Source organism: Rhinatrema bivittatum, chromosome 15 (genome assembly GCF_901001135.1).
Source record: "Rhinatrema bivittatum chromosome 15, aRhiBiv1.1, whole genome shotgun sequence".
NCBI lineage: Eukaryota > Metazoa > Chordata > Amphibia > Gymnophiona > Rhinatrematidae > Rhinatrema > Rhinatrema bivittatum.
Genome location: NC_042629.1, coordinates 5,330,393 through 5,474,571, shown reverse-complemented (window position 1 = coordinate 5,474,571; position 144,179 = coordinate 5,330,393). Strand labels below are relative to the sequence as shown.

The following is a 144,179-nucleotide window of genomic DNA, read 5'->3' as shown; positions in this document are numbered from 1 at the left end:
ATCTCTTGTATTCCATGCAAAGTTTTACTTTGTAAAAGTTGAAAATTGGAAAATAAAAAATGAAAAAAAAAACAAAAAACACAAGAACATACTGTTTCAAGATGGCGGCGTGAGAGGCTGCTTGGGCTGCCGCTCTTCTGGAGAAAAATTTAATTTCCCCTAAAATATGCCTGCTAAACGAAAAGGTAAAGTTTGGGTATATCCCCTGAGCCCGTCTTACCTAGCGGCAAAAAACGATCTCTGCCTATGCAGCCCCGATGTAGGAGTGGAAGGGAGACGAAAACTCCACTGTAGTGTGCGGAGAGGGAGTTCTGCCCCCCCCCCCCGATTGCCGACCGCCACTGGTTCCAGTGACTTTGGAGGAATCCCTCGAAGCGGCGCAGGAAGATGAGGTCATCTACCCGACAGGAGGGGGACGCTGAGAGAGTGAGACCGTGCCTCCTGGCCCTGCCCCCTAGGCGCGCGCGCAGGGGCTCTGGATTTAAAGGGGCCAGTGCGGGAAGATAGGGAACAGCCCACAGATGACGTCAGACGCTGCAAGGGTATTTAAACCCTGCAGCTAGGCCTGTGCCTTGCCTTGCAATGAGATTCACTCATCCTGAGTTGCTAGTTGCAGATTCTGACTTCGGCTTGTTCCTGGCTTCAGCTTTCGTCCACTGGCTTCTGACTCCGGCTTTCGTCCACTGGTTCCTGATTCCGGCTTTCATCCAGAGGGTCTCTCCTACGTCCAAGCGGCTCTGGTCCTCATGAGCTCCTCTTGGGGGGACCGCGGGCTTCCAGTGAAGTTCCAGTTGGCCTCCTGGCTTCAGCCCTACTCTTCTCGATCCTCTGGAACTCTTCTTCAGACACTGGCCCACAGGAGACCGCACGTAAGTCCAAGCGGCTCGGGTCCTCATGGGCTCCTCCTGGGGGGACCTCGGGCTTCCAATGGTGAAGATCCCTCCGGTCTCCTGCCCAGTGCCTCCTCCCGGCTTTGCCATCCACTGTGGGTCTTCCCACGGTGAGTCTTCATCTATCCCAGCTGGCTCAAGGGTCCAGGAATCCAACAGTTTGCAAGGCCATGAACCCGGAATTGCCCAACGTTTGCAGCAACAGCAAGTCTGCCTTGATGCTCTGATGGTGACGGTAAACAGACTGGCCAATCGTATTGATGAAACACCTGCACTTGTACCTCCAGCACCAGTTGCCGCAGCCGATACTGGACCAGCAACGCCCACACAGCTGCCGGCACCCTCACGGTATTCGAGGGAAGCGAAGTACTGCCGCGGATTCCTCAATCAGTGCTTCATCCAATTCAATCTGCTGCCTTCCCAGTTTTCTACGGATCAGATCAAGACCAGTTATATTATTTCTTTGTTGGACGGGAAGCCCCTGGCCTGGGCCTCTCCGCTATGGGAGCATAAAGATTCCCTTCTGGGAAATCTGGAACAGTTTGTCTCGGCCTTTCGAAATATCTTTGACGAGCCTTCTCACAGACCCACTGCCGCCTCTGAGCTACTCCAGCTATGCCAAGGCAATCGGTCCCTTGCCGAGTATGCGGTGGAATTCCGTACCCTGGCAGCCTAGCTAGACTGGAGAAAGAAACAGCACGGACTAGAGAGCTGGAGGGGCTGGATACAACATTGTCTCCGGTTGATCCTGAGGAAGAAGAACGCAGGATATGGGAAGCCCAAGCACTGGAACTGGCTGGAATATCTACTGCCCAGGCAGGGGGTGAGTTATTTCAACTACCTCCAAACCAGCAGTTGTCACACTGGATACTTTATGGGACAATGGTTGCTAATTTGGTTAAAATAGCTAACGTCTGTGAAAGAAAATATTCTAAGGTGGAATTGGAAGTACAAACACTGAATCAAAACCTGGGAGGACCCACAAAGCACGAAGGAAGGCGATCTATAATAGCCGTCAGGATGAAAGAAAAGAAATAGATGCCTGTAGTCTTAAAACAATCCTTTATTGCAGTGGAGACACAAGGGTAGCCCGACTCTGGCCGAGTTTCGCCATTTCAAAACGGCTGCCTCAGGGGCTAAAAACATAAATAAAAGCTTTGAGAATAAGAATAAAATAATATAAATGACATCATCAATAATTGTATAGTTATTTGAATCAATCAATCACATTTTAGTGAATCAGTCATTTAAAAGTTAGATAAAAAAGCCAAGGTGACATATAGAGGATGAATACACTAAAAAGATGGATTTGTAACAAACCAAGTGAATTTGTATATAGCCTCACGGTAGAATAAATTGCATAAAAACAAAATCCAGAATACTGATAAAAACATCAACATTACCTTACAATAATCTTCTTGAATTCATTAGTTATATATCGACTATGAATATAGTGTGATCATATAAAGAGCTGTATGATCTCTTATGTTGCGTCTGTAATGGTGCAGAAAAAAGATGACAATATCACATGATGTATTATACATTAAAGTTGAACATTAATCAAGATATTGTGAACATTAACTGTACATATCAATGTATCTTTGTTAATATAAATAAATATATCACTTAATGTTGTGTGTGGTTAAACTGTACTCTAATAAAATTATTGTTATAATATGTCTTACTGATGTATTTATATAAAATATTGAGCTTAAAAACTATAAAGGTGAAACAAATTAAGAAACTGTGGGAATAAAAATAATTGTTTAGAATCTCTGTGCTATGTGAAGATCTGTGATGTATGTGTATGTGGACATTATAAAATAGTGTATGATAAAAATATTAATTAAGACGAATATGGATGAAAAAAAGCAATACAAACTGGGGAGAACAACTCCTCATACATGTGTGGATACAACAAATGCACATCCCTATAATATAAAAACTTTTAAGACATGAGTGCTTTGCTGATGGAGTCTGATCATAAAAAAACATATGAAATGAATAATGAAATAAAACCATTACATTCCTTTTTTATAGACCCATAAAGAAAATTGTGATCTTAGTAAACAATGTTTAAACATGCTAAATATAAGGGCTTAAAAATTCAGAAAAGTGAATGCATAAATAATGATGAGCGTGTCGATTTAAATTACTGACCAATGTGCATGAAAGGGGGTTGATGCATAAAGGTGTTAAGATTGCAGTCAGTGTTGACTATAATAATTTAGTATGCATCTCAAAATGAATATCCGTGAATTAATCCTTGCTCTAATATGTGTACCAAATATTCCTTAAACTATTTTAGAAAGTGGCAAAGAACTACTAAGGGCTCATGTAAGTGAATATACGTCGTGAATATTTCATTGTGTAGCCTTCCAAACGCTACAGTACCCAAAAAAATTTTTTTTAAAAGACCACACATATGCTAACATATATAGTTCATTAAATGTAGTGAAAGATACATTGTAAAACCTTTTAAAAAAACACGGTGCTGTAAGTGTATTAGAAGCCATATAAAAGCACGGGGCTCTGGATTTAAAGGGGCCAGCGCAGGAAGATAGGGAAAAGCCCACAGATGATGTCAGATGCTGCAAGGGTATTTAAACCCTGCAGCTAGGCCAATGCCTTGCATTGCAACGAGGTTCACTCATCCTGAGTTGCTAGTTGCGGATTCTGACTTCGGCTTGTTCCTGGCTTCTGACTTCAGCTTGTTCCTGGCTTCGGCTTTCATCCACTGGCTTCTGACTCTGGCTTTCATCCAGGGGGTCTCGCCTACGTCCAAGCGGCTCTGGTCCTCATGAGCTCCTCTTGGGGGGACCGCGGGCTTCCAGTGGTGAAGTTCCAGTTGGCCTCCTGGCTTCAGCCTTACTCTTCTCGATCCTCTGGAACTCTTCTTCAGACACTGGACCACAGGAGACCACACGTAAGTCCAAGCGGCTCGGGTCCTCCTGGGAGGACCTCGGGATTCCAGTGGTGAAGATCCCTCCGGTCTCCTGCCCAGTGCCTCCTCCCGGCTTTGCCATTCACTGTGGGTCTTCCCACGGTGAGTCTTCATCTATCCCAGCTGGCTCAAGGGTCCAGGAATCCAACAGTTTGCAAGGCCATGGACCCGGAATTGCCCAATGTTTGCAGCAACAGCAAGTCTGCCTTGATGCTCTGATGGTGACGGTAGACAGACTGGCCAATCGTATTGATGGAACACCTGCACTTGTACCTCCAGCACCAGTTGCCGCAGCCGATACTGGACCGGCAACGCCCACACAGCTGCCGGCACCCTCACGGTATTCGAGGGAAGCGAAGTACTGCCGCGGATTCCTCAATCAGTGCTTCATCTGATTCAATCTGCTGCCTTCCCAGTTTTCTTCGGATCAGATCAAGACCAGTTATATTATTTCTTTGTTGGACGGGAAGCCAGTGGCCTGGGCCTCTCCGCTATGTGAGCATAAAGATCCCCTTCTGGGTAATCTGGAACAGTTTGTCTCGGCCTTTCGAAATATCTTCGGCGAGCCTTCTCGCAGACCCACTGCTTCCTCTGAGCTACTCCAGCTACACCAAGGCAATCGGTCCCTTGCCGAGTATGTGGTGGAATTCTGTACACTGGCAGCCGAGCTAGACTGGAGGGATGACAGCCTCCATGGCATATTCCTGGAAGGGATCTCTTCAAGACTCCAAGACGAACTAGCAGCAAGGGACCTCCCCGATGACCTGGATAGCCTGATTGATCTGGCTGGACGGGTGGACCGCCAAATCCAATGCTGTTTTCAGGAAGGGAGATCCGGTCGTAAACCCAGTAACTCTGGGCCTACATTTCCCTGACCGTACCTTCCTCTGCTTCTCCCGGAGACCAAGGCGTAGAGCCTATGCAGTTGGGTCAAGGTCCAATCTCGCAGGAAGAGAGAAGACGGCGCCACACTCAAGGTCTGTGCCTATATTGCGGCGGCAAGGGGCACTTCCTAGCCCAATGTGGTGAGCGCCCGGGAAACGCCAGACCCTAGGGATCATTGAGGAGCTGACCCTAGGTAATACAAGTTCCACCTCCTCATGCACTGTACCTGTTACCCTCATCTACCCTGGGGGTACCTTTGATTCGCTGGCTTTGATCGACTCTGGAGCAGGAGGGAATTTCATCCTCGCAGACCTCGTCCAACTGTTGCAGATTGGGGTCCAACCCCGAATTCCTCCGATCCAGGTATTTTCGATTCACGGTACTCTCCTCCCGGGGAGTATTTCTACCTGTACCAAGCCCTTGATTTTTCGCACTGGTCTCCTACATGTGGAAGAAATCTCATTTCTTATACTGGAGAGGTCCATTCACCCTATCATCTTGGGCTTGCCCTGGCTGCAGAAACATTCCCCAGTTATACACTGGGATACTCTGCAGATTGCATCCTGGGGTCCGCCTTGTTTTGATTCCTGCCTGACAGGTATCCCTCGTCCCAGTGTGCTTCTCCTGACCACGCCCATGGCACTCCCGCCACAGTACCAAGATTACGAAGACGTCTTCTCTAAGGAGAAAGCTGAACTCCTTCCGGAACACTGGCCCTTTGACTGTCCCATAAACCTAATCCCGGGCACTACGCCTCCTAGGGGATGGGTCTACCCCTTGTCTCTCCCGGAAACTCAGGTATGTCGGCATACATTCAGGAGAATTTGGACAGAGGTTTCATTCGGCCCTCTAATTCCCTCGCTGGGGCCAGGTTCTTCTTTGTGGTCAAGAAGGATGGGTCACTCCGACCCTGCATTGACTACATTGGCCTCAACGCCATCACATGACGGGACAGGTACCGTTTGCCTCTGATTCCTGAATTACTAGACCGGCTTCAAGGGGCTAAGGTCTTTACCAAGCTGGACCTCCGGGGCACATATAATTTGGTACGCATACGACCCAGCGATGAATGGAAGACCGCATTCAATACTAGAGACGGGCACTACGAATATTTGGTCATGCCCTTCGGCTTATGCAATGCCCCTGCGGTCTTTCAGAACTTCATGAATGAGGTCTTGAGGGACATGTTGCACACCTCTGTCATAGTATACCTCGACGATGTATTGGTGTATTTGAAAGACTTGTCTACGCACCATGTACAAATGCAGCAAGTGCTGCAGAAACTCCGGGACAATCGTCTCTTTGCCAAGTTAGAGAAGTGCCAGTTCGAGCAGGAATCCTTGCCGTTCCTCAGATATATAATCTCATCCACGGGCTTCCACATGGACCCTGATAAGGTGGCGGCCATTCAGGATTGGCCACAGCTGGTAGGGGTCAAGGCCCTACAACGCTTCCTAGGCTTCGCTAATTTCTACCGCCAGTTCATACCCCATTAGTCCTGGATGGTGGCACCGCTTACGGCTCTTACCAGGAAGGGTGCCAATGCGAAGAATTGGTCCCTACGATAATAAATGCTTTCCAGAGGCTGAAGGAAGCCTTCCTCCTTGATGTCTGTCTCCACCATCCAAATCCGCAGCGTCAGTTCATTGTGGAGGTAGACACATCCGATCTTGCGGTAGGGGCTGTTCTGAGCCAGTTATCTACTAAAGGCAAACCCCTACCATGTTCATATTCTCGAAAATTCTCTCCGGCGGAGAGAAATTACAGTATTGGCGAAAAGGAGCTCTTGGCCATCAAGCTCGTGTTGGAGGAGTGGAGGCAGTGACTGGAGGGGGCCCAATACCCCGTGATCATCTATACGGACCACAGGAACCTGGAATCCTAGTGCTGGGCCCAACGCCTGAATTCTCGACAAGCCCGATGGTTGCTCTTCTGTAGCCGGTTCAATTTCCTCCTCCGGTACAGGCCAGCCTCCAAGAACATTAGAGCTGACACCTTCTCATGCACGGCTGAAACAGAGGATAACCCGGATCCGTCCTGTTATATCCTCGATCCAGCCAAAGTCGTCCTTGCAGCTTCTGAGGTGGTTCCTATGGGTAAGATGGTTGTACCGGTTCACCTGCGCAAGAAGGTGTTGTCATGGGCTCAAGACTTGTTGACCGCAGGGCATTCGGGGGTCGCTCGGACCTTGGATCTGCTGACTGAGGGACTGCAGGTGGCACTCTCGGTTATGTAACAGTGCCCCAAATTTGTGTTCTCTGACTCCATCTGCTGGTCTGGACTGATCTGTGGTATTACAGGAACAAAAATTAGCAGGTAAGAACCAATTTTCCTCTACTGCCCCAGATGGAACAATCACATGGGCCCTACAAGGTCTCACTACCCTAGCAGAAGAACTAGCAGAAAACTCTGGGATAGACATGTCGCTTACAGGGTGGCTGGAGCCCTGGTTTGGGAAAAGGAAAAATCTAGCTGTATCTATTTTTACTTCATTAATAGCAGTAGCAGGGGTATTAGAGGCATTAGGATGCTGTATTATCCCATGTGTGCGAGGACTGGTACAAAGACTAACTGAGACGGCAATAGCTAAGAGAATGCCGTTAGGCCCTCCTCCATCCTCAGTTAACATGATGTTGCTAGATGAGGCAAAAGAGATGGAAGAACAAAAGGCGCATGAAATGTTGGAAACCTTAGAGGCAACATGCAGAGATCGGTAATGAAAAAGCAAAAATTTGATAAAAAGGAAAAGCAGGGACTTTGTGAGTGATATGGAATGTTTTGCTTTTTCAGTACCAAGCTTGCAGAGAGAAAAAAGCAAGGATGGCCCTCTCATACCAGCTTCAGCAAAGCTTTGTATAAACACAAGAAGGAGTCAAAGAGATAAAGTCCGACACAGGTCTCCTCCTCCTTGCAACTCGTACCAGATTCAGCAAGGGTTTTGTATAAACAAAAGGAGTCAGAGAGCTATGGTTTGGCAGGAGCTGAACAGCACCTGGGAAAAGGAATTTATAAAAACACACAGAGGGAGTTATTGGGGAGGGAAAGGGGGGTAGGCCAGGGAGGAGGCTTGCATAGGCTAAAATATATATAAATAACCATGTACACATTTCCAGGCTGTGCCTACTTTGTGAGACACCCATACATGCAAGTTCGTGAATAAAACTTACACTGTTTCACTAAACTTGTGTTCACTCTCCTTCCTTCCAAGAAAGATTTGTTTACTTGTTTCTATCATCTGCAAGCAGCAGCAGCAGCATTAGTAATGAAAGTCAGTGTGAGGCCTGTGGGCTAGTGCAAGCTCATGGGCCTTGCAGCAGCCCTGATCCCTCCTTGTGCAGGGTTTCCTGTTACCTCAGAAACTCATGCAAGGGCAGTGCTGCTACAGAACCTGTGAGTGTGGTGCTGACTTCCACTGCTAATGCTGCTGCTCTGGAAGACTGCTGCCATTTGAGGCACTTGTGACCCAGCTGAAGGTTTTATGACCCCATTTGTGATCTTGACCAATAGTTTGGGAAGCCCTGACCTATTGGCAGGAAGTGTAGATTTATCAGTGACTGTATCTGCGATTTTTTTCTAGAACTCTCTTTTTTTGTATTGACATACACTTTTCAACAGTTTTTCAGTTCTCACCACACTGCAACCTGTGTGTCCAGCACATGGTGACAACAAAGGCAGCTGCCCTCTTTTAGCAGAGAAGAGTCTCCTGGGCCAATTGCACCACCACTGCAGCACGCTGCAGCTCCAATGGAGCTCTGAAGTGGTGGAGGAGAGAACTGGACCTGGGAGCCTACAAGTGAAAACATAAGATTTGTCATACTGGGTCAGACCACAGGTCCATCAAGTCAAGTATCCTGTTTCCAACTGGCCAACAAGGTCAAGTACCTGGCAGGATCCTAAAAGGTTGATAGATTCTATGCTACTTATTCCAAGGATAAGCAATGGATTTCCCCAAGTCCAACTTAATAATGGTTTATGGACTTTTCTTCCAGGAACTTGTCTAAACCTTTTTTAAACCCAGCTACACTAACAGCTTTCACCACATGTTCCAACAGGAAATCCCAGAGTTTAACTATGCACTAAGTGAAAAAAATACTTTCTTAGATTTGTTTTAAAAGTGGTACCTACTACTTTCAGAGATTGTCCCCTGGTTCTAGTACTAATGGAAAGAGTAACTAACCATTTCACTTCACATAAGCTTTTATAGACCTTTATCATACCTCCTCCCAGTTGTCTCTTCTCCAGGCTGAAGAGCCCTAATCCGTTTAGCCTTTCCTCATGGGGGATCAGTTCTTTCCCATTTTCATTTTGGTTGGCCTTTTATGTACCTTTTCAAGTTCCGCAGTGACAGGTGAATGCATAAGACTGAATTTCTAAGAGAGCGTTATGGGCTGTAATTAAATGCTTAACACCAGCAGCTAAGAAAGAAATGAGATATCTCAAGAGAGTGCCATTACCAGCAAAGGCAATTCAGGAATAGTCTCATAGAACGTTAGTAATTTACACACCATTGAGGTAATTTGTTTGCGCAACATTTTCCCAATTGGTTGTCATTATAACTTTATCTCATATATGTTAATAAAATTGAATTCTTGTAAACAGAGCCCAGAAGGCAGAAACAAAACTTAGTGCTGACTCTCTGACTCTTAACATACTTTTTGACCTTTAGGATACATTTTAGCATTTCAGCAGCCTTGGACAATTTTGCAAGTCTGAACAGTGCAATTTCATTGCAATAACAATCTTTATTTTTCCCGTTGATAAGCAGGCTGAATTAACCATGCTGTCTGGGATGTCCTCCAGGTGGCCCTTGGTGGAGCTTCTCTCAAAGATCACAGAGCGTTGTCTCTGTAGACCTGCATGGCTCATCCCGCGCGATACCGACTCTCCTCAGTCTTTTTTCTTCTGAGCTGCTAGCCTCACATGAAGTCATTTCTCTCTCTCATTCTCCTTAGTACTCTACTCAGGAAAATCCCCCAAAACAGCACTTTTAAGTGCTACCATGGCGCCAAAACCTCCGGGTATTGCCAATGTGGGAAGGTGGACATAACTACTGCTACCTCTGCCTAGGCCTGGAATATGACTAGTCAACCTGCAGGGATTGTAGGAGGATATCGCCTAGGGCCCAGAGGCAACGGGCTCTGAAGATAGCCAAGTTAAGGGAGGAAGGGGATGATTTGTATGCCCCAGTGTTGGAACGCTTGTCATCGCACTCATCTCTGGGGCCGAAAACTCACCGAGCCGAGCATGCCAGGAGCGCCTCCTCCCTGGGCCCATGTGGGGGTAAAAAGAAACAGGGCCAAGAGGTGCATGTTGCCACAGTGCTTGAGCTCCTCCACTCTATGAAAAAGCCCTAGGCTTTGGGGGATGTGCCGCTAAAACCTAGGCTGAGGATGGCATCGCCAGCGGCCACCAGCATTGAATCTCATGGGCCAACGCACGCGTTGAAGCAAGGCAAGCATGACGCAAGGATGAGTCGATGCATGCATCGAGGAAGACCTCGCATGATGCAGGGATGTGTCACAGAGCGAAGCACATGACGCATCGAAGCGTGGCTCGCAAGCACTGCTCACAGTGATGCAGGTGCTTCCTAAAAAGAAAACGACACAAATCCCACTGCGAAGTGTCTATCTACTGCGCACACGACGCATAACAGCAGGGCATTGAGCCCTCAACAGGAGAAGACGGTGCATAAGCACAAGCCTCCCCAGGAGCAAGCTTCCCACAAGACAGGGACTGATTCTCAGGTTGTGTTCTCACCAGAGAAGCTCTAGGAGCTGGGGTTTTCTGATGCTGAACCACTGTCAGATGACCATCGCTCACTGAATTCTTCAGGATCATCCCAAAAGGTTTATTCGGACATGTCTTCGGTCTCAAAGAGAAAGATGCATTCACCTCAGTTACAAGAGCCCCTAACAAAGAGACACAGCTATTGCACAGGGACCACACTCCGACAGAGCGTGATAGGGGGCCTGATTCCTCTATCCTCTTAGCCGCAGTGCCTCCACCATCCAGGTTGGCCAAGCCCAAAGAGGGCAATAGGCATGAGGGAGTCACACCCACTGTCCAAGGGAATAGAAGACGGGTCCCTATGGAAGGAGAACTAGCTTCACAAGCGATTTCGCAGATCTACACAATTCTAAGCAACTTCTTCACGTCCCTGGAGAGAGACGAGCACCAACACTGGCCACTTGCCCCCCCCCCCCCCCCCCGTCTGAAGATTCTTCTCAGGAGAGGGGCTCCCTGTCCCCCGCACAAGATGATCACAGCCCGCAAGACGAAGCGGGGAACCCCAACCGCAATTCTCCCCTCAGTTAACTTCTGAGCTTGGGGACTCCCCGCCAACTTCACCAGATTCCTCTATGGGAATTTCTTCAGACCTACCGGAGGAACCACCCAAGCCGTCTTCACCCCTGGGAGACCCGTCCTACTCCAAATTTATTGAAAAAGTGGGCTCGGTTTTGAAAATTGAAACTAAGAAGGTACCAGATCCCAGATCTTGGGGATCTTGAAGATCTTTGAAGTCTCAGCTGAGTACATGGCCTTACCCTCCCACGCAGTACTTAATGCGGTAATGGACAAGGCATGGGAATCTCCCTTCTCGTGACCAGCAACGTCCAGTAAACTGATTTGAAGTTCAGGATGAGGAAATCCCCATACTACGGAACAGTTCAACTACCTCAGCCATGAAAAAGTCTAAGAAGTTGCGGCTACACTCAAATACCCCGACGGTTAAGGACAACCGATTCCTAGATGACTTTGGAAAGAGAACTTTCCAAGCAGCAATGTTGAGTGCTAAACTCCAGCAGCACAATTGTATATTACTCAATATCTATATGAATGTTTACAAATCCTAAAGCCACACGTTACGCTGGGACTGTCGGACAGCGCATTGCCTCAATCCTTCACGGATCTGGAAGAGGGCTTGCACCACCTCCTTCGAACAGTGTGAGGCATTCGAGACATCAGTCCATACAACGGCTGGGTCCATAGTGGGCCAGAGAATAGCCTGGCTACATGCCAGTGACATACGTGGGAATGTATATGATAAATTGGTGAATCTGCTCTGTTAAAGAGACAACCTGTTTGGGGAGAAGCTGCGGGAAACCGTATCCCAGCTTAATGAACAGATTGTGGTGGTCCCCAGCAGAACAACAGTCTTCAGCCAGGAAGTAATACCCGTCCTTCAAGAAGTCCTAATATAAAATGCACCCCTTCTGACTCTAAGCACCCTACCGTCCAGCAGTGTACCAGCAGCCCAGGCAGCAGCCACAACAGGCGCAACCCAAAAACAGGGCAAGAGGCCAATGCCAACATCTCCAAATCTGCAAAAAATTTAGGTATAACCATTAATTCAGATCTTTCATTAAAACAACACATATCCATAATTACCAGAAATTCATTTTATAAGCTTCAACTCTTGAAACGGCTTCAACCTCTACTTTTCTTTCACGATTTTCGGACTATAAGAACATAAGAAAATGCCATACTGGGTCAAACCAAGGGTCCATCAAGCCCAGCATCCTGTTTCCAACAGTGGCCAATCCAGGCCATAAGAACCTGGCAAGTACCCAAAAACTAAGTCTATTCCATGTAACCATTGCTAATGGCAGTGGCTATTCTCTAAGTGAACTTAATAGCAGGTAATGGACTTCTCCTCCAAGAACTTATCCAATCCTTTTTTAAACACAGCTATACTAACTGCACGAACCACATCCTCTGGCAACAAATTCCAGAGTTTAATTGTGCGTTGAGTAAAAAAGAACTTTCTCCAATTAGTTTTAAATGTGCCCCATGCTAACTTCATGGAGTGCCCCCTAGTCTTTCTACTATCCGAAAGAGTAAATAACCGATTCACATCTACCCGTTCTAGACCTCTCATGATTTTAAACACCTCTATCATATCCCCCCTCAGTCGTCTCTTCTCCAAGCTGAAAAGTCCTAACCTCTTTAGTCTTTCCTCATAGGGGAGTTGTTCCATTCCCCTTATCATTTTGATAGCCCTTCTCTGTACCTTCTCCATTGCAATTATATCTTTTTTGAGATGCGGCAACCAGAATTGTACACAGTATTCAAGGTGCGGTCTCACCATGGAGCGATATAGAGGCATTATGACATTTTCCGTTTTATTCATCATTCCTTTTCTAATAATTCCCAACATTCTGTTTGCTTTTTTGACTGCCGCAGCACACTGCACCGACGATTTCAATGTGTTATCCACTATGACACCTAGATCTCTTTCTTGGGTTGTAGCACCTAATATGGAACCCAACATTGTGTAATTATAGCATGGGTTATTTTTCCCTATATGCATCACCTTGCACTTATCCACATTAAATTTCATCTGCAATATACTTCAATCACTCATCTTTTCGGGGCTTGACTACTGTAATTCTCTTTATATAGGTCTCCCAGATAACACACTTCACTCACTTCAACTGATCCAAAACGCAGCAGCACGTATCTTAACAAACTCTTCCATAAAAAATCACATCACTCCGATACTTCAATCATTACATTGGTTACCAATTAAATACAGAATACAATTCAAGATCCTGTCCATTATACACTCTCTCATCTACACTCTTAATTCAATTACCTTATGTTCCATTGTCCGGATTTACAAACCCACCAGACATCTAAGATCACTGGACAAAAACCTCTTAGACATCCCATCACCACAACAGGCCCGTCTTGACATCACCAGAAAAAGATCATTCTCTGTCATTGGACCAATCTTATGGAACGCATTACCAGACTCTTTAAGATCCATATCCAACTCCAAACACTTCAAAAAATCCCTAAAAACACATTTATTTCAATCTGCTTTCCATATATCACACACTAAATAACATAACTACTTCTCCATCACACAGGGCACAACATTATTATATATTGATTTATTTTTTATGTAAACTATTCATTGTTTTAGATTTTTATTTTTATTGTATATTTTTGTAATTTTGAGCTTTTATAATTTGATAATCTTTATGTTCTTTTAAATTTAAATCTTTATTTACATTTGTTTTTTTATTTAGTTATGTAAACCGTTTTGATTAAACACTGTAAAGACGGTATACAAACACTTTTAAATAAATAAATAAATAAACAGAGACAGCAACAGGGCAACAACCCAAAACCACAACAGGGTTTTTGAAGTGGATGCGGCTGCACCTACTGATTCCTGTGGGGGGCAGACTATCTAAATTCTACAGTTCTTGGGAGGCAATCACATATAGAAACATAGAAATGACGGCAGAAAAAGACCAATCAGCCCATCCAGTCTGCCCAGCAAGCTCCCACACTTATTTTCCCATACTTATCTGTTTCACCAACCACCAATTTCAGGGCCCTTGTTGGTAACTGTTTGATTCAAGTTTCCTGCCATCCCCTGCTTTTGATGCAGATAGTAATGTTGGAGTTTCATCAAAGGTGAGCATAAGGCTTAATGGTTAAGGGTAGTAACCGCCGCATCAAGCAAGATACCCCGATGCTTGTTTACCCAGACTGCACAGATCATTGCCTTGTTGGATGTTGTCTGAATGTAAATCCTGTTTTCCACATTTCCCCCTTTCCCCCCTGCCACTGAAGCAGAGAGCAATGCTATATATGCATTCAAAGTCATGTATCAGGCTTAATTTCAGATACTTGAAAGGTTTTAATGATCCAAAGACAACCACAAACCTTTTCCATTGGAAAATAATCAACAGAACCAGAGGTCACGATTTGAAGCACCAGGGAGGAAGACTCAGAACCAATGTCAGGAAGTATTTCTTCACGGAGAGGGTGGTGGATGCCTGGAATGCCCTGCCGGAGGAAGTGGTGAAGACCAGAACTGTGAAGGACTTCAAAGGGGCGTGCGATAAACACTGTGGATCCATAAAGTCTAGAGGATGTGAATGAAGAGTGGGTGGCTCACGGGTATGACGGCTACTAACTGGAGATAATAACCTTATTCAATAAACATACACTCGGTTAATGTGACTCCAACATAGCTCTAAGCTTCAACAGCAAGAGGAAATGTGGAAAAAAGGATTTGCATTCACAAAAAAGCGGGGAGTAGCTTGCTTGTTATGGCGGTTACTACCCAAACCAAATAAGTCTGATACTATATCCAGCATAGCTCTCTGCTTCAAAGGCAGGGGAGAAAGACTGATATTTCACTTTCAATGCATATCCAGCATAGCTCTCTGCTTCAACGGCAGGGGAGGAAGACCGATACTTCACTTTCAATGCATATCCAGCATAGCTCTCTGCTTCAACGGCAGGGGAGGAAGACCGATACTTCACGCATATCCAGCATAGCTCTCTGATTCAACGGCAGGGGGAATGAAGAAAAGTGGATCTATATACATAGAACAACCAACAAGGACTGAATTACATAGTCTGGGTAAACAAATAAGCATGGGTGTAGCTTGCTTATTGTGGCGGTTACTACCCCTAACTAATTAAGCTAGATATTTCACTTAGATGCAGTTCCAATACTGCTCTCTACATTAATGGTGTGGGTGGAAGGGAAATAGAACCAAAAGGTTACTAAAAGCCAAGAGAAACAGATAAGTATGAGAAGAAAAAAAAGTGTGAAGCTTGCTGGGCAGACTGGATGGGCCGTTTGGTCGTCTTCTGCCGTCATTTCTATGTTTCTATGTTTCTATAATTGGTTTAGGATAGTAACCACCATATTAAGCAAGCTACCCCCACGCTTATTTGTTTACCCCGATTGTGAAGTTCAGTCCTTGTTTGTTGTTGTCTGAATGCAAATCACATCAGACCATTGGGTATTAAACAACATTCGTGAGGGATATCGGCTAAACTTCAAAACAAATCCCACTCTTCCGCACCTGGTGCCCTCAGCACGAGACCACATGCAGACACAGTTATTACAAAAGGAAGTGGACTCACTACTTCAACAACAGGCAATATAGGCAGTGCCTCCAAACCAGCGCAACAAGGGATTCTACTCCCAATACTTCCTTATTCCCAAGAAACAGGAGGCCTTCGCCCAATTTTAAATTTGAGGGCCCTCAACAAGTTTATTCAGAGGGAAAGGTTCAAGATGACATCTCTCAAGTCAATTCTGCCTTTCCTGCAACCCAACAATTGGATGTGCTTGCTGGATTCTAAGGATGCTTACTCCCACATACCTATGCACCAGTCTTCATGGCGCTACCTGTGCTTCCAAGTGAATATGCGGCATTACCATTACAAAGTTCTTCTCTTTGGACTTTCTTCCACCCCGAGAACCTTCACAAAATATTTAGCAGTAGCAGTGGCCCACCTGAGAAGGAAGGGAATTCAATTATTTCCCTCCCTGGACAATTGGCTCCTGGTGTCATCAAAAGCAACCACACACCAAATACACTTGCTGGACACGATAAATTGTTTGGAAGGTCTAGGATTCATAATAAACTATGAAAGATCCAGCCTTCATCCGAGACAAACTTTTCAGTTCATAGGGGCCACCATAAACACCATTGTGGGAAGGTCTACCTCCTAAAAGAAAGAGCTCAAACCTTTCACACTATTGCAACACAGCTAAAGAACTGCACACGTCCCTTAGCCCATCAAATCTTAACCCTTCTGGGCCACATTGTGGCAGCTATATACATGGTACTGCACACTCATCTGCATATGTGCCACCTACAGTGGGGTCTCAAATCTCAATGGACCCAGTACATCCAGCCATTATCCAGAAAGGTGACACCCAAGCAGTGAAGTGGGACATTACATGGTGGTTGTCCCCACCAACCCTTTCTATAGGAGCCCTGTTCCGCAGCCTGGGACACCAACTAGTCCTGACCACAAATAAGAACATAAGAACATAAGAAAATGCCATACTGGGTCAGACCAAGGGTCCATCAAGCCCAGCATCCTGTTTCCAACAGTGGCCAATCCAGGCCATAAGAACCTGGCAAGTACCCAAAAACTAAGTCTATTCCATGTAACCATTGCTAATGGCAGTGGCTATTCTCTAAGTGAACCTAATAGCAGGTAATGGACTTCTCCTCCAAGAACTTATCCAATCCTTTTTTAAACACAGCTATACTACCTGCACGAACCACATTCTCTGGCAACAAATTCCAGAGTTTAATTGTGCGTTGAGTAAAAAAGAACTTTCTCCGATTAGTTTTAAATGTGCCCCATGCTAACTTCATGGAGTGTCCCCTAGTCCTTCTACTATCTGAAAGAGTAAATAACCGATTCACATCTACCCGTTCTAGACCTCTCATGATTTTAAACACCTCTATCATATCCCCCCTCAGTCGTCTCTTCTCCAAGCTGAAAAGTCCTAATCTCTTTAGTCTTTCCTCATAGGGGAGTTGTTCCATTCCCCTTATCATTTTGGTAGCCCTTCTCTGTACCTTCTCCATCGCAATTATATCTTTTTTGAGATGCGGCGACCAGAATTGTACACAGTATTCAAGGTGCGGTCTCACCATGGAGCGATACAGAGGCATTATGACATTTTCCGTTTTATTCATCATTCCTTTTCTAATAATTCCCAACATTCTGTTTGCTTTTTTGACTGCCGCAGCACACTGAACCGACGATTTCAATGTGTTATCCACTATGACACCTAGATCTCTTTCTTGGGTTGTAGCACCTAATATGGAACCCAACATCGTGTAATTATAGCATGGGTTATTTTTCCCTATATGCATCACCTTGCACTTTTCCACATTAAATTTCATCTGCCATTTGGATGCCCAATTTTCCAGTCTCACAAGGTCTTCCTGCAATTTATCACAATCTGCTTGTGATTTAACTACTCTGCACAATTTTGTGTCATCTGCAAATTTGATTATCTCACTCGTCGTATTTCTTTCCAGATCATTTATAAATATATTGAACAGTAAGGGTCCCAATACAGATCCCTGAGGCACTCCACTGTCCACTCCCTTCCACTGAGAAAATTGCCCATTTAATCCTACTCTCTGTTTCCTGTCTTTTAGCCAGTTTGCAATCCACGAAAGGACATCGCCACCTATCCCATGACTTTTTACTTTTCCTAGAAGCCTCTCATGAGGAACTTTGTCAAACGCCTTCTGAAAAGGGTTGGGGGAGCTCTTTTAGGGCAGGTAAAGACTCAAGATCTATGGAATCTGTCAGAGAGATCCCAACAAATAAATCTCCTAGAGTTATGAGCAATTAAAAAACGCCCTCCAGACATTCCGGGATGTAATGATCCACACAGACAACCAGGTGGCCATGTTTTACATGAGTGAATACAACAAAAGTGCAGAATAAATTTTCTGGTCCAATAATTTTTCATTCCAATTTTAATATTCTAAAATACGGCAACTCCATTGTGTTATAGTAATAATTCAAAGGATTTTACATGAACAAGGAAGGAGGGTCAGGTTCCTGAATACTCTGCAGGGAAGTGATCCAAATCCTGAAATGGGTGGAGGAACATTCCATCTCGTTGGAAGTGACCTATCTCCCAGGGATTGTGAACACCAAGACAACAGGATATTTCATCTCAACGTATGGGCTCTCAACCAAGAGGTAGCGGACGACCTCTTCGTAACAATACAAAACAGGAAAGTTCGAGCTTTTTGCTCAGTATATTGTTATGCCCAGGAGGGTCGTGAACTCTTGGACCAGTGGGAGGTTGGTATGACCTTTAGGACGTGGCTCCTGAGGTTCCCCCGTCGGGTGGCGAGGTGGAAGAGAAGTTGGGGCTGGCTGGGTCTTCGCAGGTGGAGACTCAGATGGACCCCTGAGAGGGCGAAGAGGCGTGGAGGCGGAGCAAGGACCAACTGGATCTTCGCCACTGGAAGTCTGCGGCCCCTCCCGGGAGGAGCCCGTAGGAACCTGGACCGCTGGAACTTAGGTGGACCTTTGAGAGGTCGAAGAGGCGTGAGGTCGGTGCAAGGGCCAACTGGATCTTCGCCACTGGAAGCCCGCGGCCCCCCCAGGAGGAGCCCATAGGGACCCGGGTCGCTGGGACTTAGGTGGGCCCTTGAAGATGGATGGTCTGGAAGGAGTCCGAGATAGATTACCGGGGAATCACCGCTCCCCAGTCCGAAGTCACCCGAGGAATCACTGCTTGCCAGTCCGGTCACACACCGAAGATACATCTGAGGAGAAGCAGGAACCAGGAGCCCAAGGCACAAGAAGACTCACCGGAGTGAGCAGACTCGTTGCCAAGTCAAGGAGTGAGCGGAGGAAGTCTCCTTTTATACTTCCCCTGTGCCTAGCCCATCAGGAGCAGGTGCAGACAATTTGGAGTGCAAGGCCCCTTTAAATCTACAGAGGAGGCGCGGCCTCGCACCTAAAGGCAGGGTGGCCATCTTGGACCCGGGAGCGGTGCAGAATGGCCCGACGCCGCGAGGAAATGTCTGGGGCGCCTCCCCCGCCGGCAACCACCGCGGGGACCTGCGCCGAGGTGCGAGGGTGAATGGGCGGGTTCCCCGACACTGTCGCGGTGTACCCGACACCGCGGATCAGGAAGGGGGTCACGGTTGTGGGTGACCGCGGCCGCGAGGCACGACAGTACCCCCCCCCCCCTTTAGGGCACCTCCCAAGAGGCCGGGGTTTGAACGGATGGTCCAGATGGAACTGAGTAAGAAGGTCCCGATCTAGGATGTTGGCTAGCGGTTCCCACATATTTTCTTCGGGACCGAACCCCTCCCAGGCTAGTAGATACTCCCATCTCTTCCTATGCTTTCGAATGTCCAGCACCTCTCGGACCTGGTAGGTGATGTCGTCTTCAGAGGCGATGGGTTGGGGTGCTGGAGGTGTGCTGGAAGGCCAGGACAACACCAGGGGCTTCAAAAGAGAGGCATGGAAGGTGTTATGGATCTTAAGTGACAGTGCTGGTTGAAGCTGATAGGACTCCACACCAATCCGACGGAGGATGGGAAATGGTCTGATGAACTGAGGGGCCAGTCGCGCGGAAGGTAATTTCAGCCGGAAAGATTGTGTACTCAGCCATACCTTCTGACCGGGTCTCAGAGGCGAACACGGTCTCCGTCGGTGGTCCACATACTTTTTCGCCATCTGACTGGCCTTGAGCAGGGCGTGCCGTGTGGAGGTCCAGAGATGATGTAGTTCGTCCGCAGAGAGGTGGGCCACTGGAGATGTGACAGTAATGGGAACAGGCAGCGGCGGACAGGGTTGCTTCCCATAAACCAACTGGAAGGGAGAAGATCCGGTAGCAGTGGAAGGATGCGAATTGAAGGCGAACTCGGCCCATGGGAGCAGACTTGCCCAGTCATCTTGTTTATCATTCACATAGATGTGAAGGAACCGTTTGAGGGTTTGATTCGTCCTCTCCGCTAGATCATTGGTTTGTGGGTGGTATGCAGAGGTATAATCCAAGGTGACGTCAAATTTCTGGCAGAGGGCCCTCCAGAATCTTGCGGTAAATTGGGGTCCTCGGTCTGAGAGGATACTTTTGGGTAATCCATACAGCTTGAAAATGTGCTGGACAAACAGCTGGGCCAACTGTGGTGCGGAAGGCAACCCTGGGAGTGGTATGAAGTGTGCCATTTTGCTGAATCGGTCGATTACTACCCAGATGACGGTGTTGCCGCCGGACGAGGGTAGATCGATCATGAAGTCCGTCGAAATATGGGTCCAGGGTTCGGAAGGCACTGGCAGGGGCTAGAGTAAGCCTGGAGAGGAACTTGGAATTCTCTTATGATGGGCACACAGATGGCAAGATTCCACATAAGATTGCATGTCTCTGTTGACCTTGGGCCACCAATAGTAGCGGCGAAGGGCCTGCAGGGTCCGATGTTGTCCTGGATGATCTGAGCAGCGGGAGTCATGGGCCCATGCCAGAACTTGTTTCTAGGGATGTGAATCGTTTATCTGACGATTGAAAATATCGTCCAATATTTTCAATATCGTCAGATATCGGGGGGGGTCCCCGATAGCGATAGGAAACCCCACGATTAATTTAGTGGGTTTTCTTATCGTTATTTGGGGGTGGCGGGCGGGAAGAAAGGACACAACTTAAAAACACAACCTGACCCTTTAAAATGAGTTTGTTAGTATCCCCCCACCCTCCGGACCCCCCCCAAAAAATGTTTAAATACCTGGTGGTCCAGCGGGGGTCCCGGAAGCATTCTCCCACGCTTGGGCTGTCGGCTGCCACTAATCAAAATGGCGCTGATGGCCCTTTGCTCTTACCATGTGACAGGGGCTATCGGTGCCATTAGTTGGCCCCTGTCACATGGTAGGTGCACTAGATGGCCTGCGCCATTTTTAAAGATGGCGCCGGCCGTCCATTGCTCCTACCATGTGACAGAGACCGGCCAATGGCATGGATACCCTGTCACATGCTAAGGGCAAAGGGCCATCGGCACCATTTTGTTTACTGGCAGCCGTTGGCCTGGGTGTGGGAGAATGCTCCCGGGACCCCCGCTGGACCACCAGGTATTTAAACATTTTTTGGGGGGGGTCCTGAGGGTGGGGGGATACTAACAAACTCATTTTAAAGAGTCGACTGTATTTTTTGGTTATCGGCTCAGGCGCAGCCGATAAAAAAAACCTCATCGGACTGCAAGATAAAAATTTCACGATGTGAATCGGAACCGGAATCCGAACCGATACTGGTTCCAATTCACATCTCTACTTCTTTCCGCAGGTGTGGTGGTACAAAAGTCTTCCCGGGAGGAATAGTCATGGTGGCGGATAGCAGGACTCGTGACGGCTCAATGATGAATTGAGGGGAGTCTGGAGTATCTGTAGTCTCGAAGACTTGGGACAAGGCGTCGGCCTTAAGATTCTTGACGGCCGGCCTATAATGCAGGACGAAATTGAATCTGGTGAAGAATAATGCCCATCGTGCCTGTCGGGGGTTGAGGCGCTGTGCCAGATGCAGATACTCAAGATTTTTGTGGTCCATGTAGACCGTGAACGGATGTTGAGCTCCCTCCAACCAAGGGCACCATTCCTCCAAGGCCATTTTGATGGCCAAAAGCTCTTTATTGCCAATAGCGTAGTTTCGCTCTGTGGGAGAGAATTGGCGAGATAGGAAGACGCATGGGTGCGGCTTGTGCTGGGCCGAGTTCTGACTCAGAACGGCTCCTACGCCTTCAGAGGATGCATCCACCTCAATAATAAATGGACGTTGAGAGTCGGGATGGTGAAGGCAGGGCTGGCGAAGGAACGCCTCCTTAAGACGGAGGAAGGCAGCTACAGCTTCGGGAGGCCAGTTCTTGGGGTCAGCGCCTTTCCGGGTTAAGGCCGTCAAGGGTGCAATGATGGAAGCGTAATGGGAGATAAATGAACGGTAGTAATTGGCGAACCCCAGAAACCGTTGAAGCTGATTCAGCCCATATGGTTGGGGCCATTCTCGAATGGCCTTTAGTTTCTGGGGGTCCATACAGAATCCTTCGCTGGAGACAATGTAACCCAAGAATGGAAGAGCCTCCTGCTTGAAGAGACATATCTCGAGCTTGGCGTAGAGTTGGTTTTCTCTCAGTCGTTGTAGTACCTGGGTGACATGCTGGCGGTGAGCGGCGAGGGAATTGGAGAATATTAAGATGTCATTGAGGTATACGACCACACAACAGTATAGCAGGTCTCGGAAGATCTCATTCATGGTGTTTTGAAACACCGCTGGGGCGTTGCAGAGCCCGAATGGCATTACTAGGTACTCATAATGGCCGTCTCTGGTGTTGAAAGCCGTTTTCCATTCGTCTCCCTCCTTGATACGGATCAGATCATACGCTCCCCGGAGGTCCAATTTGGTAAAGATTTTAGTGCCTTGAAGACGATCAAAAAGCTTGGAGATTAAGGGCAATGGATACCGGTCCTTGATCGTTATGGCGTTCAGGCCCTGGTAGTCGATGCAAGGACAAAGGGTTCCATCTTTCTTCCCTGCAAAGAAGAAGCCAGCCCCCGCCAGGGATGTCGATTTGCAGATGAATCCCCTATCCAGATTTTCCTTGATGTAATGGGACATGGCTTGAGTGTCCAAGGGTGAGAGGGCATAGGTGCATCCCCGAGGAGGTTCTGTGCTAGGAAGAAGGTTAATGGCATAGTTGAATGGTCGATGAGGCAGGAGCGTCTCGGCCTTCCACTTGGAAAAGACATCAGAGTAAGTTCCATAGGAGGCCGGCAGGCCTTGGAGCCTGGCAAGGGCGGTTGAGCATTGCACTGGAACTACCGGTTGGAGGCAAGTGTCGTGACAAGTCGGCCCTCATTGGGTTAACTGTAAGGTTTTCCAGTCAAATTGGGGACAATGTTTTTGGAGCCAGGGGAGACCCAGGACGACGGGGTGTATGGAGTGTTCCAGGATGTGGAAGGAAATCCGCTCGAGGTGAAGAAGCCCAGCACGCAGTTGGACGGGTTCCGTGAAGTGTGTCACTCGCCCGGGGAGGGGCTTGCCTAGGCTAGAGGACCAATGGGGCCTGGGCGCGAAAATGTGGAAATTTTAAGTGCTCCACTAGATTCCTCATAATAAAAGTTGCCCCTGGCTCCTGAATCTGCCAGGGCTAAAGTATGGAATTCGTTGTCCCCAGATGTCAGTGCGACTGGTAGGGTTAGTGGAGGTGCAGGTGATGTTAGGCCCAGGAGTTTCCCGGCCGCACCGGGCATGTGGCTAATTGGTGACCCACTGCACCGCAGTAGAGGCAGAGTCCGTCTCTTATTCGCCTTCAACACTCCTGCGTGGAGAGCCTCACTCGGCCCAATTGCATGGGTTCGTCGATCGGTGTTCATGAGCCTCCTGATTCACCTTTGGGGGAAGGTGAGTGTCGACGGCGTCTAGAAGGTGTCTAGGTTTTTGTGGCCATCTGGGTCTCTTGACGGCGTTCTTGATGGCGCCTATCAATACACCCCGCCAGGTCGATGAGGGCGTTCAAGGACCTAGGTAGCTCCCGACCCGAGCTCGTCCTTGATTCTGGGACTGAGTCCCTGTAGGAAGATGGTTCGTAAGCAGTCCGGGCCCCAACCGAGCTCTGAAGAGAGGGTCCGGAACTTGATGGCAAACTCAGCAAGTGTTCTGGAACCCTGGCACAGTTGGAGAAGTTTGGGCCCGGAGGAAACCTCCTGAGTGGGGTCACCGAAACTCACTCGAAAAAGCTCCCAGAACTCTCTCAAATTACCCAGTACGGGATCATCCCGTTCCCACAGTGGGGATGCCCATTCTAGGGCCTTCCCTTCGACGAGAGAGAGAATGAAGGTGGTTTTTGTGGCATCGTCGGGAAAGAGGGTCGGCTGCAGGCGGAAGTGCATATTGCACTGGTTAATGAAACTCCTACAGGCCCGGGGTTCCCCAGAAAAGCGTGGTGGTGTAGGCAGTCGAATCACTGAGTGGGCCCCGGGAGCCATAGTGGGGTTCATGGGCCCTAGTGCCTCGAAGCGTTGGTTCAGGCTCTCCACTGAGGAGACAAGGGCATCCAGGGTTTTTTGCTGGTCCATCATACGTTGGGCCATTCCGGGGATGGCCTGGCGGCCAGACGCCTCTGTTGGGTTCATGACTTGGCAATCTGTTATGCCCAGGAGGGTCGTGAACCCTTGGACCGACGGGAGATTGGTATGACCTTTAGGAGGTGGCTCCTGAGGTTCCCCCGTCGGGTGGCGAGGCGAAAGAGAAGTTGGGGCTGGCTGGGTCTTCGCTGATGGAGACTCAGATGGCCCCCAAGAGGGCGAAGAGGCGTGGAGGCGGAGCAAGGACCAACTGGATCTTCACCACTGGAAGTCCGCGGCCCCCCTGGGAGGAGCCCATAGGGACCCAGACCACTGGGACTTAGGTGGACCTTTGAGAGGTCGAAGAGGCATGAGGTTGAGCAAGGGCCAACTGGATCTTCGCCACTGGAAGCCCGTGGCCCCCCTGGGAGGAGCCCATACGGACCCGGGCTGCTGGGATTTAGGTGGGCCCTTGAAGATGGATGGTCTGGAAGGAGTCCGAGATCAAGTACCGGGGAATCACCGCTTGCCAGTCCGAAGTCACCCACCGAGGAATCACCGCTTGCCAGTCCGAAATCATACACCGAGGAATCACCGCTTGCCAGTCCAAAGTCACACACCAAGGAATCACCGCTTGCCAGTCCGTAATCATACACCGAGAAATTACTGCTTGCCAGTCCAAAGTAACACACCGAGGAATCACCGTTTGCCAGTCCGAAGTCACACCCCGAAGATACTTCCGAGGAGAAGCAGGAACCTGGAACCCGAGGCACCAGAAGACTCACCGGAGCAAGCAGACTCGTTGCCAAGTCAAGGAGTGAACGGAGGAAGTCTCCTTTTATACTTCCCCTGTGCCTAGCCCATCAGGAGCAGGTGCAGGCAATTTGGAGTGCAAGGCCCCTTTAAATCTACAGAGGAGGCATGGCCTCGCGCCTAAGGGCAGGGCAGCCATCTTGGACCTCGGAGCGGTGCGGAACGGCCCGACGCCATGAGGGAAGGTCTGGGGCACCTCCCCCGCCGGCAACCACCGCGGGGACCTGCGCCGAGGTGCGAGGGAGAATGGACCGGGTTCCCCGATGCTGCCGCAGCGGACCCAACACCGTGGGTCAGGTAGGGGGTTGTGGTCGTGGGCGGCCGCGAGGCACGACATATATTCGAGTCAGGAGCAATGCGCCCAGGTCGAGTTCATCATTCCGTGGATGGAGGGACTCTACTACGCTTATCCCCCAATACCGCTCATATCTCGGAAGATCCAAAAATGCATCATGATGTAGCAGACCTGATACTCATCACTCCAGCATGGCCAAGACAACCTTGGTATACCTAACTAGTTTGACTACCGTCAATCCTCCTATCTAGTTAGGAAACAGTGTGCATCTGTACCCCATCACTCCTCTCACAGCTTGGCGATTGAAAGGAGAGTATTAGACTACCTCCAGTTATTGACAGGTATCCAAGGCATCTTGCTGTCGGCTAGAATCTACGGTATGAAAACTATCAAGGCAAATGGCAGCATTATACAACCTGGTGTGGTGGTGGTGGTGGGGGTGGGGGGGGGTTGACCTATTCTCCTGCTCACCGGAAATTCTGCTGGAGTATTTGTATACACTATACCAGGCAGGGCAGGCTTCAGCATCCGTCAGGGTCCATCTGAGCGCTATAGCGGGATAGTCTCAACGTTTCATTTGAACCAAACCATTACATTACCAACCTTTTTCCCAAAGCTACATGCTAATGACAGGGAAAGACTTCTTCATACCGTAGATTGTAAAAGGGCTTTGACCTACTACAAGCGAAGAACGCATGCAGAGAACAAGACCTCTCAACTGTTTGTATCCTTCAACCCAGTTGTGCCAGGTCTACCGGTAGCAAAGAGGACTTTGTCAAACTGGATATCCCAATGTATTCACTTTTGTTACTCAAAGTGCTTGGCAGAGTTTTCCAACACAGTAAAAGCACATCGTCAGAGCATTAGTGGCTTCAATTGTGCATCTCCACATGGTACCATTGCTGGACATTTGTAAAGCAGCCACGTGGTCATCTCTGTATACCTTCACATCTCACTACTGTCTTGACCAGCAGGCATCTTCGGACACAGCACTGGGTGCAGCAGTATTAAACCACTCAAGAAGGAAATGAGGCTGTCCACAACGAAGCGGGTTGAACACACCAGATCAGTCATGCCTGCAGGGGGTAACTACCCCTGACTTCAAAATATATCAGTGTGCGGGACCTCCAGACAGCATGGCTATTTCATCCTGCTTATCACGGGAAAAAAGCAAGTTTGCTTACCGTAAATGCTGTTTTCTGTAGAAAGGGTGAATTAGCCATGCTAACCTGCCCACCTCCCTGGACAGCTGTTCCATGATTACGGTAGTGGATAAGCTATGTTACAGACTGAGGAGAGTTGGTATCAGACGGGAAGAGCCATGCAGGTGCACAGAGACAAAGCTCTGTGATCTTTGAGAGGAGGTCCCAGACAGAATGGCTAATTCACCCTCCTATCTACAGAAAACACCATTTACGGTAAGCAAACTTGCTTTTCTTTTCTGTCACAAAACTAGTCTCACATTTATTTTATTTTATTTATTTATATTCTGCTTCATAGGAAAACACTTCAAAGTGGATGTTTAAATACTGGGATAAGATTTATAAAAATCACAACAAACACTTTTTCAATAAAACAGAACCTGAATTTGAACATTTAGGCTTATGGCTTATAATGAGTTCATGATAATCCCAGAGACACCAGTAGCTCCTTTAAGGTAGTTGTTCTGATGATGATGATGATCTGTTTTGCTGCAGGGTGCAAAACCCAGAAAAGAGGAAATATAAGTTCCACAGAGACATTGATGTGAAAACTGCTGGCCCAAGGGTTGGGAGTTGTGTTGGTAACACTGAGGCTGTGGATTCAAGCCCCCACCAAGTCAGTAATGACCTGGATTCCATCCTTGCTGCCTGTAGACCAGGTCAGTGCAAGGGTATTAGGTGCCCTAGGCAAACCTTCTAGGACAAGCAGGATGGTAGTCCTCATTCATGGGTGACATCATCAGATGGAGCCTGGCCCGGGAAAACTTTTGTCAGTTTCTAGAACTTTGACAAACCCACTGAGCATGCCTGTCACGTGGGGTCCCTCTTTTTCCACGATGCTGAAGCCTTGCAACCGCGGAGCTTGCACTCTTTCTTTGTGTGGAAAACTTTTCCTTTCCCGAGTCCCGTTGGGTCCCTCTGTGTTTCGGGGTTAGTTATCGGGCACTGCGGTAAGTCATTCATTATTCACGATCCATTACTGACAGTGCTACTTCCCGGGAGCTGCAGGACATCGAACACGCACCACATTCTTTTTTTCAATGGCATCATCTGACTTCCCCGCGTGCTCCAGGACTATGTCCATCACAGACCCCTAAAGAGGTCTGCGTTTTGTGCCTGGGGGCATCACATGATGTCTGGGGCTGCGAATTTTGTGCCCAGATGACTCCTAAGGGCCATCGTGCACGGCTCAATAAAATGAAAAAGTTGTCTAGCGCCAAAAAGTCGGAACTCTCGACTTCGGCATCTGGGGCATCAACTCCAAAGGGTTGGGAGATCTTAGCGACCCCAACCCCTTTGGTATCTCCTCTGCTACCAGATACCCAGCTGGAACTGGGTGCTGGGGACCATCCTGTTGCGCATCCCGGCCGCATGGGTGCCGTGACCGGGCCTGCTCACCTCGCGCTGCCAGCGGTCTTGCCGCTGCTGCCAGCTCCTGCCGTCCCCGTTGCTCACCACGGCCCTCTCCGGCTTCCTCCATGTCGCAGACCTCACAGTGGAGCTCCCGTCAGGGCTCCGCGTCTTTGGCCGCCTCAGCCCCGCCCCTAGGCGTGCGTGCGGCTGATGTCCTCAGATTTAAAGGGCCAAGCGAGGAAAAATCGATGTGGGCGCAGATTGATGGCATCACAAGAAAGCCCTATATATAGCGAGGCCCTGTCCCCAGGACCTCGCCTTGGCAATCGGGTCGACACCGTGGTGTAGTAGTTTGCCTATTCCTGTGTTCCAGTGTCTTCTTGTTCCAGCGTTTCCTTGTTCCTGTCTTGTTCCAGTATCCTTACTCAGGTAGTACCTTCTCGGACTGATCTCTGGTACTGACCTCGGCCTGCCTGACTACTCTCTTTGTTTGCTGCCTGGAACTTACCACTGCCTGCTTGACCATTCTCTTCATCCGCTGCCTGGAACTGACCACTGCCTGCCTGACCATTCTCTTTGTCTGCTGCCTGGAACTGACCACTGCCTGCTTGACCTCTCTCTTTGTCTGCTGCCTGGAACTGACCCTCACTTGCCTTGACTTTGCTCAGACTGACCTTGGTATTGACCCCTGCTTTGGCTGACCACTTCTGGACTGATACTCTGGCTCTGACCCTTGCTATTCACTCGGACACTCTTCTGGCCTACTGTGACTACCAGACCAACCTGCTTGGAATCTACCCGCGGCCTTCACCTGACTAGACCCGCAGGCGCTGCCTGCCTCGCCCGGAGAACCTTCCTGAATTGTTACCTCCCTGAGGTCTCCGGAGCTTCCAGTTTGGGTCTGGTTCATCCTCTCTGCATCAGCCATGCACCCTTGCTCGTGGTGGGCACACCCCTCCGCTACCTCTCTGGGAGACCATCTGAGGCCCACCTAAGTCCAGGCGGTCCGGGTACCCAAGGGCTCAACCTGCGGAAACCCCGGACTGTTATTGGCGAAGCTCCAGCTAGCCTCTGTCTCCTCGTGTGCTCTGCCTCCTGGTGGCAGTTGCTCTCTGGGTCCGACCAGAGGCCCGTATCAATCCTGCACCAGGCCAAGGGTCCACCTCCAGCGCAACAGGTTGCCAAGGCCATGCACTCGGCGGAGTCTCCTGCCTTTCAGGCCAACCCTGTTCTGGTCACTCATGTCCAAGAGCAACAACGGATCATGGAAGCGTTGGCTTCCTCCGTGGAAAAGATGCATTCTCAATTAGAGGAATCTGCCATGTCCAACCCAGGGGCTCTTGCCCATACCTTGCCCTCACGGGCACCGCTGGCCCTCCCAGCTCCACCACGTTTCAATGGGGATCCTCGTCTCTGTCGAGGCTTCATAAATCAATGTTATATGCAGTTCTCACTGCAACCCTTGCTTTTTCCTGATGAGGCAACAAAAATCACATTCATCCTCTCGTGTCTTGTGGGGAAGGCCCTGGCATGAGCTTCCCCACTCTGGGAGCATTCTGACACAATCGCCAGCTCCCTCAGTTTATCTCTGTCTTCCGATGCACCTTTGAGGACCCAGGCCAACAGGCGGTCACTGGCCACCACCTACTCCACCTCCGTCAAGGCTCGCACTTGCTCGCTGAATATACAGTGGAGTTTAGGACTCTAGCAACTGAGTTGGGTTGGCAAGAAGACTGCCTGCGGGCACTCTACCTTGAGGGACTGTCTCCTGCCCTTAAGGATGATCTAGCCGCCCACGAGATTCCCGCATCTCTGAAGACCTGATCTCCCTGGTCAGTAGAATCGACTACCGCCTTCGACAATGGTATCAGGAGGTAAGGGTTCTTCGACCTCCTGCCCTACGATCACCCCATTCGGCGAGTCCTCGGTTGAAGGCCTTACCAGTGGCCCCTCAACCTCCCGAGGAGCCTATGCAGATAAACCGCAGCCGCCTGACTCCAGAGGAACATCTCCGACGCAGAAAATCTGGTCTCTGCTTTTATTGCGGAGGTTCCGGACACCTTCTCCAGACTTGCCCTGTGCATCCAGGAAACTCCAAAGCCTGAGCCCGGCGGGGGTCCCGAGCTTGGGCACTAGTTTCTGGCCCTCAACAGTTGCTGCCTATCTCCCTCCTTAGGGAGTCATGTTCATTCGCCACCACCGCCCTCGTGGACACTGGGGCGAGTGGAAATTTCATTATAGAAGAGATCGTCAAGCTCCTTCAGATATTAGTCCAACCACTGGAGGTACCACTACGTATCACTTCAATTCAAGGAGAACCTCTCCCTGATTGTATCACTCACTGTACCATGGCCATTCGCCTCACTGTTGGGACCGTCCATGATGAGGATATCTCTCTCCTGATCTTAAAACGATCAACACACCACTTTAGTCCTTGGACTTCCTTGGCTCCAGTTACATGCACCCCACTTCAACTGGCAATTCCTGCAACTCACCCAGTGGGGCCCTCAATGTCAAACCCACTGTTTGCATCTGTCTTGCTCAAGGTCTATAATGGTCCCTTGCGGTCTGGAAGGCTGAGGGTATATTCACTTGTTCCTGCAGATAACTTTGCTAACAGGACTTTGGGTTTGCCTCAATAGACCCCTCTCTTGTTGGATTCTGGTTAACCTCTCAGAGCTATCAGTAACAGCAGCTATTCTACCACACTCAGGCCAGTTTGCAATCCCAAAAAGTCCCCAGTGGCAAAGATATTTCATACAATAGCTTTTATTTTCAAAGTTGCAGGTGTACAATTTTTCATTCATCAAGATAACAGATGAGTTATTCACTCAGAAAAATCTTCTTTCACAAGTTAATCCTAATTAATTCTCAAAGAAAACAATTACCCTTTTCCCCACTCTGGGCTATAAGATTTGGGTTAGTAAGCTTCTTTATTTTTATCTGCTCCTAGTAGATTCCCCAGTTCATACATATGCAGCAGAATACGTTTACTAGCCAGTGCTTCTCTTCTGCCCATCTCGTTCTGCCTTCAGATCTCCCTAGATCAGAGGTTCTCAACCTTTTTCCCATCATGACACACCTGACAGACCACGTTCACATGTGTGACACACCGCTCATTACAATTTACGGCGGAAATAAAAAATAAAAGGCCCAGTATTATTTTTATTGTTAAGAATGACACAAGGAAAAGATACATATTCTGTCTGAACAAAAATTGCATAAATAGTAAACATCTCACACCAAAATAGCACCAATTTCCAGCACTTAAACAGTAACTACCTTACCTAAGAAAAGGCAACACTGAAAATATTACACCAGGCCTTAAGTCACCAATGCATCTTCTATTAGGAAAACGGACCAAGTCAGGCTGCTATAGAGCCCTACACAGAAACTACACGCCAGCAGAAAACCTCACCTAAATCACATGTGCCCACCCTCACCTAACAAAGAATAAAGAGTCCAAAATGCATAACTAGAAGCATGCAGACAAAACTGAATTGGAAACTGCAACAAGCCAGAGTCTCTGTATGCAATGCAACAAAGGAAAAAAAGAAACATCACCCATCCTTGTAAAACAAATCAAGAAATATAAAATCAGTAGCAGTAAAACCATATTAACAAAAAGAACAGATTATGTCAAAACAGCGGATGAATGGAATATCCAATAAGTAGAAGCTCATATCAAAAATTTCTAGATACCAATAAAATATTTTAAAATAGCAGACACAAAGACCCAGTAATGAAAAATAATAAGGATACAAAAACTCTAAACAAATAATGAAAAAAAAAAAGTTTGAAAAAAGCAGTGGCAGGGGTTTGGAAAATGGATGCTGGTTAATTCAGCGTCCATTCTCTGAACCTGACTACTGGCACCAGAAGGAGTGTATAAAATCAATATTAAAGGGTCGGGCACTTAATATTAATTTATTCACTCCTTCACTTATTGCCCATTGGTCCTTTGCACTGACATTTGTGACAGTAAAGGGACCAATCCCCAATAAGTGAAAGAGTGAAAAAATCAATATTAAGTGCCCGACACTTTAATATTGATTTTATACACTCCTTCTAGTGCCGGTAGTCAGTTTGGGAGAATGGACGCTGAATTCATCACAGCCACCAACAGCGGACCTCTCTCCAGCTTGCACTGTCAAGGAGGCGCTGGGGGCGTGCAATCACCTCTAGCACCTCCTCGACAGTGCGAGCCCCAACTTAAATACTGCATTGCGCCCCCAGGAGAGGTGCCTGGGGGTGCGTTAGGAAAGCGGGCACTGAATACACAGCGCCCGCTTTCAGCGCAAGTATTTTGCATCGGCCCCCTTGATAGCAGAACCTCCTCTCTCAGTTATAACAGCTTAGTCCTACATCTACAGCTGCCCTCCACTTAAACAAGAAAACAATTCCTCTTCTATGAAGCCTGGATTCTTAATTAGTGTATACGCATGGCTTTAAGACTTGGTTTGTTTAGATCACCTTGCTGGCTGGTCACATTGGATTATCTTTCCCTGAACATTCAAGCTTTCACTTTGTTAGTTCAAGCAACAACTTTTCAGCTTCTAGTTATCCTGTACTTCAAATATGAATATTTTTCCCTATTGTAGTTAACATGCAGTGCCTCCTGAATAAATTAAGCTCTACTGCCATGTACATAGAGGTTTAAGCAGGCTGCTTGAAAAAAAATTCACTTATGTGAAGCTTTTCCCAATGTGGTTTACAAAAAAGCAGCTTTCACCTCTCTGTAAGTCCTTCCTGCTTTAGTATCTGTTCCCATTCTCTTTCCATGCAGTTACCCAATGTTTGGGGCTTAATCAGAACTTGCAGCCCAGTCCTGCTGCTTGGAAATAATCCTCACTTCTTTGAAGCATTTCTCAATGCAGTTCCACCTCTCTGTAATTCCTTCTGATAAGACTGGGGCTTAATCAGAACTTGTAGCTCAATCCTCCTGTTCCCACTCTGGCTTGCTAATTTAGGAAAAGTTTTACTCCTCTGCAAGTTCTTGTCCTGTTTTGTTTCCACAAGAAATCAGAGCCCACCCATGTCCTTACATCAGCTCTGTGTTCTTCAGCATTTTAAACTAATAAAGCACTCCATATACTGCCGCATCATTCCAGTGTTCTGTATTAAACTGTTGATTTCTGAAAGGAATATCGACGTGATATCTTTGATGAGCGGCGGTATATAAAAAATTATAAATAAATAAATAAATAAATAAATGCTCCTCTGCTTTTACAAGTCCTTTTCCCAAAATCACCAACAATGTAAAGGAGCATAAGATAATAGAATACCGTAATTTACTTAGCAGAATAACTGCATAGCCTGGAATTTCTTGTATCTGGGTCTTTCTCCGTAGTCAGCACATCCCTAGACCGTGTTCTGCTCTGGAAGCAACCACCACTCCTCTTCTCTCCCCAGTTTTTTTTTTTCTCTTCTACAGCAGCTTTCCCCTTTATACAGCTGAATAAGCCACTAATGCTGTGCTGCTAACTCATGCCTCATGGCTCTTTGCAGCAAAGGACCCTGTCAAATGTAATTCACTGCTTGGTCATCTTGGTTTTCTCCCTTAGTTGTGGCATAACCAGCTTTAATCTTCTATTGGGCTATCAATTTCTACGCAGGGACTCGGGCAAAAACTGCTGAATCATCACACCTGTCTCTATCCTTTTTGAGACCAAAAGATTCTCCAGGCATTGTTTCTGATTTGGAAGATTCTCTCTATTTGTATGATTTGGATTCTCTCCAGTATATTGACAACTCTCCTGAGTTGCCCACCAACCCTTCTCTAGAACCACCCAGATGTTCCACAGCACCAGAAGACTTACATATTCAGCATTTCTTCAGAAGATGTCGGAATTCACAATTTCCACTGGATAGGGACTCAAGATGAATAGAAGAATTTCATGGGGTTTTAAAAAATCATGCAACCCCCAACACAAGCAAAGGCTGTTCCAGTACATAAAGCCTTGCAAGACCTACAAACAAAAATGTGTGAAACTCCTCTTTCTGAACCTGCAGTGGCAAAAAGAATTTATAGATATGAAATATCGAGTTCAGCAATGCTCAGGACCCAACAAGGTCCAACTCATGCATGATTCACTGGTAGTGGAATCAGCTATGAAAAGGGCAAAGAAATCCAAAACCTTCTCTAGTGCTTCTTCAGAAAAGCAATCAGGAAGGAAAAAGTTTAGAACACTTGCGCATGCACTGATATGTGTGTGGTATATGGGCCCATGACGTCACGCATTGAGCGGCCCAATCGCACGTACAGGGGCCGCTTTCGCCCGTGCAGGCATCCGTCTTCGCCTCCGGGAGGCAGGGGAGCCGCGATCCGTGTCCGATGTCCATTTCCGGAGGAGGGCTGTGAAAAAAGTAAGTCACTTCGTTGCTTTACACTGCCGGTCCTCTCCCCTCCTACCGGAGCAAGGCTGCTTTTCGCGCCTTGCTTCGGGAGGAGGGGAGAGGACTGGCAATCCCGAGCATAGGATTGCCCGTCCTCTCTCCCCTCTCTCTCTTGCAACTTTTTTTTTTTTGCTTTTTCGATTTTTTTCCGCTTTCATTGCTTCGGGAGGAGGGGGGAGGACTGGGGCTGCCCCGGAGACCAGCACCCATGGACGCAGCCAGGGCAGGTGAGCGGGGGCTGGGGGAAAGTTTGCCGCCTACCCTTACCCCTGCCTCTAACGCAGGGGTAAGGGTAGGCGGTAAGTTAGCAGGTTAAACGCGCGGCAAAACGGCAGGGGCAAGCGTTACTGTATGGGAGGGAATACCGTAGCTAATTCGATTGTTTACATGTAATATGTGCTAGGTCTTACTTTCGGGGGAGGTCTTATATTTAGCAATTTGGCAAAACCTCTACGAGGTCTTATTTTCGGGGAAACACGGTAGGCACTTTATTGTAATTTGGCTAATACCTATGCAAAGAGCTAAGTTACTGCAAATTGTGGTATTTGTGAGAGAGAGAGAGAGAGGGTGTTACGACTGTTGCTGCCCGACGTCTCCACTCCTCCCACCTTACCTTTTTTGTGACTCCTCCCGCGGTTGATGAACGTCTGGCTGCTGCGGCGTCTGCCTGTCGTCCCCTCCGGCGTCTCCAGTCTGGCTTGGGCTCTGCATCCCGCCATGTTGTCCAGGTACCATAGGGCGCGCGCGCCGCGCAGCCCTGCTTCTTATTCTCTCTTTGGCGCGAACCTCAGGGGCGTCCCCCCTGTGATGACGTCACGCATCCCGGATACAAAAGCCTACACTTTTTGCTAGCTAATCGAGTTAGCAAAGAAAGGGAACTCCTTACGGATGGGATTCGCTCTCCGTACCTAGCTACTCTGCCACTCCAACTTTTGGACTTTATCCTAACGGGGTACCCGCTCCTCGGGGGCCTCTCTCATTTCTTTTAGGTCGCTATCAGGAACCGGTACTCGCTCCTCGAGGACCTATGTTCCCTGACTCGCTGCCTGAACTTCTCTCTTCTGCTTGGAAGAAACCGCTCCCTACATCATCAATGAGTTACCAACTTTATTTCCTCAGAGCTGTTCCCTGGAACCAGGTTCTCGCTCCTCGAGGGCCTGCCTCTATTCCAGCTTCTGTGTTACCTTCCAGGAGAAACCGCTGTGTGAGTAACTTTACCAATGAGGCTCAATACCAGAACTCTGTGTATGCTCCACTGTACTCACTATCTCAGTTTTCTCCACTACAGCACAGCCATAGAGGGAATCACTGTTCCAGTATCCTGAGGAAACCTAGCCCAGCCGGGCTTCATCTCTACTCTACTGCCACCTCTGGTGGCTTCTCAAACTCTGTCTAATAAAAGATATAACTCTGTGTTGTGTGTCCCAAAGCTGAGCCTGACCTGTGGCCCCTCATGGGACTTCCCCCTGTGGGCGTGGTCAGCTGCCACAGTGTCCAAGGGTCCACCCAAAACCTTACAAACAATAACAGATTGCTAACTCCATGGATCCAGCACAGCTCAATACCCTGCAGGCCATTCCGAGCCTGGCCCTGTGCATTGCAGAACAGCAAGATGCACTGGAGAAACTCACTTCAGCGTTCCATCAGCCTCACGCACAGAAGACCCAAGGCTCTACTTCCAGTAATGAAGGTCAGTTTCCTGAAGTATCTTTAAAGACTACTGTACCGCTGGCTGCTCCAGTTCGTTTCTCGGGAGAGATTCAGAGAACCAGGGGCTTTTTAAACCAGTGCTGCATGCATTTTGCATTACAGCCTTCTCACTTCCCCACAGCTTTTGCCAAGACTACTTACATTCTATCTTATCTTGATGGAAGGGCCTTGTATTGGGCCTCAACACTGTGGGAACGCAAGGATCCTATTTTGCAGGATATTGACAGATTTTTGGATTTATTTAAATCCGTTTTTGGCGATCCTGCCCGAGTGACCATTGCCGGTTCTGCTCTGGTGGACCTGAAGCAAGATAACCGACCACTGGCTGATTTTGCGATAGAGTTCAAGACTCTTGCTACAGAACTCTGCTGGGACCCCAAATGCCTGAAAACTCTCTTCTTCAGAGGTCTGGATACTCGTTTGAAAGACGAGCTGGCCGCTCGTGAAACACCTGACTCGCTGGATGAACTAGTGGCTTTGGCTACTAGAATCGACCACCGGCTTCGTGATAAGGTGAAAGAACTCCAGCCTAATAGAGGACCATGTCAGAAGTAGGCTAGTGCTAAACCTGCACCTCGGATGGTTCCAGTAATTCCTGTTGCCAGTGCAGATGAACCGATGCAACTTGGTCACAGTCATTTGACTTCTATAGAGAGAAGACTTCGGAAGAGACATGGTCTGTGTATGTATTGTGGACAGGCTGGTCATGATGTCCCAACATGCCCAATTCGTCCGAGAAACGGATGGGCCTAAGTCATGCAGGAGGACTGTTCTTAGGCCTTACTATGCCCTCTCCTCCGCTCTCTCTCCCAGTCTCCTTGATCTGCAGACCATCTGAGATGTTTAAAATCATGAGAGGTCTAGAACGGGTAGATGTGAATCGGTTATTTACTCTTTCGGATAGTAGAAATACTAGGGGACACTCCATGAAGTTAGCATGGGGCACATTTAAAACTAATCGGAGAAAGTTCTTTTTTACTCAACGCACAATTAAACTCTGGAATTTGTTGACAGAGGATGTGGTTAATGCAGTTTAGTATAGCTGTGTTTAAAAAAGGATTGGATAAGTTCTTGGAGGAGAAGTCCATTACCTGCTATTAAGTTCACTTAGAGAATAGCCACTGCCATTAGCAATGGTAACATGGAATAGACTTAGTTTTTGGGTACTTGCCAGGTTCGTATGGCCTGGATTGGCCACTGATGGAAACAGGATGCTGGGCTTGATGGACCCTTGGTCTGACCCAGTATGGCATTTTCTTATGTTCTTATGTTCAAACTCTTGCCCTGGTGGATTCAGGAGCAGGAGGCAACTTTATTCTTCGATGCCTAGTGGAACATTTGAGGATTCCCCTCGTCACTTTGAAGGTTCCACTACTCCTATCTTCCATCCATGGGGAGCCCTTACCGGGTGACGTGACTTGCCAAACGGAACTGGTAACCCTTCGCACCGGAGCTCTCCATACAGAGTCAATCCCCTTCTTTGTGTTAGAGAAGGCCATGCACCCTATTGTCCTGGGGTTACCCTGGTTGCAGTTGCACCAACCCCAATTCGACTGGGCTTCCTTGGAACTCTCCCGCTGGGGCCCAGGTTGTCATGGAAAGTGCCTTAAGGAGATTGCTCCTATCATCTGCATGCCTACAACTCCAGCGATGCCGGGACTGCCACCTCAATATGCATCTTTTAGTGATGTGTTTTCCAAAGAAGCTGCTGACAATTTTCCTCCGCATAGGTCCTATGACTGTGCCATAAGACTGAAACCCCATACTGAACCTTCTAAGGGACGTGTCTATCCACTCTCAGTGAATGAGAATAAGGCTATGTCTGAACACATCGAGGAGAATTTACAGAAGGGGTTTATTAGACCATCGAAGTCTCCTGCCGGCGCAGTCTTCTTCTTTGTGGAGAAGAAGGATGGTACCTTATGTCCTTGTATCGACTACTGAGGTCTGATCGAGATCACGTTTAAAGACCGCTGTTTGACTGGCTTCAGGGGGCCAAAATATTCTCAAAACTTGACCTGAAGGGGGCCTACAACTTAGTTCGCATTTGCAGTGGCGACGAATGGAAAACAGCCTTCAACACTCGAGACGGCCATTTTGAGTACTTAGTAATGCCTTTGGCCTGTGCAACGCACCCGCTGTATTTCAGAACATGATGAACAACATCTTGTGGGACCTGTTGTACAAGAGTGTCGTGGTATACCTGGATGATATCCTGATATTTTCTCAGGATTTGCCCAGTCATCTAGAGGATGTCAAGCAAGTACTACGCCGACTCCGTGAACACCGGCTCTACGCCAAACTATCCAAGGGCGAATTTCATAAAGTCTGTGCCTTTTCTTGGCTATATCGTGTCTAAAGATGGCTTCCAGATGGACCCTCAAAAACTAGAGAGTATTAAAAATTGGTCCCAACCTACCAGCCTGAAGGCCCTGAGATGATTTTTGGGGTTTACCAACTATTATAGAAGCTTTATAAAGAACTACTCTTCTTTAACAGTGTCCTTGACCTCAATGACCCGCAAGGGTGCCAACGTTTCAAAATGGTCTGCGGAGGCCATTTCCGTTTTTGAGAAATTAAAGACTGCCTTTTTCATGGAACCATGCTTGCATCATCCTGACCCCAACAAGCCATTCATCGTAGAAGTTGACGCTTCGGATATTGGTGTGGGGGCTGTATTGAGCCAAACTGGAGACTCCAAATCCTTACATCCCTGCTCTTTCTTCTCACGACGTTTCTCCCTGGCAGAGAAGAACTATGGGATCGGAGATAAAGAGCTCTTGGCTAAGCTAGCATTGGAGGAATGACGGCCTTGGCTCGAAGGCGCTCAACATCAAATAACCGTATTCACGGACCATAAAAATCTAGAGTATCTCCGCCATGCGCAACGTCTTAACCACAGACAAGCTAGATGGCTCTTGTTCTTCAATCGCTTTGACTTTGTGCTTAAATATCGCCCCGGAGACAGAAATACCAGAGCCGATGCCTTGTCACGCTCCTTTCTCTCGGAGGAGGAAAAGTCATCTTGGCGACTACACATTCTGTGCCCGCTGGTAAAACCATCGTGCCTAAACACCTCAAGAAGGTGCTCTTTTGGGCGTACGATTCCAAGCTGGCTGGTCATCCTGGTCAAGGTCGCACCCTGCTCAAGATCCAGAAATTCTATTGGTGGCCTACTATCAAAAAAGATACACTGTCCTATGTGGCATCTTGTACCAACTATGCCAAACACAAACCTGCTTCTCTCCAACCGTGGGGATTGCTGCAACCACTGCCAGTTCCGGAACAGCCCTGGTCACACATTGCTACTGACTTTGTAGTCGATTTGCCCCTTTCTGGAGGAATGAATACCATCTGGGTAACAGTCAATCGCTTCAGCAAGATGGCCCATTTCATGGCACTGCCTGGCTTACCTTCAGCCTTGGAGCTTGCGAAGCTCTTCATATCGCACATTTTTCGCCTTCACGGCCTACCAAGACACATAGTCTCAGACCGAGAATCCCAATTCACGGCAAGATTCTGGAGGGCATTGTGCAAGCTATTCGACATCTCTCTAGAGCACACTTCAGCCTATCATCCGCAATCAACCTTAAAACAGTTCATTCAAGCCTACGTGAGTTGCCGTCAGAATAACTGGGCTGAACTGTTACCTTGGGCTGAATTCGCTATCAATTCTCATCCAGCAACATCAACTGGATCAACACCTTTTGAAGTAGTATATGGACGTTCACCAACACCGCCACTTCCACTGAAGCTCTCAGTGATGTCCCCAGCAGCTCAATCTACTGCTGATGAAATCCATAATCTGTGGACTCCGACGAAAGACATGCTAAGTAAAGCGAGTGACCGTGCTAAGAAGTTTTATGATGCTCACCATGTTCAAGCGCCTGTCTTCAAACCTGATGACAAAGTCTGGTTATCCACCAAACATCTCAGACTGAAGTTACCCTCCACTCGATTTGCTCCTCGCTTCATTGGACCATTTCCAATCCTCCGACGTCTTGGCAACATCATTTACAGTCTGAATCTACCACCCGGACTAAACATCCACAACGCTTTTCACGTTTCACTCTTGAAACCTCTCATACTCAGTGAATTCTCTTCCAAGACTCAGGAACCACCTGCCATCAATGCAGAAGATGACCTAGTATATAAGGTCAAAGCCATTCTTGATGTCCAAAGACGAGGCAAAACATTTGAATACCTTCTTTCTTGGGAAGGTTTCAGCCCCGAAGAAACTCTTGGGAGCCTCAGGCTAATATCCTTGATAAAGAGATGCTCCATCAATGTCATTTCGCGCATCCTTTGAAGCCAAAACCTGGGACCCGCAAAGGAGACCGCCCTTTGAAGGGGAGTACTGTTACGACTGTCACTACCCAACATCTCCACTCCGCCCACCTTACCTTTTTTGCGACTCCTCCCACGGTTGATGGACGTCTGGCTGCTGCAGCGTCTGCCTGCCATACCCTCCGGCGTCCCCAGTCCGGCTTAAGTGCTGCATCCCGCCATGTTGTCCAGGTACCATAGGGTGCGTGCGCCGCATGGCCCTGCTTCTTATTTTCTCTTTGGCGCGAATCTCAGGGGCGTTCCCCTGTGATGACGTCACGCATCCCGGATACAAAAGCCTACACTTTTTGCTAGCTAATCGAGTTAGCAAAGAAAGGGAACTCCTTACGGATGGGATTCGCTCTCCGTACCTAGCTACTCTGCCACTCCAACTTTTGGACTTTATCCTAATGGGGTACCCGCTCCTCGGGGGCCTCTCTCATTTCTTTTAGGTCGCTATCAGGAATCGGTACTCGCTCGAGGGCCCATGTTCCCTGACTCGCTGCCTGAACTTATCTCTTCTGCTTGGAAGAAACCACTGCCTACATCATCAGTGAGTTACCAACTTTATTTCCTCAAAGCTGTTCCCTGGAACCAGGTACTCGCTCCTCGAGGGCCTACTTCTATTCCAGCTTCTGTGTCACCTTCCGGGAGAAACCGCTGTGTGAGTAACTTTACCAATGAGGCTCAATACCAGAACTCTGTGTATGCTCCACTGTACTCACTATCTCAGTTTTCTCCACTACAGCACAGCTATAGAGGGAATCGCTGTTCCAGTATCATGAGGAACCCTAGTCATCTCTACTCTACTGCCACCTCTGGTGGCTTCTCAAATCTGTCTAATAAAAGATATAACTCTGTGCCGTGTATCCCAAAGCTGAGCCTGACCTGTGGCCCCTCATGGGACTTCCCCCTGTGGGCGTGGTCAGCTGCCACAGTGTCCACCCAAAACCTTACAAAGAGAGAGAGAGAGAGAGAGACAGACAGAGAGAACCTAGTCATAATGCCCTCACACTAGATAGGTATTTATATCCCTATGGGAGGCCCAACTAGAAACTCTAGGTTTAGGTATTAGTGTAGGGGTTACTTTGACATTCAAAGTGAGACATACGAACAGAACAGTGCTCTCTTGTGAAGATTTGATGATCCTCGGAGTGAGGACATTCACCCAAAGATGAGATTTGTGCAATGTTCTCTCAACCTAGCTTGATGGACTCTCTACCTGATAACATCGAGCTAGGTTGAGAGAACATTGCACAAATCTCAGCTTTGGGTGAGTGACCTCACTCCAAGGGTCCTGAAATCTTCACTAGAGAGCCCTGTTCTGTTCGTATGACTCTGTTACGGGACCGGCCCGCGCGGACTCGTCTTCGGCCGTCCAGGCCAGACATGGCTGTCGCCGCGGCTCTCCCTTCGTGAGGGAGACACCGCTGACCCGACGTGCTGGGTCCCGCCCTCTAGGCACGTGCGGGGGCTCGGCTCTTAAAGGGGCCAGCGCGGGAAATCTAGAGGACAGCCTCCGGATGACGTCAGACGCTGCAGGGTATTTAAACCCTGCAGCTGGGACAAGTCCCTGCCTTGCAACGAGATTCCTCTGCCTTAGAGTCTCGAGTTGCTGCTTGACCTGCGTCTTCATTCTATCTTCTGATTCCTGGCTTCTGACCCCTGCTCCGTCCATGACTCAGTTTCAGCTTGACCCTTGGCTTCTGACTCCGTCTTCTGATTCCTGGCTTCCAACCTGGCTCCATCCCACGACTCTGTCTTCTGCTTCCGCCCCTGGCTTTGGTTTGAATCTCTGACTTCTGGCTTCTGACCTGGCTTCATTTCTGGACTCCGACTTCGGCTTCTTCCACCACCTCAGGTATCCGGTACTCACTGGCCCAGAGGATTCTCCTAAGTCCCAGCTGCTCGGGCTGTCACGGGCTTCTCCCGGGGGAGCCACGTGCTTCCGAGGGTGAAGACTCTTCCGGCCTCCTGGGTCCAGCCGTCCTCACCATCCACCTCTTTGGCCGTTGCTCGGATCCTTGGTTGCATAGGGTCCCGCCTAAGTCCAAGAGGCCCAGGTCCCTACGGGGACTCTTCAGTGCCGCCTCCTGTGGGTTCCCACAGTATAACATCTACCGTCTCAGCCGGCCCAAGGGTCCACGACCGTAACAGTTTGCAAGGCCATGGACCCGGCGGATCTTGCAGGCTTGAAGGCCATCCCGGGTATTGCACAGAGGCTGCAACAGCAGCAAACTTGCCTCGACTCCCTGATGGCAACGGTGCAGGGTCTAGCTGCCCGCGTTGGCGGAGCCAATGCTTCCAGTTCCCCGGTACCTGGAGCTGAAACCAACACCGGATCAATGGCACCCATACAGATACCAGCATCCTTGCAGTTTTCAGGGGACGCGAAGCTTTGCCGAGGGTTCCTGAACCAGTGTTATATTTGATTCGATCTCCTTCCAGCTCAGTTCCCGACGGACAGGGTCAAGACGAGTTACATTATCTCCCTGCTGGATGGGAGACCCCTGGCGTGGGCCTCCAACCTGTGGGAGCGTCAAGACTCCCGCCTGGCCAATCTAGTACAGTTCGTCACCACTTTCGGCAGGTTTTCGATGAAGCCTCCCGCAGACCCACTGCCACATCTGAACTGCTCCAGCTGCATCAGGGCAACTGGCCTTTGGCTGAACATGCTGTGGATTGCCAGACTCTTGCCGCCGAGTTGAACTGGGGAAGTGACAGCCTGCACGGCATCTACTTGGAAAGTCTCTTCCCGAGACTTCAGGATGAGTTGGCAGCCAGAGACCTCCCGGTTGACTTGAATGACCTCATTGGTCTGGCGGGCCGTGTGGACTGCCGGATCCAACGCCGGTTCCGGGAGAGGAGGTCTGGTCCCAGACCCGGGAGCTCCGGAACTAACCTTCTTGCAACGGGCGCTCCCCTTCTGCCTCTCCGGGGGCTCTGGACCCCGAACCCATGCAGGTGGGCCGGGGCCCCATCTCTCAGGAAGAAAGGAGAAGACATTGGTCCCTGGGCCTGTGCTTGTATTGTGCTGGCAAGGGCCATTTTCTTGCCCACTGTAGCAAGCGTTCAGGAAACGCTTGGACCTAGGGACAGTCGGGGAGCTAACCCTAGGTCACACCCCTTCTGCCTCCCCGTGCACCGTCCCGGTGACCTTACTCCTTCCTGAAGGAGAGTTCGACAAGCTAGCCCTGATTGACTCTGGAGCTGGGGGAAACTTCATCCTCAAGGACTTGGTCCAGCAACTCCAGATTGTGGTGCAACCCCAAAGACCCCCGCTCCGTGTGTCCTCTATTCAGGGGAGACTTCTTCCAGGGACCATCGATACTCGTACCAGGCCTCTCACATTACGAACTGGTATTTTGCATGTAGAAGAGATTTCTTTCCTCGTCCTGGAGAGATCCATGCATCCAGTCATCCTGGGGCTACATTGGCTGCAGAAGCACGCTCCTGTAATCTTGTGGGATACCCTCCAGGTGGCATCCTGGGTGCCATAGTGCTTCAACTCCTGTTTGGTTGCCATTCCTCGACCACCGGTACCTCTCCTGACGACTTCGTTGGCACTGCCTCCACACTACCAAGACTACCTCGATGTCTTTTCCAAGGAAATGGCCGAGATCCTCCTGGAGCACCGCCCTTTCGACTGTGTGATCAATTTGCTCCCGGGTACCACGCCGCCATGAGGATGGGTATACCCGTTGTCCCTTCCCGAGACGCAAGCCATGTCCGCTTATATCCTGGAGAACCTGGATCGAGGATTCATTTGACCCTCCAAATCCCCGGCTGGAGTGAGGTTCTTCTTCGTAGCAAAGAAGGACAGGTCCCTCCGACCTCGCATAGATTACCGGGGCCTGAACAGCATCACCCGGCGGGATCGGTATCCGTTACCTTTGATTCCTGAACTTCTTGACCGTCTACAAAGAGCCAAGGTATATACCAAGCTTGACCTCCGTGGGGCATACAATCTGGTGCGCATTCGTCCTGGGGATGAATGGAAGACGGCTTTCAATACCCGGGACGGGCATTACGAATACTTGGCAATGCCTTTTGGGCTATGCAACCCTCCAGCAGTCTTCCAACACCTCATGAATGAGGTGCTTCGAGAGATGCTCAACTCCTCCATCATTGTCTACCTAGACGATGTACTGATCTACTCTAAGGATCTGAAGGCTCATCGTGAACACATGAGGCAAGTACTACAGATTTTGAGGGAGAATCGGTTGTTCGCGAAGTTTGAGAAATGCCTCTTCGAGCAAGAGTTACTCCCTTTCTTGGGTTACATTGTTTCTGCCACGGGGGTTCAGGATGGACCCAGAAAAGGTATCCGCCATTTGAGACTGGCCCCAACCCATAGGAGTAAAAGCACTTCAACGATTCTTAAGATTCGCTAACTTCTATAGACAATTTATCCCGCACTACTCCAGCAAGGTAGCTTCTTTAACAGCACTTACAAGGAAAGGGGCAGAAGCAAGAAATTGGTCATCGGAAGCATGCCAGGCCTTTGTGGCCCTGAAGGAAGCATTTTTGGAAGACACCTGCCTACATCACCCCAAGACACCTGCCTACATCACCCCAACGCCAGTTCGTTGTGGAGGTCGATGCCTCAGACATGGCGGTCGGGGCTGTCCTAAGCCAACTATCAGGCAATGGTAAAGCCTACTTCTCCAGGAAGTTTTCACCTGCTGAAAGAAATTACGGTATCGGAGACAAAGAACTCCTGGCCATAAAGATGGCCTTCGAAGAATGGCGCCAGTGGTTGGAGGGGGCCCAGCACCCAGTGATTGTGTATACGGACCACAAGAACCTCCTAGAGTACTTGTGCCCCACTCAGCGCCTCAATCCCCAGCAGGCCTGCAGGTCCCTGTTCTTTGGCCGATTTAATTTCATCCTTCGCTACCGACCGGCCTCCAAGAATATCCAGGCGGACGCCCTGTCCCGCACCACCGAGACCGAGGATACTCCACTGTCACCCCAATATATCCTTGATCCTGCCAAGGTGCTCCTCGCTGCGTCTGAGGTAGCTCCCCCCGGCAAGACTGTGGTGCCCACTTGCCTGCGTAGGGAAGTGCTAGCATGGGCCCATGACTCACTGACCGCAGGACACCCAGGAGTAGCCCGGACCCTGGACTTGCTGACTGAGTTTTATTGGTGGCCCCAAGTCAAAAAAGACGTCCAAAGTTACGTTCGGTCTTGCCCTACATGTGCCTGGCAGAAGCCCCCGCACGGAAATCCTTGGGGTCTCCTTCAGCCTCTACCCATTCCAACCGAGCCCTGGACCCACCTGTCCACTGATTTTATTGTGGATCTACCTGTCTCTGAAGGGAAGACCGTAATCTGGGTCACGGTCGACAGGTTCTCTAAGATGGCCCATTTTGTACTGCTTGCTAAGTTACCCATGGCACCAGAGCTGGCAGGTCTTTTCACGCTGCATGTCTTCCGCCTGCATGGGCTCCCTCTGCATATAGCCTCTGATCGGGGCCCTCAGTTTACGGCAAAGTACTGGAAAGCCCTCTGCAGGAAGTTCGGGGTGCAACTCAACCTGACCACAGCGTTCCACCCCCAAGGCAACGGTCAAGCTGAACGCACTAATCGGTCCCTTAAGACCTTCCTACGGGCCTTCGTGGGAGACCTCCAAAATGATTGGGTCGCCTTATTACCCTGGGCAGAGTTTTCATACAACCGTCATAAGCACTTGGCTACCAGCCTATTTCCATTCCAGGTAGTCTACGGGAAGACCCTTCGGCCTCCCTTACCAATACCTCTGATGGTGTCATCGCCCGCAGTGTAGCTCACGGCTCGACAACTGCGCAACCTCTGGAGCTCCACCCAAGAAAAATTCCGGTTGGCATCTGCCAAAGCGGAAAAGTACGCCGACAAACTACGGCGCCCGGCCCCAGTCCTCCTCCCGGGGAGTAAAGTATGGTTGAGTACTAGGAATATCCGGTTATGGGTTCCTTCCATGCGCCTGGCCCCCAGGTATATTGGTCCATTTACTGTGGCGGAGCAAATAGGGGCTGTATCCTACCGGCTACGACTACCGTCCACTTTATGGATTCACGACATGTTCCACGTGTCTCTGCTTAAGCCTGTGGTGCTCTCCACCTTTCATGACAAACCTCCGGACCCCACCGCCACTGAAGCCGAGACCGGCGGCACCTATACGGTGAAGGATGTTCTGCATGTTCGCTTCCACCGTCGCTGGTGGGAATACCTCCTCTCATGGGAGGGGTACGGCCCGGAGAATTCCTGGGAGCCTTCTTCCCATATCCTGGACAAGAATCTCCTTCATCAGTTCCATGTGGATCATCCAGGTAAACCCAGGCCTCCAGGGAGGGGGCGTAGGAGGGGGGGTACTATTACGGTACCAGGCCGTGCCCCGGTCCCTCCTCCTACCTCAGGGCCGGCCCGCGCGGACCCGTCCAGGCCCGACATGGCTGCCGCCGCAGCTCTCCCTTCGCGAGGGAGATGCCATCGACCCGACACGCTGGGCCCTGCCCCCTAGGCGGCTCGGCTCTTAAAAGGGCCAGCGCGGGAAATCTAGAGGACGGCCTCCAGATGACTTCAGACGCTGCAGAGTATTTAAACCCTGCAGCTGGGACAAGTCCCTGCCTTGCAACGAGGTTCTTCTGCCTTAGAGTCTCGAGTTGCTGCTTGACCTGCGTCTTCACTCTATCTTCTGATTCCTGGCTTCTGACCCCGGCTCCATCCACGACTCCGTTTCAGCTTGACCCTTGGCTTCTGACTCCATCTTCTGATTCTTGGCTTCCGACCTGGCTCCGTCCCACAACTCTGTCTTCTGCTTCCGCCCCTGGCTTTGGTTTGGATCTCTGACTTCTGGCTTCTGACCCGGCTTCGTTCCTGGACTCCGACTTTGGCTTCTTCCACCACCTCAGGTATCCGGTACTCGCTGGCCCAGAGGATTCTCCTAAGTCCCAGTGGCTCGGGCTCCTCCCGGGGGAGCCGCAGGCTTCCGAGGGTGAAGACTCTTCCGGCCTCCTGGGTCCAGCTGTCCTCAACATCCACCTCTTCGGCCGCTGCTCGGATCCTTGGTCGCATAGGGTCCCACTGAAGTCCAGGAGGCCCGGGTCCCTACAGGCTCCTCCTGGGGGGACCTCGGGCTTCCAGTAGTGAAGTCTCCTCCAGAGTCTCTTCAGTGCCGCATCCTGGCTGTGTCGCCTCCTGTGAGTTCCCACAGTATAACAACTACCGTCTCAGCCGGCCCAAGGGTCCACGACCGTAACAGTCTCACTTTGAATGTCAAAGTGGCCCCTAATCCCTACACTAATACCTAAACCTCACCTCGAGTTACTAGGTGGGCCTCCCATAGGGATATAAATACCTATCTAGTGTGATGGTATTATGGCTAGTCTCTCTCTCTCTCATGCAATAAGCCCTTGACACCTTAGTGCATTTTGATAAATGAGGGGGTTAGCCAGATAAGTAGTGTTTTTCAGACTTATTCAGATAAATAGCTGCTACTTAGCTGGATAATTTGCACAACAGCTCTACATATTTTTACTTCTTACTTTAAAAATATAAGTAGGGAGATTTTACATGCGTAATTTACATGCATTTACCCCCCATAAGTTGATGTTTATGCATCTAAAGTTGGCAGATTTTCCAACATGAGTAGGTCAATAAAATTACCAGGTTTTACCAATTAATCCATCAATTTGCCCAGTCCACATGAAAGTCATTAAGACCTTCCTGGCTTTTCAGCCTGAACTCCCCCCCAGTTCACCCAAGCTGTCTACTATTACTTAACGCCAGATAAAGACCAGGTGTAAATACACATGAGTAACCTGCCAAATTTACAAGTGTAAATCTTTTATAAAACAACTTTGTGTGCAAAGGTTTGCCCGCCCTGGAATGCCCCTTTTTTACACATGTAAATTAACTCGCAAATCCTTATGCGTGTTTAGATCTTGCTTGCAGTGCTTTTAGTGCAGTGTTTGTATGAATTTTGCAGTACTGTTAGGTATGGATCTTGCAATGCAGTTAGTTTTCTGTTCATATGGATCTTGCAGTGCTGTTAGTGCACTCAATCAGGCCTATGTAATATCGGCGCACGAAAAACAGGCGCTCATGATTGACCGCCCATTTTTCTAACGCGCGCCCATCCTACTCTCCTAGGCGCATGAGCCGCTGCGTTAAAAAGGAGGTGCTAGGGGAAATTGTGCATCCTTAGTGCCTCCTCGGCATCAGGCACCCAGGAGTGGCAGTGCAAGTGGATTAGGAAAATGGATGATCAATTTTACAAGCATCCGTTTTCCTAATCTGACTGCCAGCAAGACATTAAAAAAACATTTTTTTTTATGTTACACCTTTTTTAGTTTCTGTGACTTAATATCGCCATGACATTAAGTCAAAGGAACTGCAGAAAAGCAGTATTTTCTGCTTTTCTGTTAAATTTGGGGCTCCTCAAGACTTAACACCAGCTCCGGAGCTGATGTTAATTTTTGAGAATAAAAGTGTGCACATTTATTTTTTACAAAAGGAGGGAATAGCTAATAGCCTCATCAATATGGCATTTACATGTGAAGAGCGTTATTATCTATGCACTGGTTTGGGCACGTCCAAAAAATGCAGGTCCAACCACGGGTTAACCTGTGTGCTAGCCTGAGCACATGGCATTGCATCAGCCTGTTTCTATTTGTATGGATCTTGCTTGCAAAGCTGTTATTGTACTGTTTGAATTGATATTGCTTGCAGTGCTGTTAGTGCAATTTGCCATGGGTCTTGCAGTGCTATTAGTACAAAGTTTTCATAGATCTTGCTTCCAGTGTTGTTAGTGTACTGTTTGCATGTATCTTACTTGCAGAGCTGTTGGTGCATTGTTTGTGTGGACCTTGCAGAGCTGTTAGTACACTCTGTTTGCATGGATCTTGCTTGCAGCGCAGTTAGTGTACTGTTTGCATGAATCTCCTCGCTGAGCTTTTAGTGCACTGTTTGCATCGATCATAAGATTTGTCATACTGAGTGAGACCGATGATCCATCATCCTGTTTCCAACAGATGCCAATCCAGGTCAGAAGTAACTGGCAGTATCTTGCTCAGGGTGCTGTTAGCGCAGGCTCGCTGCATTCCTTGCACTGCTCTCAGCCACAGTTTCCGGCAAATGAAGGCCGGCCCCCAAAGGACCCCTCGGTCACTGGTCGGTAGGAGGAGCAGCTCCGGACGGCACTCGGTTCTCTGCTGCCGGAGATGGCTCTGCTCCTACAGTCCTTATTGCTGCTCGTCTGCGCCCTGGCTCTCTGCGGTAAGGCCGCGGGCTCTGCACGTCTCCCAGCGGGGGAGGGCGCAGTAGTTGAGTTTGGGTGGGGAATCCTGGAAGTCTGCTTGGTGCTAGCTTTGGAAGAAGTCTGTGTTTCCCAACACAGGATTCAGGCTGTCCAGATTTCTTTGTAATACTTTGTATTGTGCGCTACGGAGAACCTGGAGGGAATCTTGAAGTGTCCGAATATTCGTTGTATTTTATACTGTGCTGTGCGCAGAACCAGAGCAGGAGATAGGGGTGATCTGATGATTTTTGAGATGTCCGGATATTGTTGGAGATGTTTGATATTGTGCGGTGTATTGAGCTGAGGAGAGAAGATTGCCGCTGAAGGGCTGTGGGTCTCTGTCTCTTCACCGAAGGTAGGGATGGACAGGGCTTTATTTGAACGAGAGTTCCTACTCTCCATTACGTTTTTGGATAAGTGTGAGCAGTCCCTTACAGCGTTAGGGCAAAATCTTCACATTACACTAGGTTCAGTTTCAATTCTTGAACTTTGTTACTTTTGATGCTTTTCCCACTGATTTTGCGATTGCTTGTTATATTGTATATTTATTGCTAGGGGCCCTGGCCAAGGTGCCATAAAAAAGCTGAAACTTTCAGTATCAATATAACCCCATGGCTGTAATCTAACAGGAAGGGTTAGCTCCTTCCATGGCTGGCACTCCTTACTAGGGTCCATAGCTTGCTCTCCCACCCCAGGTAAGGATGCTCTGTACATTTCTTACTTGGATAAGCAGGTACAGGATATCCAGTCCCACCTACTTTCTGCCTGCTCTTCGTGGCTTTCCGTTGTGCTCTCTGCTCCCTGCCAGGACTTCATGAAAAAACAAGCGCTATTTTCCAAAAACACAAGCCCCCCCCCAAAAAAAAGCCCAAAACACATTATATTAAAACTACTTTTATTAGAAGCAATTTATACACAGAAAACACTTAAAAAATAATTTTGTGAGTGTAATGGAGAAAATACAGTAGCTTTCAATAGTATTTAACCCCCTAAAAATGTTCATCAGATTTTTGTGGATTACATAATGTTACATACATTTTTCCAGAGGATGTGGTTAGTGCAGTTAGTGTAGCTGGGTTCAAAAAAGGCTTGGATAAGTTCTTGGAGGAGAAGTCCATTAATGGCTATTAATCAAGTTTACTTAGGGAATAGCCACTGCTATTAATTGCATCAGTAGCATGGGATCTTCTTAGTGTTTGGGTAATTACCAGGTTCTTGTGGCCTGGTTTGGCCTCTGTTGGAAACAGGATGCTGGGCTTGATGGACCCTTGCGCTGACCCAGCATGGCAATTTCTTATGTTTTTAAACTCACAATTTATTATTCAGTAGCTTCTATCTAGCCACTCTTCCCATGCAGGCCAATTGTATGGTTGCCTGGTGCACCGCCACTCCAGTCTCAGCCACTGAACTCTGTAGCTCCTTTAAAGTGAAAAATAAAAAAACCCCACAACACCCCCACACACTCATTCTCTCCCCCCCAGCACAAGTCTGGCCCCCACACACTCATTCTTTCCCCTCCCCCCCAGCAGCACATGTCTGGCCCCCACACACTCATTCTTTCCCCTCCCCCCCAGCAGCACATGTCTGGCCCCCACACACTCATTCTCCCCCCCCCCCAGCAGCACATGTCTGGCCCCCCCACACTCATTCTCCCCCCCCCCCAGCAGCACATGTCTGGCCCCCCCACACTCATTCTTCCCCCCCCCCCCAGCAGCACATGTCTGGCCCCCCCACACTCATTCTCCCCCCCCCAGCAGCACATGTCTGGCCCCCCCACACTCATTCTTCCCCCCCCCCCCCCAGCAGCACATGTCTGGCCCCCCCACACTCATTCTTCCCCCCCCAGCAGCACATGTCTGGCCCCCACACACTCATTCTTCCCCCCCCCCAGCAGCACATGTCTGGCCCCCACACACTCATTCTCCCCCCCCCTCCCCCAGCAGCACATGTCTGGCCCCCACACACTCATTCTTCCCCCCCTCCCCCAGCAGCACATGTCTGGCCCCCACACACTCATTCTTCCCCCCCCCCCCAGCAGCACATTTCTGGCCCCCACACACTCATTCTTCCCCCCCCCCCCCCAGCAGCACATGTCTGGCCCCCACACACTCATTCTTCCCCCCCCCCCCCCCCGCAGCACATGTCTGGCCCCCACACACTCATTCTTTCCCCCCCCCCAGCAGCACATGTCTGGCCCCCACACACTCATTCTTCCCCCCCCCCCCAGCAGCACATGTCTGGCCCCCACACACTCATTCTTCCCCCCCCACCCCCAGCAGCACATGTCTGGCCCCCCCACACTCATTCTTCCCCCCCCCCCCCAGCAGCACATTTCTGGCCCACACACTCATTCTCTCTCCCCCCCTCCAGCAGCACATTTCTGGCCCACACACTCATTCTTCCCCCCCCCCCCCCAGCAGCACATTTCTGGCCCACACACACTCATTCTTCCCCCCCCCCCCCCCCCGCAGCACATGTCTGGCTCCCACACACTCATTCTTCCTCCCCCAGCAGCACATGTCTGGCCCCCACACACTCATTCTTCCCCCCCCCCCAGCAGCACATGTCTGGCCCCCACACACTCATTCTCCCCCCCCCCCCCCCAGCAGCACATGTCTGGCCCCCACACACTCACTCTCTCCCCTCTCCTCTCCCCCCAGCACATGTCTGGCCCCCACACACTCATTCTCTCCCCCCACCCCCAGCAGCACGTCTGGCCCCCACACACTCACTCTCTCCCCTCTCCTCTCCCCCCAGCACATGTCTGGCCCCCACACACTCATTCTCCCCCCCCCCAGCAGCACATGTCTGGCCCCCACACACTCACTCTCTCCCCTCTCCTCTCCCCCCAGCACATGTCTGGCCCCCACACACTCATTCTCCCCCCACCCCCAGCAGCACAAGTCTGGCCCCCACACACTCACTCCCCCCCCAGTAGCACATGTCTGGCCCCCACACACTCATCTGGCCCCCACACACTCATCAGCAGCAGCCAATCACAGGGACAGCTGGGCTCAAGTCCCACCCACCAAGCCCAAAAAAACGCAATTGACTGCAAAAAACGCCCAATAATAAGCAATCTGTGAACTGAAAAAAAAAAAAAGTGAATCTCTAGAAAAAAAAAGCCCAAACTCACGGGAAATAAGCGAGGTTGGCAACACTGCTCCAGGCTCCCCCCTCCCCTTCCCATCCTGTTCATTGCATGGTGCCTGAGGGGAAGGGAGGGGCTGGTGCCGGAAGCAGAGGGCTTTCTGCCTGAGATTCCGGCACTGGCTAATAGAGTCATTGGGGCAGAGGGCTATATGCTCACACAATAGGCCCCCTGTTACGTCTTGCTGATGGGTCAGCTATAGGGTTGCCAACTCAACCCAAGTCAACTGAATAGGAAAATCTAGTTCTGGTTTTGCCTCAGTGCATGTCTAGAATTGTTGCTCTGATTGGCCCATTGAAGACAGAAAATAACTTGAACGTGGGAGGCCACCTCCTCAGGCTTGACTATCCCGTTGACTTGCCTTTTATAATTAGACTTAAAACTCAATGCATATGAGAGAAAACCAGAGCTGGATCGACCTATTTGGCCTAACTCAGGTGAAAATTCTAGGCAAATCCCCCACTTGACCCCAGCTCTTATTAACCACTGCCTGGTAAGGTTCATCCCTTGACTGCTCAGCAGGTGCAGGAGACCCAGTACCAGCTGCTTTTTCCTTGGCTCTTGTTTGGTTTCTTTGCTAGGGCACCTGTCCTTTTATTTATTTGATTTATATTCCACTTTTTGGTGCTTCAAAGAAGATTATATTATGGTACTGTAGATATTTCCCTGTCCCCAGAGGGCACACAATCTAAATTTATAGCTTCCACAGTGAAAACATTGTGTGGCAGTTCTGCTGGATTATTCACCCCCAGGGTTAGGTAGGAGCTGCCCCAGATATAAGAATAGATTTAAATGTGGATAAGTGCAAGGTGATGCATATAGGGAAAAATAACCCATGCTATAATTACACAATGTTGGGTTCCATATTAGGTGCTACAACCCAAGAAAGAGATCTAGGTGTCATAGTGGATAACACATTGAAATCGTCGGTGCAGTGTGCTGCGGCAGTCAAAAAAGCAAACAGAAAGTTGGGAATTATTAGAAAAGGAATGATGAATAAAACGGAAAATGTCATAATGCCTCTGTATCGCTCCATGGTGAGACCGCACCTTGAATACTGTGTACAATTCTGGTCGCCGCATCTCAAAAAAGATATAATTGCGATGGAGAAGGTACAGAGAAGGGCTACCAAAATGATAAGGGGAATGGAACAACTCTCCTATGAGGAAAGACTAAAGAGGTTAGGACTTTTCAGCTTGGAGAAGAGACGACTGAGGGGGGATATGATAGAGGTGTTTAAAATCATGAGAGGTCTAGAACGGGTAGATGTGAATCGGTTATTTACTCTTTCGGATAGTAGAAAGACTAGGGGGCACTCCATGAAGTTAGCATGGGGCACATTTAAAACTAATCAGAGAAAGTTCTTTTTTACTCAACGCACAATTAGACTCTGGAATTTGTTGCCGGAGGATGTGGTTAGTGCAGTTAGTATAGCTGTGTTTAAAAAAGGATTGGATAAGTTCTTGGAGGAGAAGTCCATTACCTGCTATTAAGTTCACTTAGAGAATAGCCACTGCCATTAGCAATGGTAACATGGAATAGACTTAGTATTTGGGTACTTGCCAGGTTCTTATGGCCTGGTTTGGCCACTGTTGGAAACAGGATGATGGGCTTGATGGACCCTTGGTCTGACCCAGTATGGCATTTTCTTATGTTCTTAAATAAACCTTTTAATGTTTCCAGAAGAGGACATAGGCAGTTAGATAAAGCTTCATTGGGACTTCCAGCTGAGCAGTTTCACTTTTTCCAGCAAGGTGCCCGTGCAGAGGACTGTGAGGAAAGCAGAGAACATGAACAGCTGAAGTGTAATGTCAGAGATTTACAAAAATCCCAGCTACAACTGTACAGAAAGTTGTGCACCATTCCTTCTAAAGCTAAAAGAAAATTAAGAAACTAGAGCCCTGGGAATAATACCTGAAGGGTAAAAGTATCTGTCTACTAATGTAAGTCATTTCTTTTCTTCGTGCTGTCATGATTTTTATTTCCTCAATATCCCACATCATTTCTGAGTGGATTGCTCCTAAAGTGAAGTGGGTACAGCTCTGGTTCGGCCATCTTTTTTTTCTCTTCCTGCTTCATTCTCCTCCCATTTCAATGTCCTTTTGTGTATAACCAATCCCTGTCTGACCTTCATTTACTTGTGCTCATGTACTTGGTTTCTCTCACCCCGAGGTCCTCCTCCTCCTTTCTGTTGTGATTAGCGGTCTGCCCCATGGACTGCTGCTATTACCTCCAGCCAAGTTGCAGCAGGACACCATTGCTGACTTCCTCGGGGCCAATTGCCATCCTCCGACACAGCGAGATGCTGCTGATGGCTTTTGCATGTGCATGCCTCTCCTTGGACATGAAAGGGACTGCAGTGGGAAAAGCCTTGCAGCCCCTTAAGATGATGTCACTAGTATTGCCCTTTAAAAGGGCAGCTCCTGAACAGCAACACGTCTTGGCAACAGGTCTCCCCACTGTCTTAGTAGTGTGAGTTGCCTCAGTGTTCCTAGAACATAAGAAATTGCCATACTGGGTCAGACCAAGGGTCCATCAAGCCCAGCATCCTGTTTCCAACAGTGGCCAATCTAAGTCACAAGTACCTGGCAAGTACCCAAACACTAAGTGCATTCCATGCTACTGATGCCAGTAATAGCAGTGGCTATTCCCTAAGTCAGCTTGATTAATAGCAGTTAATGGACTTCTCCTTCAAAAACTTATCCAAACCTTTTTTAAACCCAGCTACACTAACTACATCCTCTGGCATCAAATTCCAGAGTTTAATTGTGCGTTGAGTGAAAAAGAATTTTCTCCGATTAGTTTTAAATGTGCTACTTGCTAACTTCATGGAGTGCCCCCTAGTCCTTTTGTTATCTGAAAAAGTAAATAACCAATTCACATTTACCTGTTCTATACCTCTCATGATTTTAAAGACCTCTATCATATCCCCCCCTCAGCCGTCTCTTCTCCTGTCTCTGCGTTCTCCAGTTCCTGTGATCTTCAGTTCCAGTTCCTCGTTTTCATTTTCAGTTCCAGTTTCTGTGTCTTCCTCTTCAGGTTTTGTGGTCAGTCCTTCAATTCTTGTGTTCCACATCTCCTCGCCTGCAGGCCTGTTCTGCTCCTCGACTTCCTGCCCTGCCTAGCCATCCCCTTCAGACAGGCACCTGGTATTGACCTCTGCCTGCCTTTTGGATATCCTTGAATGCCGCCTGCCACTGACCACAGCCAGCTTACTAGACCTCCCTGAACTCTACCTGCCACTGATCCCAGCGTGTCTCAGGATATATGTGGTCCCATTCCACTCTGACCGTGCTACATTGAGGAATCTCCACTGTCTGCAGAGTTCCCCTCCTAAGACCTGCCAGCCCTGGCACCCGAAAGCTCAGTTTGTGGGGAACGAGGGCTGGTAAAGGAGAAGCTCCAGTTGGGCCTCTATCTTGTCCCAGTTCACTTGCAGATGGTAGGGACCTACATGGCTCCTCCCTGCAGGTTGCGTCAACCCTGCCTCGGCCCAAGGATCCACGTCCACAACACTTTATTTACAGAGTTCTTCAAGAGCTTAAAAACCATATCAAGGAGTGTTTGGGACTTTCCAGCTGCTCTGGAATTACCAGTGACCTGGTATGAGGTTTTATAGTGAACTTCACAAAACTTGAAGAATTGCAACTTCTGCGTTCCAACCATGCTGCATTAAACTGCAAAATAATCCAATTTCTTTCCGCACCAGTATGGTTACTGGAATTCTGTACGTGTGTAACTGGAACTCTGTGTGTGTGCCAAACATTTGTAGCACTTTGTTCATGTTTGGATGTGATAGAGCTATTGTCTCACATTACAGCAGCTGGTTTTTGTATTTTGTACTAATAACTGTTGGATAAATTTATTCTGAAACTTAAGAACATAAGAAGTTATTTATTTATTTATTTATTTATTTAAGGATTTTTATATACCGCAGTACGTAAAGAAATACATCACCGCGGTTTACATTTAACAGTAACTTAGCAACAGGCTTTACAATTGACATTCTTAGTAGTAATTAATTAGCAAAAATTACAATTAACAGGATTGACAGAACAAAGGCTGTACAGACCATGGACCATCAATTAGTATTTAACATATAAATAATATTTTGACGTATCTAATTTAACTTTACAATACCATACCCTACAACCATAAAGCATATAATACAATAACAGTGCTGAGAAAGAAAACAAGATCTATCTTGCACAGGGACATTTCCGTTATATAAAGCTAATTAAAATCATAATCGGGGATGGGGGTGGGCAAATTGGGTGAGGGAGGAATTTGAGGGGGGGAAATGGAATTTCAGTTAAATGGATATCATTGTGTGAACGCTAGTTCAAATAACCACGTTTTGAGGCCTTGTTTGAATTTCTTATAGCAGGGTTCCAGACGTAGGTCAGTGGGCATCTTGTTCCATAAGTTGATTCCCGCTATGGAGAAAGCGCGGTCCCTTGTGGTTACGTGTTTGATATGTTTCGTTGGCGGTGCTGCTAATTTAGCTTGATGGATATATCTTATAGGTCTTTTGGAAGTGTGGAATACAAACTGCTCTGAGAACCATTGCATCTCTTGGTTATAGACCGACTTATGAATAAGGGAGAGAACTTTAAAGGTAAGTTCAGCGGGGGTTCCGGACCGCCGCTGAACGACCTCCTGCAGTCGATCTCCTGCCGGCGCCATTTTCCGTACGGCAGGAGATCGCTCCCGGACCCCCGCTGGACCCCCAGGGACTTTTGGCCAGCTTGGGGGGACCTCCTGACCCCCACAAGACTTGCCAAAAGTCCAGCGGGGGTCCGGAACGACCTCCTGCAGTCGAATCGTGTTGGTCTATGGCCGCCGCCATTTTGCGGCCGCCATTTTGCAAAATGGCGCCGGCTGAAGACAACACAACACAATTCAATTGCAGGAGCCCGTTCCGGACCGCCGCTGGACCCCCAGGTAATTTAAGGCATTTGGGGGGGTTCGGGAGGGTGGGGGATTTAATTTAAAGGGTCGGGGGTGGGTTTTAGGGGGTTTTATTGTGCCGGCTCACGATTTTAACGATTTTCACGATATTTTAAACACCCAAACGGCAACAATACGATTCCCTCCCCCTCCCAGCCGAAATCGATCGTTAAGACGATCGAGGACACGATTCACATCTCTATCATTTACCGGGAGAAGAATGTGCAGTACAGTATGCTTCTTTCGATAGTGCCATACAAATATTGCGGGGATGCGGAAGGGGGCCACTAATGGCGAAAACAGACATTGAATCAGCTTTTCGGCTCCTCCTGGTGCATCCCAGCTGCTTTCCCATCCTGGATTTCTGTTTCAACGGAGAGTATTATTTCGACAAATGCATGCCAATGGGGTGCGCGGTATCATGTGCTACCTTCGAGTCATTCAGTTCATTCCTGCATTGGGTAATGGAGCAACAAGCAGGAATGAACAAGTACTAAGTACATTCCATAAAATAGCATCTGAATTCGGAGTCCCCACACGAGAAGGGCAAGGGGCCCACCACTTCAATCATATGCTTGGGCATTGAGATTTACTCCATGAAGATGGAATCCAGGTTACCGCAGGACAAGCTAGCCGACATCCGTAACAGGCTGAAGCAAGCGACGGCGGCAAAAAAGATGACTTTGGTCGAGATGCAATCACTACTAGGCATTTTGATTTTCGCATGCCGAATGATACCGATGGGAAGAGTTTTTCTGAGAAGGTCAATAACAAGTATGATCAGAGTTTTACGTCCAAAACATCGCATCAGAATTACGCGACCAATAAAAGATGATTTGCATTTATGGTCATCTTCCTGGACAGGTTTAATGGAACATCCATCTGGCAAGACCCTCCAATTTCAAACTGGGACATAGGAATTTACTCTGATGCATCTGGAGGATGGGGTTTTGGTCTATACTGGCAGGGCTCCTGGGCTGCCAAGCAGTGGCCACAGGAGTGGGTACAGAATGGTCTAACGCGCAACATTACTTTTCTGGAGTTGTTCCCCATTCTTGTAGCATTGGTAATATGGGGCAGCAAGTTGCGTAATAAACACATAATTTTTTGGTGCGACAGTATGTCGGTTGTACAAGTTATCAATAAGCAATTGGCAAATTGTCAAAGAGGGGTTACATAGAGAGGTAATACTAACTTGTATACCGTTGAACATGATAGTAAGGGCGAGACACGTCCCAGGCGTTCATAACATAATTGCTGATGCCTTATCAAGAGCTAAATGGGATTTGTTTCGTAAACAAGTTCCCGGAGCAGACGAGGAAGGCACAGCAGTTCCCAAGAAGTTGTGGAGCATTGGGACGACGCCACAAAGGACCTTCTGAGGAGATCAGTCGCCCCATCCACATGGAATGCTTACACCAGAGCATATGACATGGTGTCAGAGTTCCTGAAAGAGAGAGGTTGGAAAGAAGGATCTGTTACACAAGAGTTAATAGTCAAATTAATTGTCAGTTCAGAAGAGAGTGGCGTATTAAGAGGAGTGGTGACTAACCAGCTAGCCGGCTTCGCCTTTTTCTCAAAGGCAAGAGGATGGGGCGACCCATCAAAGAATTTTTTGATTAAGAAATTAATGGCAGGTTAGGCCAAAAAGGCAGGACCAGCCATAGATATGCGTAAGCCGATCATCCATGACTTGCTTTCACAGATGTGGTCGGTGTTACCCATTGTATGTGTATCACAATTCGAGGTCCAGTTATGTAGAACGGCCTTTTCTCTCGCATTTTACGGAGCACTGCGAATCAGCGAGATGGTGGCCGCGTCAAAATACAAAGCCGGTGCCGGAGGTATCTTATTCAAGAATATCATGGTGACTGAACAAGTAGTTTAGATAACCATTCATAGGTCAAAAATGGATCAAGCTGCTAGAGGTGCTAAACTGCATTTAAAGAAGATCGAGACCTGCACATGCCCGGTACAAAATCTGAAGACGTACCTATTAACTCGCCCAGCAGGTGGCACGCATTTGCTAGTACATCAAGATCTAATACCACTCACTAGATATCAGTTTGCGGTGGTCCTCAAATTGGCAATCAAGCAAATAGGACACAACCCCAATGAATTCGGTACTCACTCTTTCAGGATAGGCACGGCCACCAGCGCTGCGCAAGCAGGATTAAATATAGACACTATTCAGAAGATCAGTAGATGGAAATCGGATGCTGTGTATACCTGTATTAGGCCAAGTGCCATATGACATAACACAGAAATGGCAAAGGAGTGTCTGGATTATCGGACACTCTTCTGTTCACTGGGCAGAAAGGAGGGCGCGGGTGCAATCATACGGGACTCACTTGGGTCTGGCGCCAAAAAATGTGAGAATCATATGGATGGGTCAGAGAGGGATGAACTGGGAGCAACTTTTACCCAGAATAAAGCACAGTAAAGACACTTTGGCCGAACCCGATGCCGTGGTCATTCACCTGGGAGGCAACGATCTGGGAGCGACGTCATGCATTAAGTTAATAAGACATAAGAACATAAGAAATTGCCATGCTGGGTCAGACCAAGGGTCCATCAAGCCCAGCATCTTGTTTCCAACAGAGGCCAAACCAGGCCGCAAGAACCTGGCAATTACCCAAACACTAAGAAGATCCCATGCTACTGATGCAATTAATAGCAGTGGCTAGTCCCTAAGTCAACTTGATTAATAGCCGTTAATGGACTTCTACTCTAAGAACTTATCCAAACCTTTTTTGAACCCAGCTACACTATCTGCATTAACCACATCCTTTGGCAACAAATTCCAGAGCTTTATTGTGCGTTGAGTGAAAAAGAATTTTCTCCAATTAGTCTTAAAACTTCATGAAATGCCCCCTAGTCCTTCTATTATTCGAAAGTGTAAATAACCGATTCACATCTACTTGATCAAGACCTCTCATGGTCTTAAAGACCTCTATCATATCCCCCCTCAGCCGTCTCTTCTCCAAGCTGAACAGCCCTAACCTCTTCAGCCTTTCCTCAAAGGGGACCACATGATGCACGAGCCTAACTCGTGCATCATGTGGACAGACATAATACAGAGGCTAAAATGGAAGGACAGTAAGCTATGGAAAAGAGGTCGAAAGAAGGTAAACCGGCAAGTGGGAAGATGGGTAACCAGCTTAGGGGGACAGCACATATGACACGACTGGGCTGAAGACATGTGCGAAGGTTTTTACAGGGCAGACCACATACATCTATCAGACATTGACATTGACCCTTTCAACAACTCCATCCAGCAAGCCATTGAAGAACTTTTCAGTTGAAAAGTCCGCAGCTTTGTGGGGGGCATGAGGCAAGTGCTACTACCTCATGCTGGTGGCGGGTGCGCGAATCGGGCCAGAGTTGGTAGGCCCAGATGGGGGCCCCCTTGCTAGGAGGAACACGGTGGGGGGCCGGCGGAAGAGACCGCCTTGCTATGAGACATGGCGGGTGGCACCCTAGACTGACGATTATATACAGTTAAGAAGGGCGACTCGTGCATCACAATGTTATTGTTAATGAAATAATAAAGCTGCGGCCTTTTTACACCACAGGAAGACTGAGTCTCATATGTTTGAATAAATTGTAGCAAGATACAGAAGGTACAGAAAAGTGGCGGTGCGCGTAGTGCATCTGCGGTCACGACGTTAACAAATTACTAGTAATAGGTCTGAAATTTCATTTTGTCATTTTTGAGTACTTTCAGAACTCGCAGGGCTGTTACCTGTTAGTGCACTGTTTGTATGGATTTCTATCCCTGTATTCTGATTTACTTGCATTGCCCTGTTAAATCAGAACTTCTCTGTTGTTGTGGATGTGGCTGTGTTTTTGTACAGTATTATTTCTGTGGCCTTCAAGGAGAAAGCCTCTAAAGCAACCTATGCTGCCTCCTTTGTTCTGAAGTTCAGAGGGAAGTGTTAATGTTGCACTGTTGGTTTCCTTGGCATTTCCTTGGCTGACTTGTAAGAACTATTAGCAGAGGAAGCCTGCATGCCTGAAGATAAAGGACACTGGAATCTCTGAGCTCCCACACAGGGAGTTCGCAGGAGGCAGCAATCAGCAAACTCCTGCCCGAGTCTTGGGAAGAACCTGCTATTACTATGCTTAAAGGAATGGAAGCAACAGGACTTCTTCAGACTCAGCCATAGAAGATAGTGAAATCTGGCACAGAAACCATACTTTCTCAGTCTTAAATATGGTTTTTCCAGCTACATATCTTTTCATCTGCCAACACTTAAAAATAATTATTTATTAGATGGAAGTAGTTATATCATTTATCAGTTTCTTTTGTTCTGAGCTGTAGATTTTTTAAAAACCCAGCTGCATTCTGGAGCAGTGGAAACTGTGATGTGTAGTAAAGTGAGTAGGCCTGACATTAGTGCAGAGCAACTCCATGTGAGACGGCTGCTGATCCCTGGTTCAGGCTCCTTGGATCTGGTTCCATTGCTCTGCACAAGATGTAAAAAGCATTCAGAGGAGTCAAGCAAAAGAGTAAATAGGAAAATCAGGGGATAGAAAGAAAGCACTGGAGCTGGGATTGAGCTGCACGGTTCTCCCATAGGCGCTGGCAACAGTATGAATCCTTGTAAATTCCCAGCAGAGGGGAGGAATTGAAGGGGTGTCTGGAGTTTCACTTAACCCAGACTTTACATGAAAGATTCAGGCAAATATCTGATGTTTTGAAATGTGTGTTGAGGTTCAGGCTTCCTCACTGGCTCCCTGCCTGCCTCCAGCTGGCTGGGCTTCAGTGCTCCTTGTAGAGCCCTGCACTGGAAGAGTCTGCCGGGTTTCCACTGAGAATGAAGGTGGAAACCAGGAGCAGGGGCAGTGTTGGGGGAGCTGCAGTATACTTGGCACGGCAGTGATAAACTATTGTGAAACGTACTGGAACACTTAAGATTTAAAGTTATTAGTTCTAAGCATTTCTTAAAGGAAAGAATGGACTGTTCAGCTGTATTATATACGGTTCCGCTAGCAACCTGGAAATAGGCCACAGTTCCTGCCAGTGTTTCCTACCAGACTCAGACAAGCACAATGGAATGGCTTGTGTAATAACAAGTCACCCATATGGACTTGCTCCTGGGACAAGGAAGTGGGGTAACAGAACCCAAAACACAGAAATTTCAGCAAGAGAAATCCCAAAAGCAGTCAGAAATCCCTCCAGTAGCTGAATGGAATCTGCTTTGAAGCAGAACTAAAGGTGGAATCTAAATAAATGAGAAAGAAACAGAGCAGCCGGTGACCAGCACACAGAACCTTCTGGAAGGAAGAGAGATGAATGATATAAACTGGATTTGAAAAAATAATTTTGAATGGAAATAATATTCATTTCTAAACATCAAATTCTGAGATTTTGACAAAACTTTTAAAATTTTATCTACTACTAGTGCATAGAGAGTCCCTGCTCCATGGAGCTTACAATTTAGTCAAGACAGACAAATAAGATTTGAGAGAAGATAAATTGCAGTATTTTGGGGCCAACTGTCTAGGCTTCAACTGTAACCACTGACCATTCAGTACCTTTCCTAACTTGCAGGCCGATTCAGAAAAACGCGCGGGAGAGCAGGCGAGCGCCCGCTCTCCCGGTGCGCGCAGACCACTCTCCTGGGCGCGCGATTCAGGAGGATGGCCTATGCAAATTAGGGCCCGCGGTAAAAAGAGGCGCTAGGGACACTAGCACGTCCCTAGCGCCTCCTTTTTGACAGGAGCGGTGGCTGTCAGTGGGTTTGACAGCCGACACTCAATTTTGCCGGCGTCTGTTCTCGAACCCGCTGATAGCCACGGGTTCGGAAAACAGACGCCGGCATAACTGAGCATCCGTCTTCCAACACGCGGGCCGCGGGCCGATTTTTATTATTATTTTTTTTAATTTTTACTTTTTTTTTACTTTTGGGGCCTCCGACTTAATATCGCCATGATATTAAGTTGGAGGGTGCACAGAAAAGCAGTTTTTACTGCTTTTCTGTGCACTTCCCTGGCGCCGGCAGAAATTAACGCCAGCCTTTGGGCAGGCATTAATTTCTGAAAGTAAAATGTGCGGCTTTTGCATGTTGTGGGCGCTATTAGTTTCGGGGGGGTTGGACGCGCGTTTTCGATGCGCTATTACCCCTTAGTGAATAAGGGGTAAAGCTAGCGCTTCGAAAATGCGCGTCCAAATGCAGGTTAACAGTGCGCTCCACTGGAGCGCACTGTACTGTATCGGCCTGTGAATCACTTCCTAAATAAATCTGCGGAATCCATGTACCTCAAGTGATTATGTGCTATGTAAAAGCACATTTTTCCCTAGTCTTTTAATAAAATTGTGATAAATAGTACCAGCTAGGGATGTGAATCGTTTTTCTGACGATTGAAAATATCGTACAATATTTTCAAAGTTGTCAGAAATCGGGGCTCCCCGAAACCGATAGGCAAACCCCACGAAATTGTTCGTGGGGTTCTCTTATCGTTTTGGGGGAGGGCGGGAAAAACGGCACACAAAAACAACCCCTAAACCCACCCCGACCCTTTAAAACAGCTCCCTTAGCTTCCCCCACCCTCCTGACCGCCCCCCCCAAAACGTTTTAAAATTACCTGGTGGTCCAGTAGGGGTCCCGGGAGTGACCTGGGCCGTCGGCTGCCACTAATAAAAATGGCGCTGATAGCCTTTGCCCTTACCATGTGACAGGGTATCCGTGCCATTGGCCAGCCCCTGTCACATGGTAGGAGGAATGGATGGGGGTACGGGAGGATGTAGATTTACCCCGATGTCTTGCAGTTTTCTAGGGAGGGGGATGGAGAGTGGGGTGGGAGGATGTAGATTTACCCCTGAAGTGTCTTGCAGTTGCTTTTGGTGGTGGGGGGCGATTAGTGAACAGAAAAGTATTATATTTGAGTATTAAGATGAATGATAAGCTCTGTATATTATGTTTATGCCTTTTGTACGACTACGAGCAGGGAATCTGATAGAATATAAGTTTATTGCATTTAACAAAGTAAATCTTTTGAAATTTAGGGCTCAATTCACTAAGGCTTTACCCCCATTCTGTGACTGCAGAAAGAAATGATGAATCAAAGCCCTTTAGCAACCAATCTAAAATGAAAAAAGGAATAGATTGGGTTTCTTTTCATTATTATTAAATTTTCTTATGAGTGTGAAATTGAATTGAGATTTATTTATTTAAAAAATCTAATTGGAATGGATTCCAAATGTGTAAAGTTAGAGATTAATCCTGTAAATTGCCTTGGGACAGAATAGACTTTGATTCCTTCTCATGAAGACTTTGGGGAAAAGAATGCTTTATTGTTTCCATTCATTACCTTGAATAAAATGTTGCATTTTCATTTTTTAGTAGCCAATAACTCCTGCTAATCACGGAACAGAAACATTTGTGTGTGTGTGTCTAATTTTAGTTTGTACTAGTTGGAAACCTATAAAAGTCAGGCTAGTGATTTTGTTTAGGTTGAATGATAAGATGACATCAAGTCTGAAGCACTAAACACAAGTAAACGATCAGGGTTACTGTGTAAATAACAATTGCCAAGTACATTACTCAGAACATAACAGACTGTATTCATTCATTTCTCCAAAGTTGGGTTCGAGGCCTTCATTGCATTCTCACCCAAACACTCAGCAAAACCTCTGTGCTGCCCAATTGTAGTGATCTTTGAAATATCATCAAACAGGTTTTCTAAATGCAACTAACTCCCATAATCAGAGGGGTGCAAATCAGGGCCACTTCTCCAGGCCCTGTGTGTTGGAGGGCCCACGTTGCTGCGCCTTCTCTCCCTCAACCTCTTCAGTCACCCACCCAGGGAGATTAACACCAGGGAAGGGTCAGAGTCTCTCCAATCTCAGGGGAACACCCCCCCCCCCCCCCATTCCCCTAGGATCAGCCCTGCTAATAAGAGAGGGTACATAGCAGAGGTTTTCAGTTTGTATTTATTTATTTATTTTATTTAACATTTTTATATACCGACCTTCATGAAAGAAATTCATATCAGATCGGTTTACAAATAACATGAGGGGAATAACAAAGTCAACCATATAACAAGAAATGAAATGAAATGAAATGAAAGTTACATATAACAAGGGGTATTAACCTGGAGGGCTAGAGTAGCCGGAGCGATAGAAGGCATAACTGAACAAATTAGATAATACAATAATATGATGAGAAGAGGCGTAAGTGTATAGGCCTTATGTATGTAAGTAAGTATGTAAGTATGTATGTATGTATGTAAGTATGTATGTATGTAAGTATGTATGTAAGTAAGTATGTAAGTATGTATGTACTTATGTATGTAAGTATGTATGTAAGTGTATACACCTAATGAAAGTGTATGATGAAAGGATCATGCAACACTTTCATTAGGTGCCTCATTTATCCATAGAAAATTGTTTTCCTCTGAACTCAAGAAGATCAGTCCCCACAAGTGGGTTATGCACCGCTACCAGCAGATGGAGATGGAGTAAAAGCTGATGTCATAGACATATAGCCCTAACTTGACATCAGCCCACCAGAATTCTCTGTCTCCAGCAGATGGTGGACATACATTTCCCTGCTGGGAATTGCTTGTAGTAAAAAAGAGGAAGATTAAGAAGAAAAGACGTTTGATTGCACCACTTGTACTCCTGAGGTGACACCGATGGATTCCTCCCTCAGTTGAGCGCTTTTAGTCTGGCAGCCTTTTCAGGCATGGACTTTAAAAAAAAAAAAAAAAAAGTGAAGTGGTTAAAGGACGAGGGAGACTCGGCAGTGAAGGCTTTCGCCCTCTACCCCCGTAGCTGGAGACTTGACTGTACTCTCAGCCAGGTTCAAAAAAGAACAGAAGACACAGTAGGGAGATTTTATTACCCCTATTCCTTCCTTACTGGGTCTTCTTCTCTTGGTGTGAGTGGCCGGCGTCTTTTTCCTTTTTCTCTCTCTCATTTCTCTGGGGAATTTAGTGTGGTGCGGTGGCGGCGCAGGCACTGCAGGTTGAGCAGCCTTTTGGCTAATCCCTACTCCCAGGCTTGGTTTTTCGAGCCGTGTGGTAGGCCATGGTGGCATTTTCACATGATTGTGCACATGCTTGCTGTGCGGCGGTGTGGTTACATTTGCATGACTACTTGTGCACATAAGGCCGTGGCCTATATTTGCAGAGCGCCGACTTGAACGTGTTCTGAGCACCAAATTCAGTGCATACTGAGTGCCAACTGGTGAGCGCACAGAGTGCGTACTTGAGCACGAACGCAGTGCCTACTTGAGCACAGACATGAAAGCATGCAGAGCGCCTCCGTGAGCATGGACTGAGCACCTCCTGGAGCCCGCACTGAGCAGTTACTTGAGCGCGACCATACTGTGTGTGTAGTTGCTCACATCTTTTATTTGGGTGCATAAGGAAAATGAGGCAGTATGATGCCGGGAACAAAGCAATTTAAGCGCCTAGCGATCTCCACTGCTTGCCATATAAGGGCAATACAGCCAGGGATTTCTGCGAGTCTGTGCCAGCACCGCCTGGATGCTGGGTCATCCACTCGGTCGGGGGGACTGGAGTTGAAGGCAACACATCGAGGGTGACCCCTTCTTCAGTTGATCCTAGGACAGAGACGTCTTCTGGAGATGTTTGATCCAAGGGCTTCAGGTTGGGGCCTATAGGGCCTGGTATGGGTTCATCCTCCTTTTCCTGAGTAGAATTTCTCATGGATTGCAGTTGTTTCTGCAGGGGAATCCAGCTGAGACAGCAATACCTTCTAAGTCAGAGTTGCATATTCGGGGTTCCCAGTTTTTTGTCATCACATGCAAGTGCCTCGGTACAGGGGTTCCTGATGGAGGATGTGGATAAGGATGATTCTGATGAAGATTGGGTTTATGGATGAAGGGGAAATTCCTCCAGTTTTAGATCCACATAGATCACTGCTTCGTTTCCTTCAATTGCCGAGTTTGTGATCTCAGACTCTGAAGTCGATTGGTGTGGCTGGAGGTGACTTTACAGGTGCGCAAAAGAAAGTTCCCATTTTGGTCACCCTACACAAGCATCATGTTTCTTTCCCCTCCTGGATGCATTTCAAGGATTGGTGGCCCTTGTATGGAACACCCCGGAAGCAAAGTGTAAAGGGGGGGTTGCACTTTGGCAGGTCTGTACCCCTTGGATCAAGGGAACAGTTGTGTTTTCTGAAGGTGGAGGCGCTGGTGTGTTCTGTGTCTAAGCAGACCCCCATTCCGGTAGAAGGAGGGAAGATCCAAAAGATACTTAAGAAAGGAAAACTGAAACTATCTTTAAGCAGGCCTTGAGACCATGGCAATGAATTTGCAAATTGCCTCTTGTTGCTCCTTGGTGGCTAGGGTTAACCTATGCCTCTCTCAGGAACCTGAGGGAGTGGGGGTCAACTAGCAGAGTGGTGATGGAATCGGAAGCCGCCGCCTTAGCGGATACGGGCTGTGCTCTTGTTTGCTTTTCTGCCAGGGAGTGGCTTCTGTGAGAGCAACTAAGCATTAGCTGTGATTGCGATATTGGTTGGCAGACACAATTTCTAAGTCCAATCTCGTGAGGTCCCTCGTTTACAGAGAATAAGAAGCTGGCATCACATCCTTTTAGGCATAAGGCCGCATTAGAGGCCTTTTGTCATTCCTATAGGGGACTGGCCACTCAGACTTCTCGATCTTTTGGTAAGTCTCAATCCTTCAATCGAGGAAGGATCGAAAGAATGCGGGCTTTGGGAGCAGAGCACTTCGAGCTTCACAATAAAGGTGTGCTGTCTCCTGCTGGGGCAGGTGAAAGGCAGGCATCTTGTCTTGCTTTTATGAGAGCTGGGTCCGAATCATGTCAGATCTAGGGGTCCTGTAAGTGATAAGAGAAGGCTATGCTCTTCACATTCCTCTGGATCATATGTCTCTCCTTGCAACTCCCTACAGAAGAGGATGGCAGTGGAGACTTCCTTAAGGAGGCTGTTGGACTTGGTCCGTAATTCCTGCTCCCAACTTGTAAGAAAATAAGGATCGCTATTTAATTTATTTTGTCATTCCAAAAAGGAGGGATTATTTGGCCCACCCTGGATCTCAAAGGAGTCAATCGACATTTGCAGGTGACTCATTTCCATATGGAAACTTTGTGATCCATAATAATGGCAGTGCAATCAGGGGAATTCTCCTGTCTCTCGATCTGACGGAGGCATTTCTACATAATCCCATTCACCAGGACCATCAACTGTTCCTACAGTTTTCCATTCTGGGACGTCATTATCAGTTTCAGGCCCTGCCCTTTGGGCTGGCCACTGCGCCCAGGACCTTCTCTAAGGTCATGGTGGTGATAGTGGCGTCCTTGGTTTACCCATATCTGGACGACTGGTTGATTCGGGCCAAAAGCGTGGAAGAGAGTCACCTGGTTTCTTGCAAGGTGGTCTCATTGCTACAAGAGCTAGGCTGGTTGGTGAAATTGGCCAAGAGCAGCTTTCAACCACTTTACATGCTGGGGTATCTTGGCGTCCGTATTCTTACAAAGCAGGGCTGTGTGTTTCGGCCAGAGGGTTTCATTCATACCTAGAAACATACATAGAGGTGACAGCAGAAGAAGACCAAATGGCCCATCCAGTCTGCCCAGCAAGCTTTCACACCTAATTGTTTTCATACTTATCTGTTACTCTTGGCCCTTATAAGTAACTTTTTGGTTCCAATTCCCTTCCACCCCCACCCACTGATGCAGACAGCAGTGCTGGAGCTGCATCTAAATGAAGTATCTAGCTAATTGGTTTGGAGTAGTAACTGCCATAATAAGCAAGCTACTCCCTCGCTTGTTTACCCTGCCTGTGCAATTCAGTCCTTGTTGGTTGTCTGAATATTTATTTTTATTTATTTATTTAAAGTTTTTGTATACCGACATTCGTTAGGAAAACATCACATCGGTTTCCATGGAACAAAAAGTAGCCAACAGGGCTTTACAGAGAAACTGATATTAGAACTGGGGGAGGGGGAGGGGCGAGGGGAGGGGGGTGGGAGGGAGGAAGCCAGGGTCTTTGCTGTACAATCAGTAAACGCGAAACATAATAAAATATAAAATTATAGAATATATACAATAATAATACGATGGGGGGTGGGTTAAGAGGATGAGTTGTGGGTCAAAGGCCTGGAGGGCGGGGGTGGGGGCTGTGAATCCTCTTTACCTCATCCCCCCTGTCCTTGAAGCAATGAGCTGCGCTGGATATGTATTCCAAATGAAGTATCAGGCTTAATTGATTCGGGGTAATAACTGCCGTAACAAGCAAGCTACACCCATGCATATTTGTTTACCCAGACTATGTAATTCATTCCTGGTTGGTTGTTGTCTGAATATAAATCCCCTTTACTTCATCCCCCCTGCCATTGAAGCAGTGATCTGCGCTGGATATGTATTCCAAGTGAAATATCAGGCTTAATTCATTCGGGGTAGTAACCGCCGTAACAAGCAAGCTACACCCATGCTTATTTGTTTAACCAGACTATGTAATTCATTCCTTGTTGGTTGTTCTCTGAATATAAATCCTCTTTACTTCATTCCCCCCTGCCGTTGAAGCAGAAAGCTATGCTGGATATGCATTGAAAGTGAAGTATCAGGCTTATTTGGTTTGGGGTAGTAACCACAGTAGCAAGCAAGCTACTCCCCAGCTTTTTTGTGGATGCAAATCCTTTTTTCCACATTTCGTCTTGCTGTTGAAGCATAGAGCAATGTTGGAGTCGCATTAACTGTGTGTATGTTTATTGAATAAGGATATTAATCTCCAGGTAGTAGCCGTCATTCCCGCAAGCAAGCCACCCCCGTGCCTCTTCTCTTCATTCACATCCTCTAGACTTTATGGATCCACAGTGTTTATCCCACGCCCCTTTGAAATCCTTCACAGTTTTGGTCTTCACCACTTCCTCCGGAAGGGTGTTCCAGGCATCCACCACCCTCTCCGTGAAGAAATACTTCCTGACATTGGTTCTGAGTCTTCCTCCCTGGAGTTTTAAATCGTGACCCCTGGTTCTGCTGATTTTTTTGCAACGGAAAAGGTTTGTCAATGTCTTTGGATCATTAAAACATTTCAAGTATCTGAAAGTCTGTATCATATCACCCCTGCTCCTCCTTTTCTCCAGGGTGTACATATTTAGATTCTTCAATCTCTGCTCATAAGTCATTCGATGAAGACCCTCCACCTTTTTGGTCGCCCTTCTCTGAACCGCCTCCATCCTGTCTCTGTCCCTTCAGAGATACGGTCTCCAGAACTGAACACAGTTCTCCAGGTGAGGCCTCACCAAGGACCTGTATAAGGGGATTATCACTTCCCTTTTCTTACTTGATATTCCTCTCTCTATGCAGCCCAGCATTCTTCTGGCTTTAGCTATCGCCTTGTCACATTGTTTTGCCGACTGGCAGGAGCAGGAGAGACCCCAAGGTCTCTCTCCTGCTCCGTACATATCAGCCCTTCTCCCCCCATCAAATACATTTCTTTCAGTTGATTGCTCAAGGTCAAATCCTGAGAAGGATTATACGTCTGAAAATGTGGCCTTATCTGCAGGTCCTGGGTTTGTTGGTATCCACATTGGAGGATTTCCCCTGTGCGAGGGTATACATGCAACCTCTTTAGTTCACATTGCTTCCCAGTGGGATCCGCAGTCTCAGCACTACATGATCCCTTCTTCTTTTCCACTATTAATTTATGCATCAATGTTTTTAATGGTTTATTCTCTGTTTGATTTTTGTAAACCGTTATGATGGCTGAACCGAATGACTGTATATAAAACTAAACAAATAAATAAATAAATAAATAAATGATGGGGCTTCACTTGCCATTAGAGGTGAGCATCCACTCGCAGTGGTGGTTGCAAGTGGTTTTTCTTGGGAAGGGAGTTTCCTTAGAGATGCTGGACTGGTAGTACAAGATCACTGAAGCGGCAAGGAGCATCATTTAATTGGAAGCATGGGCAGTTCAGCTGTTGTGCTTGAGACTCACCGAGTGTCTAGAAGCTCGGATGGTCAAGATAATGTTGGATATTGCGTCAACGGTGACTTGCTTCTTTTCTCAGGCCAGAACCAAAAGCCCTCAGGTGTCAGAGCAGATAGATGCGCTCATGGTATAGGCAGAGCAACATCTTTTAGAAATATCCGCCTCACACATTTCTGGATGGGACTATCTAAAGGCTGTCTTTCTCAGCGGTCTGAGCTTGGACCCTGCAGAGTGGAAGTTGTTGGATGAAGCATTTCCACTTTAGTAGCACACTGGAGGTCAACCATTTCTGGATTTGTCATATCTCAGCCAACGCAAACTTCCATGGTTCATCAGTCACAGACGGGATCTGAAAGCTCTGTATATCGATGCTCTCGTTCCAGCAGGGCAGGGTACTATATGCCTTTCCACCATGGCCACTAATAGGCAGGGTCATTTGAATTTTCTCAAGACAAACCAGATACATGCTTCTGGTGGTTCCAGTTTGGCCTGGAGGCCATGGTATGCTAGGCTGTGGAGGCTTCTGTGGGCAGCTCTCTCAAGCAGCCACCCTGGGACTGATCTATAGCGGCAGAGACCCATTCTACATGGCGATCCAGGTCAATTTTGTTCTTCGGTTGTTGAGCGTGGTTATTCTGATGCAGTGATTCCACTTTACTCCAGGCTAGACCATTTTCTATGTCTCTGTCTTATGTTAAGAGTTTGGAATATTTTTGAGGCCTGATGTGAGGAGTGAAGTTCTCAAACTCCCCAAGTGGAAATTCTATTTATTTTGGAAGTTTTATGTGCCAGCTTTCACCTCTTATAAGGGGCGAGTCAGTGGAGGGGCCTTGGTCTTTCCCTCCAGATGTGTTGTGATTCTTGATGGGAACTGAGAATCTTTGTCCTCCCTTGTGGCTATCGGTGCCTTTGTGGAACCTTAATCTGGTTCTGGATTCTTGGCAGGTCCTACCTTTCAACCACTACATAGCTTCTCCTTGAAGCTAGTTACCTGGAAGACAGTTTTTCTACAAGTGACTCCGGGGCCAGTGCAGTTGAGGGCTGTACCTTCTTTTTTGCCGAGAGTGGTTTCGGTGTTTCATTTGAATCTGTATATTTTCCCTGCCTGTGCTGGAGAGGGATAGCGATGAGAGTGAATATTGTCTCTCGCATGCCTTGGGTGACGAGTAAAGCTATTAAGCCTGTCAGGAAGTCTGGTCGACATTTTGTGCTCCATGGTAGAGGTAATCAGGGAAACCGGCAACATAGGCAACTATAGCCTGTTGGAAAGAGGATGTCATCATGGCCGTCTGTGTGGCTGCCGGAATTCCTTTCTTTAAGTGACTTAGTGCACATTCCACTAAAGCTCAGGAGGTGTCGTGGGCAGAGCCTTATCTCCAGTGAGTTTTCCTGAGCAGAGAGATGGTCTTCCTTGCATACCTTCTCAAGCTTGCTGCTTGGACATTCGGGCTCCGAAGGACACAGTCTTCACGCGTGTGGTATTAACTAGACTGCGGGCAGCCTCCCGTCCTGTTCAGGAATAGTTTTGCTACATTCCACTTCTGGGGATTAGCCTGCCTGAGTGCAGAGGAAGGAGAAATTACTACTTACCTGTTAAATTATTTTCCTCTAATGAAGGCAGGCCAATCCCCGACTCACCCTGGACTGCTGATTTTTGCTTTGGTTCACCCTTTAGGTGCGGACTTTGCAGAGTGTTATTCCTGCTACTCGCTGGAGGTCTGGTAAGTGTTTTAACTGGTCCCTCAGTTTAGTGATTGTTAATTCTTTTATCTGCATTCAGTGTTCTCTAGTGGTTGGAAGCCCGAGTGGTTGATTGTTAATAGTCATGCTCAATTATAATCAATTTGTCCACAGTTTGGCTTTTCCAGAGAATACTGGCGGGCTGATGTTGGAGCATGGCTATATGTCCGTAACATCAGCCTTTACTCCATCTCCATCTGCTGGTAGAGGTGTATAATCCACTTGTGGGGATTGGCCTGTCTTCATTAGAGGAAAGGAAATTATCAGGTAAGTAGTAATTTCTCTTTCAAAGAGTTTGAGAGGATGGAAAATTACAGTGACTCACAAGTTATTGTAAAGAAGCTATTTGGGAGGAGAAATAGCCTAGTGGTTAGAGCAGTGGGCTACAAACCAGGAGACCAGCATTCGAGTCCTGCTGTTGCTCCTTGTGACCTTGGGCAAGTCACTTTACCCTCCATTGCCTCAGGTACAAACTTAGATTGTAAGCCCTCTTGGGGATAGGGAAATACCTACAGTACCTGAATGTAAACTGATGTGATATCTCAGATCGAATGCTGGTATATAAAAATAATAAATAAATAAAATAAATTTGAAATGTGAAGCTGGCCCATCTTCTGATCAGGGCAGGCTCTCCTGAGCCACACTGCGGACACAGCTATTTGAACCACTTCACTAAAGATTTGTTTTACATTCTTCCTAGCGTGTGCCGCCAAAAGATATTCCACCAGCCTTGAAGGAGGGTGCAGACCTAATGGAAGTTACAGTAATTACATGTACACTGCCTTTCTAGCGCATGAGCCTGAGATATTAGCAGTATGTGACAGGACTTTACATTGCTCCAATTAATAATATGAACCCAGTGCAGTGTCGTCATTTCTAATGCAGCCAGCCATCGGGCACCAGCTGCCCTGTACCCTTCTCCAGGCTCTGGACCAGATGCCCGGCCTTTGCATATTCTTTCTTCCACCAGCTCGAGGTAATTGACGAGGGGGATAAGTATCTACTGATACATAATGGGGCTGAGACAGCCTTGATTTCCATCTATGTCACTGTTGTGTCTCAGTGCTTCATTTATTCATCTAAAGACTTTGCATTCTATCTATGCAACAAGCATTCTTCTAAGCGGATCACACCTACAACAGTTTCACAGAGTTAAAAACAATACAAAGCCAAAATACAAGTCAAAGACATTCAATAAATACTACTAAAATCAGTACAAGCTACACAAAAACTATGCCACGGCATAAAAATGAAATAAAAATACTGCCTTCAGACATATTAAGGAACCTTGCCCAATCACCTTTAAAAAGAGACTCAAAACTTGGCTATTTGAACAAGCTTTTCATCCATACCAATAATCTCACCTCAATCTATCCAAATGTACACCATGTTCCGTGACTTGTCCTAAAATCTCATTACCGTTTAGTATTCATTGTGGGGCGGATTTTAAAAGCCCTGCTCGCATAAATCCGCCCAGATTTACGCGAGCAGGGCCTTGCGCGCCGGCGCGCCTATTTTCCATAGGCCTGCCGGCGCGCGCAGAGCCCCGGGACTCGCGTAAGTCCTGGGGTTTTTCGAGGGGGGAGTGTCGGGGGCGGGCCCGGGGGCGTGGTTTCGGGCCGGGGCGGTCCGGGGTCGTGGCCGCACCCTCCGGAACCGCCCCCGGATCGCGTCTCCGTGCGCGGATTTACGTCTCCCTCTGGGAGGCGTAAATCCAGGGATAAAGGTAGGGGGGGTTTAGATAGGGCCGGGGGGGTGGGTTAGGTAGAGGAAGGGAGGGGAAGGTGAGGGGAGGGCGAAAGGGAGTTCCCTCCGAGGCCGCTCCGATTTCGGAGCGGCCTCGGAGGGAACGGAGACAGGCTGCGCGGCTCGGCACGCGCTGGCTGCCCAAAATCGGCAGCCTTGCGCGCGCCGATCCAGGATTTTAGCAGATACGCGCGGCTACGCGTGTATCTACTAAAATCCAGCGTACTTTTGTTTGCGCCTGGTGTGCCAACAAAAGTACGCGAAGGCGCACTTTTTTAAAATCTACCCCTGTATTTTTATTCCCAAGTTTTTTCTTGATCCAAGTTCATCAACCTGTTCGATGTAATCGCATTCTTTCATGCGTGTCTAATGTTATAATGTAAACCGAAATGATATGTAACATTGCTAAATGAATTGCGGTATATAAAAATGTTAAATAAATAAATATTATGTTGGGGGTTACGTTTTTGTGATTTTAAAATCTCAGTCCACATATTCGTTGAGCTTTTAACATCACCAGCATCCTCCTTGACACGTAAATAAAATGAAAAGCAACACTAAATAATGATTGTGTGTATTTTTTCTTCACAGATAAAGCATGTGGAGTAACTGTCAGAACAGATAATGCCAATGTCCAAGCCATAGAGTTTGAAGGTAAAGGCCGAAATAAGGAAAGTTGTTTGCTAGTGTTAACTGCATATAAAAAGAAACATTGGTTCTTACTAATTTTCGTTCCTGTAATACCACTGATCATTCCAGACAAGTGGGTTTTGCATCCCTACCAGCAGACGAAGTCAGAGAACAAAAAAACTTTGAGGCACTGCTACATAACTGACAGTGCCACCTGCAGACCCTCAGTATTGACCTGTAGCCAAGCCAGATATTAGTCCCTAAAACCCTTTCCAGGGCAAACGGGCAACCTGTGGTTTGGGCCCCCTGAACTGCAGCCCCCTTTACTTCCAGAAATTCAGTCTGATAACCACTGAACTGAACCTATTTACATCACTGACAATATCAACTCCGACTCCCCTGCAGTTATCTTAGGTGACTTCAACCTCCATGTTGATGTCCAGCCCCCCACATACGCCTGCGAAATCCTTCTGGACACCCTCCAAGCATTAGGCTACAGACAACTCATCTCTACGCCGACACACAAAGCGGGTCACACCCTTGACCTCATTTTCATCAACCCCCATGTAACGTCGACTAACACACCTGTTACCACCCCAGTCCCATGGTCCGACCACTCCCTCATCAACGTCCTCCTCTCCACTAACACCCCCCCACCAGCACCCTACATGCAGACCAAAACAATCTCCTTCCGTAAACCATGCTCACCAGAGGACCTGACCGTAGCATTTGACAAAGCATCTACTAACCTTGACCTCACCAACCCAGAATCTGCGCTACTCTCCTGGAACAACTTCACAACTACTGTAGCTAATGACACCTGCCCCATGGTCCACAAACAGATTCCCCTCACACAAACTGCAAAAAAAACCTTGGTACACAGCGGAATTGAAAAGGATAAAAAAAGACCTCAGATCCAAAGAACGTACGTGGCATAAACAACCATCACTTACCCTTAAAGCAGCGTATAAAAACACCTTGCATACTTACAGGCAAACCACCCAGCAAGCTAAGTGAGACTTTTGCTCTGCCAGAATCCACGACTACCAATTCAACTCACATGCCCTTTTCTCATACGTCGCAGAGCTCACAAATTCCATTCATCACCCTATCACTGAAGATAATGCCAAGGGTAAATGCGAAGAATTAGCTCTGTTTTTCAAAAACAAAATAACCAACATACTACTACGCTTCCCTACAAACCCCACCCCCGTCACACCACTCACCAATAACAATAAGGCCACCCTCGCATCCTTCGACCTCACAACCGCTAAGGAGATCGAATCCATCCTAAAAAAGATTAAACCAGCTACACACACCTCTGACACAATTCCGACGAAAGCTCTCCTAGCTATTCCCGCCACCATCGCCAAATATTTAACTGACATAATCAACTGCTCACTTTCCTTCAGAAAAGTCCCAGACCCCCTCAAGCTTGCAGTCGTTAAACCCCTCCTCAAAAAACCCTCCCTTGACCCCTCCAACCCAGCTAACTACCGCCCAATCTCCAATCTGCCTTTCATATCCAAAATCCAGAATACAACTCACAAACTTCCTAGAAGACCACTGTATCCTACATCCATCACAATTTGGATTCCGTAAAGCCAGAAACACTGAAAATCTCCTATTAGCCATCACTGACACCATCCTCAAAGGTATGGACCATGGTAAATCATATCTACTTGCCCTCTTAGACATCTCAGCAGCCTTCGACAGAGTCAACCACCAATTTCTGATCTCACGCCTAGCAGAGATAGGTATCTCTGACACACCCCTGCTATGGTTTATCTCCTACCTCAACCACAGAAAATACGTAGTAAAAATTGAAAACAACGAATCCTCACATATCACACTCACTCAAGGTGTCCCCCAAGGATCCTCATTATCCTCCACCCTCTTCAACATTTATCTCCTGCCTCTCTGCCACCTCCTCTCGGACCTCGGCCTGCAGTTCTTCTTATATGCAGACAATGTCCAAATTCTCATCCCCATACCAAATTCCCTCAACGAATCCCTGCTATTCTGGGACTCCTGCCTTGCGTCCATCAACGCCCTGCTGTCCAACCTTCAGCTCGCACTAAACACCTCAAAAACAGAAATCCTCTTAATCTCTAATCAACATGACCTTATCTCCCAAGCCACCTCTCTCAACTCCTCCCTTAGTAACACCACCCTGCACTCCGTCAGAGACCTTGGTGTCGCCCTAGACCAAAATCTAAATTTCCAAACCCCACATCAGCACTCTCCTAAAAGGGGGTTTCTTTAAACTCAACATTCTTAAAAAGCTTAAACCCCTCCTGCATGCTCAAGACTTTCGCCTAGTACTCCAGACCACTCTCCTATCTAAACTGGATTACTGTAACTCCCTTCTCCTGGGCCTTCCCGCATCCACCATAAAACCCCTACAAATCCTGCAGAATGCCATGGCCAGAATTTTAACTAACACACGTAAAAGGGACCACATCACCCCCGTGCTAAAGGACCTGCACTGGCTGCCCATACACTTCCGTATTCAATACAAAACCCTCGCCATTCTACACAACACACTGTACAAACACAACCACACCTGGCTTGAGGAAATGCCACGTTTCCACACTTCCAACCGCCCATCCAGAACCTCCCTAGCAGGTTCCCTTCAGTGCCCAACACTCAAAACCGCACACCATACCATCACAAGGCAAAGGGCATTCTCCATCGCCGGCCCTACCCTCTGGAATTCTCTACCCACCATCTCCAGCTCTTTTTCCCTCTTTCTCTCCCTCTCTCTCTTTCTAGCCTTCTCCTTCTTCCTCCTCCCTGTTCATTGTAATTTCTCCAACTTTATTGTTAATTGTTAACCGGCATGATGTTCCACACGAATGTCGGTGTATAAAACCTTATAAATAAATAAATAAAAATAAATTTACAATCAACAAAGGTCTCTTTGAAAAATGGTTCCCTCCAAGTAACAGGAAATTCAGTCTTTCTGCAGTGATGGGTGGGCTTCTGGTCTGATTTGTGGGATTACAGGAACGAAAATTAGAAGGTAAGAACCAGTTTTCCTTTCCTGTTCATACCCAGATCAGTCCAGACAAGTGGGATGTACCCAAGCACCCCTAAACTGGGTGGGAACCCGAAAGACCCACATGAAGAACATTCTCACCAAAGGACGCATCCTCCTGTGCCCTCATGTCCAAACGGTAGTGCCTGGTGAAAATATGAAGTGAAGACCACACTACATCCCTGCAAATCTCCTGGGGAGACAGTAACTGACCGAGCAAATGGCCTCCTTCAGCCAACAAGAAATCATGGTCTTTGAGACCTTATTGATTTCTTCGCACTACCATACAGCACAAAAAGATGATCTGAGTACCGAAAACTATTGGTGACTTTCAGATACTGCAACAGAGTCTACCGCACATCTAAATGATGCAGCTCCCTCTCCTGAGGGGAATCCCTCGACCACTCTGGAAAGGCTGGGAGATCCACCGTCTGATTAACATGAAAAGAGGACACTACCTTCGGTAAGAAAGAAGGAATCTGCAATATGACTCCATCATTAGATATCTGCAAAAAAGGATCCCTGCAAGACAGCGCCTGTAATTTCAAAATCCTTCTGGCAGAACATCTGGCCACCGGAAACACTGCCTTTAAAGTCAGGTCCTTCACAAACACTCTCCTTAAAGGCTCAAAAGGAGTGCCACAAAGTACTCGCAGACCTAAATCGTGGTTCCAATCCGGACATATCTTCCAAACCGGATGGCGCAAATGCTTAATTCCCTTCAGGAATCGAATCAAATCAGGATGAGAGCCCAAAGACCTCCCCTGCAACTTGCCCCTGAGAGAACCCAAGGTAGACACCTGCACGCGCCCCAAACTATAGGCCAGATCATTCAATAACTCATGTTGCAAAAAGGCTAAGGTATGAGGAATGTCCACAGACAGGGGATCCAATTAACGCTGCAGACACTACGACTCAAAAATCCTCCAGACCCTGACATATGCCAGGGACGTAGAGGGTCTCCGAGCCTGGAGAAGTGTGGAAATAACCTGTTCCAAATAGCCTTTCAGACGCAATCTCCACCTCTCAAAAGCCAAGCCATGAGACAGAAGTGATCCTCCCAATCCGAAAATATGGGACCCTGACGACACAACCCTGGCAGGTGGGCTAACCTGAGGGGTCCTTTTACCGCGAGATGCACTAGATTAGAGGTTCTCAACCTTTTTCCCATCGTGACACACCTGACAGGCCACGTTCACATGTGTGACACACTGCTCATTACAATTCACGGCGGAAATAAAAAGTAAAGGTCCGGTAATTATTTTTATTGTTTAAAATGACACAAGGAAAAGATACATATTCTGTCTGAACAGAAATTGCATAAATAGTAAACATCCCACACCAAAACAGCACCAATTTCCAGCACTTAACAGTAACCACCTTACCTAAGAAAAGGCAACACTGAAAATATTATACCAGGCCTTAAGACACCAATACATCTCCTATTAGGAAAACGGACCAAGTCAGGCTGCTATAGAGCCCTACACAGAAACTACACGCCAGTAGAGAACCTCACCTAAATCACATGTGCTGACCCTCACCTAACAAAGAATAAAGAGACCAAAATGCATAACTAGAAGCATGCAGACAAAACTGAATTGGAAACTGCAACAAGCCAGAGTCTCTGTATGCAGTGCAATAAAGGAAAAAAGAAACATCACCCATCCTTATAAAACAAATCAAGAAATATAAAATCAGTAGCAGTAAAACCATACTAACAAAAAGAACAGATTATTTCGAAACAGCTGATGAGTGGAATATCCAATAATTAAAAGCTCATATAAAAAATTTCTAGATACCAATAAAATATTTCAAAATAGCAGACACAAAGCCCCAGTAATGAAAAATAAGGATACAAAAATGTTTTTGCTCTGCATACCTGGAAACGTTTGATATCCAGGTGTCCTGAGATTGTTTTGAATTAGCAGGAGGAGGGGTGGTTTGCTTGGAACTTTCTCCTCTCTCTCAGTCACATACCAGCGCTCTCTCTCACACTGGCTCTCAATTACACACCTATACGCACATGCTCTCAGTCATTCACATGCTTTTTCTCTCACTTATATAGGCTCTTAATTACACATTTACACACATGCTGTCTATCTTTTCACACTTACACACACAGGCTTTCAATCACACACATGCATGCTGTCTTTTTCTCTCACACACAGACTCTCATTCACATGCTTGCAAACATGCTCTCTCTCATTTATACACAGGCTCTCAATCACATACTCACATGCTCCCTCACCTAAACCATCTCTCAATCACACACAGACACACATGCTCTCTCTTTCTCTCATTTACACACAGGCTCTCAATCACATACTGACATGCTCTCTCACCTAAACCAGCTCTCAATCACACACAAACACACATGCTCTCTCTCTTACTTATACACATAGGCTCTTAATCATACATACACATGATCTCTCTCACACACAAAGGATCTCAATCATACATAAGAACATAAGAAAATGCCATACTGGGTCACACCAAGGGTCCATCAAGCCCAGCATCCTGTTTCTAACAGTGGCCAATCCAGGCCATAAGAACCTGGCAAGTACCCAAAAACTAAGTCTATTCCATGTAACCATTGCTAATGGCAGTGGCTATTCTCTAAGTGAACTTAATAGCAAGTAATGGACTTCTCCTCCAAGAACTTATCCAATCCTTTTTTAAACACAGCTATACTAACTGCACGAACCACATTCTCTGGCAACAAATTCCAGAGTTTAATTGTGCGTTGAGTAAAAAAGAACTTTCTCCGATTAGTTTTAAATGTGCCCCATGCTAACTTCATGGAGTGTCCCCTAGTCCTTCTACTATCCGAAAGAGTAAATAACCGATTCACATCTACCCGTTCTAGACCTCTCATGATTTTAAACACCTCTATCATATCCCCCCTCAGTCGTCTCTTCTCCAAGCTGAAAAGTCCTAACCTCTTTAGTCTTTCCTCATAGGGGAGTTGTTCCATTCCCCTTATCATTTTGGTAGCCCTTCTCTGTACCTTCTCCATCGCAATTATATCTTTTTTGAGATGCGGCGACCAGAATTGTACACAGTATTCATGGAGCGATACAGAGGCATTATGACATTTTCCGTTTTATTCATCATTCCTTTTCTAATAATTCCCAACATTCTGTTTGCTTTTTTGACTGCCGCAGCACACTGAACCGACGATTTCACTATGACACCTAGATCTCTTTCTTGGGTTGTAGCACCTAATATGGAACCCAACATCGTGTAATTATAGCATGGGTTATTTTTCCCTATATGCATCACCTTGCACTTATCCACATTAAATTTCATCTGCCATTTGGATGCCCAATTTTCCAGTCTCACAAGGTCTTCCTGCAATTTATCACAATCTGCTTGTGATTTAACTACTCTGCACAATTTTGTGTCATCTGCAAATTTGATTATCTCACTCGTCGTATTTCTTTCCAGATCATTTATAAATATATTGAACAGTAAGGGTCCCAATACAGATCCCTGAGGCACTCCACTGTCCACTCCCTTCCACTGAGAAAATTGCCCATTTAATCCTACTCTCTGTTTCCTGTCTTTTAGCCAGTTTGCAATCCACGAAAGGACATCGCCACCTATCCCATGACTTTTTACTTTTCCTAGAAGCCTCTCATGAGGAACTTTGTCAAACGCCTTCTGAAAATCCAAGTATACTATATCTACCGGTTCACCTTTATCCACATGTTTATTAACTCCTTCAAAAAAGTGAAGCAGATTTGTGAGGCAAGACTTGCCCTGGGTAAAGCCATGCTGACTTTGTTCCATTAAACCATGTCTTTCTATATGTTCTGTGATTTTGATGTTTAGAACACTTTCCACTATTTTTCCTGGCACTGAAGTCAGGCTAACCGGTCTGTAGTTTCCCGGATCGCCCCTGGAACCCTTTTTAAATATTGGGGTTACATTTGCTATCCTCCAGTCTTCAGGTACAATGGATGATTTTAATGATAAGTTACAAATTTTTACTAATAGGTCTGAAATTTCATTTTTTAGTTCCTTCAGAACTCTGGGGTGTATACCATCCGGTCCAGGTGATTTACTACTCTTTCACACAAACAAGTTTTCAATCACAAACTTACACATACAGGTTCCCAATCGTAAACTTACATTCATGCTCTCTCTCTCACAGGCAGGCTCTCAATCACAGACATACTCTCTTTCACATATACAGGCTCTCAATCACACACATACATGCTATCTCACTCACACACACAGGATCTCAAATACACACTTACTTGCTCATTCACTCTCTCTCTCTCCCTCCCTCCCTCCCCAGAACTAGTGGCAGCAGCAGCAGCCTCCTCCCAACCCTAACCTCCTTCATTTTCAGCCCTCGCGGAGGAGGAGTTCCATCGGCCGTGGGGGTTGACGCTCTTCTTCATTTTCCTCCGAGCCGCGTTGCACATTCTTCAGACCGTGCCTCTCTTCTGTTCTTCGGGCCGATTCTGACCACACTAGCATGGTCTTTTCTTCCCGCGCACGCACCCGATGCTCACCACTTCCTCTTCCGGGCCGTGGGCAGGGGGGCGGGAACAAGAGACCATGCCGATGCCGCTGACTCCAGCTGTTCTGCCGCGTTCCGCCCGGGCTGACAGCATTTTAAGCCCGAGCAGAGGAGGACCGGGGAGCAGCTGGGTCAGCGGGGGACCGGGAAGTGTGGCGACACACCTGCGTTGTCTTGGCGACACTCCGGTGTGTCGCGATACATCGTTTGAGAACCACTGCACTAGATCAGCGAACCACTGTTGCCGCAGCCACTTTGGCACCAGAAGCACCGCCGACCTGGGATGTGCCTCTATGTGCTGCAGAACTCAAGAGGCTAAGGAGGAAACACCAACAGTAGGATCCTCGTCAGCCAAGAGCACTCCAGAGCAACCAGGCCCACCGTGCCAACTTCTTGCTTGCGATTGAAAAACCTCATCGTTTTTGAGTTGGCCTGCATTGCCATGGGAACTCCCCATCTGGCACAGATGTGATCCTAGGCCCCCAGAGACAACTCCTAGCCTCGTCAGCCAAGGGCACTCCAGAGGAATCAGGCCCACAGTGCCGACTTCTCTCTTGCGATTGAAAAACCTCATCGTTTTTGAGTTGGCCTGCATTGCCATGGGAACTCCCCATCCGGCACAGATGTGATTCTAGACCCCCGGGGACAACTCCTACTCCCCCGGATCCAGTTGCTGCTTGTTGAGGAAATCTGCTTGCATGTTGTCCACTCCGACGACGTGAGAAGTCACTATTCCCTTGATGTGTAGTTCCGCCCAAGCAAACAATTGTCGAGCTTCCAGAGCCACCACATGACTCTTCATCCTTCCTTGACGATTGATGTACGCCACTATCGTCGCATTGTCAGAGAACACGCGAACCATCCGACATTTGATCCAGGGCAGGAAGGTTTCCAGAGTCTGGCGAACTGCCCTTGTCTCCAGCCAATTGATAGGCCAAGGCATCTCCACTGCTGACCAAAGACCTTTGGCTGATCGTCCCTGGCACACCACCTCCAAATCCTTGAGACTGGCGTCCGTGATCATCACCACCCAGTCTGGGGACTCCAGATCCATTCCCTTTTCCAGTTGTGACACGACAGCCACCACGAAAGACTGGATCTGTATTCTCCTAGAAGAGGCAAAGGCAGGTGACACTTCTCTGACACTGGATTCCACCTGGACAAGAGTGCCCTCTGTAATGGTCTCATGTGAGCAAAGGCCCACGGAAGTAAATCCAACGTGGAAACCATGGATCCTAGGACCTGCAAATAATCCCAGACTGTTGGCACTGACAGACATAGCAGGCGCAACACCTGCGCCTGTAACTTTGACAAACTATCCAAGGTCAGGAACACCCTGCCCTTTCCTAGCATGTAGCCAGATGGACTCGGGACCAATGGGTATAGTGTACTCCTGATAGCAGATGGGAGACGGAGTCAGATTTCGAGCTGACGTCAGCACTACATATACCCGTGCAGGAAGCTTAGCTCCTCAGTATTTCTCCGTCTCCTAAAGCAGATAGGGACACTTCCACACACTACAATAGTGTTAGCAATTTTAAAACAAAGAAGAAAGAAAATTTACCTCAAGAAGACGAGCCCCGCTCTCCTGCAGTGATACCTAAGGGTCCCTCCCCCAGTCAAGAATTCCTGAGGTGATTTCCGAGATCCCTCAGAGGTAAGCCTCGGTCCGGTAGCCGGTTCCCGGTGTGGACTTAGCCCCCAGAGTGGCTGAGAGGCAGCGGGTGCAGAATCGAGTGCGGCGGTGAAGGTAATTCCCTCTCCCCCTGCAGCCGGAGACCGCTTCTAAGTCTCCGGTCTCCGAGGCTCGAATAGCCGCACAGATAGTACCTTCCGGCGTCTGTTAAATCGGGTTGAGCAGCTCCATCCGAGCTAGACCCCGATCCCGTGTGAGGGTCCAAACACGAGGAGACCCTCTGGGGGAGTCGCCATCTTGCCCACATGGTCGTCGGCGCCATTTCCCCCCCCATTGACCACCGTATTGTCCGCATAACTGAGCCGTACGCCCAGCGGTAAGCCGGGCGCACAGCGGCATGCACAACCGACTTGTGCGCACAGCGGCGCGCACATCTGTGCCATGCGCACAGCGACACACAAAACAGTGGCGGGCGCATAGTGGCCCACACAAATGGCCCGAGCGCACAAATACCGCCGGGTGCACAGCGGCGTGCATATCTCAGCCAGGCGCACAAAATTGTTGCCTGCGCGCACATCTCGCGCATCCCGCACGCACATCAGCGGCGCACCCGGAGCACACAACTAAGCCTCCCAGCGCGCAGACCATCGCGCACATAAGAGTTTTAGGTCACTCCATATGCACAAATCATGGCACCGCTGGCCAAGAAGGCCAAGGGATAAGCCCTCTGCCCAGCCTGCCACCTGAGAGCTGCGTAACTTGAAGTGGCCTCCGCCCTATGCCAGCAGTGTGAAGAGGCTCATGGGGAACCTAAGCAAGGCCCCCCACAACCAGTAGAAGGATCCGGATCCACTAATGATAGTACCCCAGACCTCTGTATCTTCAACTCTGTGCCTACATAGGAAGGCACCTCGGGGGCCTCCACCATAACCCCACCTGGACTCAGTATGGACCCAGGGACCTTTTCCTGGGTGGAATTCTTCAAAGGAATGCAAACCTTTGTCCACGCGCAATCGATACCGCCTGCGACACAGCCCCAGTCTCCACCAGAAGCACAAGACCTTCCAAGCACCTCTCGGACCTCTCGAGACATGCCCCACCTAGGCAAGAGCCTCCCTACAGGGGATACAGACACCTTGGGGGACGAGTGTGACTCCCTGGAGGAAGGGGAAATCCCTCCAGGGATGGAACCATACCGAACCATGCTGCGATTCTTCTCCAAAGACGAGTTATCAGCTCTCGTGTCTCTGACCCTGAAGACGCTGGCCATTCCAGGCACGGGTACTACAGCGGAGCCAAAGACGAATCCCATTTTGGTGTCTCTCCGTCAAGCCTCATGCTATTTCCCAATGTTGCAGGCCATACAACAACTGATTGACCTGGAATGGAATGCCCCAGAGGCCAGATTCAAAGAAGGATGGGCCTTAGAAGCCCTATACCCCCGGGAACCTATGGCCAAGGAACTCTTACGGTTCCCAAAAGTGGAAGGAGGAGCGGCACTCAAGGATGCCCAGGACAGACGTCAGGAAGCCATCCTTAAACAGTCCTTTGATGTAGCAGCAATAACCCTGCAAATCGCTTCCTGCTGCGCAATAGTAACACGTGTCTGCTTGCTTCTCTCCAGAGATGCAACCATGTCCGGTGAAACATTAGAACCGGCGATATCCTTCCTCACAGATGCGACCCAAGACCTAGTGTGCACCTTAGCTAGGGGTGTCTCCTCCATAGTGGCAGCCAGAAGACAACTATGGCTCCGAAATTGGTCGGCCGACACAACCTCCAAAACGAACTTCACAAGAATGCCTTTTAAAGGATCCCTCCTGTTCGGAAGCGAATTGGAGAAGTTAGCCAACAAATGGGGCAAATCTCCATTACCTCGCCTACCGGAGGACAGGAACAAAAGAAACCAGCGCTCCTCCCCCCGAAGAACTAAGGGCAGAGGAGCCCAGCGCTTTAGACCGTACAAGAACACATACTACCAAGCACCTCGCCTCGCAGGCAGGTCCAGTCCTTTCGGAACAGACACAACAAGAGGGGAGCAGGCTCAGGCACAGGCTCCGGTTGCACCCCACAATGAGAATCAGCAGACCCATCCACAGGAAGACGTCATAGGGGGCAGACTTACCCTCTTCTACCAAAGATGGGTCGAGATAACGTCGGACAAGTGGGTCCTAACCATCATTCAAGAGGGATACTATCTGGACTTCCACAGCATCCCTCCAGACAAATTTGTGAAATCACCGTGCCACTCCCTCTCCAAGAGGATGGCAGTGGAAACCATACTGACAAAACTACTCAGCCTAAAGGCAATAACCCCAGTGCCCACGCACCAACAAAATGCTGGTCACTATTCCATCTATTTTAACGTTCCCAAGAAGGAAGGAAGGAACGTTCCGGCCCATCCTGGACCTCAAGACTGTCAATCATTATGACTGGAAACCCTACGCTCAGTCATAAGGGCAGTCAGCCGGGAGAATTCCTGACTTCACTGGATCTATCCGAAGACTATCTCCACATCCCGGTCCATCACGACCATCAGCACTTCCTATGCTTTGCGGTACTGGATCATCATTACCAGTTCTGGGCGCTACCCTTCAGACTAGCTACTGCCCCTCGTCCTTCACCAAAATCATGGTGGTAGTGGCGGCAACACTGAGGAAAGAAGGAATCCTCGTGCACCCTTATCTGGATGATTGACTGATCAGGGCAAAATCTCCAGAGGAAAGTCACCAGGCAACCACCAGAGTCAAGAATCTGCTGCAGAATCTCGAGTGGGTCGTCAACACAGCTAAGAGCTGCCTGCAGCCCTCCCAATCACTAGAGTACCTGGGAGTCCGGTTCAACACCAAGCAAGACAAGGTTGTCCTTCCCCCTCCAAGGAGAAGGAAACTGATGGGTCAGCTACGAAACCTGTTGAACTATGTTTGCCCCAAGGTATGGAACTACCTCCAAGTCCTCGGTCTCATGACATTAACCCTGGAAGTCGTTCCATGGGTAAGGGCCTACATGCGCCCACTACAAAGTTCCCTACTGTTACGATGGAACCTGACGTCCCAGAACTACCAGCAGAGGTTCGGACCCAGCTCCAATGGTGGCTACAGGAAGACCATCTGAGCAAGGGAGTTAAACTATCCCCACCGAACTGGATCTTGCTCACCACGGATGCGAGCCTGCGAGGGTGGGGAGCCCACTGTCAGGAACTGACGGCCCAGGGACAATGGGACAAGGAAGAGGCGGGATGGAACATAAACCGGCTGGAAGCCCGAGCAGTCAGACTAGCCACAGACTCTGGGGCGAGTCTGTCAGAGTCATGTCGGACAACGCCACTACAGTTGCCTACATCAACTGCCAGGGAGGAACCAGAAGCCAATAGGTGTCCCTGGAGATAGACCCCCCTCATGGCGTGGGCAGAAACAAACCTGCAAGGCATCTCAGCCTCACACATCGAGGGAAAAGACAATGTCTCTGAGGACTACCTCAGCAGAGAGAGTCTAGACCTAGGGGAATGGACGCTATCAAACACAACCTTCCAGTTGATAGTAAACCGCTGGGGAACCCCAGCCATAGATCTACTGGCAACCTGGTCCAACGCCCAAGTTCCCAAGTTCTTCAGCCGCAGATTAGAACCGCAATCCCGGGGAATTGACACCCTCGTCCAGACCTGACCACAGGAAGACCTGCTGTATGCTTTTCCCCCATGGCCACTACTGGGGACTAGTACTTATAGTGGCCCCGGACTGGCCAAGAAGGCCATGGTACGCAGACATGCGAAGACTTCTTACGGGGAACCCTCTGTGCCTACCTCCACACAGGGACCTTCTCTGGCAAGGACCGATCCTTCACGAAGACCCGACTTGATTCTCTCTTACGGTCTAGCCCTTGAGAGTACTCGCCTGAAGAAAAGCGGATACTCTAAGGCAGTGATTGACACTTTGCTCCGAGCACGCAAGTTCTCCACATCTCTAGCTTACATACGAATATGGAGAGTATTCGAAGCCTGGTGTGAAGACTGCGAGATTCTTCCACGGACAGTCAAAATTCCCATGATCCTGGAATGCTTGCAGGACGGCTTGAAGAAGGGCTTGTCCCTCAACTCCCTCAAGGTTCAGGTGGCCGCGCTGGCCTGCTTCAGAGCCAAAGTGGACGGTATCAACCTATCAACCCATCCAGATGTTCCCGCTTCCTGAGAGGGGTCAAACAAATCCGACCACCATTAAAGTGGCCGGTGCCCCTATGTAATCTCAATCTAGTACTAGACTTCCTAGTGGGAATTTCCTTCAGACCAACACACAGCCCATCACTATGTCTCCTGACCTTGAAAACTGCATTCCTAGTAGCAATATGTTCAGTCCATCGTATCTCCGAGCTTCAAGTGCTATCCTGTCGGGAACCGTTCCTCAAGTTCACACCGGGAGCCATACAGCTACGCACTGTCCCCTCCTTCATACTGAAGGTGGTTTCTCAATTTCATCTAAACCAAACCATCTCACTGCCATCTCCAGACGAACATAAGGACTCGGAAGACTCATGCCTTCTTCGCCATCTAAACGTCGGCAGACTCCTAGTCCGATACGTGGAAAGATCGGAATCTGTGCGAAAGACGGACCACCTATTCGTCCTTCACAGCGGGAAGAAACGGGGAAGCGGCCTCACAGGCAACCATAACCCGCTGGATCAAAGAAGTAATCAAGGTGGCCTATGTAGAGGCAGGGAAGCCCCCACCTCTGCAAGTCAAGGCCCATTCAACAAGGGCCCAGGCAGTGTCCTGGGCGGAAACCAAGATGCTGTCGCCCGCTGAGATCTGTCGGGTGACAATGTGGTCCTCCATACACACCTTCTCCAGGTCTACCGCCTGGATGTCCGGGCCCGGGAGGACACAACCTTTGCGAGGGCAGTACTATGTGGGCCAGGGGCAGCTTCCCGTCCTGTTTGGGAGTAGCTTCTGTACATCCCATTGGTCCTGAGTCCATCTGGCTACACCCTAGGAAATGGAGAAATTACTTACCTGATAATTTCATTTTCCTTAGTGTAGACAGATGGACTCAGCACCCTGCCCACGGCTGCCCTGGAATCCGGGAACCTCGGGTGAAAAACCCCGAGAACAAGACAAGCCAGGTATTACCCCTAGACACTATGGGTGTCTTACCCATAGTTGCCGGGTGTCGGCGTTATCCGGTTGAGTGCACTGGCGATCTCCAGTTGGAAATTAGTTGAACCAGTCCTAGTTAATCAAGTTAATCAAGTTATTAAAGTACACATATATCCACAATTGCTTTTCGAGGAGAATACTGAAGAGCTAAGCTTCCTGCACGGGTATATGTAGGCTGACGTCAGCTTTGAAATCTGACTCCGTCTTCCATCTGCTATCAGGAGTACACTATACCCATTGGTCCTGAGTCCATCTGTCTACACTAAGGAAAACGAAATTATCAGATAAGTAATTTCTCCATTCTGAGTATTGAATAGTACTCCCAGATACTCCAGCGATTAGGTCAGAAGCAGGTGACTCTTTGCCACATTGATGACCCAACCTAATGACCTCAAGGTATCTATCACTTGCTGGAGGAACCAAATGCACTCCATCTTCGTCTTCGCCCGAATAAGCCAATCATCCAGATATGGATGAACCAAAATTCCTTATTGCCGTAAAGCTGCCACCACCACCACCACCATCAACACCTTCGTGAAGGTTCAGGGCGCCATGGCCAAGCCGAAGGGGAGAGCCTGGGACTGAAAATGCTGCCCCAGTTCTATGAAGCAAAGAAACTTCTGATGGTCCTTCCGAATGGGAATATGGAGGTATGCCTCTGTCAGGTCCAACAATGTCAGGAATTCGCCTCTGAGTACTGCCACTATTACAGTGTGCAATGTCTCCATCTGAAAATGCGGCACCCGTAAGGCCCTGTTCACCTTTTGCAAGTCTAGAATGTGCCAAAAAGTACCCTCCTTTTTGAGAACCATGAAGTAAATGAGTACTTTCCTTGCCCCTGCTCCTCCGGCTGGACTGGAACTATTGCGTTTAGATCTAGAAACCTCTGAAAAGTCCCTTTCACTGTCTCTCGTTTGCTTCGGGACGCAACATGGGACTCCAGAAAGGCCTCTCTTATTGGGCACAAAATTTCTAAAGCGTAAGCAACTCTCACGACCTCGAAGACCCAACACTCAGAGGTAATCTTGACCCACTCCTCGTAAAAGCTGAACAGTCTGTCCCCTGCCACTTATATGGAGGAATGGGCAATACTGGCTTCATTGCACTGACTTTCCTCCACAGGCCCCATGACTGGTAGCATCCCTGGAAGACCTGCGGGAACCTTGAAAGGACTGCTATAGTCCCCGCAACTGCTTCGCTCCCGAGCCTGTAGAACACTTGCTCACATGAAACCTACGAGAATCCCAAAAACGGGGGTGAGACGGGAACTCCTTCTTGTTGCTCCTCTTGTCCTCAGGCAGCCTGTTCTCTTTGGACTCCCCCAGAGTCTTCGTCAACTGGTCCATATCCTCCCCAAAGAGGAGTTTCCCTTTAAAGGACAGATTACACAACTGGGTCTAGGACTACATGTCAGCCAACCAGTTGTACAACCACAAAAGCCAATGGGCCGCTATCGCCAAGACCATGCTCCTGGCCAAAGTTTGCATCAGGTCATGTAGCACATCCGTGACATAGGCCACGTCCGCCTCCAGACGTGCTGAGTGCAGATTGCTGACATCCCCAGATACCGCTTGCTCATAAGAACATAAGAAAATGCCATACTGGGTCAGACCAAGGGTCCATCAAGCCCAGCATCCTGTTTCCAACAGTGGCCAAACCAGGCCATAAGAACCTGGCAAGTACCCAAATTCTAAGTCTATTCCATGTTACCATTGCTAATGGCAGTGGCTATTCTCTAAGTAAACTTAATAGCAGGTAATGGACTTCTCCTCCAAGAACTTATCCAATCCTTTTTTAAACACAGCTATACTAACTGCACTAACCACATCCTCCGGCAACAAATTCCAGAGTCTAATTGTGCGTTGAGTAAAAAAGAACTTTCTCTGATTAGTTTTAAATGTGCCCCATGCTAACTTCATGGAGTGCCCCCTAGTCTTTCTACTATCCGAAAGAGTAAATAACCGATTCACATCTACCCGTTCTAGACCTCTCATGATTTTAAACACCTCTATCATATCCCCCCTCAGTCGTCTCTTCTCCAAGCTGAAAAGTCCTAACCTCTTTAGTCTTTCCTCATAGGAGAGTTGTTCCATTCCCCTTATCATTTTGGTAGCCCTTCTCTGTACCTTCTCCATCGCAATTATATCTTTTTTGAGATGCGGCGACCAGAATTGTACACAGTATTCAAGGTGCGGTCTCACCATGGAGCGATACAGAGGCATTATGACATTTTCCGTTTTATTCACCATTCCCTTTCTAATAATTCCCAACATTCTGTTTGCTTTTTTGACTGCCGCAGCACACTGTACCGATGATTTGAATGTGTTATCCACTATGACACCTAGATCTCTTTCTTGGGTTGTAGCACCTAATATGGAACCCAACATTGTGTAATTATAGCATGGGTTATTTTTCCCTATATGCATCACCTTGCACTTATCCACATTAAATTTCATCTGCCATTTGGATGCCCAATTTTCCAGTCTCACAAGGTCTTCCTGCAATTTATCACAATCTGCTTGTGATTTAACTACTCTGAACAATTTTGTGTCATCTGCAAATTTGATTATCTCACTCGTCGTATTTCTTTCCAGATCATTTATAAATATATTGAAAAGTAAGGGTCCCAATACAGATCCCTGAGGCACTCCACTGTCCACTCCCTTCCACTGAGAAAATTGCCCATTTAATCCTACTCTCTGTTTCCTGTCTTTTAGCCAGTTTGCAATCCACGAAAGGACATCGCCACCTATCCCATGACTTTTCACTTTTCCTAGAAGCCTCTCATGAGGAACTTTGTCAAACGCCTTCTGAAAATCCAAGTATACTATATCTACCGGTTCACCTTTATCCACATGTTTATTAACTCCTTCAAAAAAGTGAAGCAGATTTGTGAGGCAAGACTTGCCCTGGGTAAAGCCATGCTGACTTTGTTCCATTAAAATGTTCTGTGATTTTGATGTTTAGAACACTTTCCACTATTTTTCCTGGCACTGAAGTCAGGCTAACCGGTCTGTAGTTTCCCGGATCGCCCCTGGAGCCCTTTTTAAATATTGCTCTTGCACTTTCTGCATCCAACACAAACATGCTGTCTGTGTCATACTGCCATAAATCGCGGCCGAAAGACTCAAAGCAGAAACTTTGAAAATCCGCTTCAACTGAATCTCCAGTTTGCGGTCCTGAGCATCCTTCAGTGCAGCACAACCCACCACTGGGATGGTCGTCTTCTTGGTAACTGCTGACACTACAGCATCCACCTTGGGCACCTTTGAGCTCCAAGGTCTCTTCCATCAAAGGGTAAAGCTTAGCCATCGCCCTGCCGACCTTCAAGCCCACTTCTGGAAAATCCCATTCCCAGTTCACCAACTTCCGAATTTTTTTCGATAAGGGAAAGGCATTAGGCGGACCATGCAGTCCCTCCAGGACCATATTCACACCCTTATTATCAGACTCTTCCTGAGCCACCTTAACCCCCAGTTCCTCCAACACCTGGGGAATAAGAGGGTGCAATTCCTCCTTTTTAATTAACCAGACCACCTGATGGTCATCTCCCTCCGACACTGGAAAGTCATCCAGATCGGGGTCATCCTTATGAACATCAGGATCCGCATTTGGGGCTGTATTCGCATCAAGATACAGGTCCGCCCGGAACTCCTCAGAATTTCTGGAATCGTCAGGATCAGCCTCTGAACCGAGGTGCCTCAGCAGATTTCCAAAACCTACTGAAGGCACCACCTTAGGCCCCTTCGCCGAGTGACTCAGCTGCTTCTCCCAGGGACGCTCTCCCGCCACTACCTTCCTAGCCAGGAAGGCCTTATATAGGAGAACAAACTCCGGAGAAAAACCTTCCAGATCTTCAGCCCCCTGAACAACCAGGCTTTCATCAGTCTCCCCTCCCCTGGTCCTTGTCACACAGGCGAAAGAAGGAAGGGAATCATTAGGGACCCTGGTGTCCATGGGCCCCCGCCTGCATACCCTCATGGGTACGGCTGCACTGTGAGATCCCCCCGAGCCCACATCTGTGGCCCCAAGGACCTGAGTGCCCTTTTTTCCACCACTGCTCTCGCTGAGGTTCCCTCTCCCCAAAGACATGCAGCCTGAACACAGAGAACGTGCACTGACCACAAACTGCATGCCCTGCATGCAGCCATCCCCTGCTTCAGCGCCATAACACACCTGGCCGCCTACGGAGAAACTGGCCAGCTGCTGTGTGCAGCAAAAAAATAGGTGTGGCCTAGTTTCCTGTGCGCCACCATGACAGCCCGAGTGGCGCGTAAGAAACTAGACCGCACAAGTACCAGCTGTGGCCGACTCGAGTCGCACGTGGGAAAACTCCCTCTGTCCCTGGGGCCCCCGGGACAAGGAAAACCACCAGGCAACCACCCTGACCATTCCCGCAGTCAAAGGCGCCCTGGATCGCCGGGCCCTGACTGAAGTTCCTGCTGCACCAAACTCTTCTCTTTTTAAACTTAAAACCAAAAGAGGAACAAAAACACAGGAGTACTTCCCTTCAGAGGCCAGCAGCTCGCAGGCAGAGACCTCAGAGGTCATGAGGGAGCCAGTCCCCTGGTTATCAGGACCTCTGGATAGCAGCGGGCAAGCACCAGGCAGGGGTTTCCAACCCCCCAGCAACCCAGCTCCACCTGAGGGATGGTCCACGTAGGAGCTTAACATCTCAGGGAGCCTCCAACTTCAAAATCTCTTCTCTCCCTTTTCTTCTTTTCCACTTTGTCAGGCTGCAGATTTGCATCTCTACCCTCTGCTGGACTGCAGGTGGCACTCTCAGATATGTAGCAGTGCCTCAAAATTTTTGTTCTCTGCCTCCAACTGCTGGTAAGGATGCAAAACCCACTTGTCTGGACTGATCTGGGTATGAACAGGAAAGAATTGATCACTAGTGTAATTTAAGGGAAGTTCAGAGATCCTATTTCCATGACAACCAATGGATAGCAAATGTTGCTTACCTGTAACAGGTGTTCTCACAGGACAGCAGGATGTTAGTCCTCACATATGGGTGACATCACAGGATAGAGCCCAATCACGGAAAACTTCTGTCAAAGTTTCCAGAACTTTGACTGGCCCCTACTGGGCATGCCCAGCATGGCACTAATCCTGCAGCCAGCAGGGGTCCCCCTTCAGTCTTACTTGAAAGCTATAGGCAGTGCCGAAAAATAAAACAACAAAACGTTACGAACCCAACACCGTGGGGCGGCGGGCGGGTTTTGTGAGGACTAACATCCTGCTATCCCGTGAGAACACCTGTTACAGGTAAGCAACATTTGCATTCTCACAGGACAAGCAGGATGGTAATCCTCACATATGCGTGAGTACCGAGCTGAGGATGTCCGAACCTACACCAAATGTACCCAAAGGCGTGCAACAGGCACAACAACTGGGGTGGAATTTGGGAGAGGGCATCCTGAACCCCACCGGACAGGCGGAAGGGTGTTGGTACGTCATGATGTAAACAGGTTACGAAGGACAGACTGGCCAAAGATGGAATCCTGTCTTCCGGCTTTGTCCAAGCAATAGTGGGCTGCAAAGGTGTGGAGAGAACTCCAGGTTGCAGCCCTGCAAATGTCAGGAAGCGGCACCGATCGTAGGTGTGCTACTGAAGTCGCCATGGCCCTCATAAGAGTGTGCTTTAACACGGTCTTCAAATGGAATGCCTGCTTGCTGATAGCAAAAGGATATGCAGTCCGCCAACCAGGAGGAGAGAGTCTGCTTACCCACAGGCTTTCCCATCTTGTTAGGGTGGAAAGAGACAAACAAGTGAGTGTTTTCCCTGTGGGCCGCTGTACGGTCTAGGTAAAAAGCTAGAGCCCGTTTACAGTCAAGGGTATGCAGAGCCTGTTCTCTTGGGTTGGCATGGGGCCTGGGAAAAAAGGTAGGTAGTATGATGGATTGGTTTAGATGAAAATCCGAGACTACCTTAGGTAAGAATTTAGGGTGAGTGCGGAGTACCGCCCGGTCCTGCAGAAGTTTAGTGTAAGGCGGATAGGTAACTAGGGCCTGCAATTCACTACCTCTGCGCGCTGAAGTGATTGCCAAAAGGAAAATCACTTTCATGTGAGATATCGGAGTTCACAAGAGTGGAGAGGCTTGAATGGTGGTTTCATGAGCCGACCCAGAACTAGATTAAGGTCCCAAGAAGGGGCCGGGGGACGTAATGGAGGCTTGATATGGAGCAAGTCTTTTAAAAAGCATGTTACAAGGGGTTGTACTGATATAGGAACATCCCCGATACCCTTATGGAAGGCAGCTACCGCACTGACATGCATTCTGATGGACGAAGTCTTTAGACCTGATTCTGACAAATGCCAAAGATAGTCCAGAAACTTCGGGATTGGACAGGAAAAGGGGTCAAGGGACTGAGAAGAGCACCATGATGAGAACCTTTTCCATTTGTAAGAGTAAGATTTTCTCATGGAAGGCTTCCGCGAAGCAATCAAGACACGGGAAACTGGATCTGAAAGGTTAAGTGGTTGAAGTATTAACCTTTCAACATCCATGCCGTCAGGGACAAGGCTTGAAGATTGGGATGGCGTAGGCTCCCATTGTTTTGAGTGATCAGGAGCGGGTCCTTTCCCGAGGGAATGTGCCTGTGGATGGAGAGATCCTGAAGTATTGGAAACCACACTTGGCGAGGCCAGTGAGGTGCTATCAGGATCATGGTTCCCTTGTCCTAACGCAACTTCATGAGAGTCTTCGAGAGAAGAGGAAGTGGAGGGAATGCATAAAGCAGACCGGTTGCCCATGAGAGGGAGAAATGCGTCTCTGGGCTGAGAGTGTTTGCTGCTAATGAGGGAGCAGTAGTTGTCCACTTTGTGGTTCTGAGGGGACGCAAAGAGGTCTATCTGAGGATATCCCCATTGTTGAAAGATGGAGTTCGCTACTGAGGGGTTGAGAGACCACTCGTGCAGTTGAAAGATGCGACTCAGCTGGTCTGCCAGCACATTGTTCACTCCCGGCAAGTAGGTGGCCGAGGTACATCGAATGGGAGAGGGCTTCCGCCCAAATCTGCGCAGCTTCCTGACACAGAAGGAAGGAGCCTGCGCCTCCCTGTTTGTTGATGTACCACATGGCCACCTGGTTGTCCGTCTGAATTAAGATGACCTGATTGGACAGGCGATCCTGAAAAGTTCTGAGAGCATATCTTATTGCTCGAAGCTCCAGGAAATTTATCTGGTGTTTGGCTTCCTCTGGAAGCGTCAGTAGTGAGAATGATTTGAGGATGCGGAACCTGGAAGGGCAATCCCTGGAGGAGATTGTTCTGATTTTTCCACCAGGCGAGGGACAGACGGAGTGATTCGGTGATGTGGACAATGGTCGACAGAGGCTGAATAGCTTGAGTCCATTGAGACCTGAGAGTCCAGTGCATGAGCCTCTTGGCCAAGTGGGCCATTGGTGTGACATGGACTGAGGACGCCTTATGTCCCAGGAGGACGAGAAATTGGCGGGCAGTCGCAGCGTGCTGAGACTGCAATTGGTGAGCAAGAGACACGATGGTCAGTGCTCGTTGTCGAGGCAGGAAAGCCTTTGCCTGTAAGGTGTCCAAGTCTGCCCCAATGAAAGATAAGGTTTGAGATGGGACTAAGTAGGATTTGTCGTAATTGACGAGAAACCCTAACGAAATTAGAGTAATGATCCATTAGTACTAGGTTTAGAGGAGCAAAGAGAGGATACAGACCTGTCTGAACTTATTGAAAAATCATCTGACATGGAAATTAGACAGCGTGCTACTTTGGTAATACAATTTGGAGATATCTCTCAGAGAGACAATATCCTTAAATTGTATTTTAAAAATCAGAATTCCAAATTTCACGGTTTTCCGTTAAGGATTTTCCCGGATGTCCGTTTAAATACTCAAATACGTAGGAAAGAATTTTTAGCCATGAAGGATAGAGTCATTCAAAGAGGTGGTAAATTTCTGTTGCGTTTTCCATGTAAATGCGTTATTATAAACCAAGATACAAAATATTTGTTTAATTACCCAGAGCAATTGCGTTCATACCTTGAATCTTGATATCTATCTCTTGGGAGAATAAAAGTGTAGAAATGGATTAGACACAAATCTTAAGGGTTTTCTTTAGATTTTAAATATTTTTGCTCCCTTTAGTTTCTTAACAATTAGGTTCTGTAATTTCTGCTAATTTTGAATTAGAGTAACACAAAAGAATATGCAGAAATATAGATTGTTTGTTTTTCTTTTGTTCTATATGAGTTCATACTGTTAATGCATATTGACTGGGTGTATCTTTAAATAATTTGTAAAGTTGAATAAAAATAAAATTAAAAAAAAAAAAAAAAAAGGTTAGATTGAGGGACGACAGAGCAGCTTGCTGAGTGGGAGCCTTGATTAACCAGTCGTCCAGATAGGGGTAGACGTGAACACCTTGTGTCCTGAGGAATGCTGTGACGACTACGAGGCATTTTGTAAAGACTGGTGGAGCAGACGCTAGGCTGAATGGAAGCACTCGGTATTGATAGTGCTTGAGGCCTACTAGGAATCTCAGGTATTTGCGATGAGCTGGACTTATCGCAATGTGGGTGTATGCGTCCTGGAGGTCCAGAGAGCAGAGCAAGTCTCCTCTTTGTGGAAGAGGTAGAAGTGAGCCCAAGGTGACCATCTTGAACTTTTCTCGCCGGAGGTACTTGTTGAGGGCCCTTAGATCTAGAATAGGACGGACGCCTCCCGATTTTTTGGGGATTAGGAAGTACCGGGAATAGAACCCTAGGCCTTGCTGAGAGTATGGAACAGGTTTTATTGCTCTTGACGGGAGAAGGAGGGAGACCTCTTGATCCAGAAGAACCGAGTGGTCGGATGTTCTCCATGTCTGCAGAGTTGGGGAGTCCGGTGGCAGGGCGAGAAAGTTCAGATGGTAACCCTGAGCAATGATTGCCAATACCCATTGGTCGGTTGTGACTGAATGCCACATGTTGTGAAAGTGGCACAGTCGACCTCCCACTGGTATGTGTGACAGAGGAATCTGGCTGCTGCTCTCCAAGTGGAAGTCAAAAACCGGAAGCAGGCCCCGGCTGGGGAGCTGTTTGTGGTTTTTGTTTTCGGGTTTGGCGAGACTGAAGTTTCTGATAAGGTCTCGTAGCAGGGATCTGGCTGGTGGTGGGTAGGACTTTCGTGGATGGTAGAACGACTTCTTGGAGTCCTTTCTAAAGGGCTGCTTTGAAGAGAAGTCGGAAGGCATTGAAGAGAGCTGTTTTTGGGTCTCATGGTCTTTTAGTTCAGCCACCGTCCGTTGGATCTGTTCGCCGAACAGATTATCTCTTACACAGGGCAGGTTGGACAACCGGTCTTGCACTTCTGGGCAAAGATCAGAAGACTTGAGCCAGGCCCACCGTCTCGCTGAAATAGCAGCTGCGGACACTCTGGTAGAGGTGTCGAAAATGTCATAAGATGTTCTGATCTCATGCTAGCCTGCCTCAAAACCTTTGCTTACAAGGGTTTGTAGCTGGTCTTGGAATTGCTGAGGCAGGGAGTCTGAGAAGTCCTGTATCTGCTTAAATATGGCCCTGTTATATTGGGTCATATAAAGCTGATAGGCAGCAATTCGGGAGATGAGCATGGCCCCTTGGAATACTCGGCGTCCAATGTTGTCCAGGAATTTTTGTTCCTTACCAGGAGGGGTAGATGAGTGAGGTTTTGACCTCTTTGCTCTCTTTTTTGCACTCTACCTCGACAGAGTGGTGATCAAGCTGTGACTTTTGAAAACCTGGGGCTGACTGTACTAAATAAGTAGTGTCAGCTTTCCTGTGTACTGGAGCAATTGCTCCTGGATTTTCCCAGTTCTTCTTGAGAAGATCAAGAAGAACCTGATGAACGGGAATAGAGGTTATTACCTTGGGGGCATCCTGGAATTGGTGCAACTCCATCATCTGGTGCCTGTCATCCTGTTCTGTCTGCAATTGAAAAGGAACCAATTCAGCCATTTCCTTCACAAAATTTATAAATGAGAGATCCTCTGGAGGAGAACGCTTTCTACTCTCAGTGGGTGAAGGTAAGTTATCAGTGTCTGATGAGGTATCAAACCCCCCAGGTATCATAAGGGTCAACACCCTTTCCTCTAGGAAGTAGAGGGGGACAGGGTGGTTAGATACCTGAAGGTCCAGGTCTGGGCTCCGAAGGAATCGGAGGAATTATCGGAGGCACCAACGATGGCATCAAAGGCATCGGTACAGGCATCGATGGATGGCTCGGTGGTGCCGATGGACGCATCGGCACCGATGGTTGGATTGGTGGCGAGGGACGTATAGGCATCGATGGCTGAGGCATAACTCCGGATGGAGGAATGCGGAACGGTGTTTCTCCTCCCGATGATGCTGTCAGTGGGGAGGGCATCGGAGCCATCGGAGACCCGGGATCCATTGATGGAAAAGTGGCCATGAGGGCTTCCATCCTGGATAGCAGCGGTGCCAGTGCTGCCGGAATCAGGTTGATGATCGGTTCCACAGTCGGTGCCGGTGTCGGAGGAACCTGAAGACGTTGCATCGCCTTGTCGATGGCCTCCTGGACCATCCGGTCCAGTTCTTCTCGGAGACCTGGAGTAAGCAGCCCCGGCTCCGGAACAGAAGAAGGAGGCAGAGGCATAGCCGGAGGGACCACCGTTACAGGCGGAATCGCGGCTCCCAATCCCCGATCGGGTGAGGGTTGCCTCGGAGACCCGGTCGCAGGAATGGTCGGTGCCTCTGCTGGACGGGGTTTTTTCAACAGCGGCTCGGACGATGGCGAGGTCGATGATTTCGCTCCCTCGATGGTCTGAGTCTTATGGTGTCGATGGCGATGTTTTTCCCTGCGATCCCCTTGATCCTGAGGGGGAGTAGAGGATGTCGATGGCCGAGTAGTCGTCGATGCCGGTCGGTCACCGGTCGATGCTGGCGTGAAGTCGACAGTGTCGGTTCCGACGACGTCGATGCAGTAGACGGAGTCGGGGTTTGAGCACGGAAGAGAAGTTCCATCTTCTCCATTCTGGCCTTGCGACCCTTCGGTGTCATTAGGGCACATTTGGTGCAGGTCAAGACATCGTGCTCGCGTCCTAAACATATTACACAGACTTTATGGGGGTCTTTGATAGACATGGTGCGGGTACAGACTGGGCACCGACGAAACCCCGACGCCTTGGCCATGGAAAAAAATTTAGCCGCGGTACAGTCGATGGCCAGTAGGCCGCGAAGGCCAAACTCGACGGTAATCGACAGGAAATGGGTCAAAACTTACCGAAGTTCTGTGGGGCAACTTAACTTTTAGTAATTCCGTGAGGAAAATTCCTGTCAGGAATCTCTTCAGAGCTCCTCTACCGTGAGGCTACTGCTGTGCGGAAAAAAGAAGACTGAAGGGGGACCCCTGCTGGCTGCAGGGTTAGTGCCATGCTGGGCATGCCCAGTAGGGGCCAGTCAAAGTTCTGGAAACTTTGACAGAAGTTTTCCGTGATTGGGCTCCATCCTGTGATGTCACCCATATGTGAGGACTACCATCCTGCTTGTCCTGTGAGAAATATGCATATGCAGATTAGCTCATAATAGCCAAATTGTTTTACCATAAGAAATGTGGGACTCCCTCTGTCCAATTATTGTAGGGATCCTGTAAAATAGAGGCACATACAGCAAACATAGGACCTGGGTTGATGGCCAGAAGATAAAGTTCTGTGCATGGAGCTCGTCACTGATGAACCTGAAACTCATCTGGGTGGTGAGGCATAAGCAAAAATAAAGAGTTGGAAACTTCACTCCTGGAATGAAGTTAATCTATGAGGCTGACTCTGAAGTGCGCGATATGTATTTATTTTTAAAGATTTAATATTCCACATCTTCCAGCAACACTGAGTTCAGTTTGTTACCCAAATCAAGTTTTCTGCACAGAGAATATTTTTTTTATATGTACAAATTATGTTTTATGCACAGCAGACACTTTTAGTGTGCTAAAACATGCCTTTATGTGCACTAAGCTTGTCTTCTGCACACATTTTTGGGTTAGCATGCTTATTTGTTTTAAACTCCGGATGCATTAACATGCCATTTGCTTATTGCATCAGGAGTTAACTTAGTTTTTATCATGTAAGGAAAAAAAATGCTAAAATTTAGCTCACATTTTATTACATCAGGCCCCAAGATAGCTATGCTGTGTAGTCCAAATGGAGTCATAGAGAAGGGACACACGCACGCACACACAGAAGCATCACCTGAATGGAGTCACAGTGCAGGGACACGCACACACATCCACAGACATCACCTGAATGGAGTCACAGTGCAGGGACACGCACACACATCCACAGACATCACCTGAATGGAGTCACAGTGCAGGGACACGCACACACATACACAGACATCACCTGAATGGAGTCACAGTGCAGGGACACGCACACACATCCACAGACATCACCTGAATGGAGTCACAGTGCAGGGACACGCACACACATACACAGACATCACCTGAATGGAGTCACAGAGCAGGGACACACACACACATACACAGACATCACCTGAATGGAGTCACAAAGCAGGGACACACACACACACATACACAGACATCACCTGAATGGAGTCACAAAGCAGGGACACACACACACACATACACAGACATCACCTGAATGGAGTCACAGTGCAGGGACACGCACACACATACACAGACATCACCTGAATGGAGTCACAGTGCAGGGACACACACAAACATACACAGACATCACCTGAATGGAGTCACAGTGCAGGGACACACACAAACATACACAGACATCACCTGAATGGAGTCACAGTGCAGGAACACACACACACACATACACAGACATCACCTGAATGGAGTCACAGTGCAGGGACACACACACACACATACACAGACATCACCTGAATGGAGTCACAGTGCAGGGACATGCATACACACATACACAGACATCACCTGAATGGAGTCACAGTGCAAGGACACACACACACACATACACAGACATCACCTGAATGGAGTCACAGTGCAGGGACACACACACACACATACACAGACATCACCTGAATGGAGTCACAGTGCAGGGTCACACACACACATGCGCAGACATCACCTGAATGGAGTCACAGTGCAGGGACACACACACACACATACACAGACATCACCTGAATGGAGTCACAGTGCAGGGACACACACACACACACATACACAGACATCACCTGAATGGAGTCACAAAGCAGGGACACGCACCCACACATACACAGACATCACCTGAATGGAGTCACAGTGCAGGGGCACACACACACACACATACACAGACATCACCTGAATGGAGTCACAAAGCAGGGACACACACACACACATACACAGACATCACCTGAATGGAGTCACAGTGCAGGGACACACACACACCCATACACAGACATCACCTGAATGGAGTCACAGTGCAGGGACACACACATACACAGACATCACCTGAATGGAGTCACAAAGCAGGGACACACACACATACACAGACATCACTTGAATTGAGTCACAGTGCAGGGACACACACACACATACACAGACATCACCTGAATGGAGTCACAGTGCAGGGACACACACACACATACACAAACATCACCTGAATGGAGTCACAGTGCAGGGACACGCACACACACATACACAGACATCACCTGAATGGAGTCACAGTGCAGGGACACGCATACACACATACACAGACATCACCTGAATGGAGTCACAGTGCAGGGACACGCACACACACATACACAGACATCACCTGAATGGAGTCACAGTGCAGGGACACGCACACACACATACACAGACATCACATGAATGGAGTCACAAAGCAGGGACACACACACACCCATACACAGACATCACCTGAATGGAGTCACAGTGCAGGGACACGCACACACACATACACAGACATCACCTGAATGGAGTCACAGTGCAGGGACACACACACACACACACACATACACAGACATCACCTGAATGGAGTCACAGTGTAGGGACACACACACACATACACAGACATCACCTGAATGGAGTCACAGTGCAGGGACACACACACACATCACCTGAATGGAGTCACAAAGCAGGGACACACACACACACATACACAGACATCACCTGAATGGAGTCACAGTGCAGGGACATGCACACACACACACACATACACAGACATCACCTGAATGGAGTCACAGTGCTGGGACACACACACACATACACAGACATCACCTGAATGGAGTCACAGTGCAGGGACACACACACACATACACAGACATCACCTGAATGGAGTCACAGTGCAGGGGGACACACACACACACACACACATATCACCTGAATGGAGTCACAGTGCAGGGACACACACACACACATACACAGACATCACCTGAATGGAGTCACAGTGCAGGGACACACACACACATACACAGACATCACCTGAATGGAGTCACAGTGCAGGGGGACACACACACACACACACATACACAGACATCACCTGAATGGAGTCACAGTGCAGGGACACACACACACACATACACAGACATCACCTGAATGGAGTCACAGTGCAGGGGGACACACACACACATACACAGACATCACCTGAATGGAGTCACAGTGCAGGGACACACACACACACACATACACAGACATCACCTGAATGGAGTCACAGTGCAGGGACACACACACACATACACAGACATCACCTGAATGGAGTCACAGTGCAGGGGGACACACACACACATACACAGACATCACCTGAATGGAGTCACAGTGCAGGGACACACACACACACATACACAGACATCACCTGAATGGAGTCACAGTGCAGGGACACACACACACATACACAGACATCACCTGAATGGAGTCACAGAGCAGTGACACACACACACACACAAGCATCACCCGAATGGATGAAGTCAGAGAGCAGGGACATTCACACACACACACCCACACACACACAAGCATTACTTGAATGGAGTCACAGAGCAGCGACACACACACACACAAGCACCACCCAAATGGAGGCAAAGAGCAGAGACACACACATACAACACACATAAGCACCACTCGAATGGAGTCACAGAGCAGAGACACACACACACACACACACAAGCATAGCTCGTATCGACTTGCAGAGCAAGGACACACAGACAAAGCATCACCCGAATGGAGTTGCAGAGCAGGGACACATTAATCACTTGAATGGTGTCACAGAGAAGGGACACACGTACACACACAACCATCACCCGAATGGAGTCACAGAGCAGCTGGGACACGCACATACACGCACAACCATTACTCAAATGGAGTCACAGACCAGGGGGACGCACACACACACAAGCATCACCTGAATGGAGTCGCAGAGCAGGGATATGCACAGACATAGAGGGGAAATGAAAACTGGTGGCTGTTTCTGGTTGGTTGTGTAGTGTTGACATTCAGCAGAATTATTCAGGTGCACACTTATGGGTGGAAAAATAATCTGTTTTTTTTGCTTGCAGAAGCTGTTTTATCCTGTAAATACACAATTGAGAAAGATCCGAATCCGAGGTTAGAATGGAAGAAAATGGTACAGAACGATGTTTCTTTTGTCTATCATGAGGGACATTTAGTAGGTGAGTTATAAACTGGAGCTGGTGGAAGGGAAGAACTGTAAGGGCTATGAAAGGACAGTGCCCAGGCCTGATGTTATACTGCCACCAGGAGTCTGCTGCTTACAGGCTCTGTGACATTCAGAAAATATAAAACACATTTTCTACCATTCATTTTTAGCTAATCTCTACAATTCAGATTAAACTGTGACGACTTGAGATGCTCAGTATAGGAGAAATGCTTTACTTCGAGTGTGGCTCAGTACTTTACACACATCCCTATAGAGAATGATTGTAGTTGTTTTCTGATGGATTTCTTGAATGTTTTGTCTTTAAAGATGCTCTTAAAACACGAGCAGAGATGATAGAGTCGAGCATCAGGATAAAGAACGTGAGTCGGTTGGACTCAGGGAAGTATCGCTGTGAGGTGAGCGCACCAGGGGACTCCCGGGTACTGGCCGAGGCCCACATTCAGTTCACTGTATTAGGTAGGACATCACACCTCATTATTGCTTTTATAAAATCCAATTCTTTCCCTTGTTTCTTTGAAGGTGGCAAGTGTTCAAAAGTAGATGCACACTCAAATACACAGTAACAATATCTAACCCAAAGACCCTTTCCCATCACTCCCAGCCTTCTCCTCAGTGAAAAGGCTTTGTCTTTCACACACTGCCCTCTCATTGTCCAGACCCCACTGTTGATTCTTACTTAGAAATGTGATGGTGAATAAAGACCCTACAGCCTACCTAGTTGCTCAGCTCTATAATCCCTACCTCTCGTTTTCACTCAATGCACAATTAAGCTCTGGAATTCATTGCCAGAGGATGTGGTAAAGGCATAGCTAGGTTTTAAAAAAGGTTTGGACCCTGCTCTCTTTCTCCTGCTTTTCCATATGTGCCTGCTAAGGAGAGAACAGCCAAATGTTTACTGTGTCTGAAACCCGCACAGTGAATCAGGGAAGGCCTCATGCTGGCTATAGTAAGCATGAAACTTCCAGCCACTGAAAAAACAACCTTGCAAATAGAAAAATAACCAAAGAATATAATTTAATTCTAATTATATATATATACATTTAGGTTTTTTTAAATTTTAGGCCAGTAACTACCTCTGACTAACAAATCAGTTCCTTCCTGCCCTGATGAATGTTAACTGATCCACTGTATTTTTCAGTGGCACCAGGTGCACCTGTGTGCGAGGTTCCCAGCTCAGCCATGACAGGAACCGTGGTAGAGCTGAAATGCCGGGAAGATGAAGGATCCCCTGCTTCCCAGTACCGCTGGTTCAAGGACGGTGTCCTCTTATTAGAAACTTCAGGCACTGGTGCCAAAGTCACAAATTCTTCTTATACTGTCAACAAGAAGTCGGGGACACTGGTGAGTCTTCAGATAAATATCTACCCCAGCGAACACAGGAACCTAGGAAAAGGAAAGATGCAGAAAGGAGTGTGTGTGTGTGTGCGGCTCATCTGCACTGCTGTCACCAGTTTTCCACCAGCACAGGTCTGGGGAAAAAAGACTTTCTGAAGGAAACATTTAACTTTGCTGTAAGCAGAACGCAGGCACATTAAGGCAACAGGGGATCAGATACTGGCTGATATTCAAGGTTTTCAAAACTCACCTGCCTGCCTGGGATGACAAGATGGTCTGGGATGCAGGAGGCAGCAGAAGTATCTTCAGCCATAATTGGGGCCTGTGGAGCCAGAGGCGACAAAAGCATTGTTGGGGGCCCTGGAGTGGAAGAAGTGACAATGTTGAGATTACTTACCTGATAATCACCTTTTCCTTAGTGTAGACAGATGGACTCAGAACAAATGGGTATAGTCTGCTCGTGCTAGCAGTTGGAGATGGATCTGACGTCAGCACGGGTACATATACCCCCACAGGAAGCGAAGCAACTCAGTAATCTTCCTTGCAAAAGCTGTTATGGATGTGTGTGTACTGACGCTCAATGAATTAGTGAAACAGGATTCCCCTGACTGATTGATAGTAGCTGGAGACCACCAGCATTCCTAACCGGAAGGCGTCGACACCTGGCAAAGGGGACGCTCTTATGTAAGCAAAAATGACATGGCTTACCTTGAATCGGTGAAACCCATGTATACCGGCAACCGGGCGGGATGCTGAGTCCATCTGTCTACACTAAGGAAAAGGAGATTATCAGGTAAGTAATCTCAACATTTCCTAGCGTGTAGCCAGATGGACTCAGAACAAATGGGATGTACAAAAGCTACTCCCGGACTGGGTGGGAGGCTGCCTGAGGACCGCGTAGGACTGCCCTCGCAAATGCTGTGTCCTCCCTGGCCTGGACATCCAGACGGTAGAACCTGGAGGAGGGAGGACCATGTCACCGCTTTACATATTTCTGCAGGCGACAGCATCCTCGATTCTGCCCAAGATGCTGCTTGGGCTCTGGTAGAATGAACCTTGACTTGTAGAGGCGGTGACTTCCCGGCCTCTACGGAAGCCGCTCTGATAACTTCTTTAATCCAGCGGGCGATGGTGGGCCGAGAGGCCGCTTCTCCTTGTTTCTTCCCGCTGTGCAGGACGAACAGATGGTCCGTCTTTCGTACGTCTTCTGTCATTTCCAGATATCTGGGCAGCAATCTGCCGATGTCGAGATGGCGTAGTAAACGCCCTTCTTCTGATTTCTTCAAACCCGCCGTGGTAGGCAAAGATATGGTTTGGTTGAGGTGAAATTGTGAGACTACTTTAGGTAGAAAGGAGGGAACCGTGCGAAGATGGATAGCCTCAGGAGTGATTCTGAGAAAGGGATCACGGCAGGACAGCGCTTGTAGCTCTGAGATGCGGCGTGCTGAACACACCGCCAGCAGGAACACCATCTTCAAAGTTAGCGAACGGAGAGACAGGCCCCGAAGGGGTCTGAAGGTGGATCCCGCGAGGAAATCCAAAACAAGGTTGAGGTTCCACAGGGGCACTGGCTACTTCAGTGGCGGACGAATGTGCTTGACTCCTTTGAGGAAGCGAGAAACATCTGGGTGCGTGGCAATGGTCTTGCCATCCCTCCTGGGACAGTAGCAAGACAGCGCAGCCACCTGAACCTTGATGGAGCTTAGGGAGAGACCCTTCTGAAGCCCATCCTGCAGGAAATCCAGAACAATAGGGATAGTAGTCGCATGTGGATTGGTGCCATGAGTGTCGCACCAGGCTTCAAATACTCTCCAGATCCTTATGTAGGTGAGGGATGTGGAAAACGTGCGAGCTCGGAGGAGTGTATTTATCACCGGCTCCGAGTAACCTCTTTTCTTCAGTCTAGCCCTCTCAATGGCCAGACCATAAGAGAGAATTGAGCTGGATCCTCGTGGAGGATGGGACCTTGATGAAGCAGGTCCCTGAGAGGAGGCAGGGGAAGGGACTCCCCTACCAGTAGTCTTCTCATGTACGCGTACCAGGGTCTTCTTGGCCAGTCTGGCGCCACTAGAAGAACTAGGCCCCGGTGCTTCTGAATCTTGTGGATAAGGGTGCCCAGCAGGGGCCACGGAGGAAAGGCGTATAACAGGGTCCCTGGAGGCCATGGCTGAACCAGGGCGTCGATCCCGTGAGAGAACGGATCTTGCTTGCGGCTGAAGTATCTGGGCATTGGACCTGTCCGCTAGTAAGTCCATGTCCGGAATCCCCCAGTGATCCACAATCATCTGGAAGGCTGTGGGCGACAGCTGCCATTCCCCCGGATTTAGGCTTTCTCTGCTGAGGAAGTCTGCCGTGGTGTTGTCCTTCCCGGCAATGTGGACGGCGGAGATGTCCTGAAGATTCGCCTCTGCCCAAGCCATCAGCGGGGCTATCTCTAGGGACACCTGTCGGCTTCTGGTTCCGCCCTGACGGTTGATGTATGCCACCGTGGTGGCGTTGTCGGACATCACTCTGACTGCTCTGTTCCTCAGTCTGTGAGCAAATCGCAGGCATGCTAATTGGACTGCCCGTGCCTCTAGACGGTTGATGTTCCACCCTGACTCTTCTCTGTTCCACCCGCCCTTGTGCGGTGAGTTCTTCGCAGTGTGCTCCCCATCCGCTCAGGCTGGCATCTGTGGTGAGCAGAATCCACGTGGGGGAGGACATCTTTGACCCCCTGCTCGTGTGGTTGGACTGCAACCACCACCATAACTGGGTCCGCACTCTGGCTGGCAGAGGTAGATGCACGGAATAATTCCGGAAGCGGGGGCTCCAGCGAGAGAGCAGGGAGTGTTGTAGAGGTCTCATATGGGCCCTTGCCCAGGGTACCACTTCCAGGGTGGATGCCATGAGGCCGAGAACCTGCAGATAATCCCAAGCTACGGGCCGGCTGGCTCCCATCAAGGACCGGAGACGCGTCTGAAGTTTTACCCTTCTCTTGGTAGTGAGACTGACTTTGTCTGCCTGGGTGTCGAACTGGACTCCCAGGTATTCCAGTGATTGGGAAGACTGTAGGCAACTCTTGTTGAGGTTGACTACCCATCCCAGGCTTTCCAGAAGGGCGATCACTCTGTTGGTTGTCCGATGGCTCTCCTCTCGTGATTTTGCCCTGATCAGCCAATCGTCTAGGTAGGGATGGACAAGGATTCCTTCCCTTCTGAGCGCCGCTGCTACCATTACGATCACCTTGGTGAAGGTCCGTGGCGCCGTGGCTAACCTGAAGGGCAAAGCCCGGAATTGGAAGTGGCGTCCCAGAACCTTGAAGCGTAGGTAGCGCTGATGATCCTGATGGATCGGGATATGCAGGTAGGCTTCTGACAAGTCTAAGGCCGTGAGAAATTCTCCTGGCTGTACTGTGGTCTTGACTGAGCACAGAGTTTCCATGCAAAACCTCGGGACCCTTAAGTATCGATTGACTGACTTGAGGTCCAGTACGGGTCGGAAAGTGCCCTCTTTCTTGGGAACCTTGAAATAAATGGAATAGTGCCCAGAATCCATTTCCCATGCAGGTACTGGGATTATGGCTTTCAAGGACAGGAGCCTCGCCAGGGTAACTTCCAATGCCGCCTTCTTGTATATTGGACACGAAGATTCCACAAACCTGTCCGGAGGGAGGTGATGGAAGTCCAGATAATACCCCTCTCGGATGATGGCGAGGACCCACTGATCCGACGTAATCTCGACCCATCTGGGGTAGAAGAGGGTTAACCTGCCCCCTATGGCTCCGACCCCGGATGGATCGGCTGATTCTCATTGGGAGACACGGCCGGGCCGTGAACCCGAGCCGGCTCCCCTCTTATGCTGCTTGGTCCGAAAGGACTGGTTCCTGGCCTGAGGATGAGGTGCCTGGTAGCGACCCCTATAGGGAGTGAAGCGTTAGGAGCTTCTACCTCTGGAGGGCCTCGGAAAGGCGCGCTGGTTCCTTTTGAACCTATCTTCCGGCAGTCGAGGTACTGGAGAGGCGCCCCATGTGCTGGCCAGTTTATCGAGGTCACTGCCGAACAGGAAAGAACCCCTAAAGGGCATTCTGGTGAGGCGTGTCTTTGAAGGAGCACTGGCTGACCAATTCCGTATCCAGAGCTGCCTCCTAGCAGCTACAGAGGATGAGACCCCCTTTGCTGTCGTACGGACTAGGTCAGATGCAGCATCCGTGAGGAACGAGAGAGCTGACTCCATGTCTGCTGCCGGAGCATTGTTCCTGAGCTGTGACAAACAGGAACGCGTCACCACTGTGCAGCAGGTTGCGATCCGCAAAGATAGAGCTGCCACGTCAAAGGTCTGTTTCAGGATGGCGTCCAATCGCCGGTCATGAGGCTCCTTGAGGGCCGCCCCCCCTTCAACTGGAATGGTAGTGCGCTTGACCACAGCGCTAACCAAGGCGTCCACCTGAGGGCACGCCAGCATCTCCTTGATTGCCGGGTCCAGGGGGTACATGCCCGTCAGGGCCCGACCCCCTTTGAATGAGGCCGCTGGTGCAGCCCATTCCAAATCTATCAGTTGCTGTGCCGCTTGAAAGAAGGGAAAATGGCGGGCTGTAGGACGAAGACCTTCCAGCAGAGGGTTCTGTGTAGATGGCACCGTAGTGCTGGGGCCTGTAATAGCCAACTCCGCTAGGCACTGAGATACCAGGTCGGAGAGATCTTCCTTGGGAAAGAACCGCCTCATGGTTTGATATGGCTCAATCCCCGAGGGAAGTCCCCTCCTCCTCGGGGGGTTCAGACTCGTCCTCTGAGACATCAGGGTCCGCCTGAACAGGACTGCCCGGAGGCGGGTGCCCACGATAAGGGCGCGAAGGTCCAGGGGCAGGATCAGCTGGAGCAGCAGCAGGGCCTGGACGGGAAGCTGATTGCATCTGTACAAAGGCATGGATCCCCTTAAAGAGATCCACCCAGGAAATGGAAGCGGTCTCTAGTCGTCAGGGTACCAGGTCTCTCGGGATCCCAGGTTGTTCGAGACTGCCCGCTAGATCCGGGGTGGCCCCTGGGGAACTGTCAGCAAACCTCGCTTGAGACTGGTCCTGGCTCGAGGCTCCCACTGCCTCCTCACATTGGGCACAAAGGGAGTCTGGCTCCTCGCTGTGCGTGGCTCTAAGCTGGCATGCTGAGCAGAGGCCAAGAGCTTTCACGCCGGAATCAGGAGGCGCTACCGCAGGAGACGCTGGGGCGTTCGAATGTTACATCGCGGTTTGCGAATGTAGCGCTGAAGAATATGCGCTTAATAATATGCGGCAGCAATATACGCTTAATACAATATGCGCTCAAGAATATGCGGCAGCAATATACTCTCAATACAATATGCGCTCAATAGTATGCGACAGCAGTATACGCTCAATGATATCCAATATGCGCTCAATAATATGCGGCAGCAATATACGCTCAATAATATACAATATGCGCTCAACAATATGCGGTCAGCAATATACGCTCAATGATAACCAATATGCGCTCAATAATATGCGGTCAGCAATATACGCTCAATGATATCCAATATGCGCTCAATAATATGCGGTCAGCAATATACGCTCAATGATATCCAATATGCGCTCAATAATATGCGCTTAATCCTATACAGGCGCCTATCATGGGCGCTCAATACCTGAACAAGGCCGACAAAATGGCGACCTCCACGGCGTGCCGCATACAGGCAATGCCGCCGATCCTCGTCCCTCGGAGACCAAAAATAAGAGATGTACGCCTTACCTGATCCTCGGCGCTTCCCGGTTGGAACCTGGGTGGTCTCCGGCTGCGGGGGGAGAGGGGAAATACCTTCACCACCGCGCTTGAGGAAATGCACCCACTGCCTCTAAGCCGCTGAACTCGTCTCGCTCGGGGCTAAGTCCACGCCGGGACCGAGGCGCCTCTCAGCCCGACCCGAGCCCTTCACGCTCGGGGGCTAGATCCCTGCCGCGATTCGGCCACCGGACCGAGGCCTAGACCTCCGAGGGATCGCGGAAATCCCCCCCGGGAAACTCAACTGGAGGAGGGACCCGAGGGTATCACCGCAGGAGTGCGGGGCTCGATGTTCCTGTAGAAATTTAGTAAGGTGAATATTGAAGTAGAAAATAGAAAGTAGAAAGTAGTATTGGAAAACACGCTCAGCAAGCGTGCAGGCACTCCAAACTGCTTTGGAGACGGAAATTACTGAGTTGCTTCGCTTCCTGTGGGGGTATCTGTACCCATGCTGACGTCAGATCCGTCTCCAACTGCTAGCACGAGCACACTATACCCATTTGTTCTGTCCATCTGGCTACACGCTAGGAAAACTAATCTTTGGTCCCAGTTGGAGCTCAGGAGTGGAGCTTGGAGGAGTGAGAGAGCTGAGTGGGAAGGCAGAGGAGAGAGACTGGGTCACAGGGAGGTGAGGGGCTGGAGAAGGACTGCACAGAGACATAGGCAAGGAGTCTGCGATCACCCTAGAGAAGAAATACACTTATCATGTACTCACAGCATCTCCTCCCCCTCCCAAAAAAAAAATATATATATCGGGGGTGGGATTGAAAGTAAGAGTCACCCCTTGCACACAAGTCCTGCAGAAATTTTAGAATCCCTGATCGTCCTACACTTGAAACTGCACCAGATGTATGTGTGTTCCTCTCCATACCCCAGATCAGTCCAGACAAGTGGGTTTATGCAACCCTACCAGCAGATGGAGGCAGAGAACAAAACTGTGAGGCACTGCTACATCACCGAGAGTGCCACCTGCAGACCCTCAGTATTTCTGTCTCCAGCAGATGGTAGAAGTACAAGCCTGCAGTCTGATAGTTTGAAAAAAAAACAACAAAAAAAAGTTTTAGCTTAGGGTTAGTAAGAAGACAAGAATTGAAAACGGTGCTCCCAGAGGTGTTAGGTTGATTTGGGGGCCATCTCTTTGAGTAAAGCGACCAGGGGGAGGAAAGCCAGGGATACCCATGCTATAATTACACAATGTTGGGTTCCATATTAGGTGCTACAACCCAAGAAAGAGATCTAGGTGTCATAGTGGATAACACATTGAAATCATCGGTGCAGTGTGCTGCGGCAGTCAAAAAAGCAAACAGAATGTTGGGAATTATTAGAAAAGGAATGATGAATAAAACGGAAAATGTCATAATGCCTCTGTATCGCTCCATGAATACTGTGTACAATTCTGGTCGCCGCATCTCAAAAAAGATATAATTGCGATGGAGAAGGTACAGAGAAGGGCTACCAAAATGATAAGGGGAATGGAACAACTCCCCTATGAGGAAAGACTAAAGAGGTTAGGACTTTTCAGCTTGGAGAAGAGACGACTGAGGGGGGATATGATAGAGGTGTTTAAAATCATGAGAGGTCTAGAACGGGTAGATGTGAATCGGTTATTTACTCTTTCGGATAGTAGAAGGACTAGGGGACACTCCATGAAGTTAGCATGGGGCACATTTAAAACTAATCAGAGAAAGTTCTTTTTTACTCAACGCACAATTAAACTCTGGAATTTGTTGCCAGAGAATGTGGTTTGTGCAGTTAGTATAGCTGTGTTTAAAAAAGGATTGGATAAGTTCTTGGAGGAGAAGTCCATTACCTGCTATTAAGTTCACTTAGAGAATAGCCACTGCCATTAGCAATGGTTACATGGAATAGACTTAGTTTTTGGGTACTTGCCAGGTTCTTATGGCCTGCATTGGCCACTGTTGGAAACAGGATGCTGGGCTTGATGGACCCTTGGTCTGACCCAGTATGGCATTTTCTTATGTTCTTATGTTCTCGCTACCCTTGAGGTCCTGACACCCAGGCCAGCAGGATGCAACTTCCTGGAGCACCCAGAATCAAGAAAGCATACCTTTCTTTTGGTTTGATTTGGGTTGCTCAGGAGGCTGTCTCTTTAAGAGGTGTACTTTGTAAAAAAAAAAAAGTTTCAGGCCTGTGCTGCGTCGGAGATCGAGGGCAGTTTGCCAGCTTGGTGTTGGCGTGAGTAGGGAACCACGCGACTCGGGCTTTTTCAGCACCTGGAGCCGGGATAGCAGCAGCGGCAGTGTTTTTCTTCTCCAGCTCGGGTTAGCAGAGCTGCTTACCTGTAACAGGTGTTCTCCAATGACAGCAGGATGTTAGTCCTCACACATGGGTAACATCATCTGATGGAGCCCGGCACGGAAAACCTTTGTCAAAATTTCTGGAAACTTTGACTGGTACACTGAGCATGCCCAGCCTGCCGCTAACTACATGTCCACGTGGGGTCCCTCTTCAGTCATATAACATAGAGCTCGTGAAAAATAAAATAAACCGAGAGAAAACCAACTCTGCGGGGTGGTGGGCGGGCTTCTTGAGGACTAACATCCTGCTATCCTAGGAGAACACCTGTTACAGGAAAGCAACTCTGCTTTTTCCAAGGACAAGCAGGCTGGTAGTCCTCACACATGGGTGATTAAGTAGCTTCAGGCTGCTCCGAACATGTGCAGCAGAGAACAGGTGCCAACGTGCACAAGAACTAGAGCTGCAACAACCACAGGACAGGGCCCACGGAGGGAGAGTTGGGTTTTCATGGCTGGAAGAGATTACGAATTGTCCGAATTGACTGTCCTGCTAGCCATTCTTGTCCAGGCAATAATGTGAGGCGAATGTGTGGAGGGAACTCCAGGTTGCCGTTCTGCAAATCTCGTGAATGGGGACTGCATGCAAATGATCCACCGAGACTGACATGGCTCGCACCATGTGAGCCTTGACGTGACCGTCAAGCTGTAAGCTTGCCTGTGCTTAGCAGAAGGCAATGCAGTCCGAAAGCCAATAGGATAAAGTCTGCTTGGAGACAGCAACCCGTAGCCTGTTCTTGTTGAAGATGATGATTTTAATGATAGGTTACAAATTTTAACTAATAGATCAGAAATTTCATTTTTGAGTTCCTTCAGTACCCTAGGATGCAACCCATCCAGTCCAGGTGATTGGCTACTCTTTAGTTTGTCAATCTGGCCTACTAAATCTTCCAGGTTCACAGTGATTTCGTTCAGTTCGTCTGAGTCATCACCCCTGAAAACCATCTCTGGAACTGGTATCTCCCCAACATCCTCATTAATAAACACAGAAGCAAAGAATTCATTTAGTCTTTCTGCAATGGCCTTATCTTCCCTAAGAGCCCCTTTAACCCGTCGATCATCTAATGGTCCAACCGACTCCCTCACAGGTTTCTTGCTTTGGATATATTTTAAAAAGTTTTTATTATGAGTTTTTGCCTCTATGGCCAACTTCATTTCAAATTCTCTCTTCGCCTGTCTTATCAATGTTTTACACTTAACTTCACTTAACTACACTTCAGCTTGGAGAAGAGACGGCTGAGGGGGGATATGATAGAAATGTTTAAAATTATGAGAGGTCTAGAACGGGAAGTTGTGAATCTGTTATTTACTCTTTCTGATAGTAGAAAGACTAGGGGACACTCCATGAAGTTAGCATGGGGCACATTTAAAACTAATCAGAGAAAGTTCTTTTTTACTCAACGCACAATTAAACTCTGGAATTTGTTGCCAGAGGATGTGGTTAATGCAGTTAGTATAGCGGTGTTTAAAAAGGGATTGGATAAGTTCTTGGAGGAGAAGTCCATTACCTGCTATTAAGTTGACTTAGAAAAAAGTCACTGCCATTAGCAATGGTAACATGGAATAGACTTAGTTTTTGGGTACTTGCCAGGTTCTTATGGCCTGGTTTGGCCACTGTTGGAAACAGGATGCTGGGCTTGATGGACCCTTGGTCTGACCCAGTATGGCATTTTCTTATGTTCTTAACTTGACAATGCTTATGTTTTATCCTATTTTCTTCAGATGGATCCTTCTTCCAATTTTTGAAGGATGTTTTTTTGGCTAAAATAGCCTCTTTCACCTCTCCTTTTAACCATGACGGTAATAGTTTTGCCTTCCTTCCACCTTTCTTAATGCATGGAATACATATGGACTGCGCCTCTAGGATTGTATTTTTAAACAATGTCCAAGCCTGTTGAACACTTTTAACCTTTGAATCTGCACCTTTCAGTTTTTTTCTATTTTCCTCATTTTATCAAAGTTTCCCTTTTGAAAGTTTAGTGTTAGAGTTGCAGATTTACTTATTGTCCCCCTTCCAGTTATTAGTTTAAATTTGATCATGTTACGATCACTGTTGTCAAGTGGCCCCACCACCGTTACCTCTCTCACCAAATCCTGCGTTCCACTAAGAATTAAATCTAAAATAGCTCCCTCTCTTGTTGGTTCCTGATCCAATTGCTCCATGAAGCAATAATTTATTACATCCATGAACTTTATGTCTCTAGCAAGTCCTGTTGTTACATTTACCCAGTCAATATTGGGGTAATTGAAATCTCCCATTATTATTGCACTGCCAAATTGGTTTGCTTCCCTGATTTCTCTTAGCATTTCATCATCTGTCTGACCATTTTGTCCAGGAGGACGGTAGTATACTCCTATCACTATACTCTTACCCAACATATATGGGATTTCTACCCGTATAGATTCTACTGAGCATTTAGTCTCTTGTATGATCTTTATCCTGTTGGACTCTATACCCTCCCGGACATAAAGTGCCACACCCCCACCAAGTTGATCCTATCATTGCGATATAATTTGTACCCTGATATAGCACTGTCCCATTGGTTATCCTCCTTCCACCAAGTCTCTGTGATGCCAATTATGTCAATCTCGTCATTTGCTGCTATACACTCTAACTCTCCCATCTTACTTCTTAGACATCTGGCATTGGCATACAGACATTTCAAAGTGTGTTTTTTGTCTGTTTTAACAACCTGCTTTTCAGTTGTTTGGGATAATTTGGAAATCATTAGCTTTGGTGATTTTTTACATATGGGCATATGGACTATGTTTGCTTTTAATGGAACCTCTCTGATGGGATGCCCTAACTCTCCTGTTTCATTAGTATCCTTCAAGGATACATTTCTCCGAACCATGCACTGCTGAGTGACTGTCGGCTTTCCCCCTTGTTTTAGTTTAAAAGCTGCTCTATCTCCTTTTTGAAAGTTAGTGCCAGCAGCTTGGTTCCACTCTGGTTAAGGTGGAGCCCATCCTTTCGGAAAAGTCTCCTCTTTCCCCAAAAGTTTCCCCAGTTCCTTACAAAGCTGAATCCCTCTTCCCTGCACCATCGTCTCATCCACGCATTGAAACTCTGTAGCTCTGCTTGCCTCTGGGGACCTGCACGTGGAACAGGAAGCATTTCAGAGAATGCCACCCTGGAGGTTCTGGATTTAAGCTTCCTTCCTAAAATCCTAAATTTGACTTCCAGAACCTCTCTCCCACATTTTCCTATGTCGTTGGTGCCCACATGTACCATGACAGCCGGCTCCTCCCCAGCACTGTCTATAATCCTATCTAGGTGACGCGTGAGGTCTGCCACCTTCGCACCAGGCAGGCAAGTTACCAGGCGGTCCTCACATCCACCAGCCACCCTGCTATCTACATTTCTAATAATCGAATCACCAACTATGATGGCCGGCCTAACCCTCAGTGTGAGAGGGCAATACATCACCTGGAGAGCAGGTCCTTGCTACAGGATCACTTCCTGCTACACCAGGGTGATATTCTCCTACTGGGAGACCTTTCTGATCCAAGGAAGCACTGGGGCTGCCAGACTGGATTTGGGACTTGGCTACTATGTCCCTGAAGGTCTCATCAATGTACCTCTCTGTCTCCCTCAGCTCCTCCAAGTCTGCTACTCTAGCCTCCAGAGATCGGACTCATTCCCTGAGAGCCAGGAGCTCTTTGCACCAAGTGCCACATACAATCTCTCACCGGCGGGTAAAAAATCATACATGTGACACTCAATGCACGAATTTCATGTTTCTCTCTTCACGCCTCTAGTGTTGTCTTGGCCCACTCAGAAGATTCCTGAATCCCCAGAGATGTCTACAGAAGCGGATCAAGTGTACCAAGTGAGGGATATCCTGGATCTCCGAAGGCAGAACAAAAGGTGGGAGTATCATCTCCTGGGAGGGATACAGTCCGGAGGAAAATACATGGGAATCTACCTCAAATATTATAGATAAGAATCTCCTTAAAGCATTCTGTGCAGCTCATCCCAGGAAACTCCAACCTCCGGGGGGAGGGCTTAGAAGAGGTACTGTTGTGCTTGACCAGTCTCGGGTTTACCCCATGGCCGGCCGCACTTACCTGGGATCCTGAGCAGCGGGGAGACCGCTGACGTTGTAGGCTGACCCTCACAAAGGGTCACACCGCGCTGGGATGCCGCTCAGTTCTAGAAACATTGCTAAGCACGTGCGTGCATGTCTCTCGCCAATTTAAAGGACCAGCGGCAGGAAACTTCCCGTGGCGCCCAATAATGATGTCACCCAGGCCTTCCTATTCAAGGCCTGGCCAGACCTGCAGTAGATGCCGCAGAACAGGTCGAACTCCTAGGAGTAGCTGGTTTCTTGTTTCTGACTCCATGTTCCTGTCTCCTAGCTTTTGTTGTGTCTTTCTCCTGGACTGCTTCTTTGACCTTGATCCCTGGTACGCCTTCTGACTTCGCTTGATCGCCACCTGCCTTGACCTCCTGGTACGTCTTCTGGACCGCTTGATTGCCACCTGCCTTAACCCCTGGAACGCTTCGACTCTGCTTGCTGTTCACCATAGGATTCCTCATCGTCGGCCACCTGCACCTGTCCAGCTGGCCCCGGCACCCAAGGGCTCAACCTGCGCGGAATGAGAACTGGTATTGGTGAAGGTCCTATTGGGTCTCTGCACCAGTCAGTTCTGCCTGCCGACGAGGACCTGCAGGGCTCCTCCCTGCAGGTAGCATCAACCTGTCTCAGTCCAAGGGTCCACACCCGTAACAGTGACTAAGAGTACGATTGCTCGTTGGTTGAAGGAGGTGATAGTTTCGACCTGTATTTGTAAAGGTCAGTTGATTCCTGAGGGACTGTGGTGCCTCTAGGGCTCAGGCAGCCTCCTGGGCGGAGTGTCAGCTAGTGTCCCCACAGGAGATTTGTCGGGCAGCAACTTGGTCCTCTTTGCACACTTTTACTAGATATTACCGTTTGGATGTCAGGGCCCCAGAGGAGGGCTCCTTTGGTGAGAGTGCGTTGCATGCAGGTCTTTCGGGATCCCACCAAGTGTAGAGGGGCTTGGGTACATCCCACTTGTCTGGACTGATCTGGGGTATGAATAGAAAAGGAAAATTGGTTCTTACCTGCTAACTTTTGTTCCTGTAATACCACAGATCAGTCCAGACTCCTGGCCCATTATGATGATGTTTCAAAAGACATCTCCTGATTCTGGATGCTACTGGTGATGCTTTTTGTGCTGCAGAATAAAATTGTATATATAGTTCTGTTTGTTGACTCAAAATTCCTTTTTTCTTGGCCCTAGTTCAGGAATCGGTTTGGTTGGGGGTTCCAACTTGTTCCCCAGCTTGCTTTAGAGGGAGAGATCCTTGAGGTTTGGGGTTAAGACATCTTGGCTTGGGTATAGGTCAATACTGATGGACTGCAGGTGGCACTCTTGGTTATGTAGCAGTGCCTCAAAGGTTTGTTCTCTGCCTCCATCTGCTGGTAGAGATGTATAAACCCACTTGTCTGGACTGATCTGTGGTATTCCAGCCACAAAAATTAGTAGGTAAGAGCCAGTTTTCCTTTTTATTTCTTTTACAATGTTGTTGATTAGTTTATTACAGAAACACAGTACACAGTTGGAATGAAGGTGGTTTCTTGACCCTCTGTCCTGTGCTTGTTGTAGTGTTTAAAACATTTTATTTCAGCAATTTAATACAGTTGCAAAGATGGACACAGGAGCGTATTACTGTGAAGCCTACAACGGAATTGGCCGGCCCCAGAAATGTGTTGCTAAGCGAATGCAAGTTGGTAAGTGTCGCAGGGAACTGGATGCAAGCAGCCAGGAACCTGCTCAGATTACTGCCACCAAACCATGACACACAGTGTTACAGGCCTGATGGACTATATGAAAGTCATTCAGTACGCTTCTGAAAGATGGTGCATCCTTAACATCTACAGTGGTAACATTGGGAAGATTTTATGATCATGGCTTGTTTCTAGAATTTAATTCTGCTGCTCAAAGTGGGCTTTAACTAATGCTACATGCATGAAAAAGCTTTTAATTCTCAACTAGTGCTTCCTAACATGCATGAACATTATATTATATGGTAGAGTTGCCAGGAGCCTTGCATAGGGCAAACCTGTCTGCATGCATGTAACCTTTGGCAAGTCCCTAGTGTCTCAGCTTACCGACAATTTCATAATGGCATTTGCATTATAAGCTCTGTTCCTGTGCATACCCCATATCCGTCCAGACAAGTGGGTGTTGCATCCCTACCAGCAGATGCAGGCAGAGAATAAAACCTTTTCAGGCACTGCTACATAACCAAGAGTGCCACCTGCATTCCCTCAGTATTTCTCTTATCTCCAGCAAATGGTAGAGGTGCACACCTGCAGTCTGGAGTTCCAAGAGTTTAAAAAAAAAGGGAAGAAAGAAGATTCCTAGGAAGGCTCCCCGAGGAGTTAGGTTCCGTCGTAGGCTATCCCTCAAGAGCAGGGCGAGCGGGGGGTGGTGATCCCTGTTCTAGCTTGACCCTTATCTTTCGGGGGGGGGGGGGGGGTGAAAGCCGGGCGTCCTAGTTCCCTCATCCCCTCTGGGTCCTTACCACCCTCAGCAGTCAGCTTCCATCATCCAGAAGCAGGGAAGTATTTAGTTTTATTTATTCTTCCTTGCTTGCTGTTTGTTTTGTGTGTGCTCCTGGATCCGGGGGGAGTGGGAGTTGTTCGCGGAGGCCTTTGCCCTTATTCAGGCCAGATGGCGCAGGCCGGAGTTGAACCTCATGGCGGTTCCAGGAAATGCAAAGACGGTTCGGTTTTTCAGTCGCAGGAGCGGTCGGTTCCGAGCACATTGACACCCTCATCCAGCCGTGACCTACAGAGCTGTTGCTGTATGTGTTTCTCTTGTGGCCTCTCATAGGTAGAGTGTTGCATCATGTTGAGCTTCATCCAGGCAGGTTGATTCTGGTGGCACCCGAGAAGCTGCGCCGGCTGTTGTTTGCAGACCTTGTTCATCTCACGGTAGATGGTCCTGTTCGCCTGGTCCATCTGCCAAGGTTGTTGCAGCAGGGACCCATATTTTCAGACCAGGCAGATCACTTCTGTCTAGCGGCTTGGCTTTTGAAAGGCGATGTCTCAGCTTGAAGGGATACTCGGAACCTGCGATTACAACTTTGCTTCGGGCGATGAGGCCCTCCACATCACTGGTCTGTATCTGGGTTTGGAGAATGTTCGAGTTCTGCTGTTTGTAGAACAAGTTGCAACCTTTAAAGGTGGATGTTCCGCAGGTTTTAGCCTTTTTACAAAGCGGCCTGGCTAAGGGATTGGCTTATAATTCCCTCTGGGTTCAGGCTTTAGGTTATCTTCGAGATAAGGAGCGGGGAAGACCGTTGGTTTCTCATCCGGATGTGGTGCGTTTCCTGAAGGGGCAAAACATCCGCATCCTCTGGTCCAGAAGGTATGTCCAGCCTGGAACTTTAATCTAGTTCTTCAAGTTCTCTGTGGTCCTCCCTCTGAACCGAATAGAAGGGCTTCTTTGAAGGATCTAAACTTGAAGTCTGCAAGCGTTGCCGTGTAAGGACCCTTTCCTACGATTTTCAGAGGATGGTGTGTCATTACATATGGTTCTTTCCTTTTTGCTTAAGGTGGTTTCCTCTTTTCATCTTAACCACCCAGTCAACCTATTGGCTTTTCTGAATTTGTCACCAGATACTCGTATGGCGAAGGAGCTTCACTTATTAGATGTGTGGTGAATTCTTTTTGATATCTTAAGGTGACAAATGCCTTTCGGAAATTAGATCATCTTTTTGTTCTGTTTTGTGGAGCAAAAAAGGGAAATAAGGCTTCCAAGGGCATGATTGCAAGATGGCTCAAGGAGGTGATAAATACAGCTTACATCTGTAAGGATTGGTCAGTGCCGGAAGGATTGCAGATGTATTCCACTAAGGCACAGGCAACCTCTTGGGCGGCGTGTCAACTGATTTCTCTGCAAGAAATTTGTCGAGCAGAGACATGGTCTTCTCTTCACACTTTTACCAAACATTACCGCTTGGATGTGCGGGTGCCAGAGTAGGCGGGTTTTGGGGAAAGTGTGTTGCGTGAGAGTCTTTCGAGTTCCCGCCCAGTATAGAGAGGCTTGGGTATATCCCACTTGTCTGGACTGATCTGGGGTATGCACAGGAAAGGAAAATTTGTTCTTACCTGCTAATTTTCATTCCTGTAATACCACAGATCAGTCCAGAGACCCTTCCCCTTCTTTTGAAAGACTTCACTTCTGGATGTTGCTGAGACAGTCTATAAACATATGCAGAATTACTAAGAGTGTACATAGGTTAGTATATTCCTTGTTTGAGACAAGGGGGGTCCTAGTTTTAGGGGGCTCCAACTGCTTGCCCAGAGTTTATTGGGGTTTGTTAATTTGGACATCTTGGCTTGGGTACAAGTCAATACTGAGGGACTGCAGGTGGCACTCTCAGTTATGTAGTGGTGCCTGAAAATATTTTGTTCTCTGCCTCCAGCTGCTGGTAGGGATGCAAAACCCATGTGTCTGGACTGATCTGTAGTATTACAGGAATGAAAATTAGCAGGTAAGAACAAATTTTCCTATCTTTTACTTTGTAGATGACCTAAATGTCAGTGGAATTGTAGCTGCTGTAGTAGTTGTTGCTCTGGTGATTGCATTATGTGGACTTGGTGTGTTTTATGCCCAGAAAAAAGGCTACTTTTCAAGTAAGTGAATTCTCTTTCCCTTTTTGCCGTGATGTAATTGCTGTTCCTCTGATTCTGGGGCTTATCTTAGGCTTTAGAAGAATAAAAGCTTTAGTTCTAGATGGCTTAAGAGTAGGGAATGAAACCTATTTGCTTTCTACTTTTACTACTTATTTTTAAAGCATTGATAGATATATGCAGGCTCTCCATTGTTCAGCTTCACATGTTACAGATCCACTTTTTTTTTTTTTTGTATAACATTTTTATTGGTGTAAATTTGAACTCATGAATACATAACAGAGGATGAGAGCAACCATTATACACCAAGGTTCTCAATAACATTGAAGTCCCCCCCCCCCCCCCCCCCCCTCCCACACACACACACACATGGACTAAAGTTTATGATAGCCTTGTGAAAGTCATATCAAACTAGCTGAGGAATAATATGATCACTTTATAGAAAGGCCTCAGGGAGGCTGGTTTGACACCATTGCAGATATTGGTCCCAAATGTTGTGGAATTTCTTCAACGTGTGTTGTTTAGTCGCTGTCAGCAAGCTCATAGTACATAAATGGTCAAGTCTCGTGAGAATCGCTTGCATAGGTGGGTCTGCGGGTGCTCCCCAGGCCCTTGCAATTTCCATTCTGGCCGCCGTGCACAGTTGTAGTAGAAACTGATGCGGAGTGGGATCTTCAGTCTCCCCAGCAATATGTAGTAAAGCAAAAGGTTTATCGAAAGTAACACACTGTTTCAAGACAGATGATCCTATAGTTTGAATACGTTTCCATAGGGGTGTAATACATTCTCCAGTCCACCACATAAGGTCGTATGTGCCCACATCATCACATCCTCTCCAACATTTCCCATCCTTACCCTTATACATTTTGGCTAACAGATTCACTTTTTATTCCCCAGATCAGCATTTCCTGTATGTGCTGAGTAGAGAGAATAAGGCCCTCTCTTCTTCTATTTCCAGAGGGCCATCAAAGGCTAGGCCCTAAAACGTATTTCTCCCATCTCACTTTAGCCCGCTAGACTTGGGAAAGCCACTGTTTATCTCCGAGAGTGAAAAAGATATGGATCTACATTTTGGGATTTACAAGGTGCTTATGACTTGAACTGACCAATGTCAGAGAAAGGATGGTGGGTTTTGTGGGCCCTGGTCTGACTCAGGATGGCCTTTGTTGTGGTCCCCATTTCTGCACCAACCTCTGAACAAGATTATCGAGGTTTGAGCAGCTCCTTTTGCCCTTAGTCTTCCCACCCCGCAGCCTCCAAGCTATTTATTTCATGTATACCCCGTTGTCTGTTATTTTCAATCACGGCCGTTTATAGCAAATAGGAAACACAAATTTAAATTAGCACATACTAAAACATAAATATATAAAATAAATGTCAAAAAATAATTCCCTGACTAATTCTCTTTTTCCTTTAATTACATAATTGATGCACTGGTTCACAGCCTTTGTGAACCAGTATCCCCACTTCCTTTCATTTACTCTTAGCTCTAGGATCACAGAAGTCAGGAGCATTAAGCCAGTGAATTTCAGGGGACTTATGAAGTTGTGTAACTGCCAGGAAGTTTAGTAAAACATCTCAGTTATTACCTTTTTAAAATGCCTTTTAAGATTCAAGATCCTGCTCGTTTTTAATGTGATTTGTGACAAAAAGCTGGTAAGGTGCACTATTAAATTATTTAGTAATTACAGCCTGAGCAGAGTGGAACAGAATCTTATGCTGTGCTAAAAGGTGATTTATTTGGTGCATCTGCTGATCAGAAACACATGTAACTACAGGGCTTCCTAGTATTCAGGCCTGCCCCTGCTACATGACTAACAGCAAGCATCTTTTTCCTTTTTGTGCTGTTACAGTAGATGAGATCTGACACTGCTGAAATGTTGACATTCACTGGGCTAGTAACCATGTTTAAGAAACAATTGTCTTCTGACACACTGCAGGAGTTAGCCTGTACCCTACAGCTTCTGATTGTGACAGTAGAGTGGAGGCCCCACAGCTCCAGCGGCCTCCACTCTAGTGTGAAAATTAGGTGTCGGTAAGCAGGCACAATCCTCCAGCAGATGGACCTGAGAAATAATGGATTGAAAGGAATCCACTGACTTTTGTAGAAATTCTGGGTACGAGGGAAAGGGTAATAAAGAATAAAATCATTTTACCTAGGAAACTAATAGTCACCTTATCTGCCTTCTATTTTTCCTAGATGGCCAGCCATCCCAGTAAGTATGGATCTGTTCTTATTTTAATTTTTTTCTATATTCTTTGCAGATGATAAGGAAACAATATGGGGAGACTATTACATACACAGTATCTAGAATATTATGCATACTATGTAGAGAAAATGTGACAGTGTACAGAATATTGCTTCCACATTTAATGGTGAATGCATGACACATAAAGAGAGGCTTACAGACTGCAGTAGTGCTCAAAACAATGATCCAGCTTCCCTAAGCTGATCTGGTTTTTAGGATCTCATCGATGAATATATGTGACGTATCCACATACATTCATCTGATTCCTAAGCAAATATATTACATTCATTTGCATCAGAGAGATCATGCAAACCAATCCAGCTATAGGGGTGAAGGGGGGTGAGGGAGTAAACTCCAAGGACAAGTTTCATCACCACTAACAGAACTGATGGTATATGGAGATGAGAAAAGTGAAGACAATTTTTTGTGGACAAGCAGGATAAAGTTATCCACACAAGCAGATGATGGGACAGAGACAAAAAAAAAAAAAAAAGCTCTTAACGAACTGGCCTGGCCCTTCTCACGCAGCCACCCATTACGTCAGATTCCTGGCTCTTTTTTCCTTCCACTCATTTGACTGAATGGTGGTTTGCTCTCACTTTTCAGTGCTCATCAGATTTTTCCCTTATGTCTTATTTTCTTTTTAACTTGGGTTTTTCTCTTACTCTGCTCCAAGCCTCCAAAACCAATGTTTTTTTGAAGTAGAATAGGTGAGATAAAATTTTCTATTTTCAAAATTTGAGTTTAACTGAGCTTTGGTTCTTGTGAAGATGTCAGAGAAATCAGACTTCAAGGTCTGTCCTCCCTGCACCAGCATAACAGACAAACAGGGCCAGACTCTCAGGAGTCTGGGCTTTGCTCATAATGGGCCATATTGTGCTGCCTATACCCTCATTTCTCCCAGCACCAGAAGGTGGAGGGAACCATATGTTCTGAGAATTTCTGGAGTGAGGGATGAATAAGAAATAGTTTTAGGACAAGCGACGTTTACCAAAATGAAAATAAAGAGATGTAGTCAAAATACTGAAATATAAAATAACAAACCAATATGTAACCCTCAGCTTGGGAGGTCCCAGTTGTGTGGCTAACTTTATTCTGCTTAGCCACAGAGAAAGCCAAGTTCTTCACCTGTAACAGATATTCTCTGCAGAAAGGATAAATCGGCCACATAATCCCTCCCATCTCCCCTTAGAGTTGAAGATGAGAAGGGTGCCCACATGCTCAGAAAGATTTCCAGTCTCGGCCCTGCTCCCATGAGATCACCCATGTGTGTGAAGTATTTATTCTGCTGTCTACAGCAAACATGTTACAGATGAGCAACTTAGGGTTCCTGTTCTTTATCTAGTTTACCTCTGGGTTGATGCAGGCTTGAAAATTGCCCATGCCACTGAAGCAACTCCATACCCCTTCTTAAAAGTGCCAGTCTCAACTGGACACTAACCTTCATCTCATACTTCTAATTTTCGCTTTCAAAGTATATTTTATATCAAGTCTATTGTAAAACATGTTAAAGCTTTCAGATTCTTTCCCACTGGAAAGAGATTAAGTGACAATTCGCTGTATTGCACTAGAAAGGGTAGATGGGCAGTCTGAGTGGGTTTTTTCTATAGATAAATATGAGTGTGCATCGTGTTAGCAACACTTCCATGTATCCCAATTTCTCCTATAAATGTCCTCCTTTCCCCTGCAGAGCACTACTGTGGCTTTAATGCACACGTTGAACATGAATGTTAGGTAAAAACTTTTTTTTTCCTTTCTAACAGAAAAGCCAGATCGGACTATAAATCTTCACCATCCAAAGAAAGTGTGAGTGCTTTCTACGCTAAGTGAATCCATTTCTGCTTAATTATTTTACCACAGGCCAAGATTTATTTATTTATTTATTATTTATTTATTATTTTTGTTATACCGAGTTTCATGATAGGGATCACATCAACCCGGTTTACAAATAACAATGTGTGCAAAGTATAGCGTAACGTAAAACAAAGATGATTGTAGAAGTTACTTACCTGATAATTTCATTTTCCTTAGTGTAGACAGATGGACTCAGGACCAATGGGTATAGTGTGCTCCTGATAGCAGTTGGAGACGGAGTCAGATTTCAATTTGACGTCAGCACTACATATACCCGTGCATGAGGCTCTGATCTTCAGTTTTCTCCTCGAAAAGCAATTATGGATATTTGTGTGTTTGGATAATTTCGATTAACTTGAGTAACTTGATACTTGATTACTCGGATTGGTTGACGTGGTTTCTAGCTGGAGACCGCTAGGGCACTCAACCGAGAAGCGCCGACACCTGGTGATATGGGTGTCTGAACTAGAGATAAGGGTTGGCTTACCCGTGCTTGTGCTGCTCTTGGGGGGAAGTTCCCCCGAGGATTCTTGAGTACGAGGCAGCCATGGGCGGGGTACTGAGTCCATCTGTCTACACTAAGGAAAATGAAATTATCAGGTAAGTAATTTCTACATTTCCTAGCGTGTAGCAGATGGACTCAGGACCAATGGGATGTACAAAAGCTACTCCCGAATCGGGTGGGAGGCTGCCCGTTGCCCATTTAGCACTGCCTTTGTGAATGCTGTGTCCTCCTTGGCCTGAACATCAAGGCGATAGAATCTCGAGAAGGTGTGGATGGAGGACCATGTTGCCGCCCGACAGATCTCTTCGGGTGACAGCATCTTGGTTTCTGCCCAGGACACTGCCTGGGCCCTTGTGGAATGGGCCTTGACTTGTAGAGGTGGAGACTTGCCTGCCTCTTAGTAGGCCGCCTTGATTACTTCTTTGATCCAGCGGGCTATGGTTGCCCACGAGGCCGCTTCCCCCTGCTTCTTCCCGCTATGAAGAACGAATAGGTGGTCCATCTTTCGTACAGGTTCCGATCTTTCCAGGTATCGGACTAGGAGTCTGCAGACATTCAGGTGGCGAAGAAGGCGTGAGTCTTCCGAGTCTGGAGATGGCAGTGAGATGGTTTGGTTTAGATGGAAGTGAGAAACCACCTTTGGCAGGAAGGAGGGTACAGTGCGCAGCTGTATGGATCCCGGCATGAATCTGAGGAACGGCTCCCGGCATGATAGTGCTTGAAGTTCGGAGATTCGTCGGGCTGAGCAGATTGCCACGAGGGATGCTGTCTTCAAGGTCAGGAGCCGTAGGGACAGAATGCAAGTTGGTCTGAATGAAGTTCCCGCTAGGAAGTTTAACACTAGATTGAGTTTCCATAGGGGTATCTGCCACTTTAAAGGTGGCTGAATGTGCTTGACCCCTTTTAAGAAGCGGGAGATGTCTGGGTGGGCCGCTAGGCTGGTGCCGTCCACCCTGGGTCTGAAGCTGGCCAGGGCAGCCAGTTGCACTTTGATGGAGTTGAGGGACAACCCTTTGTTCACGCCATCCTGCAGAAATTCCAGGATCATGGGGGTTTTGACTGTCTGTGGGAAGATGTCACGGTCCTCACACCAGACTTCGAATATTCTCCATACTCGCATATACGTTAAGGAGGTGGAGAACTTGTGCACTCGGGGCAGTGTGTCAATTACTGGTCCTGAGTATCCACTCTTTTTCAGGCGAGACCTCTCAATGGCCAGACTGTAAGCGAGAATCTCGTTGGGTCTTCATGGAGGATCGGTCCTTGCTGGAGTAGATCCCTGTGTGGAGATAGGCATAGAGGGTTTCCCGCCAGAAGTCTTTGCATGTCCACGTACCATGGTCTTCTTGGCCAGTCCGGGACCTCTAGAAGTACCAGCCCTCTGTGGTGTTCTATCTTGTGGATGATTCCGCCCAGTAGTGGCCATGGAGGGAAGGTGAACAGTAGGTCCCTCCTGTGGCTAGGTCTGGACGAGGGCATCGATTCCCTGGGACAGCGGTTCCCGTCTTCGGCTGAAGAACTTGGGAACCCGGGTGTTGGATCTGGTTGCCAGAAGATCCTTGGCTGGGGTTCCCCAGTGGTTTACTATCTGCTGGAAGGCTGCTGTAGACAGTGTCCATTCCCCCGGATCCAGACTCTCTCTGCTGAGGTAGTCTGCAGTGACGTCGTCTTTTCCCGCGATGTGGGCGGCTGATATCCCTTGTAGGTTTGATTCTGCCCACGTCATTAGGGGCTTTATTTCCAGAGACACCTGCTGGCTTCTGGGTTTCCCCCCTCGGTAGGGCCTGGAACTGATAGTGATGGCCCAATATCGCGAAGCGTAGGAAACGCTGATGGATGCAATGGATCGGTTGGAATAGTACCCAGAACTTTGTTGTTGCGTGGGCACTGGTGTTATTGCCAGATAGTGTGGTTTCCACTGCCTTCCTCTTGGAGGGGTTGTGGCACGGAGAAATCACAAACTTGTCCGGGGGGATGCTGTGTAAGTCCAGGTAGTATCCCTCTCGGATGATGGATAGGACCCAATTGTCCGAAGTTATTTCGACCCATCTTTGGTAGAATAGGGCGAGTCTGCCCCCTATGATCTCTTCCTTAGATGGGTCTGCTGATTCTCATTGCGTGTTGCGGCAGGAGCCTGGTCCCGAGCCAGTTCCTCTTTTGTTGTGTCTGTTCCGAAAGGACTGTCCCCTGCCAGTGGGGCGAGGGGCTTCGTAAGTGTTTTTGTATGGTCTAAAACGCTGGGATCCTCTGCCCTTGGGAGCCTGGGGAGAGGGGTGTTGTTTCCTCTTGTTTCTGTCCTCCGGTAGACGGGGCACCGGGGACTCACCCCATTTGTCAGCTAATTTGTCCAGTTCGCTTCCGAACAGGAGTGTTCCTCTAAAGGACATTCTCATGAGCTTCGTCTTAGAGGTCATGGCGGCTGACCAGCTTCGGAGCCAGAGCTGTCTTCTGGCTGCCACTATGGACAAGAGACTCCTGGCTGAGGTGCGTACCAGGTCTGAGGTCGCATCCGTGAGGAATATTGCCGGGTCTAATGCCTCGATTGGCGTAGTTGCATCCCTGGCCATAGCCGTGGTATCATGCGCCTGCCTGGCCTCTGGAGCGTCCCATTCCAGGTCGATCAGTTGTTGTATGGCCTGTAGTGTAGGAAAATGGCATGAGGTCTGGCGGAGCCCGGTCAGGAAGTGTCTCACCACCCAGTATTGTGGATTGTTTTCAAATTGTTTCCATACTAACTCTGGAGGAGGCCGCTAATAGGTCAGTTCGGGAGCAGGAACAGAACTATTTGACCAATGAAACATCCTTAAACCTCGGGGCCCCAGAGAAACCAGCCCCTCCTTCTGTGAAATCAGCTGAAATTTAACTTGTGTCAAAAGAATCTTTTAATTCCCAAGGAGATGTCGGGAATACGACTAAAATCTCCAATGACATAGAACAACAAAGTCAAGAGGAACTGAAAGTTCAGTCTTCATCGTTTGCAGAAGGACTTGTTGGGACTTTAAAACTGATAAGAGGGGATGCACAATCATCTGGTATTAGGGATATTTCTATAATTACTCCTCAAAAATTTTCTATAGAATTGGGTTTAATGATGGTAAATATGCAAAAATCTATAAATAGTCTTACATTGACAGTCCAAGATGTCTTAAAAAAGAATACATATATACAGGAAAAAATTGAAAATTTGGAGAAAAATGCAAATCTATTTGATTTGAAATTGGGAGAAATTCATAAAGTTCAAATTAATCTGATAAAATCAGCAGAATATGAAGGGAAAATTGAAATACTAGAGAACCAAAAAAGATTAAATCTCATTGTTGAATTTTCAAAAAATTCACTTAGTGACACCAAATGATCTATTTAACAGCTATTTGAAGAATGTTTTAAAATATTTGGAAAATTCCTTTCCAATAATATCTAAGATCTATTACATACAACAACCTCAAGAAGGGAAACATTTGCAAAGTAAAGAAAATCTGAATTTAACAGATTTTCTTAAAATCATATGAGTCTAAAATTGATAATAGGGCTACATTGTTAGTCCAATTTTCATCTCTTCTAGAGAGATGCAGTGTTAAAACTGCATTTTAAATATCAAAAACAAGATTTCTATGGATATCCTATAAGAATATTTCCCGATGTAGTTCGCACAACTTAGATGAGACGGAAAAAATTCATAGAAATGCGAAAAGAAGTACTTGAAAGAGGTGCTCAATTTACCCTAAAATATCCCTGTAGATGTTTTATAAAGCATTTGGATGCTAGATATATCTTTAATTACCCAGATCAGCTTCGTGCTTAGATACACACTCTTAAATACTGTTTAAAGTGGGATAAGTATATTAATGTGTGGGGAAGACAATCGATTAGAGTGAACACTCACTTATTTTCTTCTGTTATGCTCCAAGTTTATTTAACTTTAATTGCTCTCTAATTTCCTATTGATTTCCTATGTAGGGGATATTATGATTATGATATTATTAATGTAATTTTGAATTCCTTGTGAGGAGATTTGTGATCATGATTATCCTATGTTATGTTATACCTTTGTTTACAACATTGAAATGCAATAAAAATAAAATTTAAAAAAAAAGGAAGGGTCTCGCCTTGGACTCTGCTGTGATGCATGTGTCCGGGATGGCCAATGCCTTCAGACTCGTGGCTACGAGATCTGATAATTCGTCTTTTGGAAAGAAGCGCATCATGGTTCGATACGGTTCCGTTTCTGGGGGGATTTCCCCCTCTTCCAGGGGTTCTGATTCCTCCTCCGAGTCATCTGTGTCCCCTAAGGGGAGGTATTTGTCCAGGGGAGGCTCATCTGGTGGAGGCCAGGAGGGGCCTGGGAGGTTCTGGACCACTGGCAGGGGTTGTGGTTGTGCCTCTGGTGGCCCTGTCTGTGCGTGGATGTAGGAATGCAGCTCAGCGAAGAATCCCGCCCAGGTGAAGTTGCCTGGGACCGCATTGGGTCCGACGGCGCTCCTCGAGGGCCCCCACTGTGGAGGGGCCGAATTGGGAATAGAGAGGTCTGGGGTAGTCTCGCTGGTGGATCCGGCGTAGTCTACAGGCTGAGGGTGACCTTTTCTCGGTTCCCCCCCGAGCTTCTTCGCATAGCAGGCACAGGGTGGAAGGCACCTCGGGCTGTGCCGCTCTCAGGTGGCATGCCGGACAGAGGGCTGGACCCTTGGCTGTCTTAGACAGCGGTGCCATGATTTGCGCGTGTATCCTGTACAGGTGCGCGTTCCGGGAGGCCTGGTTATACGCTCCGGGTGTGCCTATACGTAAGAACGGAAGATGCCCGCGCCGCTGTGTGCACGGCGCGCTGCTATGCGCACAAGTACTTTGTGCGCCCAGCTGGCTGCTGTGCACACGGCTCAGTTGTGCGGACGATGCGGTGACCAAAAGGGGGGGGGGGGAAGGTGCCGGCGACCACTCGGTAAGATGGCAGCCCCCTCAGGGGGTCTCCACGTGGGAGGACCCTCTTGCCGATTGGGGTCTAGCTCAAACGGGGCTGCTCAACCCGACTGCACAGACGTCGGAGGGACGATGTGTGCGGCTGTCCGAGCCTCGGAGACCGGAGACTTAGAGAAAGTTTTCTACCTTATCTTGTCTCGGTGCTTCCTGGTCCTCTACCGGGCGGTCTCCAGCTGCGGGGGGAGAGGGAATTACCTTCACCACCGTGCTCGGTTTTGCACCCACTGCCTCTCAGCCGCTCCCTTTTCAGGGGGCCAAGTCCAAGCCGGATCGGCTGCCAGACCGAGGCTGCCTCTCAGCCGCTCCCTTTCCCGGGGGCTAAGTCCATGCCGGGACCAAGGCTTACTTCTGAGGGATCTTGGAAATCACCTCCGGAAATCTCGACAGGGGGAGAGACCCTTAGGTATCACCGCAGGAGAACGGGGCTCGTTTTGGAGGTAAGGTTAAGAACATAAGAACATAAGAAAATGCCATACTGGGTCAGACCAAGGGTCCATCAAGCCCAGCATCCTGTTTCCAACAGTGGCCAATCCAGGCCATAAGAACCTGGCAAGTACCCAAAAACTAAGTCTATTCCATGTAACCATTGCTAATGGCAGTGGCTATTCTATAAGTGAACTTAATAGCAGGTAATGGACTTCTCCTCCAAGAACTTATCCAATCCTTTTTTAAACACAGCTATACTAACTGCACAAACCACATTCTCTGGCAACAAATTCCAGAGTTTAATTGTGCGTTGAGTAAAAAAGAACTTTCTCCGATTAGTTTTAAATGTGCCCCATGCTAACTTCATGGAGTGTCCCCTAGTCTTTCTACTATCCGAAAGAGTAAATAACCGATTCACATCTACCCGTTCTAGACCTCTCATGATTTTAAACACCTCTATCATATCCCCCCTCAGTCGTCTCTTCTCCAAGCTGAAAAGTCCTAACCTCTTTAGTCTTTCCTCATAGGGGAGTTGTTCCATTCCCCTTATCATTTTGGTAGCCCTTCTCTGTACTTTCTCCATCGCAATTATATCTTTTTTGACATGCGGCGACCAGAATTGTACACGGTATTCAAGGTGCGGTCTCACCATGGAGCGATACAGAGGCATTATGACATTTTCCGTTTTATTCATCATTCCTTTTCTAATAATTCCCAACATTCTGTTTGCTTTTTTGACTGCCGCAGCACACTGAACCGACGATTTCAATGTGTTATCCACTATGACACCTAGATCTCTTTCTTGGGTTGTAGCACCTAATATGGAACCCAACATCGTGTAATTATAGCATGGGTTATTTTTCCCTATATGCATCACCTTGCACTTATCCACATTAAATTTCATCTGCCATTTGGATGCCCAATTTTCCAGTCTCACAAGGTCTTCCTGCAATTTATCACAATCTGCTTGTGATTTAACTACTCTGAACAATTTTGTGTCATCTGCAAATTTGATTATCTCACTCGTCGTATTTCTTTCCAGATCATTTATAAATATATTGAACAGTAAGGGTCCCAATACAGATCCCTGAGGCACTCCACTGTCCACTCCCTTCCACTGAGAAAATTGCCCATTTAATCCTACTCTCTGTTTCCTGTCTTTTAGCCAGTTTTGCAATCCACGAAAGGACATCGCCACCTATCCCATGACTTTTTACTTTTCCTAGAAGCCTCTCATGAGGAACTTTGTCAAACGCCTTCTGAAAATCCAAGAATACTATATCTACCGGTTCACCTTTATCCACATGTTTATTAACTCCTTCAAAAAAGTGAAGCAGATTTGTGAGGCAAGACTTGCCCTGGGTAAAGCCATGCTTTCTTTGTTTCTTCTTTAAATTTGGAGTTTGGTTTTCTAACACTGTGCAAGCATGTGTTAAGTCCCGAACTGCTATGGAGATGGAAAAAAATTGAAGATCAGAGCCTCGTGCACGGGTGTATGTAGTGCTGACGTCAGATTGAAATCTGACTCCGTCTCCCATCTGCTATCAGGAGCACACTACACCCATTGTTCCTGAGTCCATCTGCTACACGCTAGGAAATGACATTTGAAACTGTTAACATTTGGGAAATAGCTGGCCATTATTGCTGTACCCTGGTTAATGTTAGGCTTTTATGGACATGTTGAAAAGATGAAGTTACAGAGAACGTGCATAAATTAATCTGGCATACAGGCAAGAGCTGTCCTGCAGAAGAGGCTCATAAACTGAGCAGCCTTGGGGGTGGGGGGGGAGCCCCAGGATTAGCAATAGACAGAGGAGGAGGGAATGGAAGGAAGTGTGTCTTTTTACAAATGACACACAGAATAAGAAGCTTTCTAAGAAAGCTTTAGGAATAGTCTAGTGCCTGGCATCTATGTTTTTATGCAAAAAGATCCATTCATACATTTCAGATGTAGAAATCTAATGGAGTAAAACTTGATGGGGGGCTGAGATGCTAATATGCGCCAGCCAGATGAGACCTCTGGGGCTGAAGGGGTGATCATGTCTGATGATCTCCATCCAGCTAGAGAAACAAGGTGGTAAGGGGTGACTGAAGCCGGAGAACTACTAGGCAGAAGTAGAAAAAAAGCAGGTGATAAGGCCTCTGGTTTAAGTCATTGGTGAGACCACACTTGTGGGAGTGCTACATCCAGTTCTGAAGGCCCTACCTCCTGAAGGATACAGAGACAGTGCGTAGCAGGTTCAGAAAATAACTACTGCAGTGGTGCAAGGTGAGCAGTGAAAGCTTGCCGAGATCTTAGGACCTAAATATATATACACTAGAGGAGAGAGGAAGGATAAGAGATACTGGAAGATACGAATAATGCATCACATGCATTCTTCAGGAGGAAAGGCAGCTCTAGAACATTATGAAATGAATCTCCAAGCAGGAGAACATCAGAAAATATTTCTTGATGGAAACAGGGGCAGATGCATGGAAGAGCCTTCCTGAGGAGGTGGTGCAGACAAAATCAGTAACAATCCAAAAAAGTATGGAGGATCCCCAATGGCAAGAAGTGAAGGGAAAGCCAGAGATCAAATGACATCTCCGACATGCACCAGGAATTAAACTGGCACATGAGATGGGCATTATAGTCTCTCTCTGAAATCATTTTCTATGTTTCTAGCTTTATAGCAGAGTTTTCCAAGATTGCAGCATGGCGGAGGAATGCTGTGGATTTACCATACTGCAGCAGTATTGAGGAGGTTGTGTTATCAAAATAATTTGTCAGGGATTGATTTTTTTTTCTTGCTCTTTACTCTAGGATTTCAAACACACCAAGTCCTTTGTAATATAGATGGAGAAGTCAGTCTGGGTGGAGAATAAACATAGTGCCATTGTATCCTAGCACATACAAAAGGGATTTTCTATCAACTTGGTGCCTTGTGTAACTTGCAGCATTTGTGGCACAAGAAGCAATACTCCCTGTAAAGCCAAGGTGAAGTGCTTTTTCTGTAGAACAGCCACCATTGGCGTGAGATGAATATCCCACTCCTCAGAAGAAAGAAAAAGAAAGAGGTGGTATGTTCCTCCTGAGAGGATGAGCACTGAGGCCACGCCACTTTTCTGACCAATGGAACTGCAGTCTGTGCATACGCGAGCCACTGAATCCAGGACACGTGGCAACTGATGCAATTCTTGCTTACAGGCATTGTTGCATCAATGCCTCTAGTACATGGAATAAGGCCATTCCAAATGAATACTGAGAGAAATTATTCATGGAACTCATGCCCCTTGACCTTAGACTCCAGAGCAATCATAAACTTTTCAAAACACAGCTCAAAACCTGGCTTTTCATACAAGCCTTCAAGAAAGAAAATTGATGCAGGCAATTAAGCAAAGATATGCGGCATAAAGCACCAAATGCCTAATTTAACGCTCCTTACTGGCAGATCGATACAGTAAAGTGCGGCCGCGGTTACCCTGCTCCTAACTCGCCTTATACTCACTTTCCGGTCGCGTTAGCCCTTCCCGCGATACACTATCCCCTTTAACTCATCCCTACCGCCTCTTAAAATCCCCGGGTAACCCCTTCCGCACGCGGCATGTATATTAAATGTAAACGAGCGAATTAGCTATTCCCTCCCATACAGTAACGCGTGCCCCGACTATCGCTTTTTTACCCTGCCGTTTTGCCGCGCCTACCCTTACCCCTGCGTTAGAGGCAGGGGTAAGGGTAGGCGGCAAACTTTCCCCCAGCCCCCGCTCACCTGCCCTGGCGCGTCCGGTCTCTGGTGCAGCCCAGTTCTGTCCCCTCCTCCCGAAGAAAAGAAAAAAAAAACAAACCCAGAAAAAAAAGTAGCAAGAGAGCGAGGGGAGAGACGGGCAATCCTACGCTCTGGCCTGCCAGTCCCTTGTCCTCTCCTCCCGAAGCAGGGCGCGAAAAGCAGCCTTGCTCCGGGAGGAGGGGGCAGTTTAAAGCAACGAAGCGACTTACTTTTGCAGCCCCCCTCCGCACATCAGCGACGACGACCGGGCAATCCTAGGCTCGGGCCTGCTTGTCTCTTCTCCTCTCCTCCCGAAGCAGGGCGCGAAAAGCTGCCTTGCTCCGGGAGGAGGGGGGGGGGGCAGTTTAAAGCGACGAAGCGACTTACTTTTGCAGCCCCCCCACTCCGGACATCGGCGACGACCACGGCTCCTGCCTCCAGCTGTCAGACAGACGCATCGCACGTGGGAAAGTGGCCCCTATGCATGCAATTGGCTGCTCAAGATGTGACGTGCTCCTCTCTGCCCGAAGCAGGGCGCGAAAAGCAGCCTTGCTTTTCGCGCCCTGCTTCGGGAGGAGAGGAGAAGAGACAAGCAGGCCCGAGCCTAGGATTGCCCGTCTCTCCCCTCGCTCTCTTGCTACTTTTTCGGTTTGTTTTTTTTTGCTTCGGGAGGAGGGGATAGGACTGGGGCTGCACCGGAGACGGACGAGGCCAGGGCAGTGTGAGCGGGGGGCTGGGGGAAAGTTTGCCGAGCATCGGAGAACATAACTGTCCACTTCCTGGTACCTGTCATTTCAAATGTCATTTGAAATGACATTTGAAATGACAGATACCAGCGTGGCCGTGAAGCGTTAGGCCCGCGCACCCAGGATACTGTATAGGCGCTCTATACAGTAAAATGGGTTGCGCGGGCCTAACCTTCGCCTAACGCTTCGCAGACGCGGCATGCATTTGCATGCAATTTGAAGAGAGTATCGAGCGGTAGGTGAAGAGAACTGTGCATGCGGGGAACGAGGGTGCGCCTGGCACTGCCACACTCTTTCTAACGCGGCATAACTGTATCGACCTGTGGATTAGTTCAACCTTTTTAACTGTAGGCAACCTTCAGGACACATTGCTATGAAACACTCAATCCCCCAAATAAATGCCTTTTTTGTTACCGAATACTAATGGCACCACCTAGGTAATGTACGACCCATATTTTTTTTGATATAGGTGCCCTATTGTAAACCGTTGTGATGGTGAATAACTTAATGACAGTATAGAAAAACTCCCAAATAAATAAAATAAATAAAGATGAGAGAGTGATGAGGTCTTGAGCACTTCTGTCCTTAATGCAGTCATTCCATGTGATGAGAGGAGACCTATCATCTGTCAAATAGAAGACAAGTTTACTATAGACTATTTTCCAAACTGAATTCCTCTCTCCTGTTTATCACAATGGACATGGGGCTGAAAAAAAGTCAAGCAAATCCAGTTCACAGCCTGTGCACTGTCCTCCCTCCACTGTTTTCATGCAGTTATGAAGATGAATGCAAATGGACTGTTACCTCTGTTCTACTACAGAAGTAAAGTAGACATAAACATTGCTAATTGCTGCAGAAAGAATCACAGAGAAATCACTTATATGCCCAAAACCTGCAGACCAAGTCACAAAATGTTTCCTGATAGTTTTCCCAGGTGGTGTTAGATTTTCCATGCAACACTAATTAATCTCACAGGGGCCTTTCACCTCTGAACAGACTTCTACTCCCCCCTTCTGATGTATTCCTAAGGTCAAGAGAGGGAATTTGGTATAATTCCTGAGTTTACAAATCATTTCATTAATGGTTTTTTCTACTGCATGTATCCGAAGAGAAGTTGTTTTAGCACCTTACTGCTAATAATATAAACTGAAGTTTTTTGCCACATAAAAAGTTGCAAACTAATGAAACAGCCTTCTTTGAGAATGTATTAAAGATATTGACTACTAATTTTTGTACCTGTATACTCTTGTATGAGGGAAAAAACATTGTGTTAACTGATAGTCATGTGCCTGCTCATCTCCACTTATAGAAACATTTCAGGATTTTTTTTACCATTAAATAAAAGCATCCAATCAAAATTTCCTGAGATAGTCAAGTATACTACCGTGTTTCCCCGAAAATAAGACCTCGTAGAGGTTTTGCCAAATTGCTAAATATAAGACCTCCCCTGAAAGTAAGACCTAGCACATATTACATGTAAATGATCAAATTAGCTACGGTATTCCCTCCCATACTGTAACGCGCGCCCCTGCCATTTTGCCGCGCGTTTAACCTGCTAACTTACTGCCTACCCTTACCCCTGCGTTAGAGGCAGGGGTAAGGGTAGGTGGAAAACTTTCCCCCAGCCCCCGCTCACCTGCCCTGGCCGCGTCCATGGGTGCTGGTCTCCGGGGCAGCCCCAGTCCTCTCCCCTCCTCCCGAAGCAACGAAAGGGCAAAAAAAATCGAAAAAGCGAAAAAAAAAGTTGCAAGAGAGAGAGGGGAGAGAGGACGGGCAATCCTACGCTCGGGATTGCCAGTCCTCTCCCCTCCTCCCGAAGCAGGGCGCAAAAAGCAGCAGTGTAAAGCAACGAAGTGACTTACTTTTTTCACAGCCCTCCTCCGGAGATGAACATCGACGGATCGCGGCGCCCCTGCCTCCCAGCGAAGATGGATTCCTTCACGAGCGAAAGCGGCCCCTGTATGTGCGATTGGGCCGCTCAATGCGTGACATCACATGCCGTGACGCCAAACGTCGTGACGTCACGCATTGAGTGGCCCAATCGCATGCACAGGGGCCGCTTTCGCCCGTGCAGGCATCCATCTTCTCCGGGAGGCAGGGGAGCCGCGATCTGTCTCTGGAGGAGGGCTGTGAAAAAAGTAAGTCACTTCGTTGCTTTACAGGACACTGCCAGTCCTCTCCCCTCCTCCCGGAGCAAGGCTGCTTTTCGCGCCTTGCTTCGGGAGGAGGAGAGAGGACTGGCAATCCCGAGCGTACCGTAGGATTGCCCGTCCTCTCTCCCCTCTCTCTCTTGCAACTTTAATTTTTTTCACTTTTTCGCTTTTTTAGAACATAAGAACATAAGAAAATGCCATACTGGGTCAGACCAAGGGTCCATCAAGCCCAGCATCCTGTTTCCAACAGTGGCCAATCCAGGCCACAAGAACCTGGCAAGTACCCAAAAACCAAGTCCATTCCATGTAACCATTGCTAATGGCAGTGGCTATTCTCTAAGTGAACTTAATAGCAGGTAATGGACTTCTCCTCCAAGAACTTATCCAATCCTTTTTTAAACACAGCTATACTAACTGCACGAACCACATCCTCTGGCAACAAATTCCAGAGTTTAATTGTGCGTTGAGTAAAAAAGAACTTTCTCCGATTAGTTTTAAATGTGCCCCATGCTAACTTCATGGAGTGCCCCCTAGTCTTTCTACTATCCGAAAGAGTAAATAACAGATTCACATCTACCCGTTCTAGACCTCTCATGATTTTAAACACCTCTATCATATCCCCCCCTCAGTCGTCTCTTCTCCAAGCTGAAAAGTCCTAACTTCTTTAGTCTTTCCTCATAGGGGAGTTGTTCCATTCCCCTTATTTTGGTAGCCCTTCTCTGTACCTTCTCCATCGCAATTATATCTTTCTTGAGATGCGGCGAAAAGAATTGTACACAGTATTCAAGGTGTGGTCTCACCATGGAGCGATACAGAGGCATTATGACATTTTCCGTTTTATTCATCATTCCTTTTCTAATAATTCCCAACATTCTGTTTGCTTTTTTGACTGCCGCAGCACACTGCACCGACGATTTCAATGTGTTATCCACTATGACACCTAGATCTCTTTCTTGGGTTGTAGCACCTAATATGGAACCCAACATTGTGTAATTATAGCATGGGTTATTTTTCCCTATATGCATCACCTTGCACTTATCCACATTAAATTTCATCTGCCATTTGGATGCCCAATTTTTCCAGTCTCACAAGGTCTTCCTGCAATTATCACAATCTGCTTGTGATTTAACTACTCTGAACAATTTTGTGTCATCTGCAAATTTGATTATCTCACTCGTCGTATTTCTTTCCAGATCATTTATAAATATATTGAACAGTAAGGGTCCCAATACAGATCCCTGAGGCACTCCACTGTCCACTCCCTTCCACTGAGAAAATTGCCCATTCAATCCTACTCTCTGTTTCCTGTCTTTTAGCCAGTTTGCAATCCACGAAAGGACATCGACACCTATCCCATGACTTTTTACTTTTCCTAGAAGCCTCTCATGAGGAACTTTGTCAAACGCCTTCTGAAAATCCAAGTATACTATATCTACCGGTTCACCTTTATCCACATGTTTATTAACTCCTTCAAAAAAGTGAAGCAGATTTGTGAGGCAAGACTTGCCCTGGGTAAAGCCATGCTGACTTTGTTCCATTAAACCATGTCTTTCTATATGTTCTGTGATTTTGATGTTTAGAACACTTTCCACTATTTTTCCTGGCACTGAAGTCAGGCTAACCGGTCTGTAGTTTCCCGGATCACCCCTGGAGCCCTTTTTAAATATTGGGGTTACATTTGCTATCCTCCAGTCTTCAGGTACAATGGATGATTTTAATGATAAGTTACAAATTTTTACTAATAGGTCTGAAATTTCATTTTTTAGTTCCTTCAGAACTCTGGGGTGTATACCATCCGGTCCAGGTGATTTACTATTCTTCAGTTTGTCAATCAGGCCTACCACATCTTCTAGGTTCACCGTGATTTGATTCAGTCCATCTGAATCATTACCCATGAAAACCTTCTCCATTACGAGTACCTCCCCAACATCCTCTTCAGTAAACACCGAAGCAAAGAAATCATTTAATCTTTCCGCGATGGCCTTATCTTCTCTAAGTGCCCCTTTAACCCCTCGATCATCTAACGGTCCAACTGACTTCCTCACAGGCTTTCTGCTTCGGATATATTTAAAAAAGTTTTTACTGTGAGTTTTTGCCTCTACAGCCAACTTCTTTTCAAATTCTTTCTTAGCCTGTCTTATCAATGTCTTACATTTAACCAATGTTTATGCTTTATCCTATTTTCTTCTGTTGGATCCTTCTTCCAATTTTTGAATGAAGATCTTTTGGCTAAAATAGCTTCTTTCACCTCCCCTTTTAACCATGCCAGTAATCGTTTTGCCTTCTTTCCACCTTTCTTAATGTGTGGAATACATCTGGACTGTGCTTCTAGAATGGTATTTTTTAACAATGACCACGCCTCTTGGACATTTTTTACTTTTGTAGCTGCTCCTTTCAGTTTTTTTCTAACAATTTTTCTCATTTTATCAAAGTTTCCCTTTTGAAAGTTTAGCACGAGAGCCTTGGATTTGCATACTGTTCCTTTTCCAGTCATTAAATCAAATTTGATCATATTATGATCACTATTGCCAAGCGGCCCCACCACCGTTACCTCTCTCACCAAGTCCTGTGCTCCACTGAGAATTAGATCTAAAATTGCTCCCTCTCTCGTCGGTTCCTGAACCAATTGCTCCATAAAGCTATCATTTATTCCATCCAGGAACATTATCTCTCTAGTGTGACCCGATGATACATTTACCCAGTCTATATTGGGGTAATTGAAGTCTCCCATTATTACTGCACTACCAATTTGGTTAGCTTCCCTAATTTCTCTTAGCATTTCACTGTCCATCTCACCATCTTGACCAGGTGGACGGTAGTATACCCCTATCACTGTAGTCTTCCCTGACACACAAGGGATTTCTACCCATAAAGATTCAATTTTGTATTTAGTCTCATGCAGGATGTTTATCCTGTTGGACTCTATGCCATCCCGGACATAAAGCGCCACACCTCCTCCCGACTGCTCCTCTCTGTCATTGCGATATAATTTGTACCCCGGTATAGCAGTGTCCCATTGGTTATCCTCTTTCCACCATGTCTCTGAGATGCCAATTAAGTCTATGTCATCATTTACTGCTATACATTCTAATTCTCCCATCTTACTTCTTAGACTTCTGGCATTAGCATACAAACATTTCAAAGTTTGTTTTTTGTTTGTATTTTTATTCTGCTTTTTAATTGATAGGGATAAGTTAGAATTTTTTAGCTCAGGTGAGTTTTTAGTTACAGGCACTTGGACTACTTTTCTAATTATTGGAACCTCACTGTCGGGATGCCCTAATTCTAATGCATCATTAGTATCCTTTAAAGATACCTCTCTCCGAACCATGCGCTGCTGAGCAACTGTCTGCTTTCCCCTTTGTTCTAGTTTAAAAGCTGCTCTATCTCCTTTTTAAAGGTTAGCGCCCTGGTTAAGGTGGAGCCCATCCCTTCGGAAGAGACTCCCCCTTCCCCAAAAGGTTCCCCAGTTCCTAACAAAACTGAATCCCTCTTCCTTGCACCATCGTCTCATCCACGCATTGAGACTCCGGAACTCTGCCTGCCTCTGGTGACCTGCGCGTGGAACAGGGAGCATTTCAGAGAATGCTACCCTGGAGGTTCTGGATTTAATCTTTCTACCTAAGAGCCTAAATTTGGCTTCCAGAACCTCCCTCCCACATTTTCCTATGTCGTTGGTGCCCACGTGTACCACGACAGCCGGCTCCTCCCCAGCACTGTCTAAAATCCTATCTAGGTGACGCGTGAGGTCCGCCACCTTCGCACCAGGTAGGCATGTTACCAGGCGATCCTCACGCCCACTAGCCACCCAGCTATCTACATTCCTAATAATCGAATCACCAACTATGACGGCCGACCTAACCCTTCCCTCCTGGGCAGTAGGC

At 47.8% G+C, this 144,179-nt stretch overlaps 1 protein-coding gene across 1 annotated transcript; it reads left to right on the top strand.

Moving 5' to 3' along the window:
- Positions 1–49,318: 49,318 nt before the first annotated feature.
- Positions 49,319–137,205, top strand: JAM2 (junctional adhesion molecule 2). Its single transcript, XM_029578161.1, has 10 exons — positions 49,319–49,443; positions 75,580–75,642; positions 105,434–105,547; positions 105,862–106,011; positions 106,694–106,896; positions 120,630–120,732; positions 123,541–123,648; positions 125,846–125,861; positions 127,658–127,700; positions 136,454–137,205. Exons 1-10 carry the CDS (start codon positions 49,389–49,391, stop codon positions 136,484–136,486), a joined length of 888 nt encoding a protein of 295 aa, XP_029434021.1. The 5' UTR covers positions 49,319–49,388; the 3' UTR covers positions 136,487–137,205.
- Positions 137,206–144,179: the final 6,974 nt, after the last annotated feature.

Coding starts and splice junctions, on each gene's coding strand:
- JAM2 (XM_029578161.1), top strand. CDS start 49,389: ATGGCTCTGCTCCTACAGTCCTTATTGCTGCTCGTCTGCGCCCTGGCT. Junction 49,444..75,579: donor CTGCGCCCTGGCTCTCTGCG/GTAAGGCCGCGG, acceptor TTTTCTTCACAG/ATAAAGCATGTGGAGTAACT. Junction 105,548..105,861: donor TCATGAGGGACATTTAGTAG/GTGAGTTATAAA, acceptor TTGTCTTTAAAG/ATGCTCTTAAAACACGAGCA.